We start from the raw sequence: 144,179 nt of genomic DNA, 5'->3' as shown, positions 1-144,179 counted from the left end.
GACAATTTTCTTGGATTATTTCTTGTATTATCAATGTATTGTCAATCTTTGGAGTGTTTAATAGATGTTTTGCACTTAGACAATGTGGAAATGATTTCAACAGACTTAGTCTTAAGTTTCCTCAAGCCACTAAATCACAAGGAATATCTCTATACCTTTTAAGAAAAAACTATTCTAATCTAAAATTAGTGAAAAGAAAAACTAATCTGCTATAGTGAAAGATTACAATATTGTTTCTACCATAGAGGTGTTATCATAGATTAAAAATTAGAAGAAACCTCAGAAATCATTTGATTCAATGGTCTTGATTTATGAGAAACTAAGGCCTAGGGAAGTTAGGTGATTTACTATCTCTTTAAAAAACAAATTAAAAACCTATTTTTCTTACTTTCAAGTGCAGAGGTTTCACAACCTCACTAACATGACTGTAAAGGTAGACTTTTAGAGGCTTCAACCTCAAAGAGACTTGAGAGGACAAGGGACGGGAGGTCACAGTGTGGATGAAGACATGTAAAGGAAGGCAGAGGGAGAGATGAAAAGGCAATATATTTTGGTCAGATAAGGGGATTTCAGAGTTCTTTTAGAGTACATTTCTGGGTGATGCTAAGATTAAGAGTATAATCATCTGTGTGTATAGTTGAGGTAAGGTGGAGGAATAGCACATGAGAAATGAGTAGGTTGAAGAAGTGAGTGATTGGGTGTTTGAGGTAGATTCACTATATTATGTTTGAGGGTAAGAGTTGGGCAGGACAGAAAAATTGCCAGTCAGGAAATGGGAGAACATTCTAAGGAGGAAGAACGATGTGAGCTTTGGTTCACTGGGACAATATGTACTATGAACTGTTCTGAGGAAGCTAACTTGAGGAAGTAGAAGATTTGTGCTGGGTGGTGATAGAAATAAAATGCTAAGCAAGCACAACTCCACCTTGATGTGTTCTATCTGAAGACACTATTATACAAAATAGATTGCAGAGACTTGAGAAGAACTAGCAGTTGAGCAAAAAAGTCAAATGGGAAATGTAAAACGAAAAACAAAAAAAAAATTAATAGAGAGAATAGGGAAAGGAGACAGATGATGGAGATTTTTTAAAAATTAGAACTGATATTGCTTAGTGAATGAATGTGGAATGTAGAATCATGAATAAAATAGGACAAGAGGATTTCAAATTTTTAAATAATGATTTCAAAGACTGTGAAATGAATTATTTATTACATTTATATTTTCATAGCATTTTCATTCATTCAAGCCACTTACCAAATTAACAAGAGTAATTGGGTAAACAAGGAAGTTACCAGATGGAAAAAGTTTCCAAACATTGATGGCCACTTTATAGATGAGCTTCTTCTTGTCTGATCCTTGCACTGATTCTCCCAACATTAGGATCATACTGTTCTAGTATTTCCAACCAAACATGCTGATACCTGGAGTCACTGTCTCGCCATTAGGTATAGTCTCAGACTTTCTACAACCATGTGGTCTAGCTCCAGGTTTTCTCTTCTCTGCTACAGTAGATCTGAGGATATGTCTAGTATTGTTTTACCTCATTGTTATTTTGTGCTACTTGCCCCCTTGGCAAAATTTGCTAACTATGATTGATAGTTAAGAGAGAAGGGAAGAATGCAATGATGATTCAAAGATTATGAGCCTGAGTGACTAAGAGGAGCATCCTGTTTCTCAGAAGTTTATTTCAACTGAACAAAATTTGGACAGCTCAAACACTTCAAAATTTTGTTAGAAAACAACCTATAGTCACATGCATTTCACATTTGCAAAAATCGCATCTGTGTTGGCTTCTGTATGTTCAAATGTGTATAATTGAGAGTGGAATACAAACTTAAAAAAAATAAAACATTTAGCCTCTTATTTGAGTGACTCATATTCTAAAAATTTAGGACATAGCTTCATTTTGACTATAAATTTTAATCCTGTTCATTTTCAAGTTTAGACAAGGAGACTAAATAAGTAAATAAGTAATGATGACTCCAGGTATTCAGAGACAATTCTTTTCTCAAGCCCTTGAAGGTTGGACCCTAAGCAGTAGTGTAGCATTATTTGCTAGAAGTTTTAGCAAAGTAAAGAAAGGAAAAGCTGATGAATCCTGGCTTTATTGCTCTCTCCTAAATTTGTTATTCACTATTCTTTGAAGCTGTCTAGATCATATGAATCATTTATTGGCAATTTCAAAGAGCAGCATAGATCCTAATCTGTCTGGACTGGTCTTAGGCAGTCCTGCCTAAAGGCAGGGAATATGGAATAGTTGCTCTTTAAAGACCCCAAGAATTCAAATCTTCTATTTTCACTTATGTCAGGGTAGCTATAGTATGTCCCCTCAAATATAATGCAGTGCCTCCTCCACTCTTACTCATATGCAGCTAAGGGAAGCTGGAGGAAATCACAAAATTTTCCTGATTGAATGCACTATAATTTATGTAATCCATTTTCTACTTAGCCTTCACTGTAGCAAGGTAATTCTCTTGTCCTTCCAAATTCATTCCCTATCCTCCTCTACACAGAAATTATTCCTAATATTCTCATTTTCTCAAGTCACTCATAATTTCTCTTCTCCACAAACTCTCATTTGTCTTGACTCTTATTTTGCTGATAAAATTGAAGCCATGTACCAGAACTTCATTCTTTTCATCTCAAATAGAGCCTATCCTCCCTATTCATGTCTCTCTCCCCCAATCTCTGAAAGTAAGCTCTCTTCTTCTTGTCAAGGCCAATATACAGGGCATATTGCCTTTGTTACATTCTTGTCCTCTCAAGCAAATTATCTCCTTATATGCTGATCACTTTCTTTCCCTCCTAGAAGATGATCACCTGAATGAAGGCAGCCCTAGTACTTTTCATAGAATTGCTCCAACAAAAACCTGAAATTCATACCAGACTAAATTGAATTTAATAATCCAGTAAAAAACTATAATATCTTCCAACCCAGAACTGCACATAAAATAAGCCAGAAGTATACAAGCAATAGGAAAGGGGATTATAAGCAAAGGCAGACCTAACACAAAAAAATCAATGGCTTCCTAGCATGACCAGAGTTGAGCCAGAGACCAAAACTTCCATAAGATCTTACACTATATTTGTAGAAATCACCAAAAAAAAGTTGCCCAGCGCTATTAAAACCCAAGGCAAAATGAAGTAGAAAGGGCAAAAAGAAGTAGAAAGAATCTACCAATCATCTCCTGAAAGGAACCCTAAATAGAAAAGTCTGAGGCCTGTTATAGCCCAAATCCAGAGCCCCTATGTCAAATAAAAGGCTACTGGCATCTAGAAAAAAGAAATTCAAGAAAAACACAACACCTGGCAGCTTTTATTATAAATGAGATGATATCTTATAATAGAGTAGTCCAAAAGTAAAAAATAGAGACTTAAAATCAAGAAATACAAGAAAAAACTAGAAATACAAAAACAAGAGTCAAGAGAAACCTAGAAAGGCAAATATATTAGAATGTAATAATATATTTTCTATTATATTTTTATTTGTTCTGTTAAATATTTTTCAATTATATTTTTAATCTGAAAAATAGAAAGTATTTCTGCACCTTGTTTCATACTTCTTTATTAGAGTAATAGAAGAATAGGAGAAGAAAGTGTTCTTTCAGAGCTTTGATAGCTTCAAAACTATTCAGGATGTTAAATCAGAAAAACAGTGGATTTGAAAAAGATCCATGGAATTGTATAAATCCTTTTGTTGTACAGTTTATGTGGAAATGTTCTGTCTGTCTTTCCTTCTCTCTTTCTCTCTCTGCTTCTGTCTCTCTGTTTTTGTCTGTCTGTCTCTTCCTCTCTTTGAATTCAGAATTTTTTAAAATATATTTTTATGTTACCACCCAAATATTGCAGAATTGATCTTTAATTGTATTCACCATTGTTTAGCTAATGAGACTGAGATTTTTTTTGCATTTGAATAAATGTGAGTTTCTATTTTCCAACTTGAACAGCACCATGTACTGTAGCATTGGAAAGCATAGATGTTCATAGAAAGGGCAATGCCATCATACTCTTGTTTGAATGAAAGCCAGTCTATTGCTCACTTTAATGAGATTCCTAAAGAGCAAAAGACTTGCACATTATTTCTGTGCTATCTCTATGGTTGCTAACTGAAATTAAAAAGCTGAAAGGCAAAGACCCTTTATCTGAGAATTAAGCCTCACCAGAAGCCACAGGGACACTTGGCTATTAGCCTAGAAGGCACACTGTTTTCTTTTTTCTTCCAGTGGACAAGTTGAACAGCAGCCAAACTGAAGTCCTCTAAGTACTGCCATGTAGCATGGCAACATGAAAATTCAACTTACTGGCCCAAAATATGGAGCTTCTTTTTCATTTTCCCCTAGCTTTTGAATTTCAACATAGGACTTGTTGCTTTAGATATGCTTTTTTGAAGTCTTCACATTGCTACCAATGAAAACATTTTCTGATATGATCTACAACTAGTCTCTGGCCAAATTCTAAAGTTATTGGCTTGTTTTAGAGATTTATCTGCTTTCCTGTACTATGATCCTTTCTCTTTTCCTGGCATACTTGATCCTTTAGAATTTGTTCTTAGCTTGACATCAATCTGTTCATCTTAAGTGTTATCCTCCTAAGGAGCTTTTTTCATTTTTATGGAGTGTTATTAAAGACCAAAAATCTTTTAAAACTTAAAAGATTCAAATTTCTAGGGGTGAGATTTTAGGCCTTGTGAGTAGCAGCAGAACTTGAATAAGTATGAAATAAATGGGACTTGCTGTGATTTATTGTTTGACCTGCTGAGTTTTTAGGATAAAATTATTTAGTTTCCAAATATATTTTGGACTATTTGTCCATGGCGCTATACTATTTATGCATAATTTTTATTATCTCATTATCTGAAAAGGATGAATTTATCATTTTTGCCTTTCTGCATTTGATTGAGGATTTTATGCCCAAATATATTGTCAAATTTTGTGTAGAAGCCATGTACCACTGAGAAAAAGTTATAACTTTTTTTTATCCCCATTCAGTTTTCTCTAAAAGTCTATCATACCTAACTTTTCTAAAATTCTATTCATCTCCTTAACTTCTTTCTTGTTTATTTTATAGTTAGATTTATTTAGTTCTGATAGAGCAAAGTTGAGATCTCCCAGTAGTATAGTTTTTGTGTCTATTTCTTCTTGCAACTCATTTAACTTCTCCTCTAAGAATTTGGATGCTATGCCACTTGGGCCATATATGTTTAGTGTTGATATCACTTCATTATCTATGGTATCCTTTAGCAAGATATAGTTTCCTTCCTTATCTTTTTAAATTAGATCTATTTTTGTTTTTGCTTGATCTGAGATCAGAATCACTATCTTTGATTTTTTTTTTTTACTTCAGCTGAAGCATAATATATTCTACTCCAGCTTTCAATCTTAACTTTGTATGTATCTCTCTACTTTAGATGTGTTTCTTGTAAACAATATGTTGTAGGATTCTGGCTTTTAATCCACTCTGCTATTCACTTTTGTTTTATGGGAGAGTTTATACCATTTACATTCACAGTTAAAATTACTAACTCTGTATTTCCTGTCATCCTATTCTTCCCAGATTATACTTTTCTTTCTCCTTTAACCTTTTTCCTTCTCAACAGTGTTTAGCATCAGACCACCATATCCTTCAATTTGTCCTCCCTTTTTTCAGCCCTCTTTTTCTTATCCCTTTATTCTTTTTCTTCTTCCCTCCTTTCTATTACTTTCCCCCTTTTCCTTTTCCCTTTCCCCTCCTATTTTCCTACAAGACAAATTACTCTACCAAATTAAATATGTATGATAGTGAGCCAAATATAATGAGAGTAAGATTCTAACAATGTTCATCCTCCTCCCTTTATTCTCTCAACTGTAATATGCTTTTCCTGCCTTTTCATGTGACATAATCTATGCCATTTTACCTCCCCTTTTTTCTCCCAGTATAATTCCTTTTCCCTGAAAATTGCCTGAAAAGCTGAAAATACTCAGCTTAATTTTGTTGAGTAGTTGATTCTTGATTGTAGTCCAAACTCCTTTGCCTTCTGGAATGTCATATTCCAGGTCCTCCAATCCTTTAATTTCTAGGTAATACTGACTGTGTCTCTTCAATATCTGAATTGTTTCTTTCTGACTACTTGCAGTAGTTTCTTCTTGATCTGATAATTTATGTACAACATTCCTTGGAGTTTTCATTTTGAGGTCTCTTAAGTGGGTGTTTTCCTTGATGATGAAAGATGTTGTCCAGATTTTTTTTTATCATGGCTTCCAGGTAGTTTAATAATTCTTAGATTATCTCTCTTAGACATATTTTGCAAATTAGTTGTTTTTTCAATGAGATATATTACATTTTCTTCTATTTTTTCACTTTTTAAATTTTGTTTGACTCATTCTTGGGAGCTCATTGAGTCATTCACTTCCATTTGTCCAATTCTAACTTTTAGTAAATTATTTACTTTGGTTAGTTTTTTTTACTTCCTTTTACATTTGGCCAGTTGTACTTTTTTATTTAACTTTTTAGCTTTTTATTTTCAAAATATATGCATAGGTAGTTTTCTTTTTTTTTTTTTTTATTTTTTTTCTTTTTTTTTTTTAATTTTTTATTTAATAATTACATTATATTGACACTCGTTTCTGTTCCGATTTTTTCCCCCTCCCTCCCTCCACCCCCTCCCCTAGATGGCAAGCAGTCCTTTATATGTTGGATATGTTGCAGTATATCCTAGATACAATATATGTTTGCAGAACCGAACAGTTCTCTTGTTGCGTAGGGAGAATTGGATTCAGAAGGTATAAATAATCCGGGAAGAAAAACAAAAATGCAGATAGTTTACATTCGTTTCCCAGTGTTCTTTCTTTGGGTGTAGCTGCTTTTGTCCGTCATTTATCAATTGAAACTCAGGTCTCTTTGTCAAAGAAATCCACTTCCATCAAAATATGTCCTCATACAATATCGTTGTCGAAGTGTATAATGATCTCCTGGTTCTGCTCATTTCACTTAGCATCAGTTCATGTAAGTCTCGCCAGTCCTCTCTGTATTCATCCTGCTGGTCATTTCTTACAGAACAATAATATTCCATAACATTCATATACCACAATTTACCCAGCCATTCTCCAATTGATGGGCATCCATTCATTTTCCAGTTTTTAGCCACTACAAACAGGGCTGCTACAAACATTTTGGCACATACAGGTCCCTTTCCCTTCTTTAGTATTTCTTTGGGATATAAGCCCAATAGAAACACTGCTGGATCAAAGGGTATGCACAATTTGATAATTTTTTGGGCATAATTCCAGATTGCTCTCCAGAATGGTTGGATTCGTTCACAACTCCACCAACAATGCATTAGTGTCCCAGTTTTCCCGCATCCCCTCCAACATTCATCATTATTTTTTCCTGTCATCTTAGCCAATCTGACAGGTGTGTAGTGGTATCTCAGAGTTGTCTTAATTTGCATTTCTCTGATCAATAATGATTTGGAACACTCTTTCATATGAGTGGTAATAGTTTCAATCTCATCCTCTGAAAATTGTCTGTTCATATCCTTTGACCATTTATCAATTGGAGAATGGCTTGATTTCTTATAAATTTGAGTCAGTTCTCTATATATTTTGGAAATGAGGCCTTTATCAGAACCTTTAACTGTGAAAATGTTTTCCCAGTTTGTTGCTTCCCTTCTAATCTTGTTTGCATTAGTTTTATTTGTACACAGGCTTTTTAATTTGATGTAATCGAAATTTTCTATTCTGTGATCAGTAATGGTCTCTAGTTCATCTTTGGTCACAAATTTCTTTCTCCTCCACAAGTCTGAGAGATAAACTATTCTATGTTCCTCTAATTTATTTATAGTCTCGTTCTTTATGCCTAGGTCATAGACCCATTTTGATCTTATCTTGGTATATGGTGTTAAGTGTGGGTCCATGCCTAATTTCTGCCATACTAGTTTCCAATTATCCCAGCAGTTTTTATCAAATAATGAATTCTTTTCCCAGAAGTTAGGGGCTTTGGGTTTGTCAAACACTAGATTGCTATAATTGACTATTCTGTCTTGTGAGCCTAGCCTTTTCCACTGATCCACTAATCTATTTCTTAGCCAATACCAAATGGTTTTGGTGACTGCTGCTTTATAATATAATTTTAGATCAGGTACAGCTAGGCCACCTTCATTTGATTTTTTTTTCATTAATTCCCTTGAGATTCTCGACTTTTTATTGTTCCATATGAATTTTGTTGTTATTTTTTCTAGATCAACAAAATATTTTCTTGGAAGTCTGATTGGTATATCACTAAATAAATAGATTAGTTTAGGGAGTATTGTCATCTTTATTATGTTCGCTCGGCCGATCCAAGAGCACTTAATATTTTTCCAATTGTTTAAGTCTGACTTTATTTGTGTGGAGACTTTTTTATAATTTTGCTCATATAATTCCTGACTTTCCTTTGGTAGATAGATTCCCAAATATTTTATGGTATCAACAGTTATTCTGAATGGAATTTCTCTTTGTATCTCTTGCTGTTGGGTTTTGTTGGTGATGTATAAAAATGCTGAGGATTTATGGGGATTTATTTTGTAGCCAGCTACTTTGCTAAAATTATGAATTATTTCCAATAGCTTTTTGGTAGAATCTCTGGGGTTCTCTAGGTATACCATCATATCATCTGCAAAGAGTGATAGTTTGGTTTCCTCATTGCCTACTCTAATTCCTTTTATATCTTTCTCGACTCTTATTGCCGAGGCTAGTGTTTCTAATACGATATTAAATAATAATGGTGATAGTGGGCAACCTTGCTTCACTCCAGATCTTACTGGGAAAGGTTCCAGTTTTTCCCCATTGCATATGATGCTTACTGATGGTTTTAAATATATGCTCCTGACTATTTTAAGGAAAAGTCCATTTATTCCTATGCTCTCAAGTGTTTTTATTAGGAATGGATGTTGGATTTTATCAAATGCTTTTTCTGCATCTATTGAGATGATCATGTGGTTTTTGTTTGGTTGGTTATTGATATAGTCAATTATGCTAATAGTTTTCCTAATATTGAACCAGCCCTGCATTCCTGGTATAAATCCTACTTGGTCATAGTGTATTATCCTGGTGACAATTTTCTGTAATCTTTTTGCTAATATTTTATTTAAGATTTTAGCATCAATATTCATTAGGGAGATTGGTCTATAATTTTCTTTCTCTGTTTTCAGCCTACCTGGTTTAGGTATCAGTACCATATCTGTGTCATAAAAGGAGTTTGGTAGGACTCCTTCAATCCCTATTTTTTCAAATAGTTTATATAACATTGGAGTTAATTGTTCTTTAAATGTTTGGTAGAATTCACATGTAAATCCATCTGGTCCTGGGGATTTTTTCTTAGGGAGTTGATTGATAGTTTGTTCTATTTCTTTTTCTGAGATGGGACTGTTTAGGATATTTACTTCTTCCTCTGTTAGTTTGGGCAAGCTGTATTTTTGGAGGTATTTTTCTATTTCATTTAAGTTGTCGAATTTATTGGCATAAAGTTGGGCAAAGTAACTCCTAATTATTGCTCTAATTTCCTCTTTGTTAGTGGTGAGTTCTCCCTTTTCATTTTTAAGACTATCAATTTGATTTTCCTCTTTCCTTTTTTTAATCAGATTTACTAAGGGTTTGTCTATTTTGTTGGTTTTTTCATAGAACCAACTCTTAGTTTTATTAATCAATTCAATAGTTTTTTTACTTTCAATTTTATTGATCTCACCTTTTACTTTTAGAATTTCAAGTTTAGTGTTTGACTGGGGGTTTTTAATTTGTTCCTTTTCTAGCATTTTTAATTGCAAACCCAATTCATTGACCTTCTCTTTCTCTATTTTATACAAATAGGCCTCTAGAGATATGAAATTTCCCCTTATTACCGCTTTGGCTGCATCCCATACATTTTGGTATGATGTCTCATTATTATCGTTTTCTTGGGTGAAGTTATTAATTATGTCTATGATTTGCTGTTTCACCCAATCATTCTTTAGTATGAGATTATTTAGTTTCCAATTATTTTTTGGTCTACTTCCCCCTGCTTTTTTGTTGAATGTAATTTTCATTGCATCGTGGTCTGAAAAGGATGCATTTACTATTTCTGCCTTACTGCATTTGAGTTTGAGGTTTTTATGTCCTAATATATGGTCAATTTTTGTATAGGTTCCATGAACTGCTGAAAAGAAAGTGTATTCCTTTCTGTCTCCATTACATTTTCTCCAGAGATCTATCATATCTAACTTTTCTAGTATTCTATTTACCTCTTTGACTTCTTTCTTATTTATTTTGTGGTTTGATTTATCTAATTCTGAGAGTGCAAGGTTAAGATCTCCCACTATTATAGTTTTACTGTCTATTTCTTCTTGCAGCTCTCTTAGTTTCTCTTTTAAGAATTTAGATGCTACCCCACTTGGTGCATATATGTTTAATATAGATAGTGCTTCATTATCCATGCTACCCTTTAGCAAGATATAGTGTCCTTCCTTATCTCTTTTAATTAGGTCAATTTTTGCTTTAGCTTGATCTGAGATCAGGATGGCTACCCCTGCTTTTTTGACTTCACCTGAAGCATAGTAGATTTTGCTCCAACCTTTTACCTTTAACCTGCATGTATCTCCCCGCTTCAGGTGTGTTTCCTGTAAACAACATAATGTAGGATTCTGGCTTTTAATCCATTCTGCTAACCGCTTCCTCTTTATGGGGGAGTTTACCCCGTTCACGTTTATGGTTAGAATGACCAATTCTGTATTACTTGCCATCTTGTTAACCCCGGTTTATGCTTTCCTCCCTTCTTTCCCCTTTCCCCCCCTTCCAAGTATTAAGCTTGTGAGCACCCCTTGCTTCTCACAGCCCTCCCTTTTTAGTGTCCCTCCCCCCGCCTTAGAGTTCCTCCCCCTATCTTACCCCTTTCCCTCCCAGTTCCCGTATTCCCTTCCGCTTAGCTTATTCCTTCCCTTTCCACTTTTCCCTTCTCACTTTTCAATGAGATGGGAGAAGTTTCACCATAGATTGAATATGTCTTAAGATTTTTCACTTAAAGCCAATTCTGAAGGCAGTAAGATACCCACTATATTCATCCCCCTCCATTCTTTCTCTCAGATATAATAGGTTTCCTATGCCTCTTCATGAGATGTACTACCCCCACTTTACCCTTTTTCTGGTACAATGTCCTTTCCACATCAATTTCTAGAACAAGGTATACATGTATTCTTTATACATCTATATAGTCAAAATATAGTTCCCAAGATTAATCTTTACCTTTTTAGATTTCTCTTGAGTTCTATATTTGTAGATCAAACTTTTTGTTAAGTTCTGGTTTTTTCATCAGAAATAGATGAAATTCGCTTACTTCGTTGAATGTCCATCTTCTTCCCTGGAAAAAGATGCTCATTCTCGCTGGGTAAGTTATTTTTGGTTGCATACCAAGTTCCTTAGCCTTTCGGAATATCATATTCCAGGCCCTTCGATCTTTTAATGTGGATGCTGCCAGATCCTGGGTGATCCTTATTGTGGCTCCTTGATACTTGAATTGGGTTTTTCTAGCCGCTTGCAATATTTTTTCCTTCATCTGAGGGTTCTGGCATTTGGCCACTATATTCCTTGGTGTTTTGATTTTAGGATCCCTTTCAGTGGGTGATCGATGAATCCTTTCAATGTTTATTTTTTCCTCTGTTCCTATGACTTCTGGGCAGTTCTCTTTGATAATTTCCTGGAAGACAGTGTCCAGGCTCTTTTTTTCATCATGTTTTTCTGGGAGTCCAATGATTCTCAGATTGTCTCTCCTGGATCTGTTTTCCAGGTCTGTTGTCTTCCCCAGAAGGTATTTCACATTTTTCTCCATTGTTTGATTTTTTTGGATTTGCTTGACTGATTCTTCTTGTCTCCTCGAGTCATTCAATTCCACTTGTTCAATTCTGATTTTCAGTGAAGTATTCTCTTCACTCACTTTTTTAAAATCTTTCTCTAATTGTCCAATTGAGTTCTTTTGTTCTGTGGAATTTTTTTCCATTTCGCCAATTTTGTTTTTTAGAGAGCTGTTTTCTGTTTCCAGTTCACTAATCCTATTTTTCAAGGATTTTACTTCTTTATCCACTCTCTCTTTAACTGACTTCTCCAGGCTCTTTTGCCAAGTCTCCCTCTCCTTTTCCCAAGCTTCCCTCTCCTTTTGCCAAGCCTCACTCTGCTTTCCCCATTTTTCTTCTAGCTCCCTTGTGAGAGCCTTTTTAATCACTTCTATGAGGTTCATCTGTGCTGAGGAACAGACGATCTCCTCCTTTGGGGAATCACCTGGGGACTGCCTGTTTTTAGTCTCCTCAGGATTTAAAGTCTGCTCTCTATCTGTGTAGAAGCTGTCAAGGGTTAAAGTCCTCTTCAGCTTCTTGCTCATTCTGTCTATTAATCAGAGACAAACTACCAAAGAAAAACAGAAAAAACTGGAGTCTTTCTTTGGGGGGGGGGCTGGGTGTGTTATCGAGCTTCCTCTACAGACTGCAGGGGGCAGCAGTGAGGCACTAGCAGGACTGTGCTGCGCCTGCGCTCTGAAATCCCAAAGCGTGCTGAGTCACTGAGGGGGGGAAGGGGGAGGCGGCCAGGTCCTGAGAGACTCCAGCTGTTTGCGGTTGTATTCTTCAGCCCCGGTGTTTTTAGCTTCTCTGCTGGGCTGCTGATTTGCTGCAGGTTCCAAACCTGTAGCGAAGCTCTCCCCGCAGAGATGGCTGCGATCACTTTCCACCCCCTCTCCAGTCTGCTCCCGTGCTCTCACTGCCGCTGCCCGCCGCCTGCGCCCGATCTAAAACTGCCCCAGCCCTCCAGTAAAGACAGACCTTTCGTGGCGGATCTCAAGGATGGCTTTTCTTGGTAACTATTTGTGGGGTTTTTTTTCAGTCAAGCATTGATTCAGAGGCTTGTAATGAAATGGATAGTGAGAGAAAGCGTGGAGCTTATGCAGCTGTGAGTCTCCTCTCCGCCATCTTAACCGGAAGTCCGCATAGGTAGTTTTCAACATTCATCCTTGCAAAACTTTGTGTTTCAATTTTTTTCCTCCCTGCCTCCCCCCACTCTCTCCCTTAGACAGTAAATAATCCAATATATTTTAAATTCTTCTATACATATTTTCACAACTATCATGCTGCACAAGAAAAATCAGATCAAAAAGGAAAAAAAAAATGAGAAAGAAAACAAAAAGGAAATGAACAAAAAAAATCAAAATACTGTTTTGATACACATTCCATCCCCACAGTCCTCTTTTTGAATGCAGTTGGTTCTCTCCATCAAAAGTCTATTGGAATTTAGCCAATTGTACTTTTTAAGGAGTTGTTTTGTTCAATCAGTTTCTATATTTCCTTTTCCAAGCTGTTGGTTTTTTCCCCAAAAACTTTCTTAATTCTCCTGTATAGCTCTAATTTTTCCCCCATTTTTCTTCAATTTCTCTTTGAAGGTTGTTTTTGAACTGTTCAAGAGAGTCTTTTGAGCTGAAGACCAGTTCATATTTTTTGAAGCTTCACCTAAAGCATTTTGACTTTTCTACCCTCTCGTAGGTTTGTGTTATGATTTCTCCTGTATCCACAGTAGCTTTCTATAATCAGAGCTCTTTTTGTTTTTGATCATTTTTAAAACTTGAGCTTAAAATACAGGGAGATTGTCCCAAGGTTCTTTTGCATGGGGCTAAAGACTTCTCACTGACTGCGCTGGGGTTGGTGCTGCTGGTGCTATAGGGTTTCCCCCTCTGCTGGACCAGGTGAAATCTCACCTATTATGTTGAGGTTTGGCTCACAATTTGCCTTCTAGTTGCATTGGAGGTCTCACAGCTGGTCTGTTGATCCACTGAACTTCTGAGCCAGGACAGAGTAGCAAATGCTGCTGTATTTTGGCTAAGATCCTCCTACTAGATTCTCCAAGGTGAGTCTTCTCATGTTGGACCTCCCTGAGCTATGTCTTCACTGAATCCTGTTCCCCTCTGCCCAATTGAGACACTTTTCTTGAAGTTCTTCCAAGATATATTAAGCTAGAAAATTATCACACTCTAAAGGTTTGTAAGTTCCTTCATTCCAAAATCCATTGATCTAGCATTGATTCCGAGGGAAGCTGGGAAGAGTTCAGGCAATGCTCTGTCTACTTTCTACCATCTTAATTCTGCTCCCCTTCCTTTTGCCTCCCCAACACAAATGGAACTTTGACAGATATTGAGAAAGATATATTTATGAAGGAGATCTGTAATGTTCTTTTTTGGGTTTTCTGGAGGTCTTGTGGAACAGCCTTCTTTTCAGTCAAGCAATCACCATAAGAATAGCCAAGTGTTAAAGTCCAAAAATCTTTATTGTCTCCTTCACCTGGTGCTCAGCTAACTTTCTTGTGGCCTTCAGACAGGACTTGGTTTCAGTGGAGAAGTGCAGGAGGCCAGGCCTACCTACATAGTGTTGATGAAGGTGGAAATGAATCTCTCTCCTTGGCTCCAAGAACTTGAGCTTCCGGCTCCAGGCCTTTGTCTTCTCTCACTCCCTGATCTGGCTGAGGCTCCCAGTTTATATGCTGAGTATAAACCAATCATTATATCATTAGGAAACCATTATTTGTTGTAAGATTAAATCAATTATACTGAACTTAGAGAACTATTAATCACCATGCTAAACTAGATAATCATTGTCTCATCAATTCCACTGACTTAACATCTTGTAAGAATCCTTGTTTCAGAGTTCTGGCCCATAACAGAGGTCCTTTCTGGAACTCCTTCAACATATTATAAATAGTTGCATAATACTGTCCCCACATTCAGTTTACAAGGGTAGGAAGAAGTTATTGTTGTTTGTTGAGGTCTGTCCTTGGTTTTTGATGAGAACCAATGACAAAACAGGGTAATATCTTCACTTGTTATATAAATTTCATTTTAGTGAGGCAGAATTGCATGCAGTTGTCAGCCTTACTTTTTCTTTCAGTGTCACTTGGTGATAGACTGAGATGCAGTAGATGAACCTATCATTTCTATATCTGATCAAGCTGATCAAGGTCTTCCATATCACCTTCTTAAACTCCCTTCATGGCCTTTGGAACAAATTGCTGCCATCTACTCATTCCACTGAGAGAAGTATTCACAGGCTTAGGGGTAGACATCCCCCAAATGACAGATGGGTTTATGGCTTGTTAGTTACTCTCAATGTGGTTTAGTACATCTGCTGAGGCAGTTTACTGCAGTTGACTACTGCACATACTACAGCTATTTAGAGTCACAGGTGAGTTGATTGCCAGGAAAGCAGATGATAAATAAAGTAAGAGTAAAAAAGAGTTAAAACCAGCTTCATTCCCAACCCCTTGGAATTCGCTTTCTGATAATGGCATAATAAGGAAAACCAGGAAAAGCTTTAAAGACATACAGAAAAGAAAAAAGGTCATAATCACAGAATTTGCGCATTATAAAAGATCTTGTTTCAGTTGTGTCTGACTCTTTGTGACCCCATTTGCGCTTTTCTTGGTACAGATACTGAAGCATTTTGGTATTTCCTTCTCCAACACATTTTAGACATAAGGAATTGAGATAAATAGGTTCAAAAGACTTGTCCAGGGTCATATAGCTAGAGTCTGAGACTGGATTTGAACTCAGCTTTTCCTGAATTCAGGGCCAATACCACTTCTTTTTAAAAAGAATCCTGGGGCAGCTAAGTGGCACAGTGGATAGCGCACCAGCCCTGAAGTCAGCAAGACCTGAGTTCAAATATGGCCTCAGATACTTCCATTGTAAAAGCTAGGTTCCCCTCCTTGTGTCACCAATTTGGCAGATTTCATCATTCAAGTTTTCTCAATCACTCTCAGCGCTTTGCACTGCTGATGTCTGGTGTAATCTAGCTGCTGCCTACTTGAAACTTTCTCAGTCCCTTTGCTTCATCAAATCATATTTGTCTTGTAGCTTGTACTCCAACAGAAATTAAGATTTGCATTATAAATTCTTTGGATCAGAAGAAAACTAAATGTTTAGGGAAATATATACTTGCTTTTTTTGGTCTTTTGCTCGACTATTATTCAGTTATTTTTTCTGTTATTCACTGAAATTTCTACCATAAGAGTTTACTAAGAGAAAGAAAGACATGGGCTGGAAAAATCAGGTGACTCACTTTACTTCCTGAAGTATTCTAATTCTCTACTTACACAGGGATTAAAATTTATTTGCTCTTCTGAGAGCACTCACTTCTAATCACCTTATTTTCAGACTTCCATCTGCCTACACCTTATATAGACAATGAGTTGTGTCAACTCATCTAAAGCTAATGGGATCTTTTATTTAAAATGGTCAATAAACCAGCATTCTCCTGTTTTGTTGAAAATTTGCAATGCTTTCATAAATGTTTAATTTCTGGTCCACCAGCAACAATAGCTTGAAAAACTGCTTTCTGTCCTCCAATTTGAGAAAATTATCCCAAGCCACAAAAATATATTGCCTTTATTCACTCATCATATAAAATATGCCTGGTAGGGGGAAAGCACAAAGTGGTGTGTATTAAGAGCCTTACAACAAAGCATGAAACAGAGTTGGAAATCTATGCAGGAAAAGTTCTTCTAAACTCTGGAATATTTTTAATAGGTTGAAAACATCTTTTTGCCCAGTTTTTCTTGGACTGAAAAATCAGGTATATTGATGGCTACACAGAAATTTATTTCAATTTTTAAATGTTCTCATTTCAGAAAAATCAGTGTATATTGAAAATGCAATGCATATTGCTAACTTTGAAATAACAAAAACATTTAAGGCTGCATAACAATAAAGTTTGTTATGCTTAACTGCTTTTGCTATAATCTCAGTAGAGAAAGAAATTAGACAGTCAATTGCTCTTGAACAATAGGAGCCATGGATTTCAAATAGTGTTACTAGGGACAATCTTCATGTAAGATTTTACCCTAGCATCCTATTGTGATTTCCAATCCTGGTAGAGAGGGGGTGTGGAATCCTCAAAAGCAAAACAAGCAGCATGCATGTTATAGAAGGATCTTTAAATCTGGAAAAGATTCAAGCAGGGGTCTAGTAATGGGCATGTCTGCTATCCAAGAATCTATTACAAAATCCAAGAAGTTCAGCATTAGGTAGAGAAAGCTTGGGAATCTCAGAGGGGAGAGTATAGAATATTTACAAAATAGCCAGAGGCTGAGAGTGACAATGTGTGACCAATTTCTGAGTGGCTGAGAATGGGGACCAGGTCACCTTTAGTCAGTTGCATTTGAGACTGTCAATGTGTAGATCTCAGATTTGTTCTAGTAATATTTGACTAACCCACATTATTTATGTTGCAAGTTATATAATGAAGTTTTAGTGTTGGAGACAAGAAATGAGAGTGATAAGTGAAAGTCATAACCAGTTTCCAGTTTAGCTAGAACTCAGAGTGTAGGGAAAGGTAAACCTGGGAAGGTAGGCTAGAACCATTTGGTGAAGGGTTTTAAATGAAAAGTTGAGGAGTTTGCATTTTATCTTATAGGTTATGGGGAGCAATGGAAGATACATGGTCAGACATTCTTTTATTAAAATTTGGCAGTTTTGTGGAGGATGGATTTGAGAGCAACGATTGGAAACAGGGATATCAATTAATATATTTTTGCATTAAATCAGATGAGAAGTGATCATGACCTATACTACACTGATACTTAACAGAATCTCATTTAAAATGAACCAATTGAATTACATAGAGCCCAGATAAAGGTCAAGAAAGCAGAAGAATATCTAGGAAGATAATGATGATAGAGAAAAAGGGAAGGTAAAACTTGAGACTTTATTTGGTCTTAGATGACAATATCAGAGAAGATTGGGCCACCTAACCTGGATCTCTGACTTGTTTTTTGCAGGAAGGACTTTATAGAGGCTTTGGAGAAAAGGCAAAAACTAAATAGAGTATGGGATTGAAAGAAAGAAAAAACTAGTTTCAAATACTTCTTCAGACACTTTGTTAGCTCTGTTATCCTGAGCAAATTATCAACTCTCTCAATTTCAGCTTATTTCTTCATTTGCAAAGTGAGGAAAACAATAGGCCCTAAATCCTAGTACTTCTAAGGATCAAACTGAATAATATATATGAAACATTTTGAAAGTCTTAATAGCACTCTATAAATGCCAGTTATTATTTTTTACTGAAAATGGTACTTACATATTTGTTGATTGGAATAAAGGTGGTAGTATCAGGCCCTGAATATTAGAGTGAAGTCTTGTTCTTTTTTTATAGCCTTTGACACTCTGGCCCAATATTTGTATTTTGTGAAAATAAACTAATAAAGGATTTTCACAATGTGAGGGGGAAAAGGATAAGAATTCCAAATTCAATTGCTAGTGCAATTCACTCCATTAAAAGCTCATTTATCATCTACTTGAACTGCAGTCAAGGTTTGGATGCTAAATTTCTGCTGGCTTGTCCAAATCAGTGGAGGGATTGGATAGTGTTTCCTTGTCAAACTTGGTGGTTGTGTTTCTGATAGTGAAAGTATTGATCCAATTGGATTTTACATCTATTCTTTTGTTTACTCAAAGATTAAGACTATTCAGGTAGGGAAACACTAAAATTTCTTTATTACCATTTCTGCAACAGCCATCTGATATAAATTTGTCATTAATGATTATCATAGTGCCCACAATGAATTTACTCTTCAGCTCTTTCTTATAGAATCTTTGCCTTTTGTCAAGGTTCAATGAAAGTGTCCCCTCCTGTTATGAGCCAGAAATTGAAACAAGGTGATAACTCAAGGGAGATGTTAGAATCCTAGTGTTAACTCAATGGAATAGATACAATGCTTATTGGTTTCACAGGCAAATCCTTACAAAGTGATAAGTCAGTTGCCTAATTTAGCATGGTACTTAGCAAATTCTCTAACTCACTAATGTATTTAAGTACTCATTGGAGTTCATAAGTATGGGAGATTCGAATTCACACCTCCCTTAATCCCTCCCTCAGAGGAGGAGTCAACCTTTAAGAGATCATATATAAGAAGCTGACAGTGGCTCAGTCAGGAGTTCAGTTGATTGAGAGGGGAGCACTCTGAGACAGACACAGAGCACTCTGGGAGGAAGCCCACAAGCCCACTCTCGGAGGTGGAGTCAGATTCATTCCAACTTTCATCTTGGTGCTGGCTGCAGACATTCAGAGTTGAGCTAGAGGCAAAAGACTAACAACGAGAGCTCTTGGAACCAAGGAAAGAGATAAGAAATAACCGTTTGGATTTTATCAACTGGCTGTATTTGGAGTGATTATTATTCTGAACCGAAACTAAGGCTGCCTCCAGAAAACCTCCCCAAGAAAACTGCTCCCACAGAGAATGATCATATATTTTAGAAAAAGAAGAGAACACCACACTCTCTGATCACTCACTAATTACTGATGCTTTCTCTCCCCTCAAATTATATTGAATTTATTTATTTGTGTAAATATTGTATCAATCTACTGGGATGTGAGTAGAACTTGCTAGTAAATGTTTTTAACAGTCTGATGTCTTTTTAAAATAAAGATGTATGCAAGATATACATTTAAGTTTAATCTGCATTGTTAACATTTTCTATATCACTTTATTAAGTCTAAATAATCCAAGAAATCAAATACCAATTTGTAGTTTTTGTTGATTTCTAAGGTCTAAAGGCACATACCAAAAATTCAACAATCAGCTAACATAAACTTCATAGAGATGGTTAAAGCACAGCCCAGGCTTTAAGTTTGTTGAGGGTGGGGACAGCTTTTACCCTTCTTTCTGTATCCTCAATACCTGTACTTGGTGGGGAAAAAAAGGGGGATGTTATTTATTGAAGAGAGGAATTTCAAGTGCAATATGAGGGCAGAATGAGTTAGAAATTTTATTTTAAAAAAATTTGGAGCCATATGCCATATGATATATAGGAGGTATAAATTTTATTTTTGTCATGAGTCCCTTTGGCAGTCTGGGGAAGGTTATGGATTCCTCAGAATAATGTTTTTAAATGTCCAATATAAAATACATAGAATTAAAAAGAAAGCAATTATATTACAATATAGTTATCAAATTATTTTTTTAAGTTCATGGACTCCAGATTAAGAATTTTAGTATTCAGTCAATTCTTAATCCAATCAATATAGGATGTTTTAAAACTTTTTACCTTGTACATGTATAACCTATATAAGATTGCTTGCTGTGTTGGGGAGAGGGAAGGTAAGAGAAGGAAAAATATGAAACTCAAAATCTTACAAAAATGAATGTTGAAAACTATCTTGTAATTAGAAAAATAAAATACTATTGAGGAAAAAATAAAATGTAAAAAAAAAAACTTATCAGTCTCATGGCTTGGCACAGTGGAGGGTTATTACAGGAGTGGGTCTCCTCTTATAGTAGATCTTCAAGGAATGGTTGGATGACCACTTTCTGGTGTTTTGTACAGAGAATTCTTTTTCAGGTATGGATTTGGCATGACAGGCTTCTATTTCTTAGCTTCTTTTCTAGGAAAAATAGCTCTCTAGACCATCTAGAGAAGGGAAAGAAATTATGTAAATGATGACAGCAAAACTTCAATGACTGTGTTTTCTAATCTATTGATCATATATTATTGGTCGCCAAGTCTTGCTTATTCTACCTCCCCAACACTCTCATGTCTTTCCTCTTCTCTTCCAATGTGTCACAACCAACTGAATTGAGGTTTTCATCATCTCTTGCCTAAACATGGCAAACGTTTTCTACTTGGTCTCCATGTGTTCAGTCTCTTTCTTCACCAGTATTTCTTCTATATAGTTACTAAATTGGTATTCTAAAACATTCCTACCATGAAATTCTCCTGGTCTCCAACTCTGTTCAGGATCATTTAAAGCATTGCCCAACTTCCCAAATACCATCCATCTAGGCAGCTCTCCTCATGCAGTTTCTATTTAACTGTCCATGTGCACTGTTTGTTCAAAATGATAATGGACTGGGCAATCACTTGTGTATGATAGTCTGGTAATCTGAGCAAGAGGAATTCTTTGTTCACTCAATTTTTCCCATGTAAACAAAGTTAATTAAGATTCTGTTGAGTGGCCATGAATCTAGTTTAGGAGACTGCTATGTTCTTGGGCTTGATGCAATCAGCACAAATGGAAGCATCTGGAAGACCTCACCATATAAGGAAGTCAACTTAGTCCCTTTGCTGGACATCCTCCATGTCAGCAGGAAAAATATTTGCCTTCTTGCCTTGCCTGATAATAATAATTAGAGAAATAAATGTTTTTATTAGATTGAATTCAAAATCGATGCAACTTCCTCAGTTGTTTTTAATCTTTACATTTTGCAAGGCACAAAGTAGGAAACAAACAAACAAAAAAAAGGCAATATAATGTAGTAATCCATTACTAAACAGAGTTCATGGAGGCAGGCAGTATAAAATAAAGCTAGAAAGGGGAGATGAAGCAATATTCTGAAGAGTTTTGAAAGTCAAAGCAAAAGGTTGCCTTCATCTTACAAGCAACAGGAAGCTACAACAAACCTGTTGAAGTGTGGGGAGACATAACACAATCAGACTTGTGAAACAGAGAAAATATTTTGACAAAAATATGAAGGATAGATTGGAAAATTATAAAGCTATTATTACAGTAAAGAAGATTGAATCAATATGCTAATAATAGAATTTTAATGGAAAGAAGAAATCTAAAAAGCTATCTAAGACATGTTTGTATATAGCTTTTCTGTGATCTCCCATCTTTCCAGCTGTTTTCTGGTCCTATTTGTTTTTTTGTACCAGCCCCTCATACAAAGTCTCAAATAGAATTTATCTTTCCTTCTTAGTATGACTATTCTGCAAATTCTACTTATTATAATAATCCCAAATCACACAAAACACACACACACAAAACTCTAGTCATTTTTTGACTCTCCCCTTTATCCCATCCCTCAAGTACTTTAGAATCTACCTCCACAATTTATCAAATTCATTCTCTTCTTTTGAATTTATGTTTCCATTCTCATTCTCCCTAACTTGTAAGGCCTTGTTAGTTGGTTTTTCTGTCTCCAGTCTCATTCCTTTTCTGGTTCCTTCTTTAAGACCAGCAAATAAGCATTTATTAAGTACCTATTATGGGCCATCCACTATATTAAATGCCAGGAATAAAAAGGCAAAAAACAGTCCCTGTTCTGAAGGACCTTATGGCAAAAGGCAAACAATTATGTATAAACAAGATAAATACAGATAAAATTGGAGATAATCAATAGAAAAAAGTCATTAACATTAAGGGGGATTGGGATCAACTTCTTGGAGTAGGTAGAATTTTAACTGAAATTTAAAGGAAGCCAGAAAATCTAGGAGGCTAAGAATCCCAGGCATAAGGGCTTACCAGTGAAAGTACACAAAGTTGTTCCAGGGACAAGGAAGAAGAGTAAGGATGGAAGTTAGGATTAAAGTATAAAACATAAGAAGACTGGGAAGATAAGAAGGAGTCAGATTATGCATGGATTTTAAAAGACAACAGAAAATTTTATATTTAAATTTTGGGTGGGAAGATAATAGAATTTATCAAATTTGAGGAATTGCGACTTGGTTAGATTTGAGCTTTAGGAAAATCATTTTGACAGCCGAGTGGAGGATGGGCCAAAGAGATACTTCCTAAAGAGTAGAGAAGCTATTGCAATAATCCAAGTATGAGATGGTGAGGGCCTATACTAGACTAGTAGCAGTGTTCGCAGAGAAAAGAGGACCTTCATGAAAAACATTACAAAGACAGAATCAACAGGATTTGGCAACTGATCAGAAATGGGGGCTGAGAGAGAAGGATTTGAGGATAACGTCTAGGTTGTGAGTGAGTAGGGAATTGGTGATACTTTCTATAGTAATAGGAAAATGAAGAAGAGAGGGGACCTACAGAGAGAAAGATGTAAGAGATTTACAGAATATCAGTTTAAAATGTCCAAAGGGCTGACAAGAGACCAGGAGAGAAAAGTAGGGTTGGATAAATAGATCTAAGAACCATCTGCATAGAGATGATAACTGAATCCATGAGAGCTGATGAAATCACCAAGTGAAACAGTATATTTGCCAAAAAAAAAAAATTGCCAAATTTTCACTTAACTGCCAAAATAATCTTTCTAATAAACAAATTTTACAATGCCACTCCCCTGTCTCTTGTGCTTATGAGATAAAATACAAACTTTTCTTCCTTGCATTTAAGGGCATCTGAAGCCTGATTTCAAATTATCTTTTCAGATATTTCATTTTATTCTTTATCATCACCATAATTCATATTCATAGAGTGCCTTAAATTTTATAAAGTGCTTTTACTTGTCCTCAAGTACTCTTCATCTCAGCTCTGACCTCATCTTGCATTCTCTTGCCAGCATGCAGACAGGCCATTTGCCATGCCTAAAACGTATTCCCTCTTTGTCTCTAACTGTTGGTATGTTTCTTTTTTCATCCATGCTCCACCTCAGCTGCCATGCCTATGAAAATTTTTCTGATCCTCCTAGCTGAAAGTAATTTCTCTCCTCAATCTCAGAGCCTTTTGTCTTAGTCTCTTTTTTTGGTTATGGCAGCCTGCTTTGTATCACACTCATTTTAATATCTGTCATTCCCTCTAGTAAATCAAAAGTACCTTTCAGTGACTCTTGTTTTTCATTTCTATATTCCCAGCATGGGGCTCTGCACCCCCACACACACACACATACACACATACCACACACATTTGTTTGAATTAAATTAATGGAATTCTGTAATTGAAATGGACTTATACATGTAGTGGTTCACTACATCTGCCTTTCTGGCTTTGGACAGCATTTTCATCAGTTATGTCATATGAATAATTGATGAATCCCTTCATCTAATTTCATAGAATAAGAAAACTGAGACCAAGATAGACCAAGTCACAATTCCTCAAATTTGATAAAAAAGGGTAAAATGTAAAGTAACCACTTTTCATAGAGTTTTGCGAGAATTTTATAATATGATTTGCTTAGATTAACAAGCCTTTCCAAGGTACACTTCTAATTCCCTAAATTTTCTCTACTTTGTCATAGAAACCTCTTTAATCAGGAAACTCACTCTACCCCTACATTTCATACACTGGAATTACCTATGTCATGGCAGCCTGATTAGCTAGATTCTCCCTAAGCCTCCACTTTAAGGAGATTGTCCAAGCTAAACATTTCCATTCTCCAGGCTGCTCTGCTGCCTCTGGATTTTCTCTCTTTTGCAATTAAAATATAATTTTACATTTGGCTCCTTAAAGGCAAATACTTTCCTTTTACTTAAAAATTTTTTTCAAGCATATAGCTTGACACATCATAAGTACTTAATAAATACTTGTTGATTAGTTATTAGGTCATTAAAATTCTTGCACATTTCCCCACAGAAAATTTAGCAGTTTCTTCTCCTTCGGTTCATTTTTGAATCTTGTTCATTGTTCATCTTTATTAGAGATGTCAAACATAGCTCACAGACTCAGTGTCCCAGAGCACTCCTCGGTGCATTTCAACCGGATTAAACTCTACTTGGGAAATAGTTTTAAAAAGATAAAAAAATAAACCACAACAAAATATTGATAATATTACATTTTAAAACTATAGTTTGCAACCCACATGGATATTTATATTCAGATTTGTGGTCCTGTTTTTATACCACTGATTTACAATCTGAATATTTGAGTATGCACTGTGACAATAGTTTAAAAAATGCCTTATAAACCTTAAAATGCTTTGTAAATGCCAATTGCTCTTGTAGTTGTTGTTATGCACTGATGGATCAGTTCTGTAGACTGAGAACTGAGGATCATTTTCCATGTGGCTTTGTTTCCTAAGATGATATTGTTCATTGTTACTCTCTAATGGTCATACTCTCTAATGTGATAAGTCTTCCATATTTACCTATGCTCATCCTCAAAAAAGCAAATAATATCAACGCTTCTGCTAAAATCTGAAAGTATTTTCCTACAATCTTTCAAAAATCTCTCCTTCTGGGAAGCCTTTTGTAAGATATCCTAGCTTCTAATTATTCTACTAATCTGCTCACAATAATGCTAATAATACTATACAACTATTTTTAGTTGTATGCTTCTTTGTACATTTATTATTAACTATAATAGCTATTATGCTATTATTAACTATGTTAATAATTATTGATATATCAATAAATATATTAATTACTACTATACTACACTAAAAGATATTAACTATAATAGCTCATATTTACATAGATCTTTAAGGTTTTACAAAGCATTTTCTTTCCATTAATCCTATGTGACAGTGTAAGCAGAATAGAAGAGGCAGTGTGGCAAAACAGAAAACATTCTGACTAGAGTTAGGTGATCTGAGTTCACATCTTACTACTGATTTTCTTTCCTGTGTGATCTTTAAATTTACTTAACCTTTCTTGGTTTCTCATGTATACATCTATAAAGCAAGATGGTAAAATGAAGGGCTGGAATATATGGCCTCTGAGGTCCCATTTACCTCTAAAATCTTATAAAGTTATGTGATTTATTCATTGTCACCCAACTAATAGACATTTCCACCTTTGTATGTTCTATCTTCATTTTGTTTTAGTTATGTCTGATCTGTACTGTTAGGTTCCCTGACAAAAAGAACCAAATATCTTCCCCCTTTTTAAAAGTATTTTATTCAACTATAGTCAGCATAATATAATGGAAAGAATCTCAGAATCAGAATCAGGAAACTTGGATTATTGTACCTCGACTGTGAGGCTAACTGTGTGACTATGATCAATTAACTTTGCTTTTCTAAGACTCTATTTCCTCATCTGTCAAATGGAAACATAACTTTAGAATTGGAAGAGAATGTAAATTCAAAATAGCAATATTCGGTATTATCTTTCATAGTCAAATATCTTTGACTTCGTCATCATATATTAATGATCATATCAATATTATAATTGCTTCTATATGAGCTTGTTCTGTAATGAATGCTTAATGAATTGAATTGAATTTATTTTCTCATAGAATTTTTTTTAAAGCACTTCTCACAAAATTAAAAGTGAGTTTTTATTATTGTTATTCATATAGAAATTTGTCTAGTTGGGGTATTGGCTTGGCTAAGGAATGAGTTCTTGACCAATGATCAAGCATGTATCATCATTACTCATTAGATTATTTTAAACCAAAACTCATCTTCATATTTTACATAAAGTATCATTGAAATGAAGAAAGCCCTGTCTCACTGTTTAAGATTATTGCAATAATCAAGAGAAGCAGCAGTTCTCTCAGGGAGTGTTTTGTACCCAAGTCACTATGTCCTACTGTAGCTTCCTTGCTTATTTCTGGTGGGTAAGCACTCAAGAGGAGTACTGACAGGTTACTTAAAGAAAACAAAAAAATGCAAACTATTATTTTGGGAGGTGATGGGACAAAATAAAGAAATAAGCCTTAGGTCTGAATCTGGGATGCCTAAGTGTGAGGGCTGGCTTGCACACTCTGAACCTCAGTTTCTCCAGAAGCCAGGTGAGAATAACAACACTTGCATTACCTATCATTAGATATTATTGTGAAGATTAAATGAGATACTGGAGATAAAGCATTTTGTTAAAAGTGTAATACGTGTCAGCTGTTAATTTAGTATCATTTTTTAGTATCATCATTTTTTTGTTTATCATTTTTTTGTTTGTAGTATTTTGTTATGCAAGCATACTTTAAGTCTCTGCTTAATTCCATTCCAATTCCAATATGAATAATTCCATTCATATATTGAAAACACTATCCGTATCCTTTTGACAAAATAGGCCAATATTAGAGGGGGTTTGATGGGAGTGTACTAAAAGCAAAACATAAGGAAAAGAAAAAAATCTTTTGGTGTGGTGTAAAGTTTAAAAAATGAAGGTTCAAAAACTTGTTTATTTTTATTAATGGAGCCTATAAGGATTGCTCCCCAGGGTAGGTTGCAAAAACAAATGTTAGAAATGAGACATGACTTTATCACAATACTCCAAGAGTGGCTTGTTGGCTTACACACTCTGAACCTCAGTTTCTCCAGCAGCCAGGTGAGAATAACAACACTTGCATTACCTATCATTAGATATTATTGTGAAGATTAAATGAGATACTGGAGATAAAGCATTTTGTTAAAAGTGTAACATGTCTCAGCTGTTAATTTAGTATCATCATTGTAGTTGTTAAAGAGTGTTTAAATAGGGCAGCTTGATCAATTTGATAAAACCAAAGAGATGAAATTTTAGGGATAAATGTCAGTTATTGCTTTGTTGTTATTGAATAATTATTTGTTGGCCTGCATTGTCACTTTGAAGTGTATGCTCTAAAAGTGAGCTGCAGATTTTATTTGAATGTTTCAGACATGTAAAGTACAATGATAAGATATTCACCATTTCACAAACAACCTTCTGGGAAAACTGGAAAACAATGAGACACAAACTAAGAATAGAGCAACATCACACACCTTCTACTACCATAAGGTCAAAATGGGTACACTTAGACATAGATTTAGATTTAGACATAAAGAGTAATACTATAAGCAAATAAGAAAGAAAGAAATAGTCTGTCAGATCTATGGGAAGGGAAGATCAAACAAGAAATAGAGAATATTATGAAATGTGAAATGCATAATTTTGATTACATTAAATTAAAAAGCTGCTGTACAAACAAGTACAACCAAAATTAGAAGAAAAACAGAAAGTTGGAGATGATCTTTACAGCAAGTGTCTCTGATAAAGGCCTCTTTTTTAAAATGTATACAGAATGGAGTAAAATTATAAGAAGATGTCATTCTCCAAATGATAATGGTCAAAGGTTATGAACAGGAAGTATTCAAGTTAAGAAAACAAAGCTATCTATAAATATATTAAGAAGTGCTCTAAATCACTTTTAATTAGAGAAATACAATTTATAACAACTCTGAGGTACCACCTCACACCTATCAGATTAGCTAATATGACAAAAAAAAAAAAAGAAGGAAAAATAATAAATGTTGGAGAGGATGTGGGAAAATTGGGACACTAAAGCACTGTTGGTAAAATTGTAAACTGATCCAACCATTCTGGAGAGAACAAGCTGCATACTCTTTGATCCAGTAATACCATGCTAGGTCTGCGTCCCAAAGAAATCACCAAAAAGGGAAAAGGACTTACATGTGTGAAAAATATTTAAGGCAGAACTTTTCATGGTAATAAAATATTGGGAATTGAAAGGATAGCCATCAACTAGGGAATAGCTAAAAATGATCTGATACATTAATGTAATAAACTACCATTATGTAAAAAAAAAAAAAATGATAAACAGATTTCAGTAAAACCAGGAAAGACTTGTTATGAAATGATGAAAAATGAAATGAGCAGAACCAAGGAAACATTGTATACAGTATCAGCACCATTGTGTGATAATGAATGACTATCAATGACTCAGCTCCTTTCAACAACACAATGATCCAAATACAAAGGATTCACAAAAGAAAATGTTATCTACTTTCAGATAACTGATAATCTGAATGCAGGTTGAAGCATTTACTTTATTCTTTTTTGAATATTTTTACATTTGACCTGTTTCTTCTTTTACAGCTCTGACTAATATGGAAATATATTTTATATGACAGTACATGTATAACCTATATCAAAACCTTCCAAAAGAGGGAAGGGGAGGAAGAAAAATAAAAATTTGAAACTCAAAATTTTATAAAAATAAATGCTAAAAATTATCTTGATGTGTATTTGGAGAAAAAAATAAAATACTATTAAAGAATTTGAAACAAAACTTTAAATAAAAATGTTTTTTAATTGGAAAAATGAAATTATTTAAATATGAATTATGATAATCTTATTTTTTGTTTGTTTGTTTTGTCTTTGTATCCAGCACAGTGATTTTCATGTAATAGGTATTTAATAATTACTTGTTGGGTTAGGTTAGATTAGATTAGATTGGATGATTCTAAGGGAGGGAGGGGTTCATTGGTTCAGAACAAACCTCAAAACTATAAAGGGTTTTAAAAAGAATTTTATTGTCAGTTTGACAGACTAGACAGTTGGGGGGGAAAAATATGATTCTCTCAAATATCTGTGATAAGTCTCATGTCATATGAAGTTCAGTAAGACCATAGGGACAAGTACCTGGGTAGCCAGTATATAAGCAGTTAAGCAGTTTCCAAAAAAAGACAACTGCAAGATAAGGTTTTTCAAGGTATACATTGTTAGGTAGGCATAAATAGTCAATAGAATTTGGTTGAAGTCAAAACATAAGCCATTTGGGAACCCCAAAACACGAGCAGACTCAAAACACAAATATTTGGGTAGATCTAAGTATTTCTTGCAGTAGTATCTGGCTTTCCTGGAACACCTCTATGGTCAGCCTGACCTCTATAGTAAATGTTACATTAGATGATTTCTAATCACACAAAAACTAGATTCAAATAATATTAAAAGCCACCATAACGCAGCAGCATTTTTATATATTACCAACAAAGTCCAACAAAAAGAGATATAAAGAGAAATTCTATTTAAAATAACTGTTGATAATATAAACTATTTAGGAGTCTATTTCCCAAGGCAAAGTCAGAAACTATATGAACACAATTATAAAACACTTTCCACACAAATAAAGTCAGATCTAATCAATTGGAAAAATATCAAGTGTTCATGGGTAGGTGTAATGGGCCAGAACTCTGGAGAAATATATTTGAGGCAAGGTTTCTTACAAGGTGTTAACTCAGTGGAATTGAAAAGACAATGGTTATCTAGTTTAGCATGGTGATTAGTAGTTCTCTAGTTCAGTATGACTGATTTAATCTTACAACAAATAATGGTTCCCTAGTGATATAATAATTAACTTATACTCAGTATGATGAATTGATTTAATTGTAATAGAGTATATAAACTGAGGACAAATTCAGTCACAGAAAAGAAGACTTGACCAGCCTTGAGGTGGCTCTCCTGACTTCATTACTTCTCCAGTAAGATCAAGGACTCAGGCTGGTCCTGAGATTCTCTAGAGAGCCACTCTGGACACTATATTTTAATCCACCCTGGTGTGGGGACTCTAGAAAGCAACGGTACATTTTGTTACCCCAACTGGGGGCTCTAGAAAGCAAGACATTACAATGAGATGTGCAAACTGATGACTGGCTAATTGGCTGAGACTACTGATGCAGACTGGGAGTCTGAAGGAGACAATAAAGACTTTGGACTTTATCCCTGACTATTCTCGTAGTGATCATTCTGCTGAAACCAAGGCTGGTCCTGAGACCTCCAGAAAGCTAACCAGAACATTACAGGTAGGCTGAATGAATATAATAAAAATGACAATAATAACTAAATAATAACTAAACTTATTTAGTGACATACCAATCAAACTCCCAAGAAATTATTTTGCAGATCCAGAAAAAAACAGTAACAAAGTGCATCTGGAAGAACAAAATGTCAAAAATTTCAATGGAATTAATGAAAAAAAAAAAAAATGCCAGTGAAGGTGGCCTAGTTGTGCCAAACCTAAAACTGTATTATAAAGCAGCAATCATCAAAACCATTTAGGACTGGCTAAGAAATAGAGTAGTTGATCAGTGGAAGAGGTTAGGTTCACAGAACAAAATAGTTAATGACTACAGCAATCTAGTGTCTGATAAACCCAAAGACTGCAGCTTTTGAGATAAGAACTCACTATTTGACAAAAAACTGCTAGGAAAATTGGAAACCAGTATGACAGAAACTAGGCATTGAATCACACCTAATATCATATAACTAAGATGAGGTTGAAATGGGTTCATGATTCAGACATAAAGAGTGATATTATAAGCAAATTAGAAGACTATATCTCTCAGATCTATGGAAAAGGAAGGAATTTATGACCAAAGAATAATGGAGCTCATTATTGAACACAAAATAGATAATTTTGATTATATTATGTTAAAAAGTTTTTGTACAAACAAAACTAATGCAGACAAAATTAGAAGGGAAGCAATAAACTGGAAAAACATTTTTACATTCAAGGGTTCTGATAAAGAACTCATTTCTAAAACATATAGAGAATTAATTCAAATTTATAAAAATTCAAACCATTCTCCAATTGATAAATGGTCAGAGGATATGAACAGAAAATTTTCAGATGAAGAAAATGAAACCATTTCAAGTCATATGAAAAGGTGCTCTAAATCACTTTGATAAGAGAAATGCAAATTAAGACAACTCTGAGATAACATTACACACCTCTCAGATTGGCTAAGATGACAGAAAAAGATAATGATAAATGTTGGAAGGGATGTAGGAAAAGTGGCACACTGATGCATTGCTGGTGGAATTGTGAATAGATCCAACCATTCTGGAAAGCAATTTGGAACTATGCCCAAAGAGTTATCAAACTGTACATACCTTTTGATCTAGCAATATTTCTCCTAGGCTTATATATCCCAAAGAGATCTTAAAGGAGGGAAAGAGACCCACATATTCAAAAATGTTTGTGGCAACCCTTTTTGTAGTGGCAAGAAACTGGAAACTGAGTGGATCCCAGCAGCTGGAGAATGGCTGAATAAGTTATGGTATATGAATGTTATGGAATATTATTGTTCTATAAGAAATTATCAACAGGATGATTTCAGAGACAGAGACTTAAATGAACTGATGCTAAGTGAAATGAGCTAAGTGAGGAGATCATTGTACATGGCAATAGCAATACTATATGATGATCAATTCTGATGGACCTGGCTCTTTTCAACTATGACATGATTGATGTCAATTCCAATGATCTTCTGAGGATGAGAGCCATCTACACCCAGAGAAAGGACTATGGGAACTGAGTATGGTTCACAACATATCATTTTCACTTCTTTTGTTGTTTGTTTGAATTTTATTTTCTTTCTCATTTTTCTTCCTTTTTGATCAGATTTGTTTTGTGCAGCAAGACAATTGCATAAATATGTATGCATATATTAGATTTACATATATTTTTTACCATGTTTAACACATATTGGATTACATGCCAACTGGGGAGGAAGTAAGGGGAAGGATGGGAAACACAAGGCTTTGCAAGAGTCAATGTTGAAAAATTATCTTGCATTTATTTTGAAAATAAAAAGCTTTAATTAAAAAATTAAATATATAAAGCATACTAAAATAATAGTGTGTGAAACTTCACATGTAGTACAGTTCTGAGCAAGGCACTTTCTCACTTTTTAAAAACAAAATTATAAAGTGGTCTACTAGAGACATAGTGAATGCTTAGCCAAAACTAATCTGTTCTCCAGGGGTAAAGAACTTGGAAAGCAGATGATCCACAGTGCTAGTTTCAGATTCAGATTGTGGATATAGGTTTCATACCAGAATCTTTCAATATATCTGGATAATTAAAAGTAAATACCTCAGACTCAGTTTTGTTTTGCTTCAGCAAAGCAAAACCAAAGCAGCAATAACAACAACAAAAACCTTCCAAAAATCAAAGGTATTATTTCATTCCTTGAGCAAAGATGACAATGAACTGTTTAAAAAAAAAAAAAGTGGAAATGGTCTCTTAGAAGCTAAGTGTCAATTTCTCTGAACTTTGTTGGAGATTGACTAATGCAAGCTAACCCAACTTAAGAGCATCCAAATATTTCACAGATATGCAGAATATTAGCATTAAATCCTATTTCAATCTATATTTAGAAAAAAATTGCAGTTACAACACATCTTTGGTCATCCAGATTCCAACATGGGGGAAAAAGTACCTCCCCAATAGCCTATCCCTCTTTTGAAACTTTGTGAAAGAGATAGATAAATGAGCAGTTGAAACCTTTATTGAAAAGACTCCATTTGGGTCAAAGGATATGAACAGACAATTCTCAGATGAAGAAACTGAAGCTATTTATAGACATACGAAAATATGCTCCAAATCATTATTAATCAGAGAAATGCAAATTAAGACAACTCTGAGATACCACTACACACCTGTCAGATTGGCTAGAATGACAGGGAAAGATAATGCGGAATGTTGTAGGAGATGTGGGAAAACAGGGACACTAGTACATTATTGGTGGAATTGTGAACACATCCAGCCATTCTGGAGAGCAATTTGGAACTATGCTCAAAAAGTTATCAAATTGTGCATACCCTTTGATCCAGCAGTGTTTCTACTGGGCTTATACCCCAAAGAGATACTAAAGAAGGGAAAGGGACCTGTATGTGTCAAAATGTTTGTGGCAGCTCTGTTTGTAGTGGCTAGAAGCTGGAAAATGAATGGATGCCCATTAATTGGAGAACGGTTGAGTAAATTGTGGTATATGAACATTATGGAATATTATTGTTCTGTAAGGAATGACCAGCAGGATGAATACAGAGAGGACTGGTGAGACTTACATGAACTGATGCTAAGTGAAATGAGCAGAACCAGGAGATCATTATATACCTCAACAACGATACTGTTTGAGGATGTATTCTGATGGAAGTGGATCTCTTTGATAAAGAGAGCTAATTCAGTTTCAATTGATCAAGGATGGACAGAAGCAGCTACACCCAAAGAAAGAACACTGGGAAATGAATATAAACTACTTGCATTTTTGTTTTTCTTCCCGGGTTATTTATACCTTCTGAATCCAATTCTCCCTGTGCAACAAGAAAACTATTTGGTTCTGCACACATATATTGTATCTAGGATATACTGTAACCTATTCAACATGTAAAGTACTGCTTGCCATCTGGGGAAGGGAGTGGAGAGAGGGCGGGGAAAAATCGGAACAGAAGTGAGTGCAAGGGATAATGTTGTAAAAAATTACCCTGGCATGGGTTCTATCAATAAAAAGTTATTTAAAAAAAAGAAAAGAAAAGAAAAGACTCCATTTGACTCAAGAAATTTTGGGATTTTTCACATCTTTATAAAAATAGTGGCTTACCAAAAAAAAAAAAAAAACCACCAAAAAAAAAGTACAAAACAAAAAGAAAAAAAGAAGAAGAAGAAGAAGATATAAATAAAAGAAACAGTGGCTTACATAATGGTCATAGCAATTGTTGAGAAGAATTCATTTAATTCTATGCTAGATTTAAAATATACACATACAACATGATTTGGGGCTAAGTAGTATCTTATGTGCTTTTTTGTCTGATTTATGAATTCAGATTTGGAAGAGATTTTGCCAACGAGGAAAGGCAAAAAGCAATCATTTATTAAGTGCTTATTATACACCACACACTGTGTGAAGGGCTGAGGATAAGAAAAACAGTACCTGCCCTCAAAGAATTTACATTTACATTTTAATGAGAGAAAACCTTATATAAAAGAGAGAACAAAGAGAAAACAGATGAGAGTAAGAAGCAGAGCCAATACAGAAATGACGTATGAAGAAGATTCCAAAATGGAGGTCCTTGAAAAAATTCACCAATAGAAGTTGTTGATCATATATTTTTTCTTTTCTGAGCACGTTTGTAGAGCACCCATTTTAGGCCAAGTAAGTAAATCTTTATGAAAACAAGTTATCTAATACTTTTAACATGCTCAACATGTATTGTAATGCCGGAGAAACTGAGGCAGGAGAGAGATTAGAGAGTTTTTAATATTTTATTAATTGGAGAGCATAATTGACTGGACAGGATTCTCGTCCCAAAGTATCCAGCCAGACAGAGATTAAAGACCAATTCAATAGTTTATTAAATGGAGAGATATACTGGGACCAATGGATCCATGTTGGTCCCAGGGCTGGACGAGACTGTCATCTCAAAGAATTCAGCCATGAATAGGAGAAACCCAAGTCCTTAAATACCTTTAATAGATAAAGAAGAGGATTGAAGCAGGAAACTTCTTCACAGATCCATTTGGTTCTGTCAGGATGGGGGGAGGCTATAAATTCTTACTAAAAGCCAGAGTCAGGATGTCTGAATAAACAGAAGAAAATTCTTGAGGACTGAAGAAGTCAGAAAGTCTGAGCTCCCCCTTATCTTGAGTCTCACATTAACAATTTACAACCCTAGAGCAAACAGTCCTCAGTCTTAATGGACCAGAGAGGGGAGTTACAACCAAGGGGGACTGAGGCAGAACTGAGATTGAACAATTCAGGGAAAGTCGTGCAGGGAAACTGAGGTAGAACAGTTCAAAGAGATTGTGGCACACAACAGTATGAGACTGCCTGCCATCTAGGGGAGGGGATGGAGGGAGGGAAGGGAAAAGCTGGAACAGAAGTGAGTACAAGGGACAATGTTGAAAAATTACCCATGCATTTTTTCTGTCAATAAAAATTATAATAATTTTTTTTAAAAAAGAAAACAAGTTATCTAAAGAAACTACATAAATAGCTTTTTAAAAAACTTAATATTCTACATCCTTTGATAGATGTGGTAAAGAAGGAAGGAAACAAATATATATTAAATACCTACTATGTGTCTGACACTGTGGTAAGTATTTTACAAATATTTCATTTGATCCTCATAACAAACTTCATAAATTGATGGTATTTTTAATCTACATTTTTACAGTGGAAACAGAGAGACAAAGGATAAGTCACACATTTAATAAATGTCTGAGGCTGGATTTGAATTCTGATCTTCCTGACTATGGTCCCATTCCCTATACTAAACAGCCTATAAGCAGCTTTTGTAACTTTTGTAAGTTGAGTTCTATTTGAAGTAACTGAAAATTTCAGTGCAACAAGCATTTAATAAATATCACTACTGTTTAATATTATTATATTCTATATTAAATAAGGTACCAGAGGAAGTACAACTCTTGGAACCCTTACTCACTTTGGATATTGGGAGAGGATTTGTATATATAATTATATTTAGATAAATAAACATGGATCAAGCTCTCATTCTAATATATACATTCTGTCATCAAACAACAGGTTCCTTGAAGGCATACTCTATGTTTTGTCCCTTTTTGCCTAGCACATAATAGGTATTTAATGAATAGGTATTTAATGAATGCTTATTGATTGACTGAAGAGCCATAAAACAAACAGCAAAATTTTAAATTAAAACAGAATGCCATCACTTATGAAAATGATATAGTTCTTCCTTTCTATGCTTCCATTCTGTTTTTATTCATCTTAGTCACACACAAAATACAATACACAAGAATAAGTATGATATCCTTTAAGAATAAGGAAAAAATAATTCCAGGAGAAACTCAATTTGGAATGGAAAAACTATTAAGTGATGGAAGGAAACTTACAGGTCATTTTGTCCAACATTTCACTTTACAAATAAGGAGGCCCAGACCCAAATTAATCAATTAGTCAAGCAGTCAATTGTTATGCCACAGTTCTCTTTTATTGTCCTTCCTCAGTTTCCCTAATTATCCTGACCCAATACTGACTCAGTTTCTCTAATTGTTCTGCAAAAACTCAAAGCTCAAAGCTCAGTCCTGCAAAACCTTCCCTCCCTCTTCATCAGAATATTTGATAAGGATAAAAGATCTTATATTTTAGAATATCAGAATGCCTCTCCCAATCCCAAGCTATTGGAATGTCAGATACCGTCTTATCAAGATGCCTCTCCCCAACTCAGGGGTTCCTCCCCCCATTAGGTCATCCCATCTCCGGAGACTCACCCCACCCTGTCAGAGTCCCATTCCCACTCTCAGCACCCTGACTCCGCCCCTGCCTCGCTCTATCCCTTAAGTCTGAGCCATGGGTATATATGAGAACTCACATTGTTGGCTGGATTCTTGGAGACAATAGTCTCATTCAGCCCTGGGACCAAACCATAGATCCATTTGGTCCCAGTAAATATCTCCCTTTTAAATAAATTATTAAATACTCTCTAATCTTTATCTTGCCTCAGTTTCCCCAATATTACACAATGAAGATTTGTTAAGTATTAAATAGGTAGTAGGTGCTTTGCTGAGTGCTAGAGAGACAAATATGAAAAAAAAGAAAGACAGTTCTTGCCCTCAAGAAGCTTAGAATCAAATGGAGGAAGCCAACACACAGAAGGGAGCTGAAAAAGAAGGGAAGGGGATCTGGCAAGTCTAAAACAAGTGCAATGAAGAGAAGGAAAGAGATTTAAGGCTGCTTTCCTTAAATGGATGCTTTGACAGGAGCTCTTCTCTGCACCATCCATTCAATCAGACAGAAGGTACTGAGAGTATTAAGGTGTGTATGTCAAGGATTGTTCCTCAGGCCTTTCTGAAGCCACACTGGCTCTCGGTAGATGATTTCTTCCAAGTATAAGATCAGCCTCTTAAGGAGGACTAATTGTCAGCAATGACTAAGAGAGAGACTCTCCTGTGATTATCACAGGATAATTTACCTTTATAGATACCCTTATAGAGATGGACAGGGAGACATCTTTGAATTCCGTAGGCATAATCTCCTCTTGAAAATGGAGAAGTATTGAATGTTGTGGATAAATTCATTTACCTTGACTGTATGCTTTCCAGAGATGTACACATTGATAATGAGGTTCACACACTCATTGCCAGAGCTACCTCAGGGTTTGGAAGGTTCTGAAAAAAAGAATGGGAGAGGAGGGGTATTAGACTGTCTACTGAACTGAAGATCTACAGGTTGGCCTGTGTGTCTGTGAATACACCAGCTCCATGCCAGAAAAACGAATCATTTCCATCTGAATTGTTTTAGGAAAATTCTGAAGATCATCTGTGAAGTCCTTCTGATGGGAATGAACCCTGAACTGTGTCCTCTTTAATTTATAAAAGAAGGGAGATTCGGGGTCTGAGGCTCTCCCCTGGGAAAAGCATATCTTTTCCAGACAACACCCTTCCCAAGTTAAACAGTCTCATTCAGCTAGAGATTTCGGCCTGATAATCCTATTATCCAAGATAAGTACTCCCTTTTCAACTGGAAATCTAGGCTTGGGACATTGACAAAATTGAAGGGAGCGCAAGCCTCAGACTGCTAATAAAAGACAACTCTGAATTCCTTATCTTTGCAGAACGAGGCGGAGGGGGGGGGGGGGGGGGGAGGAGGGAGAGAATGGGGGAGAAGAATTATGCTTGTCAAGGAAGCTCTCTTCTTGGTGAAGCTATTCTGCCAGGATTCCTGCCCACCGTGAATATATTCTCTGCTCAGTGTTAACCTTTGTTACTTCCCTAATGGGACCTTTTACACACTGAGAAGTCTGTCTTCCTAGCAAACCTGGCTTCTCAGAACCAACAATAAATCTCTTTTGCCATATAGAATGATTCAGGTTTGCAAATTCTTGCATTAGACCTGCTCGGACTAGAAGGGATTTCCCATCCCAATTCTTGACCACTAACTTCATCATTTGCATCTCATCACTTTCTTGAACTAAACTGTCAAGCATTCAAACTGTACTACAAACAATGCAATTCTGTTGAGCTGGCCACATTGTTCAATTGTCAAAAATACACTATCTGTGGAACCTTGTGATCTCTATTTATCTCAGTTTCAATTATAAAAATATGCAAATAAGTAGATCTAACTTGCCAGGTTTTTGTGAGAATCAAATGAGATGATAGCACCTAATACAGTGCCTGGCACATAGTAGGTGCCACCTAAAAATAATTTCCTTTTTTTTTCTTTCCGTTCTTTTTCCTTTCTTTATTTTTCTTTATTGTTTGGTATTGATTTACATCTTTGTGCATGAACTGATTGTACAGATAGTTTATTCAGAAATGATACTTGTGTCTTATCTATTCTTTCCTGTTAAGAAATTTTTTTAAAAAAAATTTATATTGCTCAGTTATTACTATGCCTGATATCTTCTTACTCTTTTCTTAAAAAGAATATTGTAAATTATAAGCAAAAATCTTATGACTAATTGGTGAATCTTTGGCCTCTTTCATTTCTTAATCCTGAACATATTTTCAGATAGTTTTCAATGAACAAAGCTCAGGGCCTGGGCCTGTGTCTGTGACTATTCTTGTGTTGAAGTCATTGAGGTATATATTAACTTAACTTTAAAGATCTTATCAAAATATTTATATAATTTCTTTGCTACTTTATTCTCTGTAACAGATTCAGTGCGTAAGCTACAATTATCTTCATGATTATCTTTTTGCTTTTGTTCATCATGAGCATTTCAAGGTGAGATTAAACCAAGAGTCCCAACAATAATATAAACTTTGCTCACTTCCTTATTGACCTTTCCAAAGAGAACTTATGTAAACCATCATATCATTTAATGGCAACTTCTTTAGATTTTTTGGTTTCTTTAATATACAGAATGCTAAGATTAATATGGCTCTGTTCCTAATATAGCATGTCAAGTGGTTGACCATTAGACAAAAACTTTGCATTTCAAGTATTAATCAATCAATTAATCAATTAATAAATGTCATAAAAATTATATGATCTTTTATATCCTCTCTCTCTTTATTTTTTGCCATTCTGCCCATCATTGCAAAAGTATAAAGAAGTTACATAGATTTGAGTGTCATTTTGTAATTATTTCTTGGGAGGCCATCACTGACAATCACCTAATTGACAAACTACTGGTAAAACCACACTTCTTATTTTTTCTAGGCTAGTTGTGAGACAGAGACTCTCAAGAAACTAAAATCAAATAGGATGGATATAACTTGCACACAAACTATTTGATAAAAAGTAGAATATGATAAAAGAAAAAAAGGGGGTGGGAATTTTGAGGAGAGAAATATTTTCAATTGCAGATTCAGATTTTTGAAGGGGTTGGTATTGGATCATAAGAGAAAGGTGAGAAGGAAGTATGTTTCAGCCATGGCCTACAAACCAATGCATCTCTTAGCTAATTAAAGAAATTCTTTTGTAAATTGAAGAATTACTTTAAGTGAATAACCATTCCAGTGGTTCCCTATTATTTTTAGGATCAAATATAAACTCCTTTTTTTTTGCTTTTAAATCTCTTAAATTTTCTTATATTTCCAGTCTCCTTAATTTGTTTCTTCCAAACAGTTTATCTCCTATTGATATTAATTATCCTATTAAATGTGTGTGAGCAGGACGAGTATACACACACACATGCGCACACACACACACACACACACACACACACATACATACACACACACACACTACTCAGTGCTACATTCCATTTGTCTTCTACTAATTATATTGAGAGGAGCAAAACTGCTATGGAAAGAGACTTGGAGGAATGGTCTTAAAAAAGGTCAGGGAGAAATAGTACTACACAATCAGTATTCAAAAGGGGAGAGCTAATGTTTATTCCTTCTTATAGAAAATATGGATGATTTAATCTCTTCCATAAACTCTATGGTTCAACTGTTAGCCTTCTAGAATTTTTCATACATAAGACTCTTTACTATTTCCTTGCTTATGTATTAAATGATCCCTAGGCCTGGGGATCTCTTCTCCTCTTTCTCCCTCACACTCTCCCTCTTCTTGTCCCTCTCCCTCTCTTCTGTCTACCTCTGTGTTTACATCTGTTTCTCTCCCCCTCCCCCCCCTTTCTTTGTCTCTATCTTTCTCTGTTTCTCTGATCTCTCTCTCTCTCTCTCTCTCTCTCTCTCTCTCTCTCTCTCTCTCTCTCTCTCTCTCCCCTCTCTTCTCCTCTCCTCTCCTCTTTTCTCTCTCTCTCTCTCTCTCTCTCTCTCTCTCTCTCTCTCTGGAAGATTGGATGCTCATAGGAGTAACTGACAACTTTTCCCTTTAGTGAACTAAGGTTAAGGAATTGTGGTTTTTAATACTCTTGCACACATGCTCCCATCTATCATACCCATCATTATCATCCAACCATTGGATCTCCATTGTCTTTTAGAAAGGAGATTTATTGAGAAAGTATATCCAGAAAAATAATAGATACTAAATAATCCTCAGAATCCTTTCTCCCTAAATATACAAAGTTCTAGGATAAAATGGGCTCAAATAATGGTAATAAGATATACTTAGAGAGGATACATGTGGCCAAGAAGTGCTTCCTGATTTCTAATCCCAGAAGTTCTCTTACTTTACAGAGTCCTTGAGAGTTTGTCCTTAGTATAGCTTTCTGTTAGGTTAAATGGATCAGTATCTTTCTAGAATACATGGTCAATATTTCTCTATGAGGTATCATGATCCCTGAAACTGGGCATCAGGAAGGAAAAGAAGCAAAAAAAGATTATCTGCTCAGTTCAAGCTCAACAATTCATGACTCATTGGTCCTGCTAGTTCTTCAGCCAACCAAATGGCCTTATGACACATAAAAATACCAGCCCCTCAGTCACTGATGACCAGAAGTAGACTCACTCATGCTCTATGTACTGAATTTAGACAGGAAGATCTGCTTCAAGGAGTGCCTTCTCTGCATTAAGTGGTCTCCCATTATACCTTTATTTTCACACATTGTCTTCCCCATTAGAACATAAGATCCTTGAAGAAAAGGACTATTTTCACTTTTGAATTGCATCCCCAGAATAGATGTCTATTGATTAATTGATTCCTCATTGGTTTGTTTTGAAAATATGTATTTGTAGATTTGTGTTTTCCTCCAATGAGGCATCCTGATGATATGAATCCCAGAAATTTTTACTGAATGAAATATAGACAAAGGATTTTCTCAAAGGAAAGGAAGATGAGTACATGCAATTCTCCAATAAGTTCTTGACTAGAAGGCACCACATGTTTTGCATTGATAGTAGGTTGCCAAGGATTGTTAAGTATTTCTACCTGATCCATGAAAAATGGTTCATGCTCTATTCAGAAGTACAAGTGCCAGCTCTCCCATTTTGAGATTCTAAGTATGCAGGAGCTCTCCTCTGTGGCTTTGGGAAGAAAACAGACTTTTTTTTTTCCTCTTGGCATTCATCCTAGTCTCTTATCTCACCATAACTATCCCATTTAACAGAATTCACAGAAGAGAAGTGGAATGTAGTAGAGTGGGGTGTGTGTGTGTGTGTGTGTATGTGTGTGTGTGTGCACGCGCGCGTGTGTTTGGGGAGAAAAAAGTCTTTCAAAAATAAAAAGAAAGAAAGCATCCATTAAATGATGCTTGCTTTGTGCCAAGCACTGGGAGTACAAATGCAAACAAAAAGATAGATTGACCTTGCCTTCAAGGAGCTAACAATCTAACAGGTAGGACAAAATTATGAAAAACCTTGAAATATAAGCAAGGGAATTTGGATATGAGCTGATATAAAAGAATAAACTCTTAGAAACAAGATGGTGACATTATGTTTTAGGTAAAATTAGGTAAGATTAAGCCCTTGGAGGGTTTAAATGTGAGACAGATGGAAGGCAGATTTTGTTGCTATTATAATTAATTAGATATGAGTTGATCAGTGTTTAGACTAAGAAAGTAATGGTGAGAATGGAGAAAAATACTCCAAGGGAGATTTGAAGGAAGATAAAAGAATTTGGAACTGATTAAATGAAGAAAAAAGATGAAGAAGAAGAAAAAATGCACAATTGAAGATAACTCCAAGATATCTAGCCTGAGATTCTGGAGAATTCATAACAGATTTAGAAAAATTGGGAAGGGAAGCTCGTTTGGAGAGCCTATCAACCATAGGGTGATTTGCTAAGACTATGGAATCTTCTTCTCAGGAAATCTTTTAAAATAGAATAGTCTTATTCTTCTGGCACATTTGATGTACATTACCATGCAATAAAAAGGAGACTGCGTATTTAAACTTTCATTATCCATTCAGCTGTAGAATTAAATAAACTCTCTCTACTATTGTAATGCCGGAGAAAATGAGGCAAGGTAGAGATTAGAGAGTTATAATATTTTATTTGAAAGGGAGAGATTTACTAGGACCAAATGGATCCATGGTTTGGTCCCAGGGCTGAATGAGACTATCATCTTCAAGAATCCAGCAGCCAATATGAGTTCTCAATGACATATATATACACGTGGCTCAACACAGGGGTAGACTGAGGCAGGGGCAGAGTCAGAGTGAGAAAGGGAATAGGACTATCATCAATCTGGATCTGACAGGGTCGGGGAAGGCATTCTGATAAGTAGGGAAGGGCTGGGGTCATGACATCTTAGAAGGTTTTTCTCCTTATCTGGATCATCATTAAAAGGGAGTTGGGGTTTTGCAGGATTTACCAGAACTATTAGGAATTGAGGCAGAACAATTCAGGGAAACCAAACCAGGACAATTAGGGAAATTGTAGGTAAAGTACCTACAAAAATAAGTCCTGTGTATTCTTCTATCAGTATGCTTACCTGGATCAAATCGATGTGAATATTTTTGTAAAAATCAATTTCCTGGAAAATAAAATTGTTTTCTACCTAATGAACAACCCTTGGCAAGTCCTGAGTGATTAAGCAAGGCAAAATCTTATTTGGAAAAATTTTATTGCACAATGGTAAAAACAAAATGCCGTCCAAAAAGTGAAGAATAGAAAAGCTCCTATTTTTGGAGTGGATTTTGAATTCTAATTGCTAGTATCTAGCAACCTATTGTTCAACTGCAGGCTTTTTCTAAACTCCCACTATCCAGAAGCCTAAAGACCTTTCTTTACAAGCACTGGAAAGAAGGAAATGATTCCAAATGAACCTAGTTTCCTTTTATTGTTTTAAAGGTAGACTACTAAACAACTGCAATTATAAATATAACCCAATTAGTCATAACATCCACAAAAGGGATATGCGAATTGATCCAATAAGATAAAAGTTCCTTGGAGCAGAAGGGCTATTTCTGGTATCTGCCTTTATTGCCCTAGGGCCTAGCACAATGACTTGCAAATTTGAAGGGGTGTGGAGCAAGGGGAAAGGGACCAAACCTAGGATTTCAATAATATAGGGACCTCCCAATGGGAAAATTCTCTCTACCAATGTAGAGAACCAGAGCCTTGGGCACTTAGAGGACGGCTGATTTTCCTAAGATCACATAGACAAAGCATGTCAGAGGCTGGACTTGACCCTGAGTTTTTGTGACTGTAGTAATTTCTCTACTGATTAAGCCATGATGCCTGTTAATAAATTATTGTAATCTTGTGATGTAATTGGGTTTAAGTGATTTGCTTAGGGTCACATATCTACTAAATACATGAGGCCATATTTGAACTCAGGTCCTTCTGATTCCAAGGCTTCTGTTCTATCCACTGTGCCACCTAGCTAGCCCCTAAAGCACTCAATAAATTACATTTAAAATGAATGGAACACAGATGTAGTCTGGAAAATTGTTTCAGACAGGTTGTTGTGGCATTCAATGAAAGCTGAGACTGATTATCAGTCAAATATTTGTAAGGGAACTTTGTTTCAGGCTATACATATATATATGCATATGTATGTGTGTATATATATATGTATATATGTATATATATGCATATGTATGTGTGTGTATGTGTATATATATATATATATATATATATATATATATATATATATCCCAGTAAATAGAATTCTTGTTTCATTGCACTGAGGTTATTTGTTATTTAAATTGATTTTTGTAAAATTTAAAATTATACTATAATATTGGTAAGTTGAAGGAGTGGAAAGAGTATTGGTTTTTTGCTTGAATCTGAATTTAAATATTATCCCTAGTAAGCTTAGGAAAAGTCATTAATTTCTCTGGCTCTTCTGCCAGAGTTGGACTAAATGATATCTATGGTCCCTTTCATCTCTACTGAATATTCTTAAATCAGAGTACATGGTAAAATGGATTGGGGGAGTGCCTACATATTATTGAAGTAAATGAATTTGATTCACAGATCTATTCAACATGAAAGATTGCTGCAGTTTTCTACCATCCTACAGACATGTTTGTACTTTAAAGCCAAACGAACAAAAGGCAGGAAGTCCTCTGGAAATAATTATGACTATGTCAACTGTCTTAAATGATGCCTAGGATGTAATAATGAATACAAGTGTCTTCCTCTTGCTTGCATATGCTTGATAAAAAGATTCCTGTCTTTGGCTGGGCTGAAGAAGAGAAAAGAAGACTGACTGGATGTTCTTTTGCCTGTTCTCCTATACACACATCTTGGCAATTTTTTTTCTTGGCTAAAATGGGACCAAAATTTATGATTTCCCTTTGATGGAAATTGTGTGGAACAGCTAATTATTCATGGTACTCACTAATCAGGATCCCTTTAGTACAGTAATATTTTCCCCAATCAAACACTTCTCTGTGAGTTGTTCTCTGCACTATATGAAAGTCATCTTTTTGTATAAAACTCTTGTAGAAATCTTACATTTAGAGCTTCAAACAATTTTCTCTTTCTTCTCTTTAGATTGTTTAGCATGAAAAATGGTGGGGGGGGAAGCTTTCCAAATAAAAATTCCTTAATGTGAAAAAGTTTCCCCTCTTTGGCTCAGGAGTCATCTCTGGGGATAAATTAACTCCCTGATCTTCCTTGATGCAGCTATCACTCCCAGCCATTGTAATTTAGAATTGAAATAACATAAAGCATCCATTCATAAGAAGAATTATTTATTTTAGAATATTTCTGCAATAAATGGATTGGAAATTGGGAGTTTGGGGAAGGGAGAGCCATAGTTGGGGGCATTGGTGTGTTTCTTCTAAATATGAGCCATATAATTTTTCCTGTTGAACTAATGGAAAAACTGAAGTCAGAGAGAGATAACAAGTCACATGGAGATTACTGCAAAGTTGGCATGTGTGTGTGTGTGTGTGTGTGTGTGTATACACATTTATATGCCAACTTTGCAATAGCTTAAATTTACTATATATGTGTGTGTGTGTATGTGTGTATATATATATATATATACACACACATACATATACATATATATATATATAATCACACACATTTATATAGTGAATTTTGACTCTGAAGACTTGAATTTCAAATCTGAGTTTAAAAGCAAACATTTTTAGATAGTCATTCACATCACTTCTTCCCATATAGCCCCTCCTACTTCATCCCTAGAAATAAATATTCTTTTCCTGTCTTCCCTTACCATATGGATCCCAGAGACTATTTTGGATGGAAATCCTAAAATGGGATCCTTAACCAAAGGGTAATAACATTTGTAGGAGATGACACTTGAAGAGATTTCTATTTTAATTAAAGAGCAGCTAATTATTTAACTTTACTCTCTCCTTACACTAGAAAAAGTGGAGTAATGGAAACTGTGCTTGACTTAGGCTAAGAAAAAACACAGACTTTGAGATTCTGCCTCTGTCACGTTAGTTCTCTCTCTAGTTCAATAAATATGGCAAGTCATTGCACCTCTTTTAGCTATGTGGTATCTTTTATACAAAGAGAGAAATAAAACCCATAACACCTGCTTCAACCAGCATATCCTATTGTTTTCTAGGCAAGGTCAAGAGAACATGAAGAAGCAGGAGTCAAGATGGTGGAGTAAGTAGTAAATTGCAACATAGCACCCTGAAAGAAATTTTAGAATAGCATAATCAGAAAAAAAGACAGGGTAAAACAATCTTTCAGTTAAAGAAACTTGGAAAATTGGCAAGTTTGCTTCACTCTGTCAAAGGATGAAGTCTAGAACAGGAAGCATTCCAGTTAGCCTGCAGCAAACCACACCTCAGCAAACCAGCAAGAGACTCTGAGTCCCAGTCCAGTAGAGCAGGCAAATGACAATGACCCCCTACATGCTCCAACATAGACAGAGGAACAGGAAGATTCAGCTACTATATGCTTCAGCTTAACCCCAGGCAAAAAAGGGAATCTCCATTGATCAGACCTTCATCTGCTTCAGCATAGGCCTGTGTGGCAAACACCTGTGGGTATCTAAACAGAGAGACACTAGGGCAAATATGCAATTAGCAGCATTCAGACCTTCACCTATTTCAGCATAGCCCAGGGCAAAGAGACAGCCACCAACAGCCAGATACATATGTGTTTCACAGTAGTCTTGGGAAATACAGCATCACACACCAAACACCAGCACTAGAATTCTGGTTCAGTACTAGGTAAGCTACAAACCCATACAGACTTCAGCAGTGCCAGCTACCACCACCATCACCAAATACCATAAGCACAGCACCAGACATGAGAATCTCCCATGGACCTCAGGGCAACATCAGTGAAGAACCAAGTAAACAGACCCTGGCATAAGAAACATGAGAAAGTGCCCCTTTCAGTCCAGGAATACAAATCAAAACTGGAAGAAAAAAAAGGAAAAAGCCAAAAGAAGACAAGTAAAAACAAATAAACAAAAAAGAATTTGAACATAAACATATATACAACAAATTTATATTGACTGGAAAGATGAAGAAATATATTCAGAAGAAGACAAACAACATCAGAACCATTGGACTAATTGAAAGCCATGATCAAAAGGAGAACTTGGACATCTTTCAGGAAATTATCAAGGAAAACTGTCTTGCTATCCTAGAATCAAAGGGCAAAATAGGCATTGAAAGAATCCATTGATAATGTCAGGAAAAAATTTTTTTTAACTCCAAGGAACATTATATTCAAATTAAAGAATTATCAGGTCAAGGGAAAAAAAATACTGCAAATATCCGGGATCCACAATCAGGATTACACAGGACTTAGCATCTGCAACATTAAAGAATCAGAGGTCATGGAACATGATATTTTGAAAGGTAAAAGAGCTAGGACTATAATCAAGTACATCTACAAGTAAAATTAAGCATAACATATTAAGAGGGAAAAAAATGGTCATTCAATGAAATAGAAGTATTTCAAGCTTTCATAAGGAGAAGACCAGAATTGAACAAAAAAATTGATCTCCAATATCAAGACCAAAAAGAAGCCTAAAAAGGTAACAAAAAAAGAAAAGAAAGGAAAGAAAAAAAGAGGAAAGAAAAGATGAAGAAATCAATGGAGCTAACATGGGGAGATGATACTTGTTATTCTTTAAAATTATATCACTATACAGTACAGTTAGTAGGACTATATATAGACAAAGGATATGGATATAAGGTAAATTTGAGGGAATGACAAAAAAAAAAGCTAAAGGATAAGAAAAAACTATACACTGAGTAGAGAAGGAAGGGAGAGATAGAGTACATTATTCTACATGAAAAGGTACCAAAAAAAACAAACAATTACAATGGAGGAGAAGATAGGAGGGTAGATCATGAACATTCCTTAAACCTTAATATCATTAGTATTTGGCTTAAAAAGGGAATTATATACAAAGTTGAATATAGAAATTTATTTTACCTAACAGGGAAATAGGAAGGAAAGATATTAAGTAAAAATATGTGTGGGGGAGAATTGATTATGGCATGTGGTAGGCAGAAGCAAAACACTGGTGGGGAGGGAAAGGGTGAAAGGAGAGGACAAACAGGAAGAAAAATATGATGGAAGGAAAAAAACTGTTGTCATAATTGTAAATGTGAAAATGATGAACTTTCCCATAAAACAGAAGCAGATAGCAGAGTTGATCAAAATCCAGAATTCTACAATATTCTGTTTACAAGAAATACATTTGAGATAGAAAGATACACACAAAGTAAAAGTTAAAAACTGAATATTCCGCTTCAGCTGAAGTTAAAAAAAAAAAAAGGCAATCCTAATCTCAGACTAAGCAAAAATAAAAACAGGCCTAATTAAAAGAGATAAGGAAGAAAGCTATACCTGGATAAATTGTACCACAGACAATGAAGTAATATATTAAACATATATGCAACAAATGTATAGCAACCAAGTTCTTAAAGGACAAGTCAATTAAGTGATACAGGTTTGTGATAAAAAGAGAAGATTTTGAAATGTAAAATAGACAATTTTGATAATATTCGATTTTAAAACTTTTACCAAAAAAAAATCGCAATCCAATAATGAAAGAAAAGCAGAATTCAAGGAAACAATCTTTGTCTCTCAAAAAGGCCTTATTTCTCAAATATATAGGGAACTGAATTTATAAGAATGTTAGCCATTCCTCACTTGATAAATGATTAAAGAATATAAACAGGCAATTTTCAAATGAAGAAATCAAAACTATCTATAGGAAAATGAAAAAATTATTCTAAAAATCACATTTGATTAAATTAAATTGGAGGTATCACCTGATACCTATTAGTTTGGTTAATATGACAAAAAAGAAAAATGATAAATGTTGTAGATGTGGGAAAATTGATGGAGTTGTGAATTGAATCAACCATTCTGGAGACCATTTTGGAACTATGCCCAAAAGCAACTGAGCTTTTAGCCAGCAACATCACTATTAGGTCTTCATCCCAAAGAGATCACCAGAAAGAAATAAAGACTTACACGTGTAAAAAATATTTAAAGCAGATCTTTTCATAGTGGCAAAATATTGGAAATTGAGGGTTTGTCCATCAATTGGAAAATGGCTAAATAAATTCTGGTATATGAAAGTAATAAAATATTACTATGCAATAAGAAATGATGAACAAATAGGTTTCAGTAAAACCAGGAAAAACTTGTCTAAAATGATATAAAATGAAATGAGCAGAATCAAAAAACAAAAAAAAACAAAAAAAAACAACCTGTATTCAGCATGATCAACCATGAATGACTCAGCCCTTCTCAGCAACACAATAATCCAAGCATGAAGGACTTAGGAAAATTTTATCCACCTTCAGATAAAGAAATGATGAACTTTGAATGCAGATTGAAGAATTTACTTTATTCTTTTTTGAATATATTTTCTTTTGATTTTTTTCAAAAATATGGTTAATATGAAAATATGTTCTATGTGATCAACACATGTATAATCAATATCAAATTACCTATCAGTGTAGGAAGAGGGGAGGAGAAGGAAAAGAGAAAAATTTGCAACTCAAAGTCCTGTAAAAAAACGAATGCTAAAAATTGTCGATGTAATTGCAGGAAAAATAAAACATTATGGAATTTTAAAATAAAATAAAGGAGGAAATAGGCATTTTTAGAATGAAAAAAAGAAGACATTAGATGACCTCCTGTAACAAAGCTCTGAGAGGACTTGAACAGAAGTAATGCATGATGGGCAGGCATTACTGGGTTGTCATCTTCATAGTTTTGGAAAGGATTCCTACAATAAAGAGATCACAGGTTTAATAACTTTCTTCCTAGGTAGTGTCTGAGGACAGTAGACTATGTACATGAATAAAATGGTTTATAATTATTTCTGATCATTAATTGGATAATAATATGGTTCCAAATATAACTAATGCAAATTATACAGCTATTCCTATCTTTTTATGGACCTGGCTTCTTGTTTTCTAGACATCCATGAGTTCTTTTGCCTATATGATCAGTCAAAAAGCCTACCTTGATAAAAGTAACTGATTCATAGTACTAGGAACCATCACAGATACTTAATAAATGCCCAACAATTGATTGAACAATCATTTTACCAAATCTGCCAAATTCACTTTATAGAGAATTATAGATTTAGAACTAAAAAAGAAAATATCTTGTTCCATACTCTCATTTTGTTCATGCAGAGAAGGATGAAATCCCCTGGTCCTATGTTCCTACCTTTATTGGTCTTAGGAAAATTATCTATTCCCCTTGGAACTCAGATTTTTTATCTATTAAAAGAGGGACTGGATTTGATGGTGTTATGGGCCAGAACTTGAAACAAGGTGTCAAGTAAGTAGAATTGAGGAGACAGTGGTTAAATCTAGTTTAGCATTGATTTAATCCTACAACAAATAATGTTTTCCTAATGATATAATGATTGGTGTATACTCAGTGTGGAACATATAAGGAGGAGCTCTCAAGGCCAAAAAGGACAAGCTCACTAGAAGCTTTCTGAGGCTGAGACAGATTCATTCCATCATCCACTTTTGTTGTGGCTGGAGGCTCAAGCACAAACTTTGTAAGTTGAGGAGATTCAGAAGCCAGAGAAGGCAGTGGGGCAGAACTAAGGAATGTAGAGAAGTGGTGGCAGGCTGTCCTATGGAGAACACTGAAACCAAGATCTGGAAGGCCTCCAGAAAATTAGCCAAGCTCCAAGTGAAGGAGATAAGACTTTGAAGGAGACAATAAAGGATTTGGACTTTAACTCCTGGTTGCATTTGGGATGATTATACTGAACTGAAATGAAGGCCCCCAAGAAACTTGCTCCCAGAGAACATTACATTTTAGAAGAGAATAGAATTTCAGCTTTCATCTAAAATCTTATGAAATATAAGCAAAGTAAAATAAAGAATTCAACCTTTTCAAAAATAAGAGAAAAACAATAAGGAAAATGATTTACTAACATGGTACCTTTTTGAAATGAACAGACAATTTTCAGATGATGAAATTGAAACTATTTCCACTCATATGAAAGAGTGTTCCAAATCACTACTGATCAGAGAAATGCAAATTAAGACAACTCTGAGACACCACTACACACATTGGCTAAGATGACAGGAAAACATAATGATGAATGTTGGAGGGGATGTGGGAAAGCTGGGACACTGATTCATTGTTGGTGGAGTTGTGAACGAATCTAACCATTCTGGAGAGCAATCTGGAATTATGCCCAAAAAGTTATCAAATTGTGCATATCCTTTGATCAAGCAGTGCTACTACTGGGCTTATACCCCAAAGGGAAGAAGGGAAAGGGACCTGTATGTGCCAAAATGTTTGTGGCAGCCCTGTTTGTAGTGGCTAGAAACTGGAAAATGAATGGATGCCCATCAATTGGAGAATGGTTGGGTAAATTGTGGTATATGAATGTTATGGAATATTATTGTTCTGTAAGAAATGACCAGCAGGATGAATACAGAAAGGCTTGGAGAGACTTACATGAACTGATGGTAAGTGAAATGAGCAGAACCAGTAGATCATTATATACTTCAACAATAATACTGTATTAGGATGTATTCTAATGGAAGTGGATTTCTTTGACAAAGATATCTAACTCAGTTTCAATTGATTGAGGATGGACAGAAGCAGCTACACCCAAAGAAAGAACACTGGGAAATTAATGTAAACTGTTTGCATTTTTGTTTTTCTTCCCGGGCTATTTCTACCTTCTGTATCTAAGATAAACTGTGACATATTTAACATGTATAGGACTGCTTGCCATCTGGGGGAGGGGGTGGAGGGAAGGAGGGGAAAAATCGGAACAGAAGTGAGTGAGGGATAATGTTGTAAAAAATTACCCTGGCATAGGTTCTGTCAATAAAAAGTTATTAAAAAACAAAACAAAAAAAACATGGTACCTTTTTTTTTCCCTCGAAAAGGAAATAAATCTAAGAGCTCAAAACTGGAAATGTAAACCAATACAAATAGTATACTACCACAAGAATTAAATTTTGGGAAAAGTCAATTTATGTGTCCCTGGCAGCTGAAGCCACCTGTGTTAAAAGTAATGGGCACTATACCCTTTGATCCAGCAGTGTTACTACTGGGCTTATATCCCAAAGAGATCATAAAGAAGGGAAAGAGATCTGTATGTGCACGAATATTTGTGGCAGTCCTCTTTGTAGTGGCCAGAAACTGGAAACTGAGTAGATACCCATCAATTGGAAAATGGCTGAATAAATTGTGGTATATAAATATTATGGAATATTATTGTTCAGTAAGAAATGACCAACAGGATGATTTCGGAAAGGCCTGGAGAGACTTACACGAAATGATGCTGAGTGAAATGAGCAGGGCCAGGAGATCATTATATACTTCAACAACAGTACTATATGATGATCAATTCTGATGGACCTGGCCAAACTCAGCAATGAGATGAACCAAATCAGTTCCAATGGAGCAGTTATGAACTGAACCAGCTATGCCCAGCGAAAGAACTCTGGGAGATGACTAAGAACCATTACATTGAATTCCCAATCCCTATATTTTTGCCTGCCTGAATTTTGGATTTCCTTCACAGGCTAATTGTACTATATTTCAGAATCCAATTCTTTTTGTACAGCAAAATAACGGTTTGGTCATGTATACTTATTGTGTATCTAATTTATACTTTAATATATTTAACATCTACTGGTCATCCTGCCATCTAGGGGAGGGGGTGAGGGGGAAGGAAGGGGAAAAATTGGAACAAAAGGTTTGGCAATTGTCAATGCTATAAAATTACCCATACATATAACTTGTAAATAAAAAACTATTTAAAAAAAAGAATACTGAAAAAAAAAGTAATTGGCACTGCTAACTGAAGAGCTAGAGAAGCCATTTCTGTCCTGGTGAGGTGGTCACTCACATGACTATGGATGACTTCTTTGTCTTTCATAGAAGTTATCCTGGGTATCAGTGGGACCAATTTAACTTCTCAAATTGAATGCTCTCCAGACAGAAAGACTTTGTGCTTGTCTGTCAAGATCTATGCTAGTGTTTTGAGAAGCACTCAAAGGGGATTTTGGGGAAAAGCAGTAGGCTCCTTGCCATGCTGGTAGCAAAGAACTCTGGGATCAAAGGATGTGAATTCAAAACCTATTTCTGATATGTATCTGATAATGAGTCATTTAACCATCCTGAACCTAAGTTTCTTTATCTATAAGATGAGAGGACAGAACTAGTTTTCTTCAAACGAAGTCCTGGGATCCTAGGTGAGTGAAGTTTCATAGCTAGCAAATAGTTATTCCTACTTCAGTTTCTATCATGCAATTACAATTGTATTCCATATAAAGCCAGTAGTGCAGTGACAGGAAGATTACACTGAGTAAAAAAACTGATATTCAGGTCAAGAATCTGCCATATAACAGCTGTCACTGTCTTCAGACACTTTACTGCATTCCAATGAGCCTTAGTTTCCTTGTCCAAGGAAGGGTTAGCTAATGACACTAGGAACAATGCAAGTGATGGTAAACACCAAGAGGGGTGTAAATGAGCATATCATCAGTGGTGACTTGCAAGAAATGACATAAAAGACATCATCTGGGAAATATAGGAGACAAGGGTAGTACTTGTGATTTTTTTTGATATAGAGAACTCTGGAAGGAATTGTCTCTACTATGAAGGTGGGCATCTTCTTTGCTTTAATTTAGCCTTTAAAAATTATGTAAAGCACTGAGAGTTTAGTGATTTGTCTAGGGGCCTACAGCCAGTAAGTATCAGCTATTTCCAAGAAATGTATGATTAGTAAGACGAGTAAGCCTAAGTGCCCAAATGTTGCAATGCTGCTTTGTTGATTGTTGAAAAGAAAGGTATCTCCTATGTCTAGAAGATCCCTTTGGAGATTTTAGAGAAGGAAATAGACAGGTTTTTCATTGCACAGGGGTCACTGCACTGCAATGTGTTACTCTGCCTAGTTTCAATTAGACAGAGAATAAGATACCCTTCCAGGTTAAATTGCATTACCTCAAATCAGTGGAATACCAAATTCTTCTCAATGTTTTCCTTTATAGATGGCAGAAACTGGACTTTTAAGTCTCACTCCATTCCTCCCATCCTTGTTTGCTTTGGTGCCTTTTGTGAGTTTATGTTTTCTTTCTAACCCTCTATCAGATTACAAGGTCCTTGAGAGAAGAGATGGTCTTCTATTTTATTAAAAATATTCCAAGAAATTTACACTGTTCCTGACACATATTAGGCATTTAGTAAATGTTCATTGCATTGGATAGGTTGTGATTTTCACTTTTAAGAGAGAAAAGTCACATTGATAAAATCCACTGAGTCACAACCACTCTAAACCTATTTCTTTACCTGTAAAAATGATGATCAGAGAAGAGCTGGTAAATGTTTAAAAGCCTTCTCTGAGTATCTATTTAAAACTATTAGCAAATATTATTTGTAATGGAATTATCTAGAAGATTTCCCACCAAAATCGGGGATAAAGTAAGAATACCCATTTTCACTATTATTCAATATTATGCTAGAAATGTTAGGTATAGCAATAAGAAAAGAAAGGTAAATAGATGGAATTAAATTAGGCAATGAACAAACAAAATATTATTTTTTGCAGATGATATGATGTTAGATGGGAAAAATCCTAGACAATGAACTAGGTAAAACAATTTACATTTCAACAAATATGAAGAATATAAAATAAACTTATAAATAATGAATATTTCTACATATTATCAAAAAAATCTATTAGCAAGAGTTAGGGAAATTCCATTTAAAATGATTGTAGATAATATAAAATACTTAGGAATATAGTTTGTCTGCCAAGACAAACCCAGGAATGCCATTACACATAACTTCACACAAATAATAAAATATAAATATAAAATAAAAAATATGCTTAAATATTAATTGTTCATGAGTAAATTGGGTCAATATAACAAAAATTAAAGTTCTACTAAATTAATTTACTTAATGCTGCACCAATCAATTTACCAAAATGTATTGTATAGAGCTGACAAAAAATAATAACAAAATTCATCTGAAAGAACTAAAGGTCAAGAATATTAAGAGAATTAATGAGAAGAAATGTGAAGAAAGGTGGCTTAGCATGTTTAACCTATATTGGAGTAATTACTGCCTAGGGGAGAGAGGACATTAGGAAAGAAGGGAGAAAATTTTGGAACACAAGGTTTTGCAATGGTGAATGTTGAAAATTATCTTTGCATGTATTTTGAAAAATAAAAAGCTATTATTATTTTTTAAAGCTGGCTAAATTGTGCCAGATTTCAAACTATTTTACAAAACAGTATCATTAAAGCAATCTGGCTCCAACTAAGAAATAAAGTGGTGAATTGGTGAAATAGATTAGGTACACAATACACAATAGTAAATGACCAGAATAATCTAGTGTTTGACAAATCCAAAGATCAAGCTCTTAGGACAAGAACTCACTATCCAACAAAAACTGCTAGGAAAAGTAGAAGTTTGGTAGAAACTAAGTATAGAACAACATATCATTTCATATACTGAGATAAGGTCCAAATAAATATATGATTTACATATAAAGGGTGATACTATAAGCAAATTAGGAGAACATGGAACCATTTATATGTCAGATATTTGATGACAAAAGAATTTATGACCAAAAACAATATCTAAAATGGGTAATTTTGATTGCATTAAATTAAAATGCACAAATGAAACCAAAGAAGCCAGGATTGAAGGAAAACAGAAAAATGGTAGTGGTGGGGATGTTACAGCAAGTTTCTATGATTATATAGAGAACTAAGTAAAACTTATAAGAGTAGAAGCCATTTAACAATTGTTAATTGGTCAAAGAATATGAACAGTCAATTTTCAGATGAAGATATCAAAGCTATCGGTAGTCATTCCAAAAAAAAAAAAAAGTTGGTCTCAATCAATGTGGATTAAAGAAATTCAAATTAAAACAACTCTAAAATATCATTATAAATCTATCATATTGACTAACATGACAGAAAAAAGGAAAATTATATTTGTTAGAGGAAATTTGGGGAAATTAGCACATTAATACATTGTTGGTAGAGCTGTCAAATCATTTAACCATTCTGCAGAACAATTTGGAACTATGCTCAAAAGGCTATAGAATTGTTGATCCAGCAATGCTACAATTAGATTTGTGTCCCAAAAAGATCAAAAAATGGAAAAGGACCTTTATGTACAAAAATATTTATAGCAGCTCTTTTTTGTGGTATCAAAGAATTGGAAATTTAGGGAATGCTTAACAGTTGAGAAATGGCTGAACAAGTTGTGATATGTGATTTGATGAAGTATAACAAGCAGAATGATTCCAGAAAACTCTGGAAAGGCATTTGTGAACTAACACAAAGTGAAGTGAGCAGAATCATAAGAACATAGTTGACAATACTATGCAATAATTAATTGTGAATGACTTAACTATTCTCAGCAATACAATGATCCAAGATGATTCTGAAAGACTCATGATGAAAAAATGTCAGAGAAAGTATTGATAGATTCTGAATACAGATCAAAGCATACTTCTTTTTTACTTTATTTTTCTTGGGTTTTGGGTTTTTTTTTTTTTGCTCTGTGTTTTCCTTTACATCATGACTATGTATGACTATGTGTTGCATGACTGCACATGTATATAACCTATATCAAATTTCTTGCTGTCTTGGGGAGTGGGGGGGGAGAAGAAGAGGAGAGAGAGAGAGAGAGAGAGAGAGAGAGAGAGAGAGAGAGAGAGAGAGAGAAAGAGAAGATTAGATCTCAAAATTCTAAAAAGAAAAATGAATGTTTAAAATATGTCCGTGTAATTGGGGAAAAAATTTAAAGTAAAAACAATAACCACAACAAAATACCAACCTTATTTTGAAAGGTGAGAAATACAGGCCTGACACACTCAAACTTAATTTGTTTTATTAATATGTTCTCCCTTACTTTTTTAAGTCTAGACAATCAACAAAACAATAAATCAAGTCCTAATGTTAAGCATTTTCTAGGGTGTAAATGCTCCAACAATGCACTCTCAGAGCCAGTTGGAGGAGGCTCCAGCACAGTCCTGATGGGAATAATGACTCTTGCACTACCTATAACACAGAAATTGCAAGGGAATTGCTTTACAAACCTTAAAACAATTATATAAATGTGAGCTAGTATTACTATTCTCAATTTCGGTACACAGACCTAAAAAATAGAATGTTAGTCATTGAATATTCTATGTCACAGCTTTAATATCCCAACACCATTTATATCCTTTATGTCTTCACTCTTACCCCTAGATTTGTGGCTGAGAAAATTACTATCTAGGTAGAGGAAGCAAATAAGTCCAACAACTCAAGAAATAATTGTTTGCACCACAGTTATCCTATTCTGCACCTTGACTTAAAGGTGACCAGGATGACAGAGCTCTACAGGGAAAGTAAAACAATGAACTATGAACCCTGATATGTTTTAGCTAGACAGAATAGAAAAAGTGCCCATCTGTGCACTGGGTCTGTCAGATTGAGGCACAATCTAGCTAAGATTTTTAAGGTTTTTCATAGGAGAGTTGGTAGTCAAGTGATGATTTTTTTTATGGCTATAGGAATTCATAAATGAAGGAATTGTCATTTGTATCAATGGAAAATATAACCATACTTATTAATCAAAGTTCTTTGTTGTGTATAAAGGACAGAGCATGGAGATATGGAATGGGGAATAGATTTGGTGTTAGAAGACCTGACTCTGCCAGGATTACTACCTGAGTGACCTTGGGCTTCTTTGGATCTCGGTTTCATCATGTGTAAAAACTGGGGGGTTGGACTAGTTGGCCTAAGCATTGAAGAAAATACAATAATTCTGGTTGGAGGAAAATGGAACTCAACCATTCTAACTGCCCAATTAGGCAACTGTTGGGCACTTCCCCTCAAGGTCATATTAGACTTTTCTACTCAGTCAATCATTATCCATCTGTTAGACTAGGCACTCTGTTAAGTGCTGTTCCAAAACTGTTATCATGACATTCTTTTTCAAAGAGTCAAAGAATGTCAGAGAAAGAATTCATTGATATCAACTAGTCCAAACTCTATTACAATTTTACTATTTTCACTATATCACTATGAAAAGATTTTTCATGGTTTTTCTAAATTTTGCCATACTACTCCCCCTTATTTAGCTCAAGTCCTGGTTCCACCATGAACTCTTTCTTAATTTCTTCCATGATAATTGTCCTCCTACTTTGCCCATGAGAAATACTCAGAATATTTATGTTTTGTGCCCTGTGACTCTAAGAAAAACCCATGTCCATAGTGTTCTTGACAATCCTTTAAAATTACAAATTGCAGAGAAAATTCCAACCTATATTGTTAGAGAATTTCCTCATGCAAAATCCCCTCTGTTGATGAAACCAGAAAACCAGTCCCCATCCTTTGTCTTCATCTAATCATTTATTTATTTATTTGATTATTTATTTAATTATTCCCTGCCTTGTATTAGTCATAAAGGGTTTCCATTCTTTACCAGTTGTAGCTCTCCAGCTAGAAGGCAAGCTTACTGAAAACAGGGACAATATCTTATTTATCTCTGTAATCCCCCCTGAGATATAGCAAAGCCTTTCAAAAGTGTGGTGCTCAACAACTCCTGATAGATTGCTTGATTTTAATTGGGCGAGATGATTTCAGGGTGATTCCTAAGCTCACAGGGTGACAGGAATGGGCTGACCTTTTTGGGAAATGTGGGAAAGGTTGTTTGCTACTCTTCATTTTTTTTTTTTTTTTTTTTGCTCTTAGATCCCTATAATCTCCAGCTCAATTCAGAATCTATCCTTATTTGTTTCTCAGGATTTTATGACTGAATCAAAACATCTGTATAGGGTGGGGAAAGAGACAGTTGCCTTAGAAAGGCAAACAAAGGAAGAATAAAATTACACTGCAGAAGGCCCAGGGTTATCCCCAAATGTGTGATAGAGATGGAAGAGGAAGGGAGTGCTGAGAACAGTCGCCTCTGGCTCGTCCATACACTTCCCATGGCATTGCATTTCATTGCTCAGGCGCTGAGGCTTCTCCGCCCCCTTCCAGCCTCTCCCTCTCCCGCTTCCTTGCTCTTATTTAACCTGGCTCTCTAGTTGGTGGATCTCTCACTTCCACTTAAGAGTCCGACAGAGTGTGTGTGTATGTGTGTGTGCGCGCGCGTGTGTGTGTATGTGTGCGTGTGTGTACGCTTGTGCGCGCGCGTGTGCGTGTGTGTATGTGTGTGAGTACGGAGCTATAGCTCCACAGCCTCATTCCCTTCCTGTCCCAAGACTATGAAGTCCTTTGTGTGGCCGCTGCCCCTGGCTCTAGGTCTGGCTCTGGCCCTGACCCTGGGAGAGATCCTTGCAGGGCCAGTCAAGTCTCCCTACCAGCTTGTACTCCAACACAGCCGGCTCCGAGGCAGGCAGCACGGGTAAGCCTGGGACAGCAAAAAAAGAAAGAGGAGGGAGAGGGGAACCCAGGGGTTTCAGAAAGCAAACTACTGAAAAATTGTATTTTTCAGGCAATTCATTGCTCCTTCTCTACTTTTTTTTCTCCTGATAGACAAGTTTTGAGAGATAAATGAAAAATTACAGATTTCAAACCGCAGGCACCTTTTTTTGAATTTTCTCCCTCCCACTAAAGAAAACAAAGTTTCTGTCTCAGATCATGTGCTCCAGAGCCCTGCCCCCCAAACTGGCTACGTGTTATTTTTAGGGGTTTGCAGCTTTTTCCTGGGATAGTTGGACAGCCTAAGGGAACAAGTATGGAAATAGGTTGGGGCAAAAGCTTGGGGTCAATTTATTGCCAGGAATTTGAGAATGTCAGGCTTAGATAAATGGTCCATTCTTGAGCTTCGTGGCAAGACCGGAGCTCTCTGGGATAAGGGTAGTGGGTAATCACTACTTTCCCTCTTTGGTCACTGGAGGGGGGTTATGCCAGGACCCTGTAAGTAGACTTAACCCTTTAATTCAAGAAAGGAAGTCAATTCAACAAATCCTCAAGTTCAGCTTGAGCCAAGCTATCTTCCAGACTCTGAAGCCTGGAGGACAAAGTTTGTGTTAAATGGGTTCGATACAACTTGATGTAATGAAATAAATATTGATTCTAGAGAGAGGGGTCATGCATTCATTCATAACCTACATCTGATACTTCACTACTTGTGTTACCTTAGGAAAGTCACAATGTGCCATGTTTCAGTTGCTCCATCTGCAAAAACAGTAGAAGAAAGACAGGATGGCAATGTGGAAAGAGTACTTAAAAGTCAGAAGACTTGGAGTCAAATCCTGTCTCTACAATCTTGGGGAAATAATTTAATTCTTGTAGCAGCGTTTCCTCAACTGTAAAATGAGGGGGTTGGACAGATGACTTTTAAGATCTCTTTCATCTCTAAAACTGTGATTCTATATCTCAAACTAAAAACTTAGATAAGATAAGCTACTTCTTGGAGCTTAAATTAAAAGGAGGAATAAGATTTAAATGTAGATAACTCCAATACACAATAATGCATGATAAGTACATTAGGGAAATGCAAATCAGATTGAAATGGGAGGTGTTTTGCTCCTAGGAGGAAAGTTATGAGGATGAGGGGATTTGGGAGGAAGTCATAGAGAAGATAACATTAAGAGAAGATTTGGCTTTATAAGATAGACAGAAACTCAGCAGTTTAGGATAGAGAAGACATTCCAGGCATATGGAAACAGTGTGAGTATTGAGGTAGGAAAGTCCGTTATATGTTTGGGTGAAAGAACCATTCATATCAGCATGCCCCTCTGTGACTAAGTCACTCATAATGGGAGCGAGTGGGAAATAGAAAGTCTAGGGACTAAAGCAGTCTCTGATGCTCCTGACACTGTTGCCTCCAAATTTATCCCCAGTAAAGAGGGAGGGGGAAGGGACTAAAGGAGTAATTTTCATCTTGGTGAAAGCTTGAAGACATTTGTACCCATCTATTTTCCTGAGCGAAGGAAGCAGCAGACAGATACTTTCTTTGATCTCCTCTACTTTCCAAGAAAGATGATGCAATAGGTAGAATGATGGATTTGAAATCAAGAAGAGGGAAAATTAAATCCAGCCTCAAATACTTTCTAGTGGACAACTAAATCCATTCTATCTACTGTGGTTCCCTTATATGCAAAATGGGGATAATAAAGATCTGTACTCGTCAGGATTGCAATGAGGATAAGTTGAAATAATATTTGTAAAGCACTTTACAAACCTTAAAGTTCTCTACAAATACTACCTTTTAGATGTTGGAAGCCGTGTTCAGGCATTTAAGAGGTTCTTACTGAAATCTACAAATGCTTTCCAAGGTCCTATAACCATGTCTACCTCATGGCTATAATAAGGTCCTTTATATAAAGTAGGGATTTCTTCTCATGAAAATTTTTTAAATTCAACTACTCCCTCATCCATCCAGGCTAATTTCCTTTGCTTGAGGAGCAAGAGGATAAGCTAGAAATTTGGAAAATGAGAACTAGAATGGGCTTTAGAGACCATAAAGTCTATTTTCATAATTTTACACATGATAAAAATGAAACACAGAGGTTTTCAGGGACTTGTCCGAGGTTCTATCAATATGAAGTAACTTTATGATTTAGTGGAAAGAAAAGTGTATAGTTCTGTATTCTAAATTCAGTTGTGCCACTAATTCACCAAGTGATCTTTGTCAGTTCATTTATTTTATCGGTGAAAGAGTTTCTCATGTGTAAAATCAGGGGAGATGACAAGGCTTTTAATGTTCTTTTTGATTCAGCGATTTGGATACTTAGTCCTCAGTATACCTCCCAACCTCCATTCTTAGTTTCATTTCAGTTTTTCTAGGCAGAAGTTTAACTTTCCTCCTTGTTAAAGTTTTTAGAAGTTAAGTTTTTATGTTTAAAAAAACTTTAGAAGAATTTCTGTAGGAAAAGGAGAACCTAAAATGTTGATAAAGTCATAAAGATGATTTAAGAAAGGTTAGTAATGTCTCCAGATAAATGTGTTTCTCCTAGTTCAAAACAATTAACAAGACAGTGAATTCTATATTCTGTAGCAATAATAATATTCCATAGCAATACCTCAATTTCATTTAGTAGTTTTCCTCTTCCAAAAGTATAGAATTTCATGCACCTATTCTCATATCACTCCTCATGTCATTCTCCCTCCTCCCCCCAAAAAAGGTAGGATATCAGCTCTGCTTTTCTCTGTCAAAGATACAAATACTAAGCATGGCCCAGAAATTCTATGGCTTGCTCAAAGCCCACTCAGGAATTGATAGAGCCAAGATTTGAGCTAAGGTTTTTAAGCCCCTGATTCAGTTGGACTTTTAGAGTATTGCCTTTGTGCATAAGCACTTAAGGCACTTACAAAATGATCACCAATTGCCATTCATGACAAAGAGTAAAAGGTTAGTGTATAGTAAAGGACACTACAGAGATGGGAATTTCACACTTTCTATCACAGTTTCCATAAGTGAAGAAATACTGGGTAAACCTGAGTAAGTGATTCCTCGACTTGTCTCTCAAACCAATTAACATTTGTGCTTAGTGTTAAGGCATGGAAAAGTAACTTTGGTGATAGATGAGATTCAGGCCAGACAGAAAGACTTCAAAAAAATGTAATGGGGAATTCAGATGATGGTTCTTGGTAGTGGGGAAACATATCTGTAACTTACAAACTCTTAGAGAGACTTTAGACCTCCCCCTCCCCTAAAGTACTCTCTCCTCTACTTTTCAGCTTCACTCCAAAGAGCTTGGGGGTGGGAAGAACAGACTATAGTAGTAACACAGTGAATAGAACACCAAACTCCAATTTAGAAAGATCTTAATTTCAGACTTGACCTCAGCTTACTTACTAGCTATGTGATAGTGGATAAGTTAAGTGACTTATCTTTGTTTAGCTCTGTTTAACTTTTGTTTACCTCAGATTCTACAACTGTAAAACGCAGCGCTAGGATTAATGTGAGGATCAAATGAAATAATATTTATATAAAAAGCATTTATCCCAGTGCCCAACACATAGTAGATACTAATGCTTATTCCTCTCCCAACCCCAATCCTCCAAAGTGATTTTGAGTCAACATTGGAAAAGGAAATGGAGTGGAGAAGAGAGTACTTTTGTATTGGTCACCTCTCCTTCTCAGGGAAGCAGTAAAGAAAGAGCTTTCCTCTCTCATGACTTCAGCATCTTATGTTGTTCTTCCATTGCTTTGGAAGAAGCTCTTTGGTGACTGGTTCTATAGTTGCACTTGAATGCAGTGTCCTTATGACTATCCTTCAGCCTTATGACCAAAGAACTGCATCTAGCCTGACCAGTGTCATAAGAACACAAATCATAGCTTCAATCGAAGGAGGGAAAGATATCTGAGCTGACTAAAGAAATGCAGAACTCTGTAGCAGTTTCATCTTTCACTAAAAACTAAACTAAACATTAATTGAATGAAGGAATGAATGAGGTTATGCTTGAATTTGAGGTAGGGGAGGAGACAGATAAAGTAGGAACTCAGTCAACTTATTTATTAGAGAAGCTGAAACCATCATACTAGCATCCAGGAGATCTGCCTAAAAAGACTGATTATGGATGAACCATCCTCCTGTGTTATTTCTCCAAAAAGAAAGAGGCACATATCAGTACACTTGGAATAGACTAATGTGTTAACTTTTCATGAAAGTTCAGGCTGCTTCTGTTTGCTTGCTGATAAGTTGGAAGGCATATTGTTTCTCCTCTGTCTCTCTGCCTCTATCTTGTTTGTCTGCCAGACTCCCTTTGTCTCTCTTCTTTTCATATTCGCTCTCCATCTTTCCTGGAATGAGTTATGTGACATTTAAACTATTGGCTTGGGAGTGCTTTTTTTCCATCTCAGAACCTTGGTTGTTTTAAGGACCTGATGAACCGAGTTCCTTGGGACTTCATATTGCAATTCCCCCCTTGCCTTGTTGCATGATGATAATCTGAAGTGCTGTCTATTGTACATCACTCCCCTTCCTTCCCAACACACCCAGAAATATATTACACTGATTTAGACACTGGGCTTTTCCAGCTGGTATGGAAATTTAGGAGGCAGCACCTTAGAGAAGGGGGATCACTCACTGTGGAGTCAGAAAATCTGAATTCACATCTCAGTTCTGTCACTCATTTTCTATATGACTCTGAACTGAGGTCTTAGACTTCAGTCTCTTCAGCTCTAAGATTAGTGATTGAGACTAATAGTCTCTGAGGTTCTTTCTATCTCTATGTCAATAATAGGTAACAGTGAATACAGAGCTGGACATGGAGGACCTGAATTCAAATCTAGCCCCATACATATACTAACTAGCATTATGACCCTGGGCAAATCATTTTGTTTCCTCAGCTGTAAAATGGGGATAACAATTGCATCTATCTTTCAGGTTGTTATGAAGATCAAATGAGATAACATGTGTAAAATGTTTAGCAGTATCTACCACATAGTTGATACTATATAAATACAAACTACTAGGACTATTCACAGCACCACTGCCACACTATTACCTCTACTTCTATTGCTACTACCTCTGATGTCATCAATACTACCATCCACCCCATTACCACATACGACAACCACAAATACTGCAACCACCACCACAACCATAATCACTGTCTCTACTGCTACCACCATCACCACCATTACTACTATACTATTCTATTGCTACTACCACCAACACTGCAGCTCCTGCTACTATTACTACTACTACTATTTTTTTTTTTTTTACTTTTTTCTAAAACAAAACAAAACAAAAAACTTGCCTCACAGAATTCGGTTTTCCTACATATTCTCAAGAGGAGGATTTGACAACCTTTTCAACTAGAATAATGTTAATTTTGATACAGGTGCTGTAAAATGTAAATGGTCTAGAATTACATGATCTATATTATACCTTTATTAAGAAAATGGGAATGCCCAGTCATAATGGAGTGTGGAAATAGATGGTTTCATTTGCTTGTTTTTTAATCTGGTGCCAAGTTTTTCTGTCAACATTCCTTTTGCTTCCCTTCTCTTTCTCTCTCCATATAAAACTGTGCATACACAAATTGAAAGACAAATGGAATATTACAGAATGATTATCACCAAGCTTCTGTCTATATTATTGTCATGCATCTGAAACAAATATGTTGTGTCTACCCTTTAACAAGGAGGTATGTGTCTACACTGTTTTAGGGACCAAGTTCATAACTTTTTATCAAAGTTCTTAGCTTGTCACATGTGTTGTGGTGTTTTTCCTCTTTAAAATAATAGTTCTGGGAGAAAGCAGGTTTCTCGGGGAGGTTTTCTGGCGGCCTTAGTTTCCAGTAAGAGTAATAATCACCCAAAATGCAGCCAGCTGGTAAAAATGCAAACATTTATTTTCTCCTTCCAAAATAGCCCGGGTTAGTTGAGGCCTATCTCTCTGCTTGGTTCCAAGAGCTCTTGCAGATTGTCCTTTGCTTCTGCCTCTGCTTTCTTGAGCCTCCAGTCAGCCAAGTGGAAAATGGAATGAATCTCTCTTGCCTCGGAGACAGGGCTTGTGGGCTTCCTCCCAAAGTGCTCCCCTCTGACCGCAGTCAATGTTTTGAAGTAACTCTCTCTAACCCAAAGTAACTAACTAACCCGAAGCTAAGAGCCTCTTTATATATGATCTCCCAAAGGTTGACTCCTCCTTCTGGAGGCACACCTAAGGGAGGTGTGAATTCACAAAGTTACAAAGTTTACTTTGTGAATCTCCCATATTTGTGAACTCCAATGAGTAAAGGTGTGAACACAAGCATTGTATCAATTAGTTCTACTTAGTACCTTGTTTCAGGTTCTGGCCCAAAACATCTCCTTGTAAGATCAGATCAATGATACTGAACCATGCTAAATTAGATAATTATTGTCTCTATCAACTCTAATGAGTTAACAGTTTGTAAAGATTCCAACAATGTGTGACCCTAAATAAATCACTTAACTCTCAATGATCTGGACAGCCTTGTAAATGTATAAATGAAAGACATGGTGCTAACATACTTTGAGAAAAGGGAGTTTTTTTCACCTAGGAGTTCCCTCTGATGATTAAATCTTAAGTACCCTTATGTTCAAGGCATGATACTGGGGGTAAACAATATAAAAAACATTTTTCTTTTTTGAGCAACTTACCTGCAGCTGAAGATATGCCATTTACATTGATAAATATAATATAATATAATTTGAGGAACAGAACATTAAGAACTAGGGGGATCAGCAAAGGCTTTGAAAGAAGATGCAGTGCTGGTGAGGGAGTGTATTCCAGGTGTAGAGGACAGTACAGAGATAGGAGATAATATATATGGTCTGCATGATGGTTCAACTAGGAAGTCAGTTTGGCTCACTTACAGCATATATAGTGTGAAATACATCAAGGAAGGTAGGTGGGAGCCAAATTTTGGAGGGCTTCTTAATACCAACTGAAAAGTTTTTATTTTATGCTAAAGGAATTAGGAGGCCACTGAAGGTGAAAACAGATTTGTAATATAGCAAGGTGGATAGATTGTCATTTATAATGATCAGTGATTTCTTTGTGGTTAATAGTTTCAAATTCGACCTCTGAAATCCAAGTGTCTTACTTTTAGGAAGTCATCCAGAGTTCTTGGAATGCAAAACTATTTTGAACTCAGAAAGTCTTCATTTGTTTTCTTCTGCTTTCTTCTAACTTGTGACCCAGCCAAGTTGAACTGCCCACTGAGGTTCAGCCAGAAGTCCCATTGACATTTTAATCATGAGTTCTTCTGGTACTCCAGGTGTTCATATGGAAACATTGATATAACTTAGGTCAAGTTCAGAAAAATAGAGGATTGTAACTTTAAATTCTAAAAAAGCAAAACAAATTTTAAAAAAGCAAAAAACAAAAACAAGGCTATCTTCCTTTGGAGTTGTGAAAAACTCTTTGTTAAGAAATCTCAGACTACTTTAAGAATAGTTTTCCCATAGCTATGACAAATACAGTGAGTCTGATTTTCTTGTTTATCTGTATGTTGTTGCTGAGTCATTGTCATGTCCTCCATATACTTATGAAATTTTCCATGAAGTTTTCTTGGCAAAGATACTGATGTGGTTCGCCATTTCTATCATTTGGATGCACTCTTCTTCAAATTCAACAAGAAATATTTCTGTAACAACTACCACTATATGCTAACCTTACTGTAACATTATAGCTGAATTCAGAGATCCTCAGAGTTCATACTTTCTATCCTTGATTTTACCAGTGAGCAGATTAAGGCTCAGAAAGGAAGTGTTTAACCAAATATGTAACAAAGTTACCACAGTTGAGTTAAAATTTGGTTCTAATGTCTTTTCCTCTGAATTCACAACTCTTTCTATCATGTCTGGATGCCTCAGTGTGAGGGAACATAAAAGCCAGATCTTTTCTTCCAGGTCTCTGGTGAGAAAATGAAACCTGTGAACATGAAATAGTTTTTCTGTGTGTGAATATGCCTTACATGAAGGTAGAATCCATGGTTTTGTCCTCATCAACACCACTTTTTGAGTTTCCAGGCTAACTATGCTCTCTTGTTAGGTATCTTTGAAAGTGGTTTTCACTTCTTTAGGACATTAGAGTATTTTAACACATTGCTGTTTCAAAGTAATAATAACAATTTACATTTTTCTAATGTGTCATAGATTAAAAAAAAAGTAGAACTTAGAACCCATTCCTTTTTTATAGAGGAAATACCTGAGACATAGAATTCAATGACTTGACCATTCTAAATTAAGCATGCTGTCTCTGGGTTTAGTGCTTTCTTTCGGACAGTTAGATGTCAAAGTGGACACTTCTTGGAGTCAGGAGAACCTGAATTCAAATCTAGCTTCCAACACTTAACACTTACTAGTTTCATGACTCTAGTCAAGTCACCTAAACCCAATTGTCCAGCCAAAAACAATAGTAACCAAGTTATTTTCTCATAGTAACTATAGGTGCTACATTGTACAAGTGTGATGATTGCCATTTTAAAGATGAAGAGACAGAATCAAAAATAGGTCACGTTGTGATGGGAAGGGTACTAAAACTGATCTAAGATCTTTAAGTTCTACTTCTGACAATGACTAGTAGGGTGACCAAGGGAAAGCCATTTTACAGTCTTAATTTTCTCATCTCTAAAATAGATATAATTTTATCCATTGTATTTACCTTCCAGACTAGGAGGTGATTTTTCTTTTTTGGAGGGAGGGTTAAGTCAAAACAAAACTATGTCTGCAACAGAGTATAAGAGGTTATTAGACACTGAGAGATTAAGCAATTTGCTATTGGTCACAAAAATAGGATATAATTCTAAGACTGCCCCTCCATTTCCTGTGCCTCTCCACTGGATTGTTATAAGGATCAAATGATACAATGTACAGTTCTTCATAAAGCATAAAATGCTATTTAAACATCAGTTATGATTTTATTCAATGTCTTCCCATTGGTGATCCAGTTAGTAAATGTTGAATCAGAACTTAGATTCTCTGAATTGCAAATGTAGGGCTCAACAATCCATGGCACTTGAATGGCCCAGAAATTATAGAGATGGCTTTCAACTCAAGAGCATCTCAGACCCCAGAGGACTCTAGCTTAGTGTTCAACTGCTTAATATCTTTCTGATTGTGTTTGGCTTTCATTTCAGCCCCAATGTCTGTGCTGTGCAGAAGCTCATTGGAACCAACAAGAAGTACTTCACAAATTGTAAACAGTGGTACCAGAGGAAGATCTGTGGAAAATCCACGTAAGTCTTGGATCACAGCTAAGACTGCTTTGCGTGTGTGTGTGTGTGTGTGTGTGTGTGTGTGTGTGTGTGTATACTCTGTGAGTAGAAATGGATTTAGACTCAAGCACTCTGAAATATTCTAATGCAAAAAAAAAAAGAAAAGAAAAGAAAATATCTTGAAATGTATACAAATGTGTTGAGAAGTGTATGCTTTTAGAATGTCACTTTATTAAGTTACAGAACAAATGAGCCAGTTTTGATTTACCTTTCCCTCACACACATACTTTCCATTTTTACTATCAACAGGAGTGTGGTAGATTTTTTAGGGCTGATTTAAGGCTTAGGGAAAGACATGAAACCTCTTGTGGGACATTTTCCTAATTTTAGTCAGTGACATATGTGTTTGCTGTATATAATATGATGCTAGATAAAAAGATCAGTTAATAAGCACACTTGGAACTTCTCTGAGTGTGGACTCTTGAAATGGGGACTGTGCCAAATGTGAAGTGAATGGATGTCATGCTGAAGGGCCTGAACAAAGAGTTTTGATTTTTTAATGACTTATAATGCTAATTTTGGAGTCAGAGGACGTGGGTTTGAATCCTGGCTCAGCCACTGACTATGGGTGTATCCTTGGGCACATCAGTTAATTTTTCTTGGCTTCAGTTTTCTCTGATATAAAATGGGATGACAACTAGATCAAGGGTTCTTAACCTGTGGTCTTGTGAACTTTTTAAAAATACATTTTCATGACTTTATCTCAGTATAATTGGTATTTCTTCAATGTTATTTCCTTTATTTTATAAAATTTAAAAACACTCTTCTGAGAAGGGGTCCATAGGTTTGATCACACTGATAAAGAGATGACTGAGGAAAAAAAAAAGTTAAGAACCCCTGTTCGGGTACCAAAATGTAGTGTTGGGATTAGCTTTCTGGAGGATCTCGGGACCAGCTTTGATCTTAGTGGAAGAGTGAAGGAGGCAGGAGAACCATCAGGATGATGGTCAAAGATGGAGTCTCTCATTTCCTGTCCTCTCAGCTCTTAAATACCTCAGCATGATTACATCATTACAGCACACTAAGTATGTTCGAACTAGAGAACCATTCATTATCTCATCAATAACCCTAAGTTAGTGCTAACTATAAGCACCCTGCTGTAAGTATCTCTTGCTTCAAGTAGAACACAGGTGGTCATGCTCTCCCTGACTTCTCAGGAAAGGAGGTGAGAATACCAAAGGGAAATGAGGAGCCAAAACAGATATTGTCAGCAGATCTTCTACCTTACCCAGAGTTCCCCTACTATCTCTGGCCCTCTACATCCCTGGCATAGATTATCTTTAATCTTTAAATTCTTCCTAGTTCCAAGTCTAATGCACCTGCATATAATTAGATACAGAATTGCAAATGTAGGTTGTATGAGTTGAGTAGGTGTACAGTGAGAGGATATGGAATCATGTAGCTACTCAACATGCTTGCTTAATGATTTGGTTAGCATGGGTGGAGGTAGCATCAATCAGAACTGCCTAGCACTGCATGAAAACAGAGTAACCTATGTGTTCTAACAGAAATGTTCAGAATTCTAGTGAAACAGATCTGTTTGGGAGCCAAAAGTAAAAAGGCGTGTTTATCTCTGATCACAGAAATGGACAAGCTGGTTTTTAAGCTTGTTTACCTGCCTCATCTGGACAGAAATAGTATTCTCTAAATGCCATTACTTTTTATAGGAGGTCCTGTGTAGCTCCTCTTTCTAGAAAAGAAAGATTAAGATCTACAAATTGTGTTCCCAGTTTTGGAATTTTCAATTTCATTGCTTTTAACATCATTTTTGTGAAGTTTCCTCCATCATAATGGCTAACTGATAGATGACATATGTTTCCTTTATTCTTAAATTTAAATTTTCTTCTTTGAGCAACTTACCTGCAACTGAGAAGATATGACATTTACATTCATAAATAAATATAATATAATTTGAGGGACAGAACATTAAGAACTGGGGGGATCAGCAAAGGCTCCTTGGGGAAAGCATTGCTTCATTTGCTTCTCTGTATGTAAATTAATGATTCCAAGCTTTGAAAGAAAATAAATACTCTGATGCAGTGCTGGTGAGGGAGTGTATTCCAGGGATAGAGGACAGTGGTTAAAACTTGGGTACCATTAGCCCAGATCAAATCAGAATGCTGAGTTCATAGGATTTAAAACTAAAGAGTAAGTTAATAATCATCTAGGCCAGTGGTATCAAATTCAAGTAGAAACAGGGACCACTAAACCATCCATAAGGATCCCACATTGACTTAGAAAACCATGTATATAGTTTTCTGCTATATTTGTGTTTATTTTGTTAACTATTACTTAATTATATTTTATTGATTCTGGCACTTGAGTATTACAGGCTGTACATATTTGACACCACAGATCTAATCTAATCTTTCCCAAAGAGGTTAAGTAACTTGCCCAGGAACACATAAGCATTCTTTCTTAAGGGCATAGGACTATAGATATATTTGTTTGCATGTTCTGTCCCCCATTAGATTGTAAACTCTTTAAGGGCAGGGATTGTCTTTTGCTTCTTTTCACTATCCCCAGTGCTTAAGCTGGTCCCTGGCACATAATAGGTACCTAATAAATATTTATTGATTGCTTGATCTAGAACTAGAAGGAATTTTTAAGACTACTGAATCAACTTACGGCCACAAGTCAACACAACTATTATGTGTCAGGCAATGGGATACATTGCCTGATGTCAGCACTAGGGATACAAAGAAAGGTAAAAACAATTCCTAGAGTCCAATTTAGGGGAGTGATTTTAAGGAAAGGACAGCCAATAGAAGCTGGAAAATGAATAGATGCCCATCAATTGGAGAATGGTTGAATAAATTGTGGTATATGAATGTTATGGAATATTATTGTTCTGTAAGGAATGACCAGCAGGATGAATACAGAGAGGACTGGCGAGACTTACATGAACTGATGCTAAGTGAAATGAGCAGAACCAGGAGATCATTATATACCTCAACAACGATACTGTTTGAGGATGTATTCTGATGGAAGTGGATCACTTCGATAAAGAGAGCTAGGTTCAGTTTCAAGTGATCAAGGATGGACAGAAGCAGCTACACCCAAAGAAAGAACACTGGAAAATGAATATAAACTGTTTGCATTTTTGTTTTTCTTCCTGGATTATTTATACCTTCTGAATCCAATTCTCCCTGTGCAACAAGAAAACTGTTTGGTTCTGCACACATATATTGTATCTAGGATATACTGTAACCTATTCAACATGTAAAGGACTGCTTGCCATCTGGGGAAGGGAGTGGAGAGAGGGCGGGGAAAATCGGAACAGAAGTGAGTGCAAGGGATAATGCTGTAAAAAATTACCCTGGCGTGGGTTTTATCAATAAAAAGTTATTAAAAAAAAAAAAAGAAAGAAAGAAAGAAAGGAAAGGACAGCCAGGTGATGTAGTGGAAAAACACCAGACCTGGAGTCAGAAATACCTGAGTTCAAAATCCAGCCTTAGGCACTCAGTAACTGTGTGAAGTGCTATTGGCAAGACAACCCTGTTTGCCTCCATTTTCTCATCTGTAAAATTAGCTGGAGAAAGAAATGGCAAAACTACTCCAATATCTTTGCCAAGAAAATTTCAAATGGAATCATGAAGAGTCGAACATGACTGAACAGCAACAAGCAACTTTCCAAGTTTCCAACATTCCAAGTGAATAGAGTTGTTATTTGATGTGCTGAGTCAAGGTCTATTCTTAAAACCAAAAGTTGGATGTGCTATGGATACTTAACTTTGTTGCTCTGTGTATGTAAAATAATAATTATTTTACTGGTATGCAAATTAAGATTCTGTGGATTTGATATTATCCAAACATAAAGTAAGTTGACACCAAAACCAGATCCAAACTTTTGTCACAGGTGCTAGAAACTTTGCTGAACATGGGGGATGCAAAGAAAGTAAAATTAAGAGTATCTCCACTAAACTTGTAGTAATTCTTTGATTCATTCTATAGATTACTGAGAAAAAGGAGATGATTTGAAAAAGATCCAAAAAAAGGAGGAAAAGCTTTTAATGAAGAGAAGGGATTAATTCAGAAGGAAAGGCCTGAGAAAATAACATTGGTGAGAGCCAAGGAGAAACATTAGTCCAATCCAATCTGTTCTTACTTTGACTTTTGCACTATGCCAGGTGATTGAGAAAAGACAGGAACAGAAGAAGCCTTATTCTGAGGGAGATTTTTTCAGTATTAAATTCAGTAAAAATCAAGTGGTGATAAATGTAATATGTATAATAAGTGCTTTGGAGGCTTAGGAAGGAGAAAGGTGTTAACTGTAGTTTTCAAGGAAGATTTCATAGAAGAAATAGAATTAGAACTTAGATGAGGAAGAAGGGAAAGAACATTCTAGGTCAAAGGAGCTAGGAAACTAGTTTGGCATGTTTGGGACATTGAGGAAACTGTTTTCTAAAGAGGAACATGGAGGACTGGACAACTAAGAGATAGCCAAATTGTGGATAGCCTTGAAGTGAGGGAAAAGTTTTACTTGAGAACCTAAATTAAGAGAAATGAAAAGAAGGAAAACTTAATGCTATCATTATTGTTCTTTGTCAGTATAATATGTACATTATAGGTAAAAGGGCAGATGGAAGCATTGTTCAATGGAAATCTTTGGTATTAATTTATTCTATTTGTCCCTGACTTCCAGGGTCACAAATGAAAAAGTACTGGCTATTCTCAGTATCTGTATTGCCAAAAGTCTTTTTTTCTTCAGAAGAAACTTTTTTCAGTTCCAATAAAAGAGTCTTTGGTGCTCTTTGTCAAATACAACATATGGATTTTATTATAGCAAATGATTACAAATGATCCTCTATTCAGTGACTTGAGTGTATTTTATTACTTTGGAAAACACTTCAGATCCCATTTCAGATCTCAAAGACTCAACAGGGGTGACACAGAGATTGATCTTACTTGGGGGCCATTTTTTCCTGTCATAGAAACATGCAGCCCACGCAGTGCTTTGAGACTCAAATCTGATTAGTAACTCTAACATTTTTGCATTCAGCAACTCAACCAATATTACAGGAAATTGTGATCAGCAGGCCTCACTGCCTGTATGACAGGCTATCTTTGTGTAAGGCTCTCCTTGAAAAAAAGCTTGCTTATTTAGTGTGCAGCTTTGACCCTGACATCATGGAATTGGAATGATTTGTAACCAAGGCACAGACATCATAAATGTAGTATGGTTTAGACCAGTTCAGGTGTTGTCAAGTAAAAAAAAAGAAAAACCATGTCTGTTTCATAAGTCCTAACATTGTTTAATAAGTTGGATATTTATTGAAGGGACAAAAGCTAAAATCTGCCAGAATTGGGAGATAGTGCTAAAACTGTCAGAACGTCACCAGAGACTCTAGTAGAAATTAGTACTTTTGCCTAAGGATTATAAAATCACCACTTCTTAAGTCTTCTGTCAAAAAATTGGAAATTGACCTCTTACTGATAACAGCTAGTATGAAGCAATCTTTCTAGTCTCAGAATCAGAACTTGCTGGAATGGCAGAACATTGTCAGAGGCACCAGTGACAGGAGGAAGGATCATTGTCTCCCTTCACCTCAGCAAAGCACAATCCCTCTTCTGCCATGTCCCCAGGTTGCTATCCTTCAGGATTCTAAGGCTATCACACACTTCTCTCATTCTATCTTGAAATGCACACATTGCTTGTCCCAGGAACCTATAACCATGTAGTCCCATATAGGACAACTGAGATAAGCTTTGGGATAGCAGCAAAGATAGCATATCCAGTCACTATTCTAGCTTCAGTTGAACAACCAGACTCTAATCCTCCCTAGATCCATTCATTTCATCCTCTTTTCTCACTTTGCCCTCTGAAACTTTTCTTTATTGTCAATGACCTTCCCTTTATCTTATATCTCTTCTAGCATTTGTTTCGTTGTATTGAGATAGCTACATGGCACAATTTTGGAATATGAGTTAGGGAACTGAGTTTAAATCCTTGCTCAAATATTAAGCTGTCTGACTCTAGGAAAGCCATGTAGGGACAAATAGGTGGCATAGTAGATAGAATACCAGACCTGGGGTCAAAAAGACCTGAGGGGGAAAAAAAAGGTATTTAATCTTTCTCAGTCCCAGCACCTCCCTCATAGGGTTGTTGTGAGGATCAAATGAGAAGCTTTGTTTATTTAAAGTGCTTTGTACACTTTAAAGTACTATTTCTTTTTTGGAATATTTTTTCCCCAATTATATGTGAAAATGATTTTTTAACATTTAAAAAAAATTTTAATTCCAAATTCTCTCCTTTTCACCTCTCTGAGATGATAAGCAATTTGATATGGGTTAAACATGTGTCATCATGAAAAATATATTTCTATATTAGTCATGTTGCGGGAAAAACACAGGAAAAAATATTAAAATAGTATGTGTAGATCTAAATTCAGACTCCATTAATTCTTTCTCTGGAGGAGTAACCTCTAAAGGATAACATTTTTAATCCTGGGTCCTTTGGAATTATCTTGGATAATAGTGTAAACACTATCTTTATATGCATTAGCTATTTTTAAGTATTTTACAAATTTTAAAATACAATTTATATATATATATTATAACTATTATTATTTTGTTCTGGTGCTCACTGAAAAACAGCTTTCTCTACAACCATGAGTTATACTGAAGATCTCATATTTCTTGGTTTCCTTATTAAGTTTGACTACTTTTTCTCTCAAAGCTCCTGATGAACAAATATAGGAAGATGAATGGGAATATTCCTTGCTCCTCACTGTTTCTTTCATGACATGCTTCATAAGGGAGATAACCAATTCTCCTATTCAAGCAGAAGGGCATTTAGTAACATGGGGCAAAAGCAAGTCTTCAAATGACCCAAAGAAATAGATCATGTCTTCTAAATGCTGAGAAAAGTCAGTCAGAGCATAAAAGTTACAGAATCATAGGTTTATACTCATAGTGCCATACGAAGAATGCCTAAATATTACAGAACTCAAATCACTTCCAGAATTCATCTGAATCAAATCCATGTGCTTCACTTTATAATACTGGGCAAGTTAATTCTGTAGTTGCAGTCTTTGGTGAAGAGAAAAAATTTTAATAGTGAAAAAAGGGTTAAATATTGTGTTGCTTTCCTGTTGGAATCTTTACAAACTGTTAAGTCATTAGAATTGAGAGAGACAATAATTATCTAATTTAGAATGGTTCAGTATGATTGATTTGATCTTACAAGGAGATGTTATGGGCCAGAAGAAACAAGGTACTAAGTGGAACTGAGAAACAATGCTTGTGTTCACACCTTTACTCATTGGAGTTCGCACATTTGGGAGATTTCAGGGTTTAGTATGAGATATCCGAATTCACACCTGCCTTAATTCCTGCCTCCAGAAGGAGGAGTCAACCTTTGGGAGATCATATATAAAAAGGCTCTTATCTTCGGGTTAGAGTCTTTTGGAACATTCCCAGGGGTTGGAGAGGAGTACTCTGGGACAGACACAGAGCACTCTGGGAGATTGAGAGCCAGAAGCCCTCTCTCAGAGGTAAGACAAACTCACCTTTGTGCTGGCTGAAGGCTGAAGGAAGCAGAGGCAGAAGCAAAGGACAAAGCTGCAAGAGCTCTTAGAACCAAGGAGAGAGAGGCTCCCCTAAGAAAAACTAACTGGGCTATTTTGGAGGAAGCAATAAAAGATCTGAACTTTTAATACCTGGCTGCATTTGGGTGATTTTTACTTTTAACTGAAACTAAGGCTGCCTCCAGAAAACCTCCCCAAGAAACCTGCTCCCAGAGAGAACCATTATATTTTAAAGAAGAAAAACACCACACTTTCCTAAGGCTAGGGGTCCTGAAGAATAGCTAAAGATAAAAATAATCAGCAATTTAGGAAAGGAATTGCTTATGTCTAAATAATTAGTCTGGGTTTTCTTTAAGATTCTATTTGTAAATTGTGGAAGAGAATATGTTTGCTCAGATCATTCTCTTTCCCTTTTCTCTTTCCTTCATGGAATTCAGTTTATTTCAAAGCATTGATAGTGATCACAGAAAGGCTGGCACATAAAGTAGTGGTGATTTTTTTCTTCTTTTCATTTAACTTTATGGGAACTAAATTTATAAAAGGAAATATATTTCCTTCTTCATTTGATTAAAGCATTAAAGAAGATGTAAAATGAGATGGGTAGAAAACTTAAAAACATTCTCTGTTCTTATATTTGTATATTTTGACCCCATCCTAATTATGTATTTGTCTTCCCTCTAATATACAAGTAGTATTTCATATCTGAGCTAGACTTTTACAATTAGTAATAATTAGTAATGATAATAGGATCTAGTAAGGGATGAGGAAGCATAGTAACACTCAAATACATAGCCAAATATGGAGAGCTCTGTACAAGCAAGCTGAAGGAAAGAGGCAAATGATTTTTTAAAATTTCATTTTTAAAATGAAATTTATTTTTCCAATTCCATGTTAAAGATGGTTTTCAACATTCATTTTTGTAGCTTTTTATTTTTCCAAATTTTTTTCAACGTTTACCTCTGTTTCTTCCTCCTCCCATAGACACCAAGCAATACAGTATAGGTTAAGCACGTAATTCTTCTAAACATATTTCCACATTAATCTTGCAGCACAAGAAAAATCAGATCAAAGGGGAAAGGGAAAAAACTGATAAAGAAAAAAAAAAAAAACAACCAAGAGAACAACAACAAAAAAGTTGAAAATACTTTGCAATGTTCGTTTTTGTAAGATTTTGAGTTGCAAATTTTTCCCCTCCCTCCCTTAATTCTCCTCTTCCCAAGAGAACAACCAATCTGATTTGTTATACGTGTGCAATCATTTTAAACACATTTCCATATTAGTCATGTTGTAAAAGAAAAATCAGAAAAAAGGGAAAAACCATAAGAAAAAAAGCAAGCAAACAAACAAAAGGTAAAAATATTATGCTTCAATCCACATTTAGTCTTCATAGTTCTTTCTCTGGATCCGATGAAATTTTCTATCCCAAGTCTATTGGAATTGCTATGGAATTGAGAATTGCATTGGAATTGAGAAAGTCAATTAAAGCACATTGTCACCACATTGTTGAGAAGAACAAATTTCATCAAAATATAACCTTTCTGTTACAATACAATATTCTTCTGGTTCTGCTCACCTCACTCAGCATCAGTTCATATGAGTTTTTCCAAGCTTTTTTGAAATCAATCTGTTCATCATTTCTTATAGAACAATAATATTTCATTACATTCATATACCATGACTTATTCAGCCATTCTCCAATTGATGGGCATTCACTCAATTGCCAATTCTTTGCCACCACACAGAAAGAGCTGCTACGAATACTTTTCGCAAATCTGGATCTTTCCCCCTTTTTTATTATCTCTTTGGGATACATAGCCAGTAGTTACACTGCTGGATCAAAAGGTATGCACAGTTTTATATAGCCCTTTGGGCATATTTCCAATTGCTCTCCAGAATGGTTAGATTATTTCACAACTCCATCAACAATACATTAGTGTTTTAGTTTTCCCATATCACTCCAACAATTATCTTTTCCTGTCATCTTAGTCATCTAAAAAGTTGTGAAGTCATCTCCAGTCTTATAAAGGAGAAAAATCAGGAGAAAAAAAAAACAGCATTTGGGAAGGGATCAAGGTAGTTTAGAGAGAAAAAATTCTTTTCAATTATTTTTTCCCTTTTCATTTTAAAAATGAAATTTTAAAAAATCATTTGCCTCTTTCCTTCAGCTTGCTTGTAAAGAGCTCTCCATATTTGGCTATGTATTTGAGTGTTACTATGTTTCCTCATCCCTTACTAGATCCTATTATTATTTAAAATAATTTTTCTTTCACAATTGTGACTAAAGTGGAAATATGTTTTGCATGATAGCATGTGTATAATCTACATCAAATTGCCTACCATTTTTGGAAGAGGAGAGGGGATGGAAGGGCTGTAGAAAAAATTTAAACTGACATAATTAGGGAAAAAGTAAAATGTTATTAAAAAAAACCTTCTGGTGGCTCTCTTCAATATTCAGATGATTCAAACCAGTTCCACCTCTGCAGTGATGAAAAAAGCCATCTACTCGCAGAGAGAGAACTATGGCTACAGAGTGTGGAACACAACATAGCATTCTCACTCTCTTGTTATTTGCTTGCATTGTGTTTTCTTTCTCCTTGATCAGGTTTTTGTTGTGCAATAAGATAACTTTATAAATATGTATACATATTGTAATGTCTGGGCTAGCTTTCTGGAGGGCATTGGGACCAGCAGAATAATCACCACGAGAATAGGCAGGAATAAAGTCCAAAGTCCAACTGTCTCCTTCAATATCCCAGTCTGAATCAGTCTACTTCACAGTCTCAGTCAGTCTGGCTCACAGTCTCCGCCAGCAGTCCAACAGTCTGACTATCTGACCCAGTCTCTTCCAGCAGTCTGCCAAGTCTGCCAGTTTGCCAGTCTCCCCCATAATGCAGGAGGCAGGAGAGCCATCAGGAGGATGGTTGAAGATAGAATATCTATCTTACAATCCTTCTTAGCTTTTATATACCTTATTGTAATTTTATCATTACAGCATACTGATTATGTGTGAACTAGAGAACCATTACATCACCATACTAAGTACTAAGTATATGTGTGAACTTGAAAACCATTATCTCATCAATTCCAATGAGTTAACACCTTGTTTCAAGTATACTTCTTCAGAGTTCCAGCCCTTTACACATATATTGAATCTAATATGTATTTCAACATATTTAACATGTATTGGACTACTTGCCAGCTGGAAGAGGGGATGTGAGAGGGGAAAATTTGCAACAAAAGGTTACTCAAGGATCAATGTTGGAAAAATTACCCATGCATATGCTTTGTAAACAAAAAGCTTCAATTAAAAAAAACCTTCTGGTAGATGTTATGAATTTTTTTTTTTATATTCTTCATTAGGTAATTGGGTGACTAGCCAAAGAGGGATCACTGTTGCAGCACATCCATCATTCTATCTGCTTCCAACATTGGTCCTTTAAGGCCTCCCTGCGGAAGAACTCTATAATGATGACAGCAATGTAGGGAAAGATAAGTTTTACATTATAGTAAGCAATGGACTATAATGGAAGTGACTTTTGTGACTGCACATGCCAGTACCTATTCTTCTGTAATTAGACTATTACTGCTGTTGGTAATCAAACCACTGTGTGCTGCCACAGGATCCAGCTACTTGTTGTCATTAGGTACACAAATATAGACTCCAGTTAAAGAACTAAGGATGGGTAGTTGTTTTTTTCACCATAAAAAGAGAACTATAAGTATTTTAGTACATATAGGACTTTTCCCTATTTCTTTGCTCATTTTTGGGATATATACATGTAGCAGGGATATAGATGGGTCATTCATTGTTCAGGAATCTTTTTTTATAATTACAAATTGCTTTCCAGAAAGATTGTACCCATTTAAAGGTCTATCAAGAGTATGTCAATATGCCCAATTGCCTTTAGCTTCTGCAAAATTTTCTTTTTTTTCTTATCTTTCACAATCTGATGGATGTGAGGTAGAATCTCAGAACTGTTTAACTTTACATTTCTCTAATGCACAGTGATTTAATACATTTTTCCCATACAATTAAAGATAGCCTGGGTTGCTTCTCCTGAAAAGTTTAGTATTTAATATTAAGTATTAAGATTAATATTAAGATATTTATCATAGAGAATTTTACTATGTTTTATTATATAAATTTATTATATAATTATTTCATCAGCACGGAATTTTCTTCGATGTAATACTGTTTTCCTACTCATACTAATACAATCTTATTGTTTCAGTAGGTAACAAGTAGGTTCTGTTTCCACTTTGCTTTCTAGTTTTAAAAGACCTGAGCAATTTTCTTTTAAGATTTCTTAAAATATGATGTTTATGTTCTTTGTTTTTCATAATATATAGGTAGGTCAATGGTTCTTTAAAATTTTTTCCTGGATTTGTTTTTCACATTAGCTTCCTTTGCAATGAAATATCTAACACACACACACACCACAATTATTATTACTTAAGGTTTTTTTAAACATTTCTTTTTGCTTTGTGGAGTCACTTGCTTCTCTTTGTTCCATTTTAATTTTCAGGGAATTTATTAATTGGGCAAGGCTTTGTGCATTTTGTGTCAGGATAATTCCCTTTCTGATTCTTTCTTTGCATAGTTCTCATTTCTTTTCCATTTTTCTTCTAGCTCTCTTCTTTTTCCTAATAAAAATATTTCATACTATTTTTAAACCTTTGCTTTATTTCTTCTAGGAATTCAAACAGAATTTGTGCCTAAGCTATGTTCTATTTGAGGTCTTATTTATAGATATTTTCAAATTATTTTCTTCCCTCTAGGTTTATATCTTGAACATCCTTGTCACCATAATAATTTATTATTACAGGATTTTGTTTGTTTGTTTCCTCAATCTTCTAGCCTACTTCCTGTCTTGATGTTATAACTAGACTGTGCTTTTTGGAAAAAAAAAGATCTGAGCTTATCCTGTTGCTATTTTCCTGAGGGATATTTTGAGTGTTATATTGTTTCAGGATCTCAGGACATCTCAGATTGAAAATCTGCAAGTTTTTAGGATTTCCAAAATGATCTTTTCCTAGGCAAATCTGATCACTTCTCTGTGGTCTAAGTTTTAGACTGAGCAACAGTAGATAAAAAGCTACTGGAATTGTTGGTGGAATCAGCCACTATCAATCAGCTAGAAAGCTGGTTCATAATGACAGAACTGTAATCTCCCTTTTGTTCTAGGATTTCTGCCCTGGTATATTCCACTGTAGGATTCACATTAGGCTAAAAACTTGAACTGAGAACCATTCTTCCCCCTCTCCCACTTCCCTTACTCTTCCGATCTGAGCCACATTGCTACTGCTTGCTTTTAAACTTGCTTCTCTCCCAATGTACCATATAGGGCAATAAACAGTTTCTTACCCTGCTATGCCTGGTACCTGTTTATATCTGCCCTCATTCCCAAAAATGGATAATATCAAGAAAGTTGCCAGTTGACTTCTGTTTCCATTATGGGGCCCTGATATTGTTCTGAGGGTACCCTGACAGGAGTCTGGGGATGTCTCAGTATGGATTTGGAATTTCTTCTTACCTTAGCACATAGTGTCTTCCTGTTAGCTATCTTGTGGCACATTTCCAGCCAGACTAGTGTGTGCAGACTTCTTTGCTTCCTTTGCTGACATAGGCTAGGAAAAAAAAAGATCCACTATGACTTTTTCTTGATTTCACCATCAGGATTCAGATAGTCCTTCTTAATAAATCTGTCTGGAGGAGTCTTCTGGAAGGAAGCTCTCTCTACTTCTCCTGGCTATACCACCATCTTGTCTCTCCACTCCTTTTCTGCCTTATTTTCAATTCTCCCTTCCTGTTTGTATTCTTCCATTTCCCAGTATTCTTTTTTTTTTTTTTTTGACCAAAGAAAGTAACTATTTTATCCTCTGAGAGTCTTGGAATGGGGCAACTAAGTTACAAACATTCTAGCACTTTCATAGGACAAAGTTAAAAGAAGCTCAGTAGAAAGAAAACTATGAATTGACCTGAATAACCCATTCATTTAGCGACACAGTGATGCATTTGGTGCCCATGTATGTGATGAACTCTAGCAATTCTGCTCTGCTCACCACTGATTAATGATTTTCCAGCCCTGATTTCTTAAAATTTTAACTCCAAATTTGGCACTTTGGAAAAAAAGACTGATCAATGATTAAGTCAAGATACTTCAATAACTCTCCATTGTCTTCAAAATAAATTCAAACTCCCTAACCTGGCATTTCTGGTTCTCTATGATTGAGTCCCAATATATGACATATGATATATGATATAATATGATATGACAATCCATGCTAGATTTTACATTGAAAGATCTAGGCTTGAATATTAACTTTGTAATTTACTAGCTATATGACTTTATGAAATCTCTCTGGAGAGTTGATTCATCTATAAAATGAGGTACTTGGATTAGCATCCATCCAGCTCTGATCTAAGATCTTCTGATCCTATTCTTTTGGCTTTATCTACCATTATTCCCCTTTGCCCCTCTGCTTCCACCAAACTGGACAATTTATCATATCCTGACTCTCTGGGTCTTGAGTTTTTGTTTGTGCTATTCTTTATGCTTGGAATACCTCTCATCTGTTTGTCAAAGTGCAATTCATGTTAAATATTAGCTGTGCCATGAAGTCTTCCTTGATCTTCATTTCTTTCCCCTAGTTAAGACATCTTCTGTATTCACAATGCTCTATAGTTTCCCCTGTCTTAAAATACTACATGTTACTTTGTATCACAATTATTTATGTCCATTCCTTATCCACTCTTACCAAAATGTTAGCTGTTTGAAGGACAGGCACCAGGTCTTATCAGGCTTGCTTAAATATCTAGAACATTGTAAAGGAAGAATGCTGGATATATAATCAGGAAGACACTTGCTGTGAAACCAGCAAGTTAATTAACTTATTGGAACCCTACTTTTCTCACCTGCAAAGTGGAATTAACTGTAATCACACTTATCTCACAGGGATGTTGGGGGATTCAAATGAAGCCATATATAAATATAGTGTTATACCCCTGTGAGCTATCATTACAGCATATGTTTTTAAAGAAATAATCATTGAACAAATGAAAGAATGAATAGCAAGCATTTGGTAAATATTTGTTAAATTGAGTTGAATTAACTTCTAAAGAAATATCAAAACAAGTTTTCTTATTTTATTGATTTTTTTTACCTAAATATAGATGACCTTTGGGAGGATTGTGATAAAAAGTGAGAGCATTTGAAAAGGTTTTTGAAAAATCTAACCTAACACACTATTTTTATTTCTCATTCTAGAGTTATCAGCTATGAATGTTGTCCTGGCTATGAAAAGGTCCCTGGAGAAAAAGGCTGCCCTGCTGGTAAACAAGTCCTTAAATTATTAGCAAAGCAGGATGGAGAACTAAAAGGGATCAGCATGGTGGAAGATAGTAAAAGTAAAGAAGCTATAGAGTTCCATGACACTCTCAGATTATGTTGGATGAAATTCTGAAGTATTAATATTCTTCTGACATTTCTAAGAGAGCTGCTGGTGGGGTCAGAGTAAAATAGCCTAATAGAATCTAAAGCAACCAAATGCTCATCTTTTTTTCAATATTATTGTTACTGATAGCAGGGAGATGGATTGTTTTTTTTCCTTAATAAGTCTAGTGAATAGAGCTCTAATTTTGAAAATGTTCTTGAATAAGTTTAGGTGGGATGAGCACACTGACTCTTCTTGATTGTTGAAGTGGATTGGGAGCAATTCCAAATTATTCATAGCAGTAGTGTCTACTTAATGGCCCATCTCATTTCTGATTTGGATGGGAATACATGGTAGAAAATCCCTTGAAGAAAGCAAATGAAATTGCGGGCATCTATAAGGATCCTACCAATGTGCCTTTTTATTTCTACGTTAGACAGCATAACCAAAGACAGTCCTTATCTGCCAAATTATCTTTGTGATGAGAAATGTTTCACATTAGAACCATGTGGAAAAATAGCCTTTGATTTGGAGATCTAGCTTAGATGACAAAAGGGTCATAAAAATTACAAGTCTTTTACTTAGTATCTCTTCTATTTTAGCATCTTTCCTGTCCCCACATTAATTATTGCATTAATCTTGAATGAATTTCCTTTCCTTTGAAATATTTTTCACCTCCAGAAATTCTATAAAATCTGAACTCCTGAAAAACATGCAATAACAATTAGTACCATGACCATAGAAAAGGTGAGCAAATGTGATTCATAGATGGAACATAGTGTTAATAGCTTAGGTGAAAGTAGAAAGTAGGGAAAAGAAAGGGAGCAGAGAGACTAACCTTGAGCAGATCATTTCACCAGAGCTTAGTTTTGCCATTTATTAAAAATGCACATAGCTTAGCATGGTATCTGATACATGGATCCATGTCCTTTGGAGAGAAAGTCTGTCATAATTATAGAATGCAAAAAAAAATTGTAGATTGCATCTAAAGAGATAAAATATAATTCAATTCAAATGAGGATTCTGAGGTTAATTCATTCAAATTATTCTCTAGTAGAGACCCTTGGTTTAATGGTCACCTCCATAAGAATGATAAAGTTTGTAATTCACACATTGTTTTTGGAAGATATGTAATAGATACTTCTAAGTTCAAAAAAATGTTTCCAGCAGTCTTAGCTACACAGTTAACTTGCAATTGGTTATAAAGAAAAGATTTAGATAGCCCTTTTCTTTTCTAAATCAACACATTCTGAAATAAATAGTTAAGTTCAAATTGGTAAAGCTTTCCTATGTTTTATTATCTTCTTTTATCTCAGGATTTTTGGTGAAATAATTGAAATGATTTTAATACACAAAGAACCTCCTAGGAATAAGTTAAGCACTTGTGTTTTGGAGGAAAGTTTGCCCACACATCAATTTTAATACATCAAGTATTAAATCGCCTTCATCAGAGAAGACTAATGCTGTCAAATTCAAATAGAAAGGGATTCCTACAGGGAACATATTGATTTTGGAAACCACAAATTAAGATTACCTTATTTGTATTTTTATTTATTTTGTTAAACATTTCCCAGTTACAATTTTATCTGATTTGTCGGTTTTGTGGGTTGTTTTACACCTCTGATGTAAGACAACCAATGTCTTTTTTTTGAAACACAATCCTTGACTTTTTCAGCGCTGCCCCTCTCAAACATTTATGAGACCTTGGGTGTTGTTGGATCGACTACCACTCAACTCTACACTGACAGGACGGAGAAACTGAGACCTGAGATGGAAGGCCCAGGAAGTTTCACAATCTTTGCTCCCAGCAATGAGGCCTGGGCTGCTCTGTCTGCTGTAAGAGAATGATCATTTACTTATAGAGTATTCTTACTTCTTTCATCAGAGACATGTTTATATAAGAGTCAATGTATAATGACTCTTATATGAGTGAATGAGAGGTGAAATTGTGTCACAAATAGATTCCACAGATAAACAAGTGTTAACACATGCTATATCAGGAAACTTTCCTCTTTTTACTTTATTGAACTTTATTTATTTACTTTATTTAAAACCCAAGTTTTAAATATTTTCTTTTGGAGGGTATGTAAGTTTCCTTAGACTAGATCAAGACTAGATTAAACTTTTTTTACTCAATCCCTTTTTACTTGAGAAATTTTATACAAATAAAACACTTGATAATAAATCATAATATTTGGACCCCACACAGACATTAAATCACATGACTTCATATGGGATTGTAATCCAAGTTTAAGAAACTTTGGATTAGATAAGCTATTTAGAAATGTAGATTACATTTAAAAATTATGGTCATCTTCGATAAAGAGAGCCTTAATTGATCAAAGATAGACAGAAGCAGCTACACCCAGAGAAAGAACACTGGATATAAACTGCTTGCATTTATGTTTTTCCTCACGGGTTATTTATACCTTCTGAATCCAATTCTCCCTGTGCAACAAGAAAACTGTTTGGTTCTGCACACATACATTGTATCTAGGATATACTGCAACCCATTCATCATGTAAAGGACTCTTGCCATCTCGGGGAAGGGGTGGAGGGAGGGAGGGGTAAAATCGGAACAGAAATGAATGCAAGGGATAATGCTGTAAAAATTACCCTGGCATGCGTTCTATCAATAAAAAAATTATTAATAAATAAATAAATAAATAAACAAATAAATAAATAAATAAATGAAAATTATGGTCAGTCTCAACTAGTATCAGACTCTAGACAAGGGCTATCTTCACATGGCTACAATTTTTTTTTCCTTCTTCCCTTACTTTCTTTATTTCAGGAAGTTCTGGATTCCTTGGTCAGCAATGTCAACATTGAACTACTCAATGCACTTAGATACCACATGGTTGATAGACGAGTCTTGACTGATGAGCTGAAACATGGGACAACACTCATCTCTATGTACCAGAATTCAGATATCCACATCCATCATTATCCTAATGGGGTAAGTTAATTTTTTGGTCCAGAATTGTGACTTCATCAGTATGTCAGACTCCCTATATACCAATTGCTTCCCCTAGTATAGATCAAGAACTTGTATGTAGCTTTCAGTCTTAGACATTTTCCTAGGGAATTGAAAAGTTAGATCATTTGTTTATGGTCACACATCTAGTATGTTTTCATAGGCAGGTTTTGAATCTAGGTTCCTGACTCTAAGGTTAACTCTCTATCCACCAACTCTATTATATCTATTAATTGTATCTGCTGGTTTTCAGACTAGGAACATTATTTATATGCTATTGCTTTTTATAGTAAAGATCCACTGTCTTCTGTGGGGACTTGTTTGTTGAGTAGTTAGTGTCCTGTGTGAGAGGTTGTGTGGTATAGTGGACAGAAACAGCTAGCCTCAGAGCTGGGAAGGCCAGGTACAAAGATAGGATTCAAATCCTATCCCTCATGCATAATGCTTTAGATAATTCTCTAAGTTACAGAGAATATGCCAATCCCTATTAATAGAGGAAGTTGTTTACTAGGAACTCATTCTATCAAAGAAATCATTGGTCCTGTTGTTTATTATTAGCTTTCTCACTAGGAGCACAATATGCTGTTCAAATCACAGGTCTGGTCAAAATTTTTTAAACTGTGAGGCAAAAATAAATAAATAAATAAATGAACCATAGAAAATAGTCATCACTATTTGACTAGGCAAAATTTTTAGAAAATTAGTTGTTTTAGTTTAGGGGTTGTAGAAGAATTTTTTAAAAAATTAAGTATGGTCCACAGAAGTTCTTACCCCACTGAAGTGATCCACAGAATGGAGCATTTGAGTAGATTGATAGCATTATATTCCATCTGGAATTCAGTTGGAAAGATTCATTAGAAAATCCTGCTAATGCAGGATCGTTAGCAGTATGAGAAAATGAAACTCTGGGCTTATTTTATGTAAGGCTTTTGTTTTCACTCTATCCCAACTCCTGTTCTCTATTTCTTCTTTTTGCAGATTGTTACTGTCAATTGTGCTCGACTGCTGAAAGCAGACCACCATGCTACCAATGGTGTGGTTCATCTCATAGACAAGGTCATTTCTACTACTACCAATAGCATCCAACAGATCATTGAACTTGAAGATACATTTGAAACCCTTAGGGTGAGCATATTACTTGGATATATGCTACTTGTTCTCATAACCTATAGCTAACTTTAAAAATGCAATATTTGAGTGATCAAAAAAAATTCCTAATATCCTGGAAGACTTGAAATAAACTTCTTTGAAACATATATTACAAAGATAATTAATTATAATATCAATCATTTGAAGTTTATATATTTTTTTAAAATACCATTTATTTCAATGAGTTCACTCCTAAATCTCTCCTTAGTTGAAGAATTTTCTAATCTTATTGGCTTTATTAGCAGAAATAGAGGGATTTTCTTGGATACTGGAAAATAGCTCACTTGTTATTATTAGTATAAACTAGGTCACATCTGGACTTCTGATTGAAACACGCAACATATGGGGGAATCTTGTGCAGTTGTCTAGAGTCTGTCCAGGCCCTTAAAAAAATGAAACACTGGACTAATTTTCATTGAAGGAGTTTACATCTTTTTTCTTACTTGTCACTTGGGCATTATAAATACAGTTACATAATTCTACGTTTTATAATAATTATAGTAAATCACATTTATATGGTGAGATTTACAAAGTACTTTCCTTCCAATAACACTTTGAGATAAATAGTACACAAATCATTATCCTTATTTTACAAATAAGTGGTGAAGTTCAGGTTTTGAACCTAGGATATCTGACTCTAAGTACAATACTCTTTATGTTCATTACACCATGCTGTCTTTTATATCACTATTTATTTTTTAATACTAGGCTGACTATTATCCACCACTGTTAAAATACAGGAAAACTTTAGTTCTAGACAGGGATTTTGCTCTAGGGTATTGAAATTTAGAGGGTACTGATTGTTCTTGTAGGTCTTCCATCATATGAAAACTACTGAGATTAACACATACTTAGCAAAAATGATTAGCTAAAATAGTTTTCTCCCAAGTAAGCATGTTCCAGCTAAACCTCTTCCCAGTCTTAACACCCTTTACCTAAAGCCTCCCCACTTGCCTCATATGTAAAAACAACTGGTTATATCTCTGTCTTCGGAGATAGAAATCTCTCATAGATGCTGGCTTTCAGTTCATTGGACCAGAATTGACCTCTTGAACCTCTGGGTCCATTGCATCGAGCCATGCTCGTTTTTCATCATAATCTATCCTACAGATGATGGCAAAGACTGAGATTTGGGTGTCAGAGATTTAGTTACTAGCTTACTATGTGATTATTGGAAAGCAATTTCCTCATTAGAAAATGTCTTTCTATGTGGGTAGGAATGGTTGTTCTCCAATCCATTTGTGTAAATGAACAAAAAGAAATGAAACTGCTTTGTAAGTGATTTCATAATTCTTTGAGAGGAAAACTCCCTGGCCACAATAACCATGAGATCTCTCTCTTAGGAGGTGAGGGGAAACTATGGTGCCTGCTTTCCTGGAGATTTCCAAGGTTAAAGTGAAAAAAATTTGAATTTTGGTTGGTATGGATATAGTACTTTCATAGACTAGCTGAACTTTGAAGGAAATAGGATCATAGATTCAAAGTCCAAAAAGATTTTAGGATCCATCTAATACAACCATTGCATGTTATAGATGAGTAACTGGGGCCCAGACAGATTAAGCAATACATTAAAAGTCACAATCATAGTATGGACCCAGCTTGGATTTCAACACAGGTCCTTTGAATATAAATCCAAAAACCCTTTCCACTATGTCATGCTGAACGCTTCTTTTCACTGTTGAATTCTGTAGTCTCTTTGCCTCTTCATTTCCAAGGGGCTTCTCCTAAGGCATTATTTTACAATAATAGATCATAAGATTTGAGGTTCTTAATTTCCATTTTCAGATTTTCTTCCTTCCCCCATTTTCTCCTCCCACTCATCAAGAAAGCAAGAAATATGATACATGTGAAGTCACAAAAAACATGTTTCTGAATTTGCAGTACTCCAGGTTAAAAAAACAAACAAGAAAAATAAAGGAAATAAATCTGTTTTCATAGTTTGCCAAATCTCTTTCTAGAAGTATAGATCATTTTTTATCATAAATCCTTCCAAATTGTGGTGTATTATTGTATTGATCAGAGTAGGTAAATTTTAAACACTGATTATATTTACAATATTGCTATTACTGTAACCTGATTCTTCTTATGTCACTTTGTACCAGTTCATATGTTTTCCCAAGTGTTGTTCTGAAATCATCTTCTTCATAGTTTCTTTTAACTCAATAATATTACATCACAATTATATCCCATAACTTGTTCAGTCGCCCCCAATTAATGGGCATCCCTTCAGTTTCCAATTATTTGCCACCATAAAAAGAGCCATTATAAATATTTTTGTACTTATGGGTCCTATTGCTTGGATCCCTTTGGGTATAGGCATAATAATGGTATTTCTGGGTCAAAGGGTTTTATAGTTTTTTAAAAATAGTTTTACAGTTTTATAGCCCTTTGGCATAGCTATAAGTTGTTCTCCAGAATGGTTGGACTAGTTCATAGCTCCAGCAATCTCTCTTATTTTCTCACATCACATCCAGCATTTGTTATTTTTCTTTTCTGTCATCTTAGCCAATTAAATAAGTATGAAGTGATATCCTAGAGTTGTTTTGATTTGCTAGAACATAGAATTTAGGAGTTAAAACTTGGATCATTTAACCTTTATCCAAGGTCAGATTTGTCCAAGAACAAACAAGTATTTAGATAATGGAGCGGAGATTTGAATTCAGACTTTCTGACATCAAATTCAATGTTTCTTTCCATACATCACAATGCCTCTAGAAAATTTAAAAAAAAACCCACAAATATAGAAACACCAAAATGGAATATGTACCAGTGGCTAGTCTAATTATTTAGTGGTGGGGGTTCCTTTAAGCCTCTTAGTAGGCAGAGATAACAGTTTACTTGCCTTTTGATTTGGGGTTTCATTAAAATTTTAAACCCTTTGAAGATAGATCAATCTATGGACAACTGCATATAGTCTTTAATTTTTCTTCTTGGAAAAAAAGACATATAAAACATAGAAGAGCCATTTTTCCATGTAAGATACAGTAGAATACAGGCAACTTAAGGACAGAAATTCTTTAAGTCTTCATGATTGTAGTGTCTCCTTGGCACCTTGTATACAATAGGCACTTAAGAAATATATTTTTATTTGAATTGAATTCCCTAAATAGGGATCTCATTCCATTTCTTTGTAGGCTGCTGTGGCTGCATCAGGCCTTAATACTCTGCTAGAAGGTGATACTCAGCTCACTTTCTTAGCTCCCACTAATGAAGCATTTAAGAAGATCCCTCAAGAAACCCTGAACCGTATCCTGGGTGATCCTGAAGCACTGAAAGGTAAGTGGTCCTCTCATCAAGTGTTAAAGAAAGTGTGCAAGCCTGGTTCCAAAATTAGTAGCTGAGTCTGAAGATAGTATTTCAATAAAGCAGTTATTATTATCATCATCAATATTGTTATTGGTAGTAATAGTAATAATAATAATCTTATATTGAAAGTACTCATTGGTTGATAAGGATGATAGTTGGGCACAAATTCTGGCAAATCCTTTCAAGGTTAATACTTTTGTTCTAGCACAAACAGAGCAGGTTGTTTCTGCCAACAATAGTCATCCAGTTAATAAGCTCAGAAAAGGTTCATTTAAAATTTGCCCCCTAAGTAATTATAGAGCATAGTACTCTCCACCCTAAGGATTGGAGGGTTTCCCATCTGTGGAAATAATAATCCTTCCCATTAAGATCATGGATCTTCTGAAATTAAAAATGACTCACATTTGTATAACATTTTATATATTTTATAAACATTATCTCATGTGATCCCATGTTAACCTTTGAGAGGTAGTATAACTAGACTTAAAAATGAATGCATAAAGGTTAATAAATAAAATCTAATAGACTGAGTTGAAAAGTTGACAAACTTTACTTTAAAAAACAAGCTTTAAAAGTGAAATATTAAATATCCAATCTTTTAGAGACAATATATGCCTGAAACCACTTGACATACCCCATATAGAGCTTATATCTAGGAATGATCTGCAGTCTTGGAATTTGAACTCAGGAGCTGTGTCTCCAAATTCACTATTCTTTATACTTTATTTAACTTCCCTCTCCCCCCTCAAAAAAAAAAGGAATCCATCCTTGAGCCAGAGGAGTTAAAGCATGTAAGTGATTATTTAGGAAGAAAAGTTTCTAAATTTAATGGGCTCAGTACATTTCCTCTAAGCTACCTTGAGCCATAAAATCTGCCAAGATTCAGATGGGCTTCCCCTGTGCCCAGGAAGGGCTGAACAGAGTTTAATATCAGAATTGGCAACAAAGGCAACAAAGACCTTGTTAATTTCATTTCAACTCATTTGTTTCCCTCTTCAATCTTTCACATCCTTGCAAAGAAGATGAAAAGGGAGCCCAAAAAACCTGGTAACAGCCCCTGCACCCTCACAAACATAGACTATTAAACCTAGATGGGATTTTAAAAATCGTCTTGTATCCCCTCCTTTTACAGATGAAACTGAAGTTCAGAGAGGCATGTCATTTACCAACTTGGACAGACAACAAAGTAAATGATAGATTGTTTTATAACTTCAAGTGCAGTGCTCTTTCCAATACATTTTAGTGCTATCAACACTGTTCATACTCGGTGAGGACAAGGACTCAGTCTTAAAGCATTCAGACCTGCCCTGAAGAGAGGCAAAGCAGCAACAAAGACATTAGATGCAGAGCCTGGGCAACCATAACCCATCCTGTATTAGGGCTGAGTTCTATTGTTTGCTATAAGATACTATATTCAACAAATATTTATGTGCTGTACGGTCCCTGAAAATGAAAATACCAAACAGTAGAAAATCTCTTCCCCTGTTCCACTGGTGAAGCAAGCAGTTTTTTGTTTTTTTTTCCAAGAACCAAATAACTCCACAATGCATTACAATTTCCCTCTGTTGATGACTATTGTGTTTCTATTCCCATATTTTGCTGTGAAAGGAAATTTGCAACTCCCTGGGAATACAAAGTTATGCTTTACATTTCAAAGGAGTCAAAACCAGTTAGGAATCAATCAAGAAGCCCCCAAATCATTTGTTAAGCATTTATTATGTGCCATATGCTGGGGATACAAAGAAGCAAGCTCAGTTGTGATATGATCTAATTCCACAGCTTCACCATTACTGTCTTCTCATAATGAAGCACAAGGTGGGTGGGGGGAAGAAAAGGAGTAAGCATAAAGTACTAAACCAAACCATGACCAACACTTGCGGTTAGTCCTATATACCACAAAGATCGTATAAGGGGAGGAGACCTGGGACCAGACACCTCAGATTCCCTTGTGCCTCATACTTTCCAACCTTTCTATTCATTTCTCTAATATTCTCATTCTTTTGACCTTTATCAAATGCAATCTCTTTTTACCAGGAAACCAGCTAGTCTCCTTCCAAAACCAAATTATCTCTACATTGTCCTTTTCTTTTCTAATAGAATAATTATTAACTAGTTGTGATTTGGAAGCCATTTTACTCCCACTGATTTTAGTTTCCACATCTCCAAAATGAGAGGATTAAGAAAAATTCTTTCTTTGGGGGTCTAAATCCTGTGAACTTATGAGTCATAATCAACTCTTTATTTGTCCCTCCCATTATGGATGCAGCCGTGTCCAATGCAAATTGCATTATCTCTCCACTCTAAGGATGACAATTGTCTATGCTTATTCTCCATCTTCCAGCAGTTTGCTACTCAGATCTCCCATAATATGGATCCTGTTTGTTCCCCAGATCTCTTAAACAACCACATCCTGAAATCAGCTATGTGTGCTGAAGCTATCATTGCAGGCCTGTCCATGGAGACTCTTGGGGGCAACACCCTAGATGTGGGCTGTAATGGTGACATGCTCACTATTGATGGGAAGGCCATTATTTCAAATAAGGACAACTTGGCAACCAATGGAGTCATCCATTATGTGGATGAATTGCTGATTCCAGACTCAGGTAAAGCTCAATTATAGCCATACACTCTGGAGTTACTTTTTCCTAAGACATCATTATCTTAATTCTTTAGACCTTTTCGTACTGGTAATGTTTACAGAATATTGTTGCTTTCCAATATTGATATTTTTAATAATGTGTGACATGCTTTAGAGTGAGTGAATGATAAAAGAAGGTAGCATTTAAAATTTTCAAAGCAACTTTTGTTTTTCTTTTTAGCTAAGACTCTATTTGAATTGGCTGTTGAGTCTGATGTTTCAACATCTGTTGACCTTTATAGACAAGCTGGCCTTGATTCTCATCTCTCTGGAACAGAACACTTGACTCTTCTTGCCCCTCTGAATTCTGTATTCAAAGGTAAAGTTAAAAAACAAAAAGACATAGAAACTTACCTGGGAGTAAAGATCTTCTCTCACTATCATACTAAGCTCTATTTGAAAAAGTAGGTACAATATATATGAAGTTTTAGTCTCACTAAATGAGATGCATTTTATGCTACTGAAAGGGGGGCCACAAATTCAGGGTAAACAAGATTTCTGGTGTTTTAACTGGTAAAAAAAATGTGTGAGGAAGAAAGTGTGACTGAAGATCTCTTCCTTAAAATATAGCATCTGTGTCTTCTAGTCAAGGATTTTTTTTATGCTTTTATTTGTGAGATCAGTTGACAAATGTAATGATGAGTTAGTGATGCGTTTGTGGCAAAGTGGATAGAAGGCTAGCTTCAGAGTCAAGAAGAGGTGGGTTCACATCCTGCCTCTGACACATATGGCTGACTTCATATAAGACACTTAATCTCTCAATGTACCAGACAACTATCCAAGAATATGCTATAGATGAGTTTCTGATCTACAATGGAGGAAAGAATTTCCATACGGGTGTTTCCCAAACCAAAAACATAACAGGTCTGGATCAGTCACTGGGAGAAGGAGACAAAGAATTTTCATCTTTTATTACTTTCCAAATTTTCTCTTCAAAACTTAACACCCCAACACCATTCTCTGGGTATCTTCTGAGAAAAATTCCAGAGTTTAATCAAAGCTTAAACTTAAAGGTCTTACTCTCCTGTACTCAAGAGGCAGAGAGTGTGTACTGAATTTTTAAATTTCAGGAATGTGGGTGCTTTTACTAGGTTCACTTTCTAAATCATTTTGTTAATTATAGAAAATGTCTCACTGAACTTTAATAAATATTCTCTTACAGATGGTGTCCCTTATGTAGATGCCAATATGAAGAATTTGCTTCTGAATCACATTATTAAAGATCAGCTATCTTCTAAGTATCTGTACCATGGACAGATCCTGGACACTCTGGGTGGGAAGAAACTGAGAGTTTTTGTTTACCGTAATGTAAGTTCTGATCTTATTATATCTATTTGTTTGTAATTGTGCTCCTTCTTTGAATGAATTCCCTAGGCTGTTAGAGTATCATCACATCTGTTTATTAGCAGAATGGGGGGTGGAAAATTAGAAGTATTTTATATTTTAAAAAATGTTTCTGAAAGCTAAGTGGAAAAACATTCCCAAGATTAATAGGATCTTATATTGCAAATATAAGATTATATCTAGAGACCTTTGAAAACAAATTAGACATATCTGCGTAAGAAAAGGGCTAGGCTGCTATAAGTCAAGGAAATAGAACAGACTTTCATCTGTCAATGAATACTATATTTACAATATTTTCTCAAAACCATGTTTTGTTTATTTAGCAATCTTTATTTGGAGTTCAGCACCTTTAATAGAGAATCCCATGGATCTATTTTAGGCCCTTACATGGTCAATATTGTTGACTTGGATGAAGTTTATTAAAGTTTTGGAAGTCACAGGAAGGTGAACAAAATAACTAACAATGGCAAATGGCAAAAATGGTCTCATAAAAGAATCTTCTAACTGTAATAATGAGCTGAGTCTGAGGTTAGAATTAAATAGAGATAAATGTAAAGTCCCATATTTAGGCTCAAAAATCAACTGTATGAAATGAGAGAAGTGTTGAGTCAGATTGTCATGGACTGCAGATTCCATATGAGTCAATAGCATGACATGGCATCCAAAATAGATAGCCTCAACTTGTTTTGATCCACACCGATGAAGAGGTGTGAATTTGAGTTGTGAAAAACCCTTCAAAAACCCTACAACATACAACTGTACATTATAATCTTAGACTGGATAATTTGAAGCATTATGTCAGAACAAGGGAGTTAGTAGCCCTGCTATATTCTGTTCTCATTAGATCTCATCATCACATCATAGGAAGAAGCCTGACATTCTAGAGTGTATTCAGAAGAACAAAAACTATGCCATATAACAATCAGTTGAAGGAATTGTAGATATTCAGCACTTGAGTGGAGTGAGAGTGGGAATGGCACTAGAAAAATAAAACTCTTTCATGAGTTAGATTAGATGATTGATGAAGTCCATTTTAACTCTCAAATTCTTCGATTCTGTAATTCTGTGTAGTATGGGAAGGTCTACAGAAGGTCAATGGAAGAATAATTGATACCAGAGGGAAGAACAAGTAATAGTGGTGAAAGAGATATACATTGGTTTCTTCTTCACAGAAGAAAAGCTTGTAATACGTAAAACTGTTCCAAAGTAAAATGGGCTGTTTTGGAAGGCAATAATTTTCTACATAATGGGAGATTGAGTGAACACTTGTAGACTATTTTATAAAAAAGAAGCCTGTTTAGGCACAGGTTGGACAAAATAACATCTGAGGCTCTAGTTAACTTTGAGATTCGATTATCCCATATATCCCATATCTATTTTCTTTTATATCTTATTACTATATATGATCAAGGCTAATTTTGAGAAACTAAGCACATTATTATGCAACTCAAAAAAGAGAAGATAAACACAAAGTTAATACTTTGCTTCAATAAATATAATTTTGATGTGCAATAAATATAATTTTCATGTGCTAACTATTTCTAAGGAACATAAATGGAGTCAGAAAGATTGGAGTTTGAAGCCTGCTTCAGAAATTTACTATCTGTACAATGGACAGTCTCCTTGTGCTCCCTGTTTCCTTCTCTATTTAATGGGGATAATAAAAGTATGCACATCACAGGACCATTGTTAAGATTTAATTATCTTATCTATCCCTATCTTTAAAAATCTATAAAAATATAAAATATATTTTGGAAACATTGAAATTATAATATAAATATAGCTATTATTTAAAAGTGGATCATAGTCAAACTATTAGATTGAGAAAAAATGTCCAAAGTGAGTTCAATATATAAATCTGATAGTTAATGGACATTAGATACTTCTGGTATCTCTTCCTTTTTAATGTTATTTATTCTAGACTGTCCAAATTTTTTTCAGTTTCTTTGACTTCAACAACAATTTAATAAGTATATATTAAACATTGATCTATGTACCAAGGTTACTGTCCAATGATCATAATGTGGCATATACAAAATTAAAGGTTAGAACATTAGAAGAGCAAAAGGGAGCCCCAAGTGAAATTCTATAAAAAATTTTAAGGAAGAAATTTCACTACCAGTGGAGAAAGGTGAGGAAGAAGATCTAAGTAAAGCTTCGTTATTAGGATGAGATCAAAGAGTGGGTAATAGTTCAATTTGTCAAATGTGTGAAGAGGAGGAATTTGAAATAAAAGTAAAGCTAGGTGGGAATTAGATTGCTGCAGACCTCAAATGCCAGGCTAAGAAATTTATATTATATTTATATTTATTTATATATTTATATTATATTGTAATATGCAATATATTATATTTATATCATATCCTATATGAAACACATTAAGGTTATTTAAACAGGAGATTTAGATACTCGTTTTTTATAATTTTTCCTCACATGTATTTGTTTCTTCCCCATTGTGTTTGAATTTGATGTTATAGATGAAAGTTAAAGATCCCTAGAAGGATAAGATAAATAGCTTTCCTCCTTCCTTCCCTTCATGATTACTTTCACAGAGCCTCTGTATTGAGAACAGCTGCATTGCAGCTCATGACAAGAGGGGAAGATTTGGCACTTTGTTTACTGTGGACCAGATGTTGACACCACCAATAGGGACCATCATGGATGCTCTTAAAGTTGACAATCGTTTCAGGTAAACAACCATGCTTTTTTTTCCCATCCCAGAGGTATCTTTTGCAATTAGCACCATAAATTACAATTGTCTTCAGTTTTCTTGGTCTCAATTTCCCTTCTTCCCTTCTTCCTTTCCTTCTTCCATCCCTTCCATCCCCATAAGTCTGTATGTCAAGTATAGTCTTTTGTGAATTTTCCTAAGGGGAATGTGGAAAGGTGGATTGCATAAATTAAAATGAGATATCTAAAAATATCTTTCTAAGCCTAAAAAAAGCCTAAAAATTATCTTTCCAAAATAATCGCTGAATGCCTAGGGAAAAAAAACTTCATTTGCAATGATAAAATGCAAAGATAATGCTACTCTCTACTGTTTAAGTATCTAGTAAAGTGGAGATGTCTATTTTTTTCAATATTTTGCTCTCTTTCTTCTTCTCCCTTTCTACCTAGATGTCTAATGAAAACAAAATTCCTTCCCATTCCTTTCTTTGAAGTTCCCATCATTTCCATCTAATTTTCTTTCCACATTTGTTTTTATTTCTAACTTGCCTGTTACTTCATTATTTGATGCATTTGCTTCCCCTCACTTGTGTTCCCCATGACTAAATACAGCTGCCTGCAAGATTAAGTCAAACCTAATAAAATTCTGAACACAGCAGAAACTAAGCACATGCTAAATGTTCCAATTCCTGAGCTGCTTCCCTAGCATGTTGCTCATTTGTGCCTCTTCCTTTTCCACCTTCTCACTGTCAACCTCTTAGGGTTCAGTTGTTTGACTGATTTGTGGCATTGGAAGCAGGATGATTCACTGGAAAGAAAAGAGGCCAAGGAGAGAGAGAGAGAAGACCACAAGAGGGAAGAGGCCAAATTCAAACCAGATTTTGCTATTCTTTTTGAGACCTCGCAAAAATCTTAGCAGGGAAGATTTAACATTAAGGGTTAAACTGAGAATTATGAATCTCAGTCACCCATATTCCATCTCTCTCCCCCATTCTCAGTGGAAAATTGAGAACTGATCCCCCACCCAACTCCACTAGCTATTGTCTTTGTCTTTCCCCAGCACATTGGTGGCTGCCATTCAAACTGCAGGTCTGACAGAAACTCTCAACAGAGAAGGTACCTACACCATCTTTGCCCCAACAAATGAAGCCTTCCAGGCCCTACCACCAGAGGAACTGAATAAATTCATGGGTATGTGCTTCACATTGCCACACATGCAATAAGGAGGTCTGAGGAGATGTTTTCTTTCAGGGATTTGTTTAATTTGTTCCTTTCCTCAGCTGTGGATCCCATGAGAACAACAACAACAATAACAAAAATTTAAAAGAACTTCACAACCAAAAAAAACCATCAAGTTATATTCATTTAGTAGTTAGATTAAGTGAGGTCTTCGTTAGATGATGAGTGGGAACGCCACCCTCTAATTTTTATTTAGATTCTTTCCCTTCTTTGTTGTTTTGCTTTGACATGATTTCTCTCTGGTGAACTTATGGGGAATTCTCACTGTGGAAACTCCCTCTACAATACAGATTAACCATTCCTCAGTATAAGGGTACCTGAGGGCACTGAGAAGATAAAGGCTGAATTTTGTTCATGAAGCTGGTATTTGTCAAAGGTGCTGCCTGAAACTCCCAACTCAGTCCTACATCCACTGAACCATAAATCTCTCTCTCTCTCTCTCTCTCTCTCTCTCTCTCTCTCTCTCTCTCTCTCTCTCTCTCTCTCTCTCTCTTTAATTTTGGGAGGTAGGTTGGAGAGTGACAGTCTCTCCAGACTAAACAGAGTTTGGTCTAGTTTAGAGATTTCACAGGTGATAGGGAGCTTTTTTGTGTCTGGGATATTGAGAAGATAAGTGATTTATTTAGGATCCCATAGCCAATTGATGTCAGAGGGCAGACTTAAACTTCTCTCTACCTGATTTGGAGGTCTATGATATCTACTATATCACACTACCTTGACCCACTTCTTAGTTATTAATTAGTACTTATAGATTTAGAGTCAAAGATCTTTCTCCAGGCAGTCCTGCCTCGACTCATCCCAGGTTTGTGAGAATTACTCTCTTTTCTTAACAGCATGAACATTTAGAAATTATATCATACAAACTCTGGAACTTGCACTCTATAATTATTCATTTGATCATTTTATGAGAGGAAAGCAGAAAATTTAGTTTGTTGTCCCTTAAGTGGGTGAACTTGAATTTCTTCCAACTTCATTTCCCCCCTCCAAATCAATAGATAGATGTCTTCATGGATCAATTAACCATTATCCAGTAAGCCTCCTTATTTCATATTCTTAAAGAAGATATCCTCACCTTCATTCTCAACACCAGCTGTTTCCAACTTCAGAAAGAAATAGATATTTCTTAGTGTAGATAAGGGTTTGGGGATGTCTATTCATGATAATATAATCAGGGAAGAGGAAAAAAAATGAATCTACTTTTTTTTCCTTGTGTTATAAAAGCTAGGTAATCTATTTCCAATCCATTCACAAAGCTAAACCTAAATCAGTCATAATACTCCTATATCTCCAGGCAAAAACCTATCTTATGTTTATAATTGTCTATGCCATTTTAATGTCTATGTAGAATAACATTAGATTTCATATTAAAAAGAAGGGACCTCAGAGGTCAAGTAGCCCAAATCTTTCATTCAACTGATGAGAAAACTAAGGTATAGAAAAGCTTTCCCTAAGAATTCCCTGAATCTTCCTATATATATTTCCCTAAGATCACACAGGTAATAAATAGAAAAGCTGGGAGTTGAACCCAGAAGGCAACACTGTCAGAGAACCCTCACTAAAATATCACTTAATGGGGCAGCTAGATGGTATAGTGGATAGAGCCCTGGCACTGGAATCAGGAGGACCTGACTTCAAATCTCACTGCAGATAATTAACTAGCTGTGTGAACCTGGACAAGTTATTTAGCCCCAATTGCCTTAGGAGAAAAAACAATCAAAAAATAATTACACTTACTATCTGTGTACCCTTGTGCAAATCATTAGGACTAAGATCCCTTAATGTGAAAGACTAGAACTAAAGGGACAGTGAAATCTTTCCTGGCTCTGAATCTATGAACCTATATTATATGAACCTATATTATGAGTGGATATTAACTCTATTTGAAACATTTAAACCCCTCAATCCAATGAGTCCAAATCCAATGCTCTTGCTACTTTCTACAACTGCCCCCAGTGTAGTTCCTAGGTTTATGGTCAGGGAAAATACACAAATACCCAATATGAAGCTCTATCCAAAGATTTTAAACTCTTCATGTTATTTCTTAGGGGAACCCCAATCCATTCATTTGTATATGCAGTTTATTGCCCATTGGTCCTTAAAGATTCTAATGCTTAAAAGTAATGTGGATTTTCCAGAAACTGAGTGAATTCCTCACAAATTTCCTAAGGAAAAAAAAATTAACTTCACCAATAAAAGGTATTATAAAAATTCAAATGAGCTATAAATGGCCATTGGAGAAATCCAACCATTTGGTTTATAACATATCAGACTCAACTGAGATTAGGAGGAGGCTAGTAACAAAATTAATAAATAAATAAATTCCTATGCTTGATTTGGGGAGCATCTGTGCAGCCTAAGCAGTGGGATATTTAACTAGCCGGTCAAAACACTGATGTGGTTTAAAAGGAATTCTGTATTGTAATGATCAGGAGGCACAATAGGAGGTAATACTTTACAGTCTTCCTAGATAATAGCAATTTATTCTTCTAAATTCACCCTCAAGAAACCAGAATCATGGATAGAAAATGCTTTTGAGTATAGAAAGTATAAATATATCACCACTGCGTATATCTAGTAGTAGCCACCTTTCTGATGAAGCATCCCAGATGAGGAAGCTGGAAAAGTCCCTGACTTTTGAAGCAAATATTTAGTTCCTGGAAACATGAGTCATATTTGTGGAGTGTGTATGATTTAACTCATTCCCTGCTCCTGAAAAGTAGTGAGCTTTAGGACTAAGTTAGAGTATGGTTTAGGCTCAACTTAAAGCCCAGTTTCACATGTTTCATATATACTTATCCCCAACCTGCCATCAGACAAATGCATCTGGTTGTCATCTTAAGACAATATAGTATTTTTAGGAAAAATATGAGATAGTTAATCTTAAGTTCAAGTACTAAGAGATATACTACTTTGTTGTATCCATAATACTAAGCACTAAGCTAGACACTAGTGCTGGATAAAAATGATTGACTACCTATCTCACAGAATTGCTTTTAGGATCAAGTAAGATAAGAAAAATGAACCTCTTTGTGATTATAAAGTGCAGTACAAATGTCTCCTACTGCTATCGTTATTAAGAGAGGCAAAAAGGTATAGTGGAGAAAATGGTAGATTTAGAGTCAGAAATTGGGTCATTGACAGTGAATTGGGTCATTAGTTATCTGACAATGTACAAGATATTTAATCTCTTTACACCTCAGTTTCCTCATCTAGAAAATGGGAATAATAATATTGAGAGTGCCTACCTTACAAAAATGGTTGTTTATGAAGTATAAAAAAGGTAATGGACATAAAATGCTTTGCAAAGTTGGAGGCACTGTCAATATCATAATATAATAATAATAATAATAACAATTGCCATTATTATTATTATTATTATAAATAACAATTATTCCATTCTCCAAATGTAAAACTGAGATATGGAGGTAAAACAAGTTCTCTTAACTTTATATTATAACTAAGTTATAGACTTAGAAATAGCATGAAATCCTATAACTGAGATTGGTAATTCTTGCCAATTTGGATTTACATGGAAGAGAAGTTTTATCATGAACCCTTTCTAGGCTACTTGATAAGATTGACATTCACTCTGTTTCATCTGGGATGTCAACTGATCTCTCTTTTGCTCTAATTTTTCTTATGCATTAATCTTTCTTGACTTTGTAGACATGAAGATAGTTAAATAGAAGAGACTGTAAGAAATAGTGTATAGAAAGTATGGGGCAACTAAATGCCACAGAAGTGAGGAAGACACATCTTCCTGAGTTCAAATCTGGCTTCAGACAATTGCTATTTTTGTGACCCTAAGCAAATCACACTGGGTTAGACCCTGTTTGCCTTAATTTTGTCATCTATGACATGAGATAGAGATGAAAATGGCAAACCACTCCAGTATCTTTGCCAAGAAAACCCAAAATGGGATTTTGAATTATTTGGACATGACTGAAACAACTGAACAACAACAGACAATAACTTGGAGGGGAAAATAATTAAATTTAAAATCTTGCCTTTGAAATTTTCTAGTTGTATTACTTCAGGTAATTTCCTAATACTTTCTATAATTGGAGATGGGTTACAATTATGGTGTTAGATGAATAAAAGGTAGAGTTCCCCAAATTTATTCATATATAGTTATCTTTATAGACATAGAGAGAGTGTATGTATATGGTGTTTTGATAGTTTATCCCCTTTTAGATAGCTGGTCCTTGTTTTTTGTTCCTTATTGAAAATCTATTTCTTTTAGTACCATTTGTCATAGATTTCAAATTCCCCAAAGAATGAGGGCCATGCTATTGAATTTGTTCCATATGTCATTATATATAATTAATAGTTTTCTAAACACTTTTTAACCATCATCACAATAGCATGTCCATCCATTTGATGATCCCTTTGATTAATGTCTTTTCCTCCTAACAAACTCAGGAATTAATTTTCTGCCCAAATTATTTTTCCTCTTAGGAAATGCTAAAGAACTTGCCAACATTCTAAAATACCATATTGGGGATGAGATCTTGGTGAGTGGAGCTATTGGGGCTCTGGTGAGGTTAAAATCTCTACAAGGTAGCAAACTAGAAGTCAGCTCGGTAAGTGTTTCTTTATTCTTTATTCATCCATAATTTTTAATTTTTAATATACAAGGTTAAATGAGACCCTCCCTGAATACCACATCACTGCTGAGCCCCAGATACTAAGAGGGCACCTTCATGAAAGTGACAACATGTGCAGAAATGTATATTGGGCTTTCTGGGAGTAGAAAATATTTAAAATAAAGACCCACAGTTTTCTTCAGTAGAAGCTGCCTGGCGTTATGATAAAAAAAAAAGTAGACAGATCAAATAAGACATTACATGTGAGGCATTTTGGCAACCTCAAAGCATTGTTGTTAATCACCACAGACTAATGCTCCTATTGAATATTGCCACACTATTGTAAGTAAGTATTGTAAGTACTGGGAATACAAAGAAAAGGCAAAACAATACTCTCTATCCATAAGGAATTTGTATTATTAAAGGAGAAACTTACAAAATAAGAACAAGGTAATCTATAGCAGCTGGAAGGTGGAAGCAGGACAGGGAGAGATCTTAAACAGAAAGTGTTGTGGGAGTAAGGGTTGAAGCCAGAGTTTCTAAGTGATAGAGGTGAAGAGGAAGGGCCTCCTAGTTGTATAATTCCATGATCTTTGGTAAGTGTGCTTAGACTATGCCCAGATTCTGAAAGGGAGAGAGAAGGGACAATAAAACTAGTTTTAGTTTTCTATTTACCATTTTGCTAGTCTTCTGTGACTTCAGCATCTGTGGATTCCTGGTTGTTTTACAGCTTGTAATTGAAAAAGATGTTCCACACTTTTCTACATTAATGATGTCTAAGCCATTTCTTTTTTTCAGTAGCAAGAAAATGCAAGGGGATACACTAACATTTAACCTCTTTGAAATCTGCCCTTTCAGTCTTTTATATTACTCCCTTTTACATACTTGGTGATCCAGCTAGAGAAAAGTTCATTATCCTTCACATATGATATTCCATCTACTACCTTCATGTTTTTGTATTACCTATCCACTATGCCTAGAATGCATTCCTATTTCACCTTTTATCTTCTTTCAAAGCTCAATTCAAATGTCTGACCCTCTGAATTGCTAATAGCATCTTCACAATATATTGCCTCCCATTTATTTTCTCCATATTTATATTTGTATCCCCAGTGTCCAGCACAATTACTGCCACATAATAAGCATTTAATAAATAACTTTTGATTAATTGTTGTATGTTCAAGGTTTCCTTGAACATACAACAATTAATCAAAAATTCTCGGTGGATTCCAATTACCTATTCTCCTAATTCATTAATAATACTGATCTGGACTATATTCATGTAGAATCTCTATTATCTTTGTATCAAAATGATTTTTTAAAAATATTTTGTCCCCTAGAAAAATTCTGTTGTTAATGTCAACAAAGAACCTGTTGCAGAAACTGACATCATGGCCACCAATGGGGTCATCTATGCTATCAAAAATGTTTTGCAAATTCCAGGTAAGAACAAAAGGTAGTAGATCTTTTGTGAATTCCTTGAGCTGATTCTTCAGAGATTTATCTTGAATTGAATTGGGAGAAAGAGGAAGAGCACAGAACAGACAGAAGGTTGAGATGGTAGATTTGTCTAAAGGAAGAAACACTAGGTTTGAAGTTAAAATAAGTGAACTCTAACACTAATGCTGACCCAGTTTTGGTTCACTATGTTTTTAGGTATTTTTCTTAATCTCTTAATTTTTTCTATTTCTGAAAGAAGAATGAGAGTAGCTAAGTCATTTATAAGAAATTATCTTGTAAATTTTGAGTAAAAGATAGGGTACTGCTATGAGTTTTTTTTAATTTAAAAATTAATATTGAATATCAATATAACCAAACTATTTAACATTATTTACATATAAATTAACTACAACACATAAAGCATCACAATTTTCCAATGATTCCATTCATCCTCATTCACTTTTCCTCTTATATGGTCACAATGGATACCCTATTCTGCTTCAGAGAATCATTCACTTTGCATTACTTCCTTAGTAATTATTCTTAGCTCTTAAAAAATTAAAAGTCCCAGTGGAAATTCCAGGAACTGTTGTAACTTTTTGTTCATGGGGACCCAGTAGACAGAAACAGCTCCTTCTTTCTGTCGTGTTTGCTCTCAGTACCCACAAAAAAAGAGCAGCAGACCAAGGTCTCTCTTTGGAGATACCCATTAAAGAGGTTTAGCTCATTTAGTGTTTTTAAACCAATTTCATGGTAATGTATAGACTTTATGTTGCTGGTGAAATTACACTGAAAACTCAGGCAGCTACCTCAAATGAAATGGAATGAAAAGACAAAGCTTTCTTAGGTATGGAGAAAACGTTTTAATTTGGACTTAAAGGAAAGCTTAATTGATAGTTGCTGGAAAATAGGAATTGTAAATTATTTGTTAAAGAATTATAGTTTTATGCCTTTGAAATTTACTCTTTTCTCCTGAGGAAGAGAGGCTGCTGAATATCATGTAGCTTTTTGATGATTCAGTTTCCTTACAAATGCTTGTCCTCATCTTATAGTGTAACACATAGGATTTATGAAGATTTACTTTTTTAATTCTTTTTCTTCTTTCACTGGCAGCAATTCCTTCTCCTGCTATTAGTTGTATATAACTTTAACAATACCCCTTTTGCCCTGATTCCCTTCCTAATATGCTGAAATTTGAGAAAAAATAACTAAACTTGATAGAATGGTGTGTTAAATAAAAAAAAAAAATTGGCTCTGAGTGTGTCAAGGTCTCTTTCGTGGGGAATGCACATAACTTAAGTGCTAGAGCTTTCCTTTCCTAGGTGTTTAGAGAGTTTTTGAGTGAGGGGTAGTGGAATATATGTGTGATCTATTCAGATCTATGCCTTATAAAAGATTATTTTGGCAATTGTGTATAAGGAAAGAAAGCAACAGCAAGCAGAGAAAGATATGAAAGATAAAGAAGAGGAAAGTCATGGTTGACTCTGGTTGCAAACCTGAGTAGTTAGAAAAATGGTGATTCTCTTAATGAAAGAATGAAATTTGGAAGTAAGATGGGTATAGAAAAGAAGATAATTAGTTCTGTTTTAAAAAGAGTAAGTTAAAAGTCCTAACAAGGAGACAGATCTAGCAGGAAGATGATGATGTATGACTGAAATTCCAAAGAGAGATGAAGGTTAGATAAATAAATTTTGGAATCATTTGTATGTTAAGATTTATGGGAGATGGTAAAGATTTAAGTATTGAGAAAAGAGAAGACCCAGGACAGATATTTAGGAGACACTCATGCGTATGGTATGGGAGATTGTTGATGATTCAGCAAAGCAAACTGAGGACGTGTGGTCAAATGAGCAACAGAAAGAACCATAAAAGAGCAATATTATAAAAGTCAATGGAAGATAAAATTTCCAGGAAGTGGGAATGGTCAACCATGTCAAAAACTGTAGAAAGATCAAGGAGGATGAATCCTGGGACAAGGTCATGGTGTGTAGCAGTTAAAATAGGTCAAATATGAGGTCATTAAGGGCTTATACTAAAATGGTCCCAGTGTGAATGAAGAGAAAGGGCTCTGAGAAATGTTGGGAAGATAGAAAACAAGACCTGGCAACAGCTTGGATACATGAATGGGTTTAAGGAGTCAAGGAAACACTAGTTTGTGAACACAGGAAGCAAGGACGATGGTGGAACCCTCATCAGTAATAGGAAAAGAGAAAGGATTGGAGCAAAAGATAATAAAACAGGTTTTGGACATAATAAGTCTGAAATATCTTGGGATATACAGTTATAGATGGCTAATAAGTAGTTAGTGATACTAGAGTGGAGGTCTGAAAAGTTAGATAAATAGGTGTGATAATCACCTGCACAGAGTAAACAATTGAATCCAAGGAAGCTAATAAGATCACCATATAATCTAGTATAGAAAGAGAAGAAAAGAAGGCCCAGAATAGAACCTATAGTAGTATATATAGAGAAAAGAAAATGGATCCCCATTTTACAATTGAAGAAACAGAGAATTAAATGAATTCCCTAAGATCATATGGCTAAGTAAGTACCTGAGGCTGGATTTCAACTTAAGACTTTCTGACTCCAGTTTCACCACTCTATTCACTATTCCACCCACCTGCCTAAGGTAGGAGGTGAACTGAAAAAGAACAGGGTCACAAAATCATAGAAAGGAGATAACATAGAGATAAAATCCAATTGAAATTAGATAGAGCACTTTATTTCTGGTATGGTTGTATGGCATATCTGTCAAGTGGCATTCAATGTCCCATGAGAAGTTGCTGCTCTAAGTAAATGAATATAAAACAGGGTTAAAACAAAAATTGTTTTAAAAAATTGGAAGATATATTCATAAGCCATAATTTGTTCAGCCATTCCCCACATGATGAGCTTAGTTTCCAGTACTTTGCCACTACAAAAAGAGTTACTATCACTATTTTTGGAGGTATGAGTCCTTTTTCTTTTTTGATCTCTTCAGAGTGTAGGCCTAACATGGCATAAAAGATATATACACCTTTTGGGCATAGCTCCAAATTACTTTCCAGAATGACTAGATCAATTCATAGTCCCATCCATAGTACATTAATGTGTTTGTTTTTCTGCAATACCTCCCAAATTTGTCATTTTCTTTTTCTTTTTTTTTTTTTTGTCAACTTTGCCACTGATTAGAATGAGATGAAAGCTCAGAGTTACTTTAATTGGCAATTCTCTAATAGTAACTTGAAACATTTTGTATGGCCATTGCTACTTTGCATTTCTTTCTTAGAAACATAATATGGCTATCCTTGTCATTTGGGAAATGGATCTTATTCTTATAAATTTGAATTGGTTAAGAGTTGAGAAAAAGATTAAAGGAGTAAGAATAGGCAATGAGGAAACCAAATTATCACTCTTTGCTGATGATATGATGGTATACTTAGAGAACTTAGTAGAGATTCTACTAAAAAGTTATTAGAAACAATCCACACCTTTAGCAAAGTTGCAGGATACAAAATAAACCCACATAAGTCACCAGCATTCTTACATATCACTAACAAAACCCAACAGAGTTACAAAGAGAAATTACATTTAAAGTAGCTACTGATTGTATAAAATATTTAGGAATCTTATCTGCCAAGGACAATCAGAAACTTTATGAGCAAAACTACAAAACACTTTCCACACAAATTAAGTCTGATCTAACCAACTGGAAAAATATTAAATGCTCTTGGATTGGGCGAGTAAATATAATAAAGATGACAATACTCCCTAAACTGATCTATTTATTTAGCGCTATACCAATCAGACTCCCAAAAAACTATTTTGATGACCTAGAAAAAATAACAACAAAGTTCATATGGAAAAACAAAAGGTCAAGAATTTCAAGGGAATTAATGAAAAAAAAATCAAATGAAGGTGTCCTAGCTGTACCAGATCTAAAATTATATTATAAAGCAGCAGTTACTAAAACCATCTGGTATTGGCTAAGAAATAGACTAGTTGATCAATGGAATAGGTTAGGTTCAAAGGACAAAACAGCCAATAACTTTAATAATCTAGTGTTTGACAAACCCAAAGACCCCAGTTTCGGGGATAAGAATGCATTATTTGACAAAAATTGCTGGGAAAATTGGAAATTAGTATGGCAGAAACTAGGCATTGACCCACACTTAACATCGTACACCAAGATAAGGTCAAAATGGGTTCATGACCTAGGCATAAAGAATGAGATTATAAATAACTTGGAAGAGCATAGGATAGTTTATCTCTCAGACCTGTGGAAGAGGAAGGAATTTATGACCAAAGAAGAACTAGAGATCACTACTGACCACAAAATAGAAAATTTTGATTATATCAAATTGAAAAGTTTTTATACAAACAGAACTAATGCAGACAAGATTAGAAGGGAAACAATAAACTGGGAAAACATTTTTACAGTCAAAGGTTCTGATAAAGGCCTCATTTCCAAAATATATAGAGAATTGACTCTAATTTATAAGAAATCAAGCCATTCTCCAATTGATAAATGGTCAAAGGATATGAACAGACAATTCTCAGATGAAGAAATTAAAACTATTTATAGCCAAATGAAAATATGCTCCAAGTCATTATTAATCAGAGAAATGCAAATTAACACAACTCTGAGATACCACTACACACCTGTCAGATTGGCTAAGATGACAGGGAACAATAATACGGAATGTTGGAGGGGACGTGGGAAAATAGGGACACTGATACATTGTTGGTGGAATTGCGAACACATCCAGCCATTCTGGAGAGCAATTTGGAACTATGCTCAAAAAGTTATCAAACTGTGCATACCCTTTGATCCAGCAGTGTTTCTACTGGGCTTATACCCCAAAGAGATACTAAAGAAGGGAAAGGGACCTGTATGTGCCAAAATGTTTCTGGCATCACTGTTTGTAGTGGCTAGAAGCTGGAAAATGAATGGATGCCCATCAATTGGAGAATGGTTGAGTAAATTGTGGTATATGAATGTTATGGAATATTATTATTCTATAAGAAATGACCAGCAGGATGAATACAGAGAGGACTGGCGAGACTTACATGAACTGATGCTAAGTGAAATGAGCAGAACCAGGAAATCATTATATACCTCAATAACGATACTGTTTGAGGATATATTCTGATGGAAGTGGATCTCTTCGATAAAGAGATCTAATTCAGTTTCAATTGATCAAGGATGGACAAAAGCAGATACACCCAAAGAAAGAACAATGGGAAATGAATATAAACTGCTTGCATTTTTGTTTTTCTTCCTGGGTTATTTATACCTTCGGAATCCAATTCTCCCTGTGCAACAAGAGAACTGTTCGGTTCTTCACACATATATTGTATATGAGATATACTGTAACCTATTTAACATGTATAGGACTGCTTGCCATCTGGGGAAGGGGGTGGAGAGAGGGCGGGGAAAAATCGGAACAGAAGTGAGTGCAAGGGATAATGTTGTAAAAAGTTATCCTGGCATGGGTTCTGTCAATAAAAAGTTATTTAAAAATAAATAAATAAATTTGAATTGCTTCCTTAAAGATTTTTTCCCCTAGTTTAGGCTACATTGGTTTGTTTGCTTTTTTTTTTTTATTTATTTTTCCCAATCCTACTACTTTCCCAGTGGGAAAAATTCCTTATAACAAATATAAAAATCAAGCCAAATAAATTTTTGCATTAACTATGTCTAAACAATGTATAATTTATTCTGTATTCTGAATCTAACTCATATCAGAGAGAAAATGGGAAACATATTGTAGAATTTTGATTGGTTGTAAGTTTTAAGCTATAAATAAATTGTTTGTCTTTAAAATGTTCTTATTTTATAAATTTTTATCTTGGTTCTGCTCACTTTACATTGTTTCTCAGAAACCATCTCTCTAAGTTCCTGTATGACTTATGTATATTATGCTTACTTGACTTTGCATCAGCTCATGTGAGTTTTCTTATGTTCTTCTAAATTAAAATTTGTCATTTTAAAAAATTGCACAATGTTACATTATATTCACGTTCAGAGCTCTTTTTATCTATGACAATCACCATTTAAAACACAACTTTAAGATAGCAATGATGGGGTGTGATCTGTAAAATTAACACTCTGAAATTCTGTCCTCTTTAGTTCCTGACCCCTCCAGATTCCAGAGAGTCTATGAGAGCATATCCTCCTGGCTGGGCCATTTCTTTCTTTCTTTCTTTATTTTTTTAATAATAACTTTTTATTGACAGAACCCATGCCAGGATAATTTTTTACAATATTATCCCTTGCACTCACTTCTGTTCCAATTTTTCTCCTCCCTTCCTACACTCCCTCCCTAGATGGCAAGCAGTCCTATATATGTTAAATAGGTTACAGTATATCCTAGATACAATATATGTATGCAGAACCGAACAATTCTCTTGCTGCACAGGGAGAATTGGATTCAGAAGGTAAAAATAACCCAGGAAGAAAAACAAAAATGCAAATAGTTTACATTCATTTCCCAGTGTTCTTTCTTTGGGTGTAGCTGCTTCTGTCCATCATTGATCAACTGAAAGTGAGTTAGGTCTCTTTGTCAAAGAAATCCACTTCCATCAGAATACATCCTCATACAGTATTGCTGTTGAAGTGTATAATGATCTCCTGGTTCTGCTCATTTCACTTAGCATCAGTTCATGTAAGTCTCTCCAAGCCTCTCTGTAGTCATCCTGCTGGTCATTTCCTACAGAACAATAATATTCCATAACATTCATATACCACAATTTACCCAACCATTCTCCAATTGATGGGCATCTATTCATTTTCCAGTTTCTAGCCACTACAAACAGGGCTGCTACAAACATTTTGGCACATACAGGTCCCTTTCCCTTCTTTAGTATTTCTTTGGGATATAAGCCCAGAAGTAACACTGCTGAATCAAAGGGTATGCACAGTTTGATAACTTTTTGGGCATAATTCCAGATTGCTTTCCAGAATGGTTGGATTCGTTCACAACTCCACCAACAATGCATCAGTGTCCCAGTTTTCCCGCATCCCCTCCAACATTCATCATTATTTTTCCCTGTCACCTTAGCCAATCTGACAGGCGTGTAGTGGTATCTCAGAGTTGTCTTAATTTGCATTTCTCTGATCAATAGTGATTTGGAACATTCTTTCATATGAGTGGTAATAGTTTCAATTTCATCATCTGAAAATTGTCTGTTCATATCCTTTGACCATTTATCAATTGGGGAATGGCTTGATTTCTTATAAATTTGAGTCAGTTCTCTATATATTTTGGAAATGAGGCCTTTATCAGAACCTTTGACTGTGAAGATGTTTTCCCAGTTTGTTGCTTCCCTTCTAATCTTGTTTGCATTAGTTTTGTTTGTACAAAGGCTTTTTAATTTGATATAATCAAAATTTTCTATTTTGTGATCAATAATGGTCTCTAGTTCATCTTTGGTCACAAATTTCTTTCTCCTCCACAAGTCTGAGAGATAAACTATCCTATGTTCCTCTAATTTATTTATAATCTCGTTCTTTATGCCTTAATCATGGACCCATTTTGATATCTTGGTATATGGTGTTAAGTGTGGGTCCATACCTAATTTCTGCCATACTAATTTCCAGTTATCGCAGCAGTTTTTGTCAAATAATGAATTCTTATCCCAAAAGTTAGGATCTTTGGGTTTGTCAAACACTAGATTGCTATAGTTGACTATTCTGTCTTGTGAACCTAACCTATTCCACTGGTCAACTAATCTATTTCTTAGCCAATACCAAATAGTTTTTGTGACTGCTGCTTTATAATATAGTTGTAGATCAGGTACAGCTAGGCCACCTTCATTTGATTTTTTTTTTCCTTAATTCCCTTGAGATTCTTGACCTTTTATTGTTCCACATGAATTTTGTTGTTATTTTTTCTAGATCATTAAAATATTTTCTTAGAAGTCTGATTGGTATAGCACTAAATAAATAGATTAGTTTAGGGAGTATTGTCATCTTTATTATATTTGCTTGGGCTATCCAAGAACACTCTCTGGGTATACCATCATATCATCTGCAAAGAGTGATAGTTTGATTTCCTCATTGCCTACTCTAATTGCTTTAATCTCTTTCTTGACTCTTATTGCAGAGGCGAGTGTTTCTAATATAATATTGAATAATAATGGTAATAGTGGGCAACCTTGCTTCACTCCAGCTCTTACTGGGAAAGGTTCCATTTTTTCCTGGCTGGGCCATTTCTAAGGCAAATCATCCCCATTGATAGCCAGATCTCCATTTAAATTCAGGTTGAAAAAGCCTTCAAAGTAATTTCAATTGGGAGGTCCTGGTCTGATTAGCTCAAACTGCCCCCACCCCCACCTCCACCCTTCCCCATCTCCTCCTCCCTCCCTCCCCCACCCTGCCAAGATCTGCTCATAAAATAGGTTTCTGTTTACTCATTTCTTTGCAGAAGGTCCAAAGTAGCATGCTTTGCCTCTTTGGCATGCTGCCAGGACCCTGCCCACTGTGAATACATTCTCTTCTCAGTGCCAGCCTCCTAATCCCTAATAGGACTTTCCACTAGAAAGTCAGTCTTTCCAGCAAAGCTGGCTTCTCATCCAACAATAAACATCCATTTTTGCCACTTAAAACTCTTCAGATTTGTGAATTCTTTCATGAAGGACCTGCATCAAAGGGGATTTCCACAACTCTCTATCACTAGAATCCTATCAGCTAAATGGTATAATGATTAGAACATTTGTTGGATTTAGAATCAGGAAGGCACTTTCAAATCTTTCTTCAGCTTGCTAGCTGTGTGACTTTGTCTCTCAACCACGTCTGTACAATGGAGATAATAACATCTACATCTTAGGGTTATTATGAGAATCAAATGAAATTATATGTGTAAAGTGTTTTGCAAACTTTAAAGCACTGTATACATGCCAGCTATTTTGTTATTATAGTTGTTTTGCTGATTTTGTTTTTTAAATACAAAAAAAAAAAAAATCTGGTAGTTTAGACATTTAAGTTTGCTCTTGTTCTTCCATAAAACTACTTCATTCTTACAAGATTGAAAGTCTTGTCCATAGAATATGATTGAGAATTTATTTATTTGGAGATTAGAGCAATGAGTAAAGGAATAAAAACCATCTATTGTTTGGTGTTTCCCTGTAATGTATGCTGTTGTATCCCTTTTCCTCTAGCCAACACTCCTAGGAATCTAAGACATGTGCCTTCAACCTCTGAGCTAAAAATCTTCAAGTCCCCACTACTAAGGGTAAGACTAATCCTCAGTACCTGTTCTTCCATCTAAATAACTTAAGGTCTTTTAGTTAGGTGTTTCTAGCTATACTCACAAGCTAGATTTCCTAATGCTCTCTTAGTTCTGCTAATCTCACAAAATCTCGGACATAAAATGGACTTCAATAGCTATCTAGCACAATCAATACTATCTTGGATGCCTTTTTACAACATCTAAAAAAAAGCAGCCATCTAATAAGGTATCCCATTCCATTTTTTGATGTCTCATTATTAAAGTTTTTTCTTACATCTAGCCAATTTCTACGATTGCCCTCAAGGATCAAGTAGAACAAATCTATTTCCCACGTGAAAACTCTTCTAAAGCAAGCTATTATGCAACCTTCTAGGTCTTCCTTTCTTTTTTAGTTTATTCTGAGTTTTCTGTGATCTGGTCTCAAGGTCCCTTGCTATACTACTCTCCCACTTATGGACTTCTTATGATTTATTTTTGTCCTACCTAAACTGTGTTGACTAGAATGAAACATAAATCTAGATGTGGTCCAGTGAAGGCTTTGCTCACTGATCAAATTGCCTCTCCTAATACTGACTGAAATCTAATTAGATTTTTGTTACACTGGGGACTACTTGCAGCAGGAATTATTTTTTTGTCTTTTACATCCCTAACACTTAGCACAGTGGCTGGCACACAATAGGCACTTAATAAATACTTGTTAATTTGTTGTTCAATCATCCCTCAATGATGATCCCTCAGTGATACAATAGACCTCTAGACTTTTTTTTTTAATACAGGGACCATTGTTTCTTCATGATTCCACTATTTTGTTAATGTTGATTTTTTTGAATCCAAATTTACATTTTTCTCTATATTGGACATCTTCATCTTTATAGTCTCAAGTATTGATAACATTGACAATAGACAGAACTTTATACAATGGAACAAATCCCATAAAAACAAACAAATTTTTAAACCATAATCAACAGGAGAGAGATTTAAAGAGGAATTGGGTACAAAAATAAAATTCTGTAACTTCAAAATAATTTGGACCATTCTTTGGCATTATGGCATTATGACACTACATATTTAACAGATGAATTTTGACAGATTTTCCATTGTTAGAGAGGCCTATCTAAATAAAGGTGGTCCTGACTACTTTTAAGTTTTCTGCCCACACTCCACTGCTACTAGTTAATCATCTGTTGTTTTCTGGAGAGAAGACCCATTTTTGGAGTTCCCTTGGAAATGTATTTCCATCATTTAGAGCCAATTTGCAAAGTTTGTGAATTTTTCAGACTGTTATCTTTTTCCTTACTTAGGGAGCATGGCATAGAGAGTCTCTCAAAGCCAGAAACACCTATTTTCCATTCCCTTCCTTCTCAACCTCAGTACATATTTGTTGTGTTATCCTGGGTAAATCATTTGACCTCTCCTGCTATGGGCAACTCGCTAAGACTATATAAATAGAAAAGCTGGCCAACCAGCATTATTAAAAGGATTTTCCTTATCTGGGAATTCCTTACAGCAATTGAAATTACAGGTCTGGACATTATCTTTATTCCTAAATCCAGGGAATATAGGTAAGAATAGCTAGGATTTTATTCCCAGTGATTCATTATTTCTGGTGTACATCCTTACCACATTACAAAAGAAGACAGAGGCAGAGAAACTAAGATAGTCTAGAAACTTTCTATATTTTCATCTTCCATGTTCCCTCTGTCTCACCATGAGTGCAAAAAGTCAGGCATCATTGTAATATAGTATTGTTGGATGAAAGGGGTCACTGTTTAGATGAATAGTTAGATAAATCTGAAATCTTAAAACCACTGGGGTAAATAAATTCCAGTGTTATTGCACCCAGAAAATGTAACAAATTACTAATCTTCTCCCCACAGACTGGCCAAGAATATATACAATTAGGTAAAACTTCACTTTTGTCTATCATTTAGTAGTCTGATTCTTGGGGAGTATAGTAGGCATTTTCTGCATGAGACTATCAGTTAGGTCATTTGCAGAGCATTCAACAGATTAAAATTGGGGCAAATGCAGAAAGATCCACTTCTGAGGGACAAAAAAAATCTTTTCTACAGAGACTAAAAGTCACCTCTGAAAGAAAGACGGGTAATGATGGGTTTATAATAATGCATGTAACTAAAAAAGAGGCTCAGAAATCTTAGAGAAAAGTAGAGAGGAAATTGTAGCAAAGTTTTTCTTCAGCTTGCTTGCTAACTGTCTTTTTCTTTGAATTATAATAGTTGTATAAAAATATTTAGCAATTTTATTTCTGTTATTTTTTTGAGTAAGACAATAACTTTGCTACCTCTCAAACCACCATCTTCCTGAAAACTGGAATTTAGGAAAACGATTTTGAATAAGAGCTGCAAAAATTGAATGGCTGCTTAGCCATAGAGACTCCATGCAATCTTTAGGCTGTAAGAACAGTGCTTGTAGTGGCAAATCTAGAGGAAAACAATAGAAAGAGGTTTTTGATTTTAGGAAAGGTAGACATGGGGAAATTTGAGGATTATCAGTCATCATGATGAGAGATGTTTATGGTTAAAAACATTTGTGAAACAATAGGTGATATTATTTCCTTTTAAATGAGAAATAAATTATCTTTTACTGAGGCAAAAAAATACTGTCAGTCAATGATTCCATATAGAGCCTACCTGGTATGAACTGTAAAAATGGAAATAAAGGAAGCCACTTGGAAGGGAGCTCATTTATTGAGAATAAATGTGGGAAAGGGAATTTTCACCCTTTTGTCCATTGAGCTGTATTTTGTTTTTCATACATGTCCTTTCTCTGTCCCATTTCAACTCCAGACTACTAGAAGATATCGAAGAGGATGATGCCTAAGCCAACGGACTTTTAGAAGAATGTGTCATAACAACTCCCAATCACAAACAACATTGGTTTGCAGAAGAAACCAATCAAACACTTCATTATCCAGGGACTGCCTCTAAAACAGAGTGGTCTCAAAGTACCGCTGATAGGGGAAGAATGTGAATAGGGGGGGACATATATTTCATGGCCACAAGCACATTTACATAACAAATCTTTAACATCACTGTGTGATTCACATTTTAAAATGAAAATTACAAAACACATAGTCAAAAATAAAACAAGTGTTCTTTCTGAGAAGCATAGAAATTATTTGGAAAAACTTACCCAACATTCTATGGACCATATTTGATCAGAGCACTAGTAGCAGCCACATTTTTGAATTGATTTCCACCATCATTTCATTTAGAGTTCCTTATTCTGAAAGCCTATTTCAATTTGGAAAACAAGTATTATAAGCTATGGTTTGAATGATTCTGTTCTTTGTGTTCTGTGTCTCCTAGGGTTTGAGCATTTCTGTGTTATTATCCCCGGAATGTAAAAAAGGGGTGGGTCTGTAAAGTGTGTGGACATAAACTTCCCTGGAAGAAGTATGGTAATGACACAATTTGTAATAATAAAACAAAAGAAATTATAATTTGTGTATCTGTTCACTGTAGTCTGGTTTGATGTTTTCATTTGAAATTTCACTTTTTTAAACTCTTAGGATGAAGACAATGTGGACATTAAAAGTAATGTAATAATTTAGACCATTGGCCCACTACATTCAGTCTCTGGCAGGTCTACAAAAGAATGAGAAACCTAATGAGATACATAAATGACATTGTCCTTAGAGTTCAGATTCATACCCTGAACAGCCCTAATTTTATCTTAAAAGTACAGTAGAGTTCTAAACTTCCCAGGAATCAAGCAACCTAGGTTCTGTTGTAGGTAGTATCACTCACTGTCTTTAAAGATCATCAAGATTAACCTCATTTGAATTGTAGGTAAACTGAGATCCAGAATGAGGGGAAAAATTGCCTAAGTGAATTAGTGACAGCATTAGAACTACAATTCAGGACTCCAGATTCCCATTCTGGGCTTTTTCTATTGTATCACAGCTGGCTCAGTCTTTGTTTTACCAAGTGAAGGAAATATTAATTTTCCCTTTATGATTCACTTTAAATTCAAACCTTTTCTCTTTACCTTATGGAGAGATACTTTTTGGGTATTGCCTCAGAAGTGGAAAGAGCACAAGATTAAAAATAAAAGACATGAGTTCAAATTCCAGGTCTTACATTGACTTGCTGTGCAAACTTCAGCAAGTCATTTAGTATCCTAAGTTCATATATTTATATCTGGAAGGGACTTTAATGGCCATCTAGTCACAAGGAATCTGAGCATCAGAGATGAGATCATATAATTATAGTGTCAGAAGTATATAAACCTAAGCTTTCCTGCCTCCATATCCAATTCTTTCATCTCTTCATCTATAAAATGAAGACAATAAATAGTAATTGCAAGACATACCATGATGACTATATAGAAGGCAAAAAATATATGCTGAGGATAGACCCAAGATGGCAAAGAGTAGGCAGAACATTGCCTAAACTCTTCACAGCTTCATTCAGAATCAAACCTCTGAACAGATTTTGGAGTGATAGAACCCGCAAACATTCAAGTGTAACAATTTTCCAGTTTAAGATATTTTAGAAGAACTTCAGCAAAAATCTGTTTCAAATGGACAGGGATGAACAGGACTCAGTGCAAGCAAAGCATGGAGAGGTCCAACATGGACTATCGCACTGTCTCCTTGATGAAGGACTGCCATGGGTGCCTCTTGTGTAACAAAAATTGGTATTTCTAAGGGTTTTTGAGTGACTCAACCACATTGGATAAAGCCAGTTCAACTTCTCTCAAAGCCTCTTGAGCTTCTTTTGTAAGCTGACATGGTGAGTTTTAAAGCACTGTCTCCCCTTAAAATGTCATTTAACGGTTGCAATTGATAGGTAGTCAAGCCTAACACTGGACGCATCCATTGGATATCTCCTATCAATTTCTGAAAGTCATTTAAGGTGTTTAGCTTCTCTGTTCTTAAGGACAGTTTTTGTATTGTGATCACCTTAGGATATACTTCATATCCTAAATACTAAAAAGGAACATGTCTTTGAATTTTTTCTGGAGCTATGTGCAATTTGTAGTTCCTTAGTGTTTCTATGGTCTTTTGTAGACATGCTTCTAACATTTGTTCTTCAGGTACACATCCCAATATATCATCCATGTAATGTAATAACATTACTTTTGGAAATGTTTTTCTTACTGCAGTAAGAGCAGCAGCAACATACATTTGACACATAGTAGGACTGTTTTTCATTTCCTGTGGCAAAACTGTCCAGTCATATCTTTTATAAGGTTCAGCTAAGTTAACGCTGGGCACTGAAAAGGCAAGTCTTTTCATATCTTCCTTATCTAGAGGGATAGAATAGAAACAATGCTTACTGTCTATAACCCAAAGAGGCCATTCTTTAGGCAATTGAGTATGAGATGGAAGCCCAGGCTGAAGACTTCCCATAGTTTCCATCTGTTCATTTACCTTTCTTAAATCAGTCAACATCCTCCATTTTCCAGATTTCTTTCTTACAACAAATACTGGGAAATTCCAAGGACTTAGAGAAAGTTGTAAGTGTCCTTGGTCAAGTTGCTGTTGTACTATATCTAATTAGGCCTGAATTTTATCGCTACCTAAGGGCCACTGTTCTATCCACACTGGTGTATCAGTTTTCCACTGGATAGGAACAGGTGAAAGTGTTGGCAGGCCTTTAATAGCAGCCCTGCCTAAAAATCCAAGGTACTCATTTTTAATCCTAATTGTAAAATCTCTCTTCTCCACAGATTGACAGGGATTTTTTCAACTAAAAGAGGAGTAAAAACTCCTGTTTTGCCCCCAAAAGTCCATCTCAAAGAAGTAGCACTAACTTCAATTGCTAATGATCCTCCTACGCCAGACATGTAGATGTCTGCCTTAATTTATCTTTGACCACTGACTGGGCCAGTTGGCACCTCTAATGACTATACAATCTGCACCAGTCTATCAAGCCTTCTAATGGTATGCCATTTATATAGATAATGAGCATAGGTTGGTCAGCTGTCTCAGCTGCTGTCTAGTATATTTCTGGATTCTGTTTTTGGGGAGTCAGAATCTGAGTGACTATCATCAGATTGCTTATTAGGAGTCTGTATCAGTAAACCAGATGCTACTACTTCTCCTGGTTGATAAGTCACACATTGTCTACCTTTTTAGTGACTGGGATATTATGTACACATTCCCCAGTTTCCCACTTCAATGTATGGATGGATACTGTGTTGTATGTACTCTCAGGAGGTGAAATGGTCAAGCCTACTGTGCCTAGAGGCAAGGGATCCATAGGCTGGAGAGGAACAGATTTCACTTCTCCAGGGTGAATCTTAGTTGTCCCAGATGCATACAACTCTATTCTCCCCAAGTGTAATCCCCTTCTCCCATCAGATGGCTTCCTGGCTGATTGGCCATGTCTGGGTACTAGACTTCTAAGCACTCTCTGGGTGTAGCATCGGCTGCCATCATGCCCCAAGTGTTTTTTGCCTGGGGCCCTGGAGCTGGACCCCTCATCCCATTTCCCTGAATCAGTCTACATTCTGAGGCCCAATGGAAGCCTCTGTTGCATTTTAGACATGGGGTATTGGGTCTTGTTCTTCTACCCTGTTTTCTCATTCTGTCTCTTTACCAACATTGAGCTTTCAGAAGTCCTACTTTACCACATTAAAAGCATTGACGAGTCTCTCTGGAAGTCCCTTGCCAGAAGGGACCCTGTTTTCCCATGTTGGGATCTTGGAAGTCTGCATCATAGCCTGGCTATAAAAGGCATTTGTGCCCACTGTGGCACAGCGTCTTATGATCTCATCTAAAGGAGCATCCTTCCGTAGCCCTAGTATAATTCTTCTACAAACCTCATTAGCATTTTCTTTAGCAAGTGGCCTTATCAAAATGTCTGTTACTGTATTTTCACCATTAGTTCTGCAAACATCCCACAAAATCAGCAAAGGGTTCATTTGGCCATTGTGTTATTTTTGTGAAGACTTCACCCTTGTCGTTTTCATTGTGGAGGGAAGCCCACGCTTTGATAGCAGCAGCAGCAATTTGCTCATATGCTGCTATGGAGTAATTAATCTGTACTGAGATATCTGCATAAGAACCTACACCTGTTAGTTGGTCACAGGTGATTGGAGGAGTTAATCCTCCACTATGACTATTTTGTTGGGCTTGTATCCTACAGAGCTCACTATATTCAGAAAGCCACAACAAGTTTTGTCCAGATTCTAAGCATGTCCTTGCTATAGATTTCGAGTCACTGGGGGTTAAGATTTATTTCATAAGCCAAATTCTGTAATAACATCTTAATATAGGCTGATGTAGCCCCATAAAGAGTGCAAGCCTTTTTCAGGTCTTTGAGGTTTTCTATATCAAAAGGAGAGTGTCTTCTACTTTCTTGACATGAAGAGTTTAACTGTTGAATTACAAGATACATACCTATTTTCAGATCACCTAGATTCTGCCCATCTTCTGTGGCTTTAAGTACTGCCTTTTGCAATCTAGTGATAGGAGGGGATGATTTGGTAGGGGGAGGTGCTGATGGCATCACTGTCCCTCCCACTACTCCTCCTCCCTCCATCCTGGAAGGTAGAGCTGATGGGGTTGTGTCAATTATCTGCTCTGTAGGCAGGGTTGAAGCTGCCTGGTGAGATGGAAAATCACCACACCCTTGAACCTCACTTAACTCTTCATGCCCTCTGTCAATATAGTCATTAAACTGTTCTTTGTCTTTGTTCTCTTTTTCCTCACACTTTCTCATCTGGCTGTTCTGAAAACTTTTCTTTTTTTCTGTAACTTGCAGGATTTTTTTAAGGCCAATTGTATTATGTTGTATATATATAATGTTTCTTTGAAAACTGATGCAGAACCATTATTGTTATTATATTCACATAATTGATCTACAAGCTTCCAATTATCTAGCATAATTTCTTCTTCATTGAATAACCAAGGGTACGTATGTTCTAATGTATCCAGGAATCCATCAATCTGCTCCCAAGTCATAAATAAACCCTGTATCTTTATCAGTCTGAGTATGCTTCATGCAGATCTCTTTTGGGGTGGGGTTGGGGTTGGGGTTGGGGCTGGGATTGGGGGAGAATCTTTTCCCAATATGTGCCCCATTTCATCTAGAAAAGGTTACTAGTTTAGCCCTTAACAAAGTAAGTTCCCTGTTTCTCTATTAAAATACCCACCCTATTTCCTGGTCACCGAGGACTTCTTCAGTGAAAGTGGGGTCCTTGGTCCCATGTTCGGGCACCAAATGTGATGACCACATTAGCACCCAGGATACTTTAGAATCAGCTGAAGTCAGGATAAGCAAAAGTCTTTTTTATTCTTTGTGGACATGAGAGGAATGGCAATACAAGGTGAGAGAGATAGCAACACAAATCCGACCAGGAGTCATTCTGGCTTTCATACTCGACCCTTTTATCTCTCCTTCTCCTTTCTCTATACACCAACAGATCAAGCCCACACAGAATGGTACCTCGGGCCATTTTCCAAGCAAATGCTACTAGAGTATTAGCCTTCAGTGTCTGCTTGTCCAAACCTCAGTGCATCTGCTCAGTTTCAGCCCATTGCATCTCCCCAACTGATAAATGGTCAAAGGTCGCAAACAAACAATTTTAAGATGAAGAAATTAAGCCGTTTCTAAGTATATGAAAAAAGCTCTAAATATTTATTAGAGAAATACAAATTGAGATAATACTGAAATATCACTCTGTAGAAGGCTGAAATTATTGAGTCAATGCACTGAGGTCAGGACTGCCAAGCACTTGAGACTAACTACTTATTGGACAATACTCTATGGGCATATGCTTAGAAAATAGTCCTTCCCACTATCCTGTGCTGGCTCAATGATTGGTGTATACAGAGGATAGTAGGAGGGGCTAGGGGGTGAAGTAAGACTGGCCAGAGTCTCTCTTGGTGTTAGATGAGAGAGAAGGCAGTTGTGGAGATTCTGCTTCCATCCTGTTCAATCCTGCATCTAAAGACCAAAAATAAAGACTAAGGACTTTTGCTTATCCTGACTCCAGCTGATTCTGGTGCTAGAGTGGTCGTCACATTTGGCGCCCAAGTGTGGGGCTCGAGGACCCTAACTTCACTGTAGAAGTCTCTGGTGACCAGGAAATAAGGTGAGTATTTTAATAGATAACCAGGGAACTTACTTTGATAAGGGCTAAACTAGTAACCTTTTCTAGCTGAAAGGGACAGATATTGGGAAAAGATTCTCCCCCAGCCCCAGCCCCAACCCCACGCCCATCCCCACCCCAAGCAGGCGCTATAGAAAGCATGCTTAATCTGATCAAGGGACAAGGCTTAATTGTAACTTGGTTGCAGATTGCTAGACTGTTGGGGACATTAGAACTGCACATCCCCTTGGTTCTTAAAATAAGAGGAGATAAGGCTAAATAATTGGAAGCTGGTAGGAGAGCAATTATGTGAATACTACAATGATAAAGGTCCTAGTTCAATTTCTAAGGAGACATTCTATACATATAACATAATACAATTGGCCTTAAAGAATCCTGCAAGTTATAGAAAAAAGAAAAATTCTAAGAATGGCCAGATGAGAAAGTGTGAGGAAAATGAGGAGGACAAAGGAGGGATTCAAAGCAATATCACCAGAGGGCATGAGGAGTTAAATGTGGATGAAGGGCATGGTGAAGGGCGAGGTGAAGGGTGTGGTGAAGGGTGGGATGAAGGGCATGGTGAAGGGAGTGGTGATTCTTGCTCTCACAAAGCAACTTCAACCCCACCTAAACCAGAACTTGTTCTTGACATGCCCCCATCAACTTCACTTTCCAGGATGGAGGGGAGAGGAGTAGTGGGAGGGGCAGTGATGCCATCAGCCCCTCCCTCCACCCCAATCACCTCCTCCTATCACTAGATTGCAAAAGGCAGTACTTGAAGCCACAGAGGAAGGGCAGAATCTAGGTGATCTGAAAATAGGTATGTATCCTGTAATTCAACAGTTAAACTCTTCAGGTCAAGAAAGTAGAAGATATGCCCCTTTTGATAAAGAAATCTTCAAAGATCTGAAAAAGGCTTGCACTCTTTATGGGGCTACATCAGCTTATGTTAAGATGTAATAATACAGAATTTGGCTTCTGAAGTCTTAACCTCTAAGGACTGAAAATCTATAGAAAGGACATGCTTAGAACCTGGACAAAACTTGTTGTGGCTTTCAGAGTATAGTGAGCTCTGTAGGATACAAACCCAACAAAATAGTCATAGTGGAGTTAATCCTCCCACTACTCCTCTCCTTCCATCCTGGAAGGTGAAGTTGATGGGGGCATGTTAAGAACCAGTTCTGGTTTAGGTGGGATTGAAGCTGCGTTGTGAGAGGGAGATTCACCAATCCCTTCACCATGCCCTTCACCACACCCTTCACTATGCCCTTCATCGTCATTTAACTTCCCATGCCCTCTGGTGATATTGCTTTTAATCCCTCCTATGTCCTCCTCATTTTCCTCACACTTTCTCATCTGGCCATTCTTAGAATTTTTCTTTTTTCTATAACTTGCAAGATTCTTTAAGGCCAATTGTATTATGTTGTATGTATAGAATGTCTCCTTGGAAATTGAACAAGGACCTTTATCATTGTAGTATTTGCATAATTGCTCTCCTACCAGCTTCCAATTATTTAGCCTTATCTCTTCTTATTTTAAGAACCAAGGGGACGTGCAATTCTAATGTCCCCAACAGTCTAGCAATCTGCAACCAAGTTACAATTAAGCCTTGTCCCTTGAACAGCTTAAGCATGTTTTCTATAGCGCCTGCTTGGAGCGGGGATGAGCGTGGGGTTGGGGCTGGGGCTGGGGGAGAATCTTTTCCCAATATCTGTCCCATTTCAGCTAGAAAAGGTTACTAGTTTAGCCCTTATCAAAGTAAGTTCCCTGTTTATCTATTAAAATACTCACCCTATTTCCTGGTCACCAGAGACTTCTTCAGTGAAGTTAGGGTCCTCGGGCCCCACGCTTGGGTGCCAAATATGACAACCGTGCTAGCACCCGGGACACCCCAGAATCAGCCAGAGTCAGGATAAGCAAAAGTCCTTAGTCTTCATTTTTGGTCTTTAGATGCAGGATTGAACAGGATGGAAGCAGAATCTCCACAACTGCCTTCTCCCTCATCTAACACCAAGAGAGACTCTGGCCAGTTTTACTCCACCTCCTAGTCCCTCCTACAATCCTCTGTATACACCAATCATTGAGCCAGCACAGGATAGTGGGAAGGACCATTTTCCAAGCATATGCCCATAGAGTATTGTCCAATCGGTAGTTAGCCTCAAGTGCTCGGCAGTCCTGACCTCAGAGCATTGACTCAATAGTTTCAGCCTTTTACATCTCCTGCTTTCTTTTGTTTTAGAACACAGGTGGTCACGCCATCCCAGACTTCTCAGGAAAGGAGATGAAAATATTGAAAAGGAGGTGATCATGCCCCCCTGACTTCTCAGGAAGGGAAGTGAAAGCACTAAAAAGGAGATGATCATGCCCTCCCCAACACCTTATGAAGGGAGATGGAAAGCTCCAAAGGGAAGTGGGGATTGCTAGTGGGTTTCTGGGCTGAAGGCTCTTATTAGAAACAGGTGTGCACAAACCCATCAGCATGGGAGGTATTACACGAGCACATAGCAATAATGCAGAGGCTATTAGTGATGACTCTCGCCACAGTCAGTGCAGGTTTGATGTGGTGCAACAGACATGAATTGTACATGCAAGTAGTGATATAAGAAACAATATAAATCAATATGGTATTGTAAGAGATTTCCAGAGGTCCTAGAAGGAGGGTATGTAAACAACAGTCACACATACTCCTTCAGCAGCCAAGAGATAGTCCAAAACCAATGTATTGTCCATTGCTTCACATGTCAGGGAATCCAATGATTCCAGCAGATTTTGAAGTCCTGCAACAGTCTTATCATGTCTCAGAGATTCCAAAGATTCCTGAGGGTTTTGAAGTCCTACAACAGTCTTATCATGTTTCAGAGAATCCAATGGTTCCTGAGGGTTTTGAAGTCCAACAATTTTTGATGTCCATGAGTCAAACGCCATAACTGCCACGCTCTTTCAGTAATGGGCACAGTCAGCAATGGAACCACCCCATGTTTCTTGGGTCTTCTCCTTTGTTTCAAGAGTCTGCTCCATCTCTGTCCAATGGACAAGGCGAATACGGCTTGTTGGCACCCATCTGATTCCTTCTCCACCTGTAGAGATACAAGCAAACCCTCTCCCTCAAGCAGTTAACCTATCTAGTCCCTTCTATTCAACACTTTCTGGGTCTCTCCACATCACCTGGAGATTATCTAAAGATAGTGGGGGCTGCTTGCACTGGACACTGCCTTTCTGGTGGGTTATAAAACCTGTCTGCTGGAGCCAGTGCATCTTTGTCAAAAATCAAGAAATTAATAGTATAAAGAGCTAGATTTAGAAGTTCTCTAGGGTATTTGTGCCTCCCCCTTTCTTTTGTTTTTGGAGGAGCATCTTACTGTCTCTGTTTCTCCTCTTTACTATTGCCTGTCCTTGAGGATTAAAGGGTATGCCAGTGGTGTGTAAAATTTTATACTGTACACAAAAGTGTGCAAAATGTTTAGAAGTATATGCAGGTCCATTATCTGTTTATATGGCTTGTGGCACACCCATAATTGCAAATGCTTGTATAAGGAATTCAGTGACCACTCGGGCTATCTCTTTTGCTGCTGGTATTGCAAAAGTAAATCCTGAAAAAGTGTCTACCACAACTTGGATAAAAGACAGACGACCAAAAGATTTATAATGGGTCACATCCATTTGCCAAATTTCATTGGATCTCAAACCATGAGGGTTTTTCCTTGGAGGTGGTATAGGAGCATGGAAAGGAAGGCAAGCTACACAGGCTTTTACTATGCTCCTTGCTTCTCTTCTTGTTATTCCAAATTGTAAACGTAAAGCTTGAGCAACCTAATGATATTTGAAATGAGATTCTTGTGCTTCTTGAAATAAGGGAGTATTGGCCAACATAGTTAGGCTATCTGCCTTTGAATTACTATCAAAAATATGAGAGTGGACATGCAAAATATAAATCTTACCTGGATGCTTCTTCATTTGCTCTTGAAGTTCCTTGAAGAGCTGATATATATTAGAGGCTACAAATTTTATTTGGGCTGTGGCAATTCTTTGTACCACACCTACTGAATAGGCTGGATCAGATATTATATTTATATCTCCTGGATAATAAGTAAGAGCTAGAATGACTGCATACAATTCATTCTGCTGAGTGGACTGAAAAGGATTTTTGACCACTCTATTATTAAGTCATAAGAGTTTATAGCACAAATATTATGTTTGGATGCATCTGTAAAGATAGTTGGTCCTTTAAGAGGAACGTTAGAAACCTTCTCTTCAAGAATCCATTGCCAATTATGTAATGGTCTGGTTATCTTTAATGGAGACCCATGTGCAAAATTTGGAGCCATGGCCAATAAAATTTGCCACTCTGGAATGGTTTCACAGCATACATTAATTTGTGCATTAGTATAAAAGGTGTATATCTTGTCAGGTCTTATCTCAGATAATTGTACTGCTCAATTAATGACCTTTAATACAGTTCTAGCCTCAAGCACTGGGTAAGGAGTAAGGCTTTGTTCTGGTTGTGCTGGGAGATTCACCCAATCTATCAAACTGTCTCCTTGATGAAGGACTGCTATGGGTACCTCTTGTGTAGCAAAAACTGATATTTTCAAGGGTTTTTGAGTGACTCTTTCAACCACATTGGATAAAGCCAGTTCAATTTCTCTCAAAGCCTCTTGAGCTTCTTTTGTAAGCTGACATGGTGAGTTTTAAAGCACTGTCTCCCCTTAAAATGTCATTTAACGGTTGCAATTGATAGGTAGTCAAGCCTAACACTGGACGCATCCATTGGATATCTCCTATCAATTTCTGAAAGTCATTTAAAGTGTTTAGCTTCTCTGTTCTTAAGGACAGTGTTTGTATTGTGATCACCTTAGGATATACTTCATATCCTAAATATTGAAAAGGAGCATGTCTTTAATTTTTTTTTCTGGAGCTATGTGCAATTTGTAATTTCTTACTGTTTCCTTGGTCTTTTGTAGACATGCTTCCAACATTTGTTCTTCAGGTGCACATCCCAATATATCATCCATGTAATGTAATAACATTACTTTTGAAAGGCTTTTCTTACTGCAGTAAGAGCAGCAGCAACATACATTTGACACATAGTAGGACTGTTTTTCATTTCCTGTGGCAAAACTGTCCAGTCATATCTTTTATAAGGTTCAGCTAAGTTAACGCTGGGCACTGAAAAAGCAAGTCTTTTCATATCCTCCTTATCTAGAGGGATAGAATAGAAACAATGCTTACTGTCTATAACCCAAAGAGGCCATTCTTTAGGCAATTGAGTATGAGATGGAAGCCCAGGCTGAAGACTTCCCATAGTTTCCATCTGTTCATTTACCTTTCTTAAATCAGTCAACATCCTCCATTTTCCAGATTTCTTTCTTACAACAAATACTGGGAAATTCCAAGGACTTAGAGAAGGTTCTAAATGTCCTTGGTCAAGTTGCTCCTGTACTATATCTAATTAGGCCTGAATTTTATCGCTACCTAAGGGCCACTGTTCTATCCACACTGGTGTATCAGTTTTCCATTGGATAGGAACAGGTGAAAGTGTTGGCAGGCCTTCAACAGCAGCCCTGCCTAAAAAACCGAGGTACTCATTTTTAATCCTAATTGTAAAATCTCTCTTCCCCACAGATTGATGGGGATTTTTTCAACTAAAAGAGGAGTAAAAACTCCTGTGTCACCTTCAAAAGTCCATCTCAAAGAGGTAACACTAACTTCAGCTTCTATTGATCCCCCTATGCCAGACATGTAGGTGTCTGCCTTAATCTTTGGCCAGTGACTGGGCCAGTTGGCACCTCTAATGACTGTACGATCTGCACATGTGTCTACCAATCCTTCTAATTTTATATCATTTATATAGATAGTGAGCATAAGTCGGTCAGCTGTCACAGCTGCTGTCTAGTATATTCCTGGATTTTGTTGCTTGGAGTCAGAATCTGGGTGACTATCACCAGATTGCTTATTAGGAGTCTGTATTAGTAAACCTGATGCTACTACTTCTCCTGGGTGGTAAGTCACACATTGTCTACCTGTATTAGTGACTGGGATATTATCTACACATTCCCCAGTTTCCCATCAGTGTATGGATGGATACTGTTTTGTAAGTGTTCTCAAGAGGTGAAATGGTCAAGCCTATTGTGCCTGGAGGCAAGGGATCCATAGTCTGGAGAGGAACAGATTTCACCTCTCCAGGGGGTACCTCAGTTGTCCCAGCTGCATACAACTCTATTCTCCGCAAATGCAATCCCCTCCTCCCATCATATGGCTTCCTGGCTAATTGGTCATGTCTGGGTACTGGACTTCAAGGCACTCTCTGGGTGTAGCATCGGCTGCCATCATGTCCCAAGCATTTTTTTGTCTTGGGCCCTGGGGCTGGGCCCTTCATCCTGTTTCCCTGAATCAGTCTACATTCTGAGGCCCAATGGAAGTCTCTGTTGCATTTTGGACATGGGGTATATGAAAAATGCTCTAAATATTTATTAGAGAAATGCAAATTGAGATAATACTGAGATATCACTCTGTAGAAGGCTGAAACTATTGAGTTGATGCACTGAGGTCAGGACTGCCAAGCACTTGAGGCTAACTACTGATTGGACAATACTCTATGGGCATATGCTTAGAAAATGGTCCTTCCCACTATCCTGTGCTGGCTCAATGATTGGTGTCTTCAAAGGAGGGACTAGGGGGTGGAGTAAGACAGGCCAGAGTCTCTCTTGGTGTTAGATGAGGGAGAAGGCGGTTGTGGAGATTCTGCTTCCATCCTGTTCAATCCTGCATCTAAAGACCAAAAATAAAGACTAAGAACTTTTGCTTATCCTGACTCCAGCTGATTCTGGGGTGTCCTGGGTGCTAGTGCGGTCGTCACATTTGGAGCCCAAGTGTGGGGCCCGAGGACCCTAACTTCACTGAAGAAGTCTCTGGTGACCAGGAAATGGGGTGAATATTTTAATAGATAAACAGGGAACTTACTTTGATAAGGGCTAAACTAGTAACCTTTTCTAGCTGAAATGGGACAGATATTGGGAAAAGATTCTCCCCCAGCCCCAACCCCACGCCCATCCCCGCCCCAAGCAGGCGCTATAGAAAGCATGCTTAATCTGATCAAGGGACAAGGCTTAATTGTAACTTGGTTGCAGATTGCTAGACTGTTGGGGACATTAGAAATGCACGTCCTCTTGGTTCTTAAAATAAGAGGAGATAAGGCTAAATAATTGGAAGCTGGTAGGAGAGCAATTATGCAAATACTACAATGATAAAGTCCTCGTTCAATTTCCAAGGAGACATTCTATACATACAACATAATACAATTGGCCTTAAAGAATCCTGCAAGTTATAGAAAAAAGAAAAATTCTAAGAATGGCCAGATGAGGAAGTGTGAGGAAAATGAGGACAAAGGAGGGATTAAAAGCAATATCAACACTCTAAAATATGCAGATGAAACCAGTCTAATGTCAGAAAGTGATAAATAATTTAAAAGCCTCTGATGAGGATGAAAGAGAATATAAAAGCTGGCTTGAAGCTTAACATTAAAAATAAACAAACAAAAAACCCTAAGATCTTGGCAACTAGCCCTATTATATCTAGCAAATAGAAGAAGAGATAGAAGCAATGCCAAATGTTATATTCTTGGATTCAAAGATTACTGAAGGTGACAACTGCAACCATGAAATGAAAAGACATTTGCTCCTTGAAGAGAAAGCTATGGTTAATCTTGACAGCATACTAAAAAGCAGAGACATCACTTTGCTGGCTAAAGTCCATGTGGTCAAAGTTATGGTTTTTCCAATAGTAATGTGCGATTTTGGATTGTAAGGAAAGCTGAGCATTGCAGAATTGATTCTTTTGAACTATGGTGCTAGAGACTTCTTTTCGTACTTTGAATAGATATTTCCTCATTACATTTAAAGACAATTTTAATATTTAATATTTTTTCTAAATTGATTTCTACTCTAATATATTTAACATGCATTGGTCATCCTGCCATCTAGGAGAGGGGGCGGGGGGAAGGAGGGGAAAAATTGGAACAAAAGATTTGGCAATTGTCAATGCTGTAAAATTACCCATGCATATAACTTGTAAATAAAAAGCTATAAAAAAAATAAATTGATTTCTAAATTTTCTTCCTCCCTCTTCTGATTCCCTCTTAAAAGGGTAAGAATTTTAAAGAAGTTTCATATGGTATGTAGTTATATAAATTGTACTTGTATATGAGTCATCTTGTGAAAGAAGAAATGACCAAACAGAAAATAAAAGTAAGTTTTAAAAAGTTTAAAAGAAGTAAAAAAAAAAAAAGAAGAAGAAGAAGAAGAAAATAAAAATTATTGTGCTTCAATCTGCATGCAAACTTTATTACTTCTTTCTCTGAATGTGTAGAGCATTTTTGCCATGAGTCCTTTGGAATTGACATGGGCCATTGCATTGCTAAGAAGAGCCAAGTTATTCATAGTTGATCATCACACAATATTTTTCTCCTGACTCTGCTGACTTCACACAGAATTACTTCATGTAATCTTTCCATGTTTTTCTCAATTCTATCTGCTCATCATTTCTTATAGCACAACAGAATTCCACTATATTCATATTTCACAACTCTACACAGTAATAACCCAATTAAAAGGTATCCCCTCAATTTCCAATTCTTTGCCACCATGAAAAGAGGTAGTATAAATATTTTCATGCATGTAAGTCCTTTTCCTTTGTTTAAGGATCTCTTTGGGATAAAGACCTAATAGGGATATTGCTGGACCAAAAGATATGCACAGTTTGTTTGCCTTTTAGGCCTAATTCCAAATTGTCCTCCAGAACTATTATATCAATTCACAATTGTACCAACAGTTCATTAGTATCCCAATTTTTCTACATCTTCTCCAATATTCACAATTTTCCTTTTCTGTCATATTAGCCAATCAAGTGTGAGGTGGTATCTTAGAATTGTTTTCATTTGACTTTCTCCAACAAATAGTGATTTGAGAGGTAGAGCCAAGATGGTGGAGAGTAGACAGGTTTTTATCTGAGCTGTTCCTAGCATCCCTCGTATCAACACCAAATTAAGCCTTTGAACTGGTTTTCAAGTGACAGACTCTACAAATATTTGGAGTGTAACAAATTTTCAGCAAAAGATATTTTGGAAGAACTTCAGAAATGGACTGTTTCAATGAATCTATCAGGAGGCTTTTAGCTAAGATACATCAATGTTAGCTATTCTCTCCTGGTTGGAAGCTAGTGGATCAGCAGATTATCTGTGAGATATCCTACCCAAATACAAAAGGCAAATAATGAGCCTCTGAACACCAAAATGCTGTGGGACTTGGCCATGTCCACCCAGCACTGGAAGGAAATCAGCAGCACCAGCACAGGGCAGTGTAAAGCCACTGTCACTTGCAGAAGAATACTGGAACAATCTCCCCTTTACCCTAAGAGCAAATCTTAAACTTTAAAAAGATGGGCAAAAAAATCAAAAAGAACCCTGATCATAGATAGCTTTTATGGAGACAGAAAACAGATCTCAAACCCTGAGGATATTAAAGGCAAATCAGCTCCAGGTGAACCCCCAAGGGTGTTAGGTGTTGGTCCCCATCTCACCAGTCTCTCTTGGAGGAATTCAAAAAAATCTTAAAAGAGAAGAAAATTGGGAAAGAAAACAAAAACTTTGCAAAACAGTTTGGAAAAGGAAACAGAAATTACCTGAAGAAAACCCCTTAAAAGTTAAATTTAGTGAAATGGAAAAATTATATAATTCCTTATAAAATAGATTTAATGAAATGAAAAAAGTAAATAACTCCTTACAAAATAGATTTGGTGAAATGGAAAAAGCATATAACTCCTTACAGAATAGATTTGAAAAAGAAACCAATTCATTGAAAAACAGAATTTGTGACATGGAAAAAAAAATCCAATGAACAAGACACCTCATTTAAAAGTTCAATTGGCCAAATGCAAAAGGCAAAAAAGTTAGCTGAAGAAAATAATTCACTAAAAATTAGAATTGAACAAATGGAACTGAATGATGCAATGAGACTTCAGAAATCAATCAAACAAAAAAAAATGAAAAAATAGAAGAAATTGTAAAGTACTTCATTAGAAAAACAATTGACCCATAAAATAGATCCAGGAAAGATAATCTAAGAAATATTGGACTACCTGAAAACCATGATTAAAAAAAGAGACTAGACATCATCTTTCAGGAAATCATAAAGGAAAACTGCCCTGATGTCCCAGAACCTAGCAGTCAAAAATAGGCATTTAAAGAATTCACCAATCATCTCCTGAAAGAGACCTCAAAATGAAAACTCCAAGCAACATCATAGCTAAATTCAAAAATTATCAGATCAAAGAGAAAATATTGCAAGCAGCCAGAAAGAAACAATTCAAATATCAAGGAGCCACAATCAGGATTATACAAGACCTAGCAGTTTCCACTTTAAAGGATTAAAGGGCCTGGAATCTGATATTCTGAAAGGCAAAGAAACTTGGATTAAAGCCAAAGATTAAAACCAATTATACAGCAAAATTGAACATTATCTTTCAGGGGAAAAAGTAAACATTCAAGAAACAGGTGAATTTCATTTATTTCTGATGAAAAAAAACAGAGCTGAACATAACATTTGATCTTCAAATATAGGACTCAAGAGAAGCATTAAAAAATGCAAAGGAAAGAAAAAAAACTTTATTTTAAAAGTGAAAAGCTTATATCCCTATATGGGAAGATGATATGTTTAACTCTTGAGATCTGTATCTCTGTTATAGATATACTTAGACGGTATAGGTATCATTTGATTTTATTGTGATCATATAAAAAAGAAACTAGAGAAGGAAAAGAATTATACTGGAAGAAGAGGGAAATGGAATTAAAATGGGGTAAATTACATCTCATGAAGAGGAAAAAATGATTTATTATAACTGAGGGAAAGAAGGGAAGGGAATGAGCATTTTGTGATTATTCTCATCAGATTGGCTCAAAAAGAGAATATCAGACATATTTAACTTCACAAAGAAATTTGTCTCATCCTATAGGGAAGTATGAGAGGAAAGGGAAAAGGAAGAGGGAAATGGAATTAAAATGGGGTAAATTACATCTCATGAAGAGGAAAAAATGATTTATTATAACTGAGGGAAAGAAGGGAAGGGAATGAGCATTTTGTGATTATTCTCATCAGATTGGCTCAAAAAGAGAATAACAGACATATTTAACTTCACAAAGAAATTTGTCTCATCCTATAGGGAAGTATGAGAGGAAAGGGAAAAGGAAAAGGGAAAAGGAAGCTAATAGAAAAGAGAACAAAAGTACAAGAGGAAAGGTATAAGAAAGGAGGGAGGATTTTAAAAGGGGAGGGCTGTTTGAGGGAGGTGGTAAGGAAAAGCAAAATATTGGGGAGGAGGAAAAAGGGAAAAGGAAAGAAAAGATATAACTTGGGGAAAACAAGAGGGCAGGAAATACAGTTAGTAATATTAACTGTGAATGTGAATGGAATGAACTCTCCCATAAAATGGAAGTGGGTAGCAGATTGGATTAAAAGCCAAGATCCTTCAATATGTTGTTTACAAGAAACGTATTTAATACAGAGTGATACATTCAGAATAAAGGTAAAAGGCTGGAGTAGAATCTATAATGCTTTAGCTAAAGAAAAAAAAAAAAAAACAGGGGTAGTGATTCTGATCTCAGATCAAACCAAAGCAAAAATATATCTAAGTAAAAGAGATAAGGAAAGAAATTCCATCTTGCTAAAGGGTACCATAGATAATGAAGTAATATAAATACTAAACATATATACATCAAATGGTATAGCATCCAAATTCCTGGAGGAGAAGTTGAGAGTGCTGCAAGAAGTATTAGACAGTACTACTATATTAGTGAGGAAATGCCTACCTTGCTCTCTCAGAACTAGATAACTTGAACAACAAAATAAATAACAAAGAAATTAAAGAGGTAAATAGAAGTTTAGAAAAATTAGGTATGATAGAGAAGATTGAATGGAGACAGAAAAAAATATACTTTTTTCTCTGCAGTACATGGAAAGTGTACAACCCTACCATGTGTTAGGGCATAAAAACCTCAAAGTCAAATGCAGAAAGACAGAAACAGCAAAAGCATTTTTTTCAGATCATGATACGATAAAAATTACATGCATTAAAAGGCCAGGGGAAAATAAACCAAAAATTAATTGGAAACTCAATCATCTAATTATAAAGAATGAGTGGGTGAAACAACAAAGACATAATAATTTTATCCAAGAAAATGACAATAATGATGGAACATACCAAAATTTATGGAATGCAGCCAAAGCAGTTATTAGAGGGAATTTTATATCTCTAGATGTTTACTTGCATAAAATTAAGAGAAGATAAAAGAATTGGCTGTGTAACTAAAAAAACTAGAAAATGAACAAATCAAACCCCCCCAATTAAATACCAAATTAGAAATGTTGAAAATAACAGAGGAGATTAATAAAATTGAAAGTAACAAAACTATTGAAATAATAAAACTAAAAATAGGTTTTATGAAAAAAACCAACAAAATAGATAAACCTTTAATTCATTTGTTTAGAAAAAGGAAAGAAAAAAATCAAATTATTATCAAAAATAAAAAGAGAGAACATTCTACCAATGAAGAAGAAATTAGAGCAATTAATTAGGAATTATTTTGCTCAAGTATATGTCAATAAATCTAATAATCTAAGTGAAATGGAGAAATACTTTAAAAAAAATAGATTGCCCAGATTAACATTTTAGAAAAAGAAATTGAACAAGCTATTAATCAACTTCCTAAGAAAAATCTCCAGGGCCAGATGGATTTACATGTGAATTCTACCAAACATTTAAAGAACAACTCCAATACCATACAAACAAATTGGAAAAATAGGGAAAGAAGGAGTCCAACAAATTCCTTCTATAACACAGATACAATACTGATACTTAAACCAACTAGCATCAAAACAAAGAAAATTATAAGTCAATTTCCCTAATGAATATTGATGTAAAGATCTTTTTTTAGTATCATCTTATTATTATAATTTTATTATTATTTAAAATAATTATTATAATATTTCATAACATTCATATACCATAATTTATTCAGAAATAAGTGGAGGTACCACTCTACATCTCTCAGATTGGCTAAGATGACAGGAAAAGATAATGACAAAAATAATGGAGGGTATGTGAGAAAACTGGGACACTAATACGTTATTGGTAGAGTTGTGAACTGATTCAACCATTTTGGAGAACAATTTGGAACTGTCCATACATACCCTTTGATCCAGCAGTGTTTCTAGTGGGTTTATATAGCAAAAAGATCTTAAAGGAGAGAAAGGGACCCTCATGGGCAAAAATGTTTGCGGTATTCTTTTTTCTAGAAGCAATAAACTGGAAGATGTCCATCAGTTGGAGAACAGCTGAATAAGTTAATGTATATGAATGTTATGGAATATTATTGTTCTAGAAGAAATGATTAACAGGATGATTTCAAAGAGCCTGGAGAAACTTACATGAACTGATGCTAAGTGAAATGAGCAGAACCAGGAGATCATTGTATATAGCAACCAGAAGATTATATAATAATCAGTTCTGATGGATGTGGTTTTTTTCAACAATGAGATGATTTAGGCCAATTCCAATGATCTTGTGATGATGGCTTTCTTGAGCCATCTACACTCAGAGAGAGTACTGTGGGAACTGAGAATTGATCACAAATGAAGATGGCCTAGCTATGCCAGACCTAAAACTATATTATAAAGCAGCAATCATCAAAACCATTTGGTACTGGCTAAGAAATAAACTAGTCAATCAGTGTAATAGGCTAGGTTCATAAGACAAAATAGTTAATGACTATAGTAATCTAGTGTTTGGCAAACCCAAAGACCCTAGCTTTTGGGATAAGTACTCACTCTTTGACAAAAACTGCAGGGAAAATTAGAAATTACTATGGCAGAAACTAGGTGCTGACCCACACTTAACACTATATACCAAGATAAGGATGAAATGGGTCCATGATTTAGACATAAAGAATGGTATTATAAGCAAATTAGAAGAACAAAGGATAGTTTACCTCTCAGATCTATGGAGAAGGAAGGAATTTGTGGCCAAAGAAGAACTGGAGTTCATTATTGAATGTAAAGGGCTGAAACTCTGAGCTGATGCACTGAGGTCAGACAACCAAGCACTTAAGGTTAACTACCAATTAGACAATACTTTATTAGCATATGCTTGGAAAATAGCCCTTCCCACTATTCTGTGCTGGTTCAATCTTTTGGGATATACAGAGAATTGTGGGAAAGATTAGGAAGTGGAGTAAGACAAGCCAGAGTCACTTTGGCGGTAGACAAAGAGAAGAAAGGTCGTGGAGATCCTGTGTCCACTTCTATGCCTAAAGACCAAGAATAAAGACTAAAGACTTTTGTTTATCCTGACTCTGGCTGATTCTAAGGCATCCAGGGTGCTAACTCAGTCTTCACAATTGAACACCAAATAGATAATTTTGATTATATTAAGTTAAAAAATTTTTGTACCAACAAAACTAATGCAGATAATATTAGAAGGGAAGCAATAAACTGGGAAAACATTTTTACATTCAAAGGTTCTGATAAAGGTCTCATTTCTAAAATATATAGAGGATTGATTAAAATTTATAAGAATTCAAACATTTTCCAATTGATAAATGGTCAAAGAATATGAACAATTTTCAGACAAAGAAATTGGAACCATTTCTAGTCATATTAAAAAATACTCTAAATCACTATTGATCAGAGAAATGTAAATTAAGACAATTCTGAGGTACTATTCCACACTTCTCAGATTGGCTAAATTAACAGGAAAAGTTAATGGCAAATGTTGGAGGGGATGTGGGAAAACTGGGACACTAATACATTTTTGGTGGAGTTGTGAACTGATTCAACCATTCTGAAAAGCAATTTGGATCTATGCCCAAAGGCATACTGTGCTTACTCTTTGATTCAGCAGTGTTTCTACCGGGCTTATATTCTAAATAGAATACAAAGTAGGGAACATGACCCACATGTGCAAAAATGTTGTAGCCCTTTTCGCAGAAGCAATAAAGTAGAAACTGAGTAGATACCCATCAGTTGGAGAATAGCTGAATAAATTATGATATATGAAAGTTATGGAATATTTTTATTCAATAATAAATAATTAGCAGGATAATTTCAGAAAGGCCTGGAGAGACTTACATGAACTGATATTAAGGGAAATGAGCAGTACTAGGAGATCATTGTACACAGATGATCAATTGTGATGGACATGGTTCTTTCAACAATGAGTCAATTCAGGCAACTCCAATGGTCTTGTGATGAAGAAAGTCATCTGCACCCAGAGATAGGGCTGTGGGAACTGAGTATATATCACAACATAATATTTTCATTATTTTTGTTGTTGTTTGGATGCCTTTTGTTTTCTTTCTCATTTTTTTCCATTTTTCTTATACAGCATGATATTGTGGAAATATGTATGGAAGAATTTCACATTTAACATATATTGGATTACTTGCTTTTTAGTGGAGAAGGTCAGGGAAAAAGGAGGGAAAAAGTTTGGAACACAAGGTTTTGCAGAGGTGAATGCTGAAAATTTTCCATGTATGTGTTTTAAAAATATAAAGCTTTAATTAAAAAATAGTGATTGGGAGCATTTTTTTTTGTGATTTAAATAGCTTTTATTTCTTCATCTTCAAATTACCTATCTATATTCTTTGATCATCTATCAATTGGGGATTAACTTGTATTATACATTTGATTCAGTTCTCTTTATATATATATATATATATATATATTTTAAATGGAGTGTTTATCTGAAAGATTTGCAATAAAAATTGTCCAACTTTCTGTTTTTCTTCTAGTGTTGGTTACATTGATTTTGTGTGTGCAAAATCTTTTAATATAATCAAAATTATCTACTTTAAATTTTTGTAATGCTCTCTCTCTCTCTAGTTTAGTCAAAAAATTTTCCTTTGGAAAATAATTTTGAGAGTGCCTTGGACAAGAAGGAGATCAGATCAGTAAATACTTAAATAAATTAATTTAGGATATTCACTTACAGGTCAAATATTAAAATAAAGCTTAAATGTTTTAGCTACACAATGAAAAGACAAGACAAACTGGAAACAAATCAAATGTTGGGAAAGATTGAAGGCAAAGAAAAGGGAATAGCAAAATTTGAGTTGTATAGATGATATCATGAAAACAATGAACATGAACTTGGGCAGACTTCAAGTGGTAGTGGAGGATAAAAGATCCTGTTGAGCTATGGGGTCATGAAGAATTAGACACAATTGAACAACTGAATTGTAAAGAGCAAAATGCTTAACCCTGGGCAGTTACTTTATTTGTGAATGCCCTAGTCCTACTATGCATTCCTTTACATTGCCAATCTTTCCTAATTCCCAGGGCTTCAGAGAATCCTCAGGCCACTGACTTTTGCAGTGTAATGCAGCTTACCTCGTTGTGAGGTCTTCAAAGTTCTCTGGCTACGATTTTATAAACCATAGTTTGTATATCTGGCTCCTTACTTCTCAGCTATCCATCCACTCAACTACCCCAGGAAAAAGAGGCTAATCCTTTCTTGCACCAGACTTAAGAAGGGTCTGTGAGGTCACTCACACAGCCAATCAGAGAAGGAGACACTCCCATTAATGAGGCTATCTCAATATGAGCAGAGTCACGCCTACTAGGAGATCGCTGGTCACAGACATTACCTCTGGGAACCTCAAGCATTTCTGGCTTCTTTACTTCCTGTTTGCACTGGGCTTGACTGTAACACTGAACAACTTCTTTTCCTATTTTTAAACTGTTTGTGGAATACAGAACAATTAATTGTTCTAATATGTTTAATAAAATTCATTTGTAAATTCATTTAGACTGTGGGTTGGTTTGTTTGATTTTCATTGAGATTCATTTATGGCTTTTTAAATTTTTGTCTGTGAGAATGAACTTCTTACATCCTGTAATTCTCACTCTAGTTGGGTGTTTAAATATTTCTAAAAGTTTATTTACTTCATTTAGGTTGTTACTTCTATTGTCATATAATGGGGTAAAATATATTTTTAAATAATAGCTTTTTATTTTCAAAACATATACAAAGATGATAGTTTTCAATATTCACCCTTGCAAAAACTTGTGTTACAAAATTTTCTGTGTCCCTTTCCCTCACCCTTTTCCTAGATAGCAAGTAATCTAATATATGTTAATCATGTGCAATTCTTCTATACATATTTCCACAATTATCATTGTGGATTAAGAAAAATCAGATCAAAAAGGAAAAAAATGAGAAAGAAAACAAAATGCAAGCAAACAACAACCAAAAAAAGTGAAAATGCTATTTTTTAATTTACACTCAGTTTCCATAGTCCTCTTTCTGAGTTCAGATAGTTCTCTCCATCACAAGACCATTTAAACTGGCCTGAATTATTTAATCATTGAAAAGAGCCACGTACATCAGAATTGATCATTGTATAATCTTGTTATTGCTGTGTACAATGTTCTTTTGGTTCTACTCATGTAAATCTCTCCAGGCCTCTCTGAAATCATTCTGCTGATTGTTTCTTATATTCCATAATATTTCATATTCATATTCCATAATAATTTATAACATTTCATATACCATAACTTATTCAACTATTCACCAGCTGATGGGTATTCACTCAGTTTCCAGTTCCTACTCATAATTTTGCACATGTGGGTCCTTTCCCCTTTTTTATGATCTCTTTGGGCTAGAGACCCAGGAGAAATATTACTGGATCAAGGTTATGTACAATTTGATAGCTCTTTGGGTATAGTTCTAAATTGCTCTCCAGAATGATTGGGTAAGTTCGTAACTCCACCAATGAGGTATTAGTATTCATATCCTCTCCAACATTAATCATTATCTTTTCCTGTCATCTTCGTCAATCTTAGAAGTGTGAAGTGGTACTTCAGAATTGTCTTAATTTGCATTTCTCTGATCAATAGTGATTTTATATGACTAGAAATGGTTTTAATCTCTTTGCCTGAAATTGTTTGTTCATATCTTTTGACCATTTATCAATTGGAGAATGGCTTGTATTCTTATAAATTTGAGTCAATTCTCTAAATATTTTAGAAATGAGGCCTTTATCAGAACCCTTGGATATAAAAATTTTTCCCTACTTTTCTGTTTTCCTTCTAATCTTGGCTACATTGGTTTTGTTTTTCCAAAACCTTTTCAATTTAATATAATCAAAATTATCCATTTTTTATTTTATAATGATCTCTATTTTTTGGTTATAAATTCCTTCCTTGTCCACAGATTTGAGAAGTAGAATATTGTTTATTTTCCTAATTTGCTTATAGTATCACCCTTTATGTCTGAATCATGAACTCATTTTGATCTTATCTTGGTATAGGGAACTAGGTGTCAGTAAATGACTATTTTCTGCCATATTATTTTCCAATTTTCCCAGTAATTTCTGTCAAATAGTGAGTTCATATCTCAGAAGGCGGGGTCTGGATTTATCAAACACTAAATTACTATAGTCATTGACTCTTGTGTCTTGTGAACCTGACCTATTCCACTGATCAATTACTTTGTTTCTTAGCCAGTACCAAATGGTTTTGATGACTGCTGCTTGGGTAAAATATTTTCTAATAATTCGCTTTCATTTCTTATCCTTTGTGAATTTTCATTTTTTATGATGCCAATAATTTGGCTTTCTTCTTTCTTTTTTGGTAATCAAAATAGTTGATTAGTTGACTAGTTGCTCTAGTTTTGTCTATTTATTATTTCTTTCTCTCTGTATATCTATGCCTATATATTTTATTAATTCAACAATCACTTTTAATTTTGCAAATCTGATTTTTCACAATTCCTTCTTATAATTTTTTAAATGCTGGTTTTCTAATTTTTCCCAAAGTTTCATGACCAATTTATTGATCTGCTCTTTTTTCATTTTATTGGTGAAAGTTTTAAGAGATATAAATTTTCTTCTGAAATTGCTTTGGCTTTTTCTCAATTTTTGCTCTGATACATTGTCAGTTTTGAGAAATATGTAATGTATAACTGATCTACATATGTTTTATTATTGTTTCAGTCATTTTCATTGTGTCTAACTCTCTGTGACCCCATTTGGAGTTTTCTTTGCAAAAATACAAAAGTGGTTTGCCATTTCCTTTTTCAAATCATTTTACAGATGAGGATTTGGGGCAAACACAGTTAAGAAATTTTGTCACACAACTAATAAGTATTTAAGACCATATTTCAAATCAGGAAAATGAGTCTTCCTGACTCCAGACCCAGTACTCTATCTACTGTAATCCCTAGCTTTTCTATATTCACTCACCCTGCTCCCCACAAGTATGTGCATGTGAATATATAGATATAGATATAGATATAGATATACACACACACACACACACACACATACACACATATATATACACGGGCTCAGAACTTTGAAAAGGTGTACTTGAATCTAAGACAGCAGGGTGTTTGTAGTTAATTACCTTGGTGTGAGATGATGGCTCTCTAAGCACATACTTGATGTAATATAATGATGTAATCAATCTAGTTGGCGTATACTTAGGGTAATGTGGGGATGTGATGTACTACAGCTCTGCATGCCCAGTGTGCAGTGATGTAGTCATGTTGAGGTATTTAAGGAGAGTCCCAGGGACAAAGCGACAAAGTCCCAGGGACTCTCTCAGCAGCAGCTCTTAGCAGCAGCTCTCAGCCACATAAGACTTCAGGCTCCAGACTCCAGACTCCATCTTGGACCAACCCCATGGCAACTCTCCTGTGTCCTTCACTTTACCACCCTCAGACCAAGGACTTTTCCTGATCCTGAGGTCCTCTAGAGAGCTAGCTGGGACATTCCACACACAGAAAAATATATGTATGTATATATTTGTGTTAAAGAAGTATATGTGTTTATATACTGTAATGGGCTGAGGCTTGAGTTGATGCACTGAGGTCCCAAGCATATGAGGCTAAATAGTAATTGGACCATACTCTATTAATATATAAGCTTGGAGAAAGAATGGCCCCCGCCCACTCTTTGTGCAAGTCCTGATGTGTTGTATAGGAAATGACGATTTTGGTGGGTGGAGGCAGGGGAGTGGAAAAGGAAGGGAAAGGAGAGACTTTTGGGATTGCCTTGCCACAGTTTGCTCAGCTCACATCTCTCTCTGTTAGCTGGCTTCCGGTCGCAACTGTCCATATTGCTATCTCAACCTTTCTTGCCTATATTTGCTATCGCAATCTTTATTCACCTCTTCACTTCAATAAATATTGAAGATTTTTCCCTTAACCTGAATTCCTGATTCCGGATGATTTTAAATACGCGGTCATTACAATATATATATATATATATATATGTGTGTGTGTATGTGTGTGTGTGTGTGTGTGTGTGTGTGTGTGTGTGTGTATAAGTATATACACACACACATATGTGTATACACATATACATGTTTATATACAAACTCTACTTTCTATGTATTTCCAATTATTATTTCAATAATGTCCTGAATCCTATCCAAACCTTAACTTCTGGTGTGCTTATTTTTTTGGTTAGATTTATTTAGATCTGAAAAGAATTCATTGAGACCCCTAATATTGTAATTTTATTGTCTATATCTTTCTGTAATTCATTTAAAATTTTTTTCAGGCATTTAGATGCCATGTCATTTGGTGACTATATGTTTAGTATTGATATACATTGTGGTATATTGATATTGATTGTGATTATTTATTATTGATATATATTATCTATGATACCTTTCAGTAAAATGTAATATCCCAGTTTCTTTTAGTTAAGTCTACATTTCCTACTGCTTTCTCTGATATCATGATGGTCCTGATATTTTATAACCAGAAGGCAAAATCAAAATTGAAAGAATCCACTGGTCACCTCCTAAAAGCTCTTTGATATATGAATTGCTTTTGTCTGGCAACTTGCAATACTTTTTCCTTGAGATTGTAGTTTTGGAGTTTTGCAACAATATTCTTTGGGGTCTTCATTGTGGGATCTCTTTCCAAAGAGGATTGATAGATTTTTCTTTTTTTTTTAAATTTTATTTTATAATAACTTTGTATTGACAGAATCCATGCCAGGGTAATTTTTTTACAACAT

At 35.6% G+C, this 144,179-nt stretch overlaps 1 protein-coding gene across 2 annotated transcripts; it reads left to right on the top strand.

Moving 5' to 3' along the window:
- The first annotated feature begins 58,934 nt into the window (after positions 1-58,934).
- TGFBI (transforming growth factor beta induced) lies at positions 58,935-117,500 on the top strand. 2 transcript variants are annotated; one of them, XM_051978137.1, is made up of 16 exons: positions 58,944-59,217; positions 68,379-68,477; positions 83,314-83,378; positions 85,155-85,315; positions 86,274-86,438; positions 87,435-87,581; positions 90,740-90,881; positions 93,302-93,514; positions 93,731-93,868; positions 94,712-94,857; positions 97,446-97,582; positions 98,621-98,751; positions 103,258-103,382; positions 104,726-104,828; positions 113,967-114,040; positions 116,845-117,500. In XM_051978137.1, exons 1-16 carry the CDS (start codon positions 59,078-59,080, stop codon positions 116,869-116,871), a joined length of 2,013 nt encoding a protein of 670 aa, XP_051834097.1. In that variant the 5' UTR covers positions 58,944-59,077; the 3' UTR covers positions 116,872-117,500. The 2 variants fall into 2 exon arrangements, with proteins under 2 accessions (XP_051834098.1, XP_051834097.1); XM_051978138.1 differs by lacking the exon at positions 113,967-114,040 and having other exon boundaries at positions 58,935-59,217.
- The last annotated feature ends 26,679 nt before the right edge of the window (positions 117,501-144,179 follow it).

The sequence above is a fragment of the Antechinus flavipes genome, chromosome 2 (genome assembly GCF_016432865.1).
Source record: "Antechinus flavipes isolate AdamAnt ecotype Samford, QLD, Australia chromosome 2, AdamAnt_v2, whole genome shotgun sequence".
NCBI classification, from domain to species: domain Eukaryota; kingdom Metazoa; phylum Chordata; class Mammalia; order Dasyuromorphia; family Dasyuridae; genus Antechinus; species Antechinus flavipes.
This window is presented reverse-complemented; position numbering and strand designations above follow the sequence as displayed.

Bases quoted from the DNA above. Each gene is read 5' to 3' on its own strand.
- TGFBI (XM_051978137.1), top strand. From the start codon at position 59,078: ATGAAGTCCTTTGTGTGGCCGCTGCCCCTGGCTCTAGGTCTGGCTCTG. The intron at 90,882-93,301 runs GTAAGTGGTCCT...TTTGTTCCCCAG, and splicing joins TGATCCTGAAGCACTGAAAG to ATCTCTTAAACAACCACATC. The intron at 114,041-116,844 runs GTAAGACTAATC...TTTCAACTCCAG, and splicing joins TCAAGTCCCCACTACTAAGG to ACTACTAGAAGATATCGAAG.